The sequence below is a fragment of the Megalops cyprinoides genome, chromosome 1, assembly GCF_013368585.1.
Source record: "Megalops cyprinoides isolate fMegCyp1 chromosome 1, fMegCyp1.pri, whole genome shotgun sequence".
In the NCBI taxonomy this organism is placed as follows: domain Eukaryota; kingdom Metazoa; phylum Chordata; class Actinopteri; order Elopiformes; family Megalopidae; genus Megalops; species Megalops cyprinoides.
The window spans coordinates 21,669,151-21,786,230 of record NC_050583.1 but is presented as its reverse complement, the minus strand read 5'-3'; the positions used below and the strand labels follow the sequence as shown (position 1 = coordinate 21,786,230).

Sequence of the window (117,080 nt, the reverse complement as noted above, 5' to 3'; positions counted from 1 at the left end):
CCCACTGCGGTGCAGCATAGACAGGCACGCTGCTGTAGGAGATGCAGTGTTTCATATGACATGCTGATTCATTGTGGTTATCAAAGACCCCATGGCACTCCCCAAAGAGTAGGGAGATAATCGGTGTCTTGGCCAAATTCCAAAAGTGGCGCTCTTAGTCTGACCATCTAACCATTCCCCAGTTTAATTGGCTTAAATCCCTCCTTTGTTTCGGCTGGTGTTTGACAAGCGATTTGGACAAAAATGGTTGCCCATTTTAACCAGGTGGGTGCTGCACATTGGTAGTAGTTGAGGTGAGTTTCTCCCTTCTCTAAAGACTTGAGCGTTTTGAGAGCCATCCAAGGTACAATGTAAAATCAATGGATTATTACAAATATAACCACAACACAGGAGCTTTTTGTAGGATGAAAATGTTAACCTTTGCCAATAGTTTTATTGTAACTGCAGGTTGTGTCTGAGCTGGCAAGGTAGAGCTAGTCCAAACTGCCAAGCATAGCTACATTTCAAAATGGATGACATTGTGCCATGATATAAAATTTGTTCTGCAACAGTTTTGTTTAGTATTCTAAATGCAGTCTTAATGGGTGGGAAAAAGTATTGGAGCTGCAGAATGAAAGTAGTCACTGCCATTGATCATACCTTTCTTTGGTCATTGTCCTTTAATTACTTTAGTGGAACTTGAGTCTCTATGACCAGGAGATGGCACTGTTGGACAATTTTGACACTTCAGTAGGCTCACTTTTTAGCAGATGTGAACACATTTGCATTTCCTTTAATCTTAGAGACCAACGTTTGGGGCTTAATGATAGTTATATGTGTCCATGAATTTGTCTGTCCCCAGTACATACATAGATATCACTTGCAGCAAACATCTGCACAGTGGCACCTAAAAGGGGTATTAGCAAAGGTGGCCCCATTTCATTTTACACTGTGAACTGTAAGCAGCTGACCTATGTCTGAATCCTGTGGTCACAGGAATTTGCTTCAACAACCCTACAAAATAAGCCTCTACTCATATGATATACTGTGCTATGTCCTTTTCTCAGTGATTTCATTCTGGCCCTCTGAATAATCTAAATAAAACACCAAAGAGGACTGACAGCACCCTCTGCATATACTGAACTGAACTCCTCAGCACAATAAAGATATTCACGTTTACATTTTGATACATTTGGAGCGGACACTTGTCCAGAATTATATAAAAGGTGTGAATACATTTAGTGTTATACTTACATGTACATATATAGACATACATTGTAATGTATTCTTACATTGGATTCATTGGAACAGTTTTGAATTGGGCAAAGTTAATGCAGAGGGCTGTGCATACGTAGTGTATTGCCATTCACAGAGACCTAAAATATCAGCAGGAATGTGATTCTCCACTGCCCTTTGGGACTGTTCTACAGAGTGTTATTACTAATTGAAAATACGGGCCACCAATTCAGTGCAGCATTCAGTGCTCCCATCCCCATCTTCCTGTGCCTCTTTCTCTGTTTCTGCCATAATACATGACAAAAGCAATCAATCATAATGGAGAAAGCACTGTTGCCTCTCTGATCTGTACTGCGCCTCATATCTTATCATATCTCATATCTAAATTCCTCACCCTTTTAAAGTATGCCTTCAAAACTAGAATGTAACATCCATGTTTAAGTTGACCTTAAAATGTAAGCTGCCCATGATCTCGCTGCAACCTTCATCTCCATTTCTACTTTACTCCCACCAGCTATTCGCTGTTTCTCTGCTACCTGCCGATGGCTTTTTCACTTTCCCTTTCCCAACTTATCCTCCTGGTATTCTCCTAGTAACCTTGACGTTTTGTCCACTTAAAGCTGTTTTCAACGTTTAAAGATGGTTTTGTCTTAAAGCTGTACCAATGCATCTGATGAAAAACAATCAATGGAAAGTTTGGGGAACAGTATATAGTGTATGTAACATTACTTCTCTGACCAAGATGCTTTGTGATTTAGTGCCGTTTACAAGAGATGGTAATACATGATAGAAGCACCCATGGTAAATCCTTGCTCTATTATAATGCTATCTAATATTTACACTGCAGAAAAATAACAATCAGAGCATTGGCTATGGACATGACTAAGTAAAATAACTGCTTTTGAGATCTCTGTACTGCAGTGGAAAAAAAGAACAAATCGTTAAATAATAGGAAGAGAGTATGAAATACTACAGCCTTATAGAAGGGTGTACAGTGGATAATGAGACATTACAATAAAGATGGAGCTAGGAAAGATGAGTGAAACAGAATAAAACACAGTGTGAGATGGACATTAGGGAGTTTTTGCTGTTGATTGTGATTCAAGGCCGCCATTTCCTGAGTCATGTCGTCACATGCCCTTCTGCTTCCTGACAAGCTGAGCAGGGGAGGGGCTTATTCAGCCGAGAGCCGGTTCTTACTGCTTTTCGTTGTTTCTCAGAAAAGTGCTGCCAGTCCACCCGTTCCATTTGCGTCTGAGTGGTTACCAAATCCGGCAGCAAAGGAAATTATGAAACTATGAAGTCTTTTTTTTTTTCTTTTTGGTGTTCACACGTCATATTGTTTTCTGCTCTGACCTTGACCTTCTGCCAAGTTACTGGTCAACTGTTGCACATTTTGTGTTCCACGCCTGGTGTGAAATCCTGCAGAAATCAAGCATGAGGCAATGATATGAGGTGATGCTTGGTTTTCCTAAAGCATTAGAGTGTGGGTTGGACTGAATTTTCAGACGTTAACTCTGGGATTCCCCTAGTATAGATATTACATTAAATGACATTACTGGCATTTAGCAGATGCTTTTATCCAGAGCAACTTAGATAGATTACAATATCTACGTTTTCCATTTATACAGCTGGATATTTACTGAGCCAATTCTGGGTTAGCTACCTTGCCCAAGGGTACAGTAGTAGTTCCCTAGCACTGAACATGTAACCTTTTGGTTACAAGCCCTGCTCCTTACCACTATGCTACAACAGCACCCCCAAGATAGGGTAGTTAAATGATGAAGTCAGCATTACAAGTCAGCAATACAGAGGTCCTTGTTTATTGGCTTTATGAACCGCTTATTGCTAAAGCACACAGTAAAAACACCAGGCTCTGTAGGGAATTTTATGTAAATGTTTGGACAGCTCTGTTGTTTTTATTGCACAGTCTCATTGTGTTGCAGGACAACAGTGCACTGAGGGTCTCATCCTGTAGGTTAGCATGATGTAGGGAATGGTGGTCCCATTGCAGATTAGAGATGTGTTTTCCATCTATAGATTGGGGATAAAGTGGCAGTGACGATTATTCTGTGGGTGAACTGCAATTGCAGTGATGATCCCTCTGTATGTAAGAGATGCCATGTCAGTGGTGATCCCTTTGTACATCAGAAAGGTAAGTGAAGCGAAAGTGAAGGGAAGAGATCTGGAAGGGATGATGATCGAGGGTTCTCAGAGGAGTGGGAAGCCAGCCAGCCCCTGGATTTCAATCCCATGTCGATGCTGCTGAGAGATCAATCACGTAGCAGAGCCACAGGCTCTGGAGCTGTAGTCAGTCCAATCAGGATAGACAAGGGCAGGGGGGCTAGAACAGGGGGGCACAGATTCACCATGGTGTGCAACCACTACTCAACACACTGTGGTGACAGATTCGTGAATGTGGAAAAACAACTGCAGAATCAGATTACTACAGAATTATAAATGTAAGTGTTTTACATGTTGTACTCCCTATTACCATCAACAGTACTGGTCATAGTCGCAGATGCTCTTTTCAGCTATGTCATGGTGAGATATTTTTATGATTATATGGCTTTTATTTTATTATTTTAAGTACTAAATGGAGCATTTTGTGACACCCAAACAGATTTACAGTGGATTCCAGCTGGTCCACACTGAAAATACTGTACAAATCCCCCTCTAAGAGGATTGAGATGTGTGCTTCAGCCAACTAAGTGGAAACGTTGCACTCTGAGGCCTTGTGTCTGACAGAATGAGCTGGTCAGGCAATTCATTAAGGACAGGTATGTCCTCGTTATCTTTCTCTTCGCCACTCTACACAATTTCTGCAATCTTTAGGAATGAACCTGCATGTGTTTTTATGAATACCACCTGGGGCATCTGTCTGGGAAAAAACTGATAAAAATCTAATCATCTCAGTTTAGGCTGAGCATGTGTAAATGCTCTCAATTAGTGACATACAAAGTCTGGTGAAAGTTATGGAGAAAGTGTCAAGGTCATAAATTGTGTGTGTGTGTGTGTGTGTGTGCGCACGTGGGGTGGGGGGGTTTTGCATACATTCACAAAATATTTTTTATATAGTTGAAGTGTGCATTCTTCTTGAGCACAGCTTGAAGCTTGACAGTTTCATGTGTTTATGGGCTAAAGCAGCAGTGGATTCAGAGAAAACATAAGAAACCAAACCCTTGTGTTTGTTATTAGAAAATGGAAAAAAAAACTGTATTACTGAAGGATGTATGACACTGAAAAGAGGGTGAGAGTCAACGCTCATCCAGCAATGAGATTTGCTGAGTGTGTCTCAAGGGCGTAGGTTTGGTCTCAACATTGGTAGGGACACAACAACCGAGGGCACATCAAGAATTATCTAATATGACTTCACTCCAAAGATAATGCGAACGAGTTCGCTCAAATATTCGTAAGGACAATTCTGTCCTCCCAAAATATTGGTAGGGACATGTCACTACCATCCATATGCAAACCTACGCCCTTGGTGTGTCTATCAGTAGGATCCTCCTGGATAGATTAATAAACTCACTACACTGCTCCCAAAATTCAGGGTGGGCTAAGAGAAAGAGAAGCACTCATGCATCTGCTTGACAGAATAAATATTTATTGGCTAAATTTGAAACAGGTTAAAGCATGTAAAAAATATATTTTCTTCTACCAACAAGGTGATTGTAAAGTGCTTTCTTATTACAGACAAACAGGGAGATACTGGCTGCCTGAAAACACTTGACAAATCTTCCTGGTTTATTTTTCCTCCAAATAAAATTAAATAAAAAACATTAAATAAAGATCAGAAGTTCATACAGGTTTCACAACACACAGTAGCTTCTCTCCCTTATAGACAGGAGGGTATTGATACCAAGAGAGAGGGAAGTCCTAGGGTGACTGGCTCCAATACTGACCAGAGGGGGCGCTACTCTAGTAAAACCAGCAGCAGTGACCTCAGAATATTGTGGGTCTATATAAAGTTACCTACCCCCACCCCTTAATGTAATACATTCTGAATGCTGGCATAATTCAGTATGCAGCAGAACTGGAGTCAGATCCAGTTCAATTCAGTCAATTGAAGAAATGTCTTGAAATTCAATCCATGAATTGAAACCAGCCCTTCATTTTATATGAAGATTTTTCAATTCATGAATTGAATTTCAGTTCATTCCTTCAGTTAACAAAATTAATTTGACCACTACTCTGACATGCAATATACTCCTGGAATACTGCCTTTATGTCCAATACATTCATTTAAATAGACTCTCCTAACACAGTTGGAAGGTGTATTTTGTATGGACAGTGAATCTAGGTTTTTTAGATTGCTGGTGACTGTTTTAACTGGGACTTGAAATGATTTGGCAAGGGTGTAAATTCAGACAGTAAAATATCTTGATAACTAACATGTCTATATTTTGTGAACAGGTTTATAAATGTATGAAGTGGAATGGTACCAGATATAATTTAATTTCCCCTAAACACTGGCTTTGCCCTCATTTTGCCAGCATTATTACCACAGAATGCTGTCTTCCAAAATTAGTGTTGCATCAAATTTATGTGAAAGAAATGTGGGAATGGGTGGAGATACGCCGTCCCTCTTGTTGCGATCATTTAAGTGCTGATCCCGCTGAAATGACAGCATAACATGGATCTGTATTCTGAACTCTCAGCTCTAGACTGGGGGACAATATCTTTTGGTAACAAGTGAAGGTGAAACAGGATTTCTTTGGGGGAGCCAATAATGCCATTTTGTAAACCAAAATGAAGTCACTATTTTAGGATGTCCCTCCTTCCCTTTCACAAATTCAAGACAAGTTTTACAGTAATACATATCATCGCATAACACAGCGATACAATAAATACAGCAACACTGACTGACCTCTTTTACACATACAATCACACATATGTACAGTACAATGTGCACTAATGCTGGTTGGAGGTTAAGCATTTAGAGAGTAATATCAAAGGTACACAGTTGCAGGACTGGCAGTTTATTGTACAAAATTCATTTTAGGAGTGAATAACGGACAGCCAGGCGGTCACTGTCTGAGTCGTAGGGCCTGTGCGAAAGGAAATGTTCATGTATGGAAAACATAACATTAAATGAATTGTAAACTTATGCATGAAAACAGTTTGCGCAAAACAAAAAGTCGTACCTGACTGGTGAAAGCCCACACGCAGATGAGTCTGAAAACACCATATGACCAAACGCTCTACAGGAAGTAAAGGAGGTGACTTTTGCACAGAAATACCCACAGCACCCAAGGGGTCTCTTGATTATGGAAGAGCTGAAGTACAAGATGTCAGAGTGTGAAGATGGCGGTGGCTGCGTTTGTTTGCTTGGCCCTCGTTTGAAACTCAAGACACCGAGAGAGGAGGCAGGAGCTGGGCTGCCCATATGTAGAATTTTGGGAAATCAGATTGGAACTGTGTGAAGCTCAGCACCCTGTTTCACGTAGCTACTGTATCAACATCAGTTAATCAGATTCAAGGGACATTTATGAAGTTATCTTAACTTGATATTCAGTTGTATGGTGTGTTCCCCATGTGATTTCAGATATAAGGCACTACCAAGAAGGCAAGGGAAAGAAAGCTTATTTCCCTTGCTTGAGGTCAGTGTCTGACACAGGGGCACACTTTGCAATGGTATCACACAATCCCCTAAAGTAGCAATGAATGAGAGGCTCCTTGCTGGTGAACAGTGGTCAATATTTGAAGGCATCCATGATTTGGTCCAATTAACACAGTCTATTTGTATTGAAAGAGAATCAATGCTATGTGTTACTTTTTCCTGGTTGAATACACGGCAATCCATATCTGATGTAGCTGGAACTCCATCTCACTATAAATTTAGCCTGAAAATATCAACCATTGTTACCTCCATAACTGCAACAAATTGCATCCAGAATCCTTTGGGCTGCCCAGTCTCCTTCTTAATGCCATAAACTGTAAACTGCAGGCTAACAGATTTCAGGCCTTGTTTTACTGTTATTATGAAAGGCGTCATAAAACATAGACCTCTTGTATTGAAAATAAAAAAAACCTACTGTCCAGAATTTCATCAGATTCAAGTCGAGATCCAGTCCTCAGTTCTAACATGCTTCCCACTAGCATCTGACTGTTTAGCTGCCGACTGTTGCTCTGTGCATTATTATGCACAACATTTAAACAGAGAGCGAGAGGTATGAGGAAAGAAAATAAACAACAGAGTCAAACAGCACTCCTATTTCGCTGGCTTGCACTGGTATTTCACGATGACAGCAGAAACAGATTTATGCATACAAAAATGGACAAAAGATGAACAGTGAAAATCCACATCCAGCGTCCTGATGAGGTTTTACCTTGAGCAATGTCTTACTGCACTGGCCTAAACAAATGCATTTATTTATTCAACCAGAACTGGTATACCTTTGTCTTTTTATGTGAGACAAATACTCATATTATGCAAAAAGAAGCCCAGATCTCTTAACATCACATTCAGAACCTTGTCAGTATTCTGTGGTGATCTGACCTATTTTATGACCAGCACAATGTAACAAAAATCCATCCCTGTACTATTGCTCACAATATCACAACACATTACAAAATAAGTCCCATTTTGTGTGCCACAAATATGCAGGTAAGCAGACTTTATCTTCCACACACAAACAGCAATGTTGCTAGCATGTGCAAGAAAATCAGTCATAGTTCTGTGTTCCCTTCCATGAACAGATTTTTCTTGCTTAATTCATTTAAAAATGTATATGCACTATGATAGGAATAGTTCTACCGAGAACATCTCCAAAAGCCACTGCCACTTGCCAGTGTGTTACATTTGTAACTTCTACCTGGAAATCTCAATGGTTCCCAGTTAGTATAGAAGCTCCTAGTGGGTCCAGATGTGTCCCACTGTGCTTTACTGCTTGTTCCAAGTTCACCACAACTCCCACCCTAGTCTCTATTAGAACATAGCATGGCACACCGTATTCAGGTGAAATACCCTTCAAAGAAAACAAAACAACTATGTACAATGCAGTGGGTTCCTCCAAACCTGAAAACCTGTGTAGAATGCTATAGTCTCTCAGTACAGTCCACAGGTGATACAGTGACAAGCCACTGTACTTTTTTTTATTTTACATGTGGAAATATTTCTGTTTTACATTTTGTGCCAGTGCTGTTTCAGTGCAATCAAAAGGTGGTCTTATTCCCTCATTGAACATGTGTTTTCAGTGTGTCTTCTGACATGACACAGCTCCAAAGAGTACACTAAAGCGTACGACTATGTAACACCTAAAATAAATACAGCAGATTTTAAAGCCACTACTTGCCTAACCTGTTCAGGGGATTCTCATCCATTCCGTGCACAGGACCTTTAATGTGAAATGTGTCTGTTTTTGCTCCCTCTATCTGACTATCTATCTATCTTTCCCTGGAGGACATCTCTCACAGCGACGTTTCCGGGTTGGTGGCAATGTCTCCGTTCTTCTCTGTGCCGTCTTTCAGAAAGTCCTCCACCTCTACAGAGTCCACGTTGACACCCTCGGTCTGTTTGTCCTCCGCAGTCTTCTCGTTTTCTTTCTCGACCTCCTCCTTCTGCCCCTTCTCCGTTTCCTCGCCTCCTGGTACCTCCTCTGTGGGGGACTTGTTGAGTTGCTCCATCTCTGTGTCCGTCACTGCCATCTCCAGCTTCGCCTCTGGCTCCTCTGGCTTCTTTTTGAGGCAAAAGAAATTGCCAGTGGCCAGCACAATGGCTGAGAGGCACACCTCACACCCAGCCAGCAAGAACACAAACATGTACACCTTGGTGGAATCCAGCAACCGGCCTGTGAGGCATTAGAGAAGAGGGTTAGCCTTACACATTCAGAGGGTTAGTCTTACACACTCAGATATCTGTGTATTGCTGTTCTTTTCATACCATTTCTTCCATTTACTGGAAGAAATGCCATGCGTCCATTTAATGACAAAACACTACAAAAATCAACCATTTGTTTTAGCAACTTTTACTGTTGAATTATCACATAGAACTGGGTAGGGTATAGAGGATGTTTTCGAGAGGGAATTGAAAAAGCAAAAGACCTAGGGCCAGCTGGAAGAAAAGCTGAAATATGATCCCCTGAACCCAAGGCAATGCCAATCGAGCAACACTCCGCAAAAAGGAAAGCAGGATAGAAAATGAATATAATAATAAACATTTAACATAAAAGTTTTAGCTGTGTTTTCAAACACTGTGTGTTAAATCACCATGCACTGTGGAGACCCTGCCTGAGCCACATGTAGACTTACCTGCAGAAGGTGGCCCCACCAGCACGGCAATGGCCTCCATCAGCAACACTAGGCCAATGGCACTGGGGAACTTGTCTGTGCCCACAATGGCCATCAGCACCTCGAACTGGAGGGCGCCCACCATGCCATAGGAGATGCCGAAGAAGATGCAGAAGACCACGAGGGAAGCATAGTCCTTGGACATGGAGCCTACTATGTCAGTGGTACCATTGAAGATCATGGCAAAGCTAAATAGGTAGACACAGCGAGGGCGCACCCACTTCAGCCCGGCGATGATGCCACAGGTGGGGCGGGCGAAGATGTCGATGAAGCCCAGGATGGTCAGCAGCAAGGCCGACTTGGTGTCCTCGTTGCCCAGTTCCTTGGCGTAGCTCACCACAAAGACGGGAGGCACAAACAGGCCCAGCACCATGATGGACGCTGCCACGGTATAGATGACGAAGCCCCTGTCTTTGAACACGGTGAAGTCCAGGAGTTTGGGCTTGGGCTTCTTCTTTTCTTCTACTGCTTTGGTCTGAGTCTCCTCATCCTTTGTCTTCTTTGGGGGGAGCAGGGGTCTCATGAGGGCTCCGCAGGCGCAGCAGTTAAGCAGCATCCCCCCCAGGATGAGGAAGCCCCCCCGCCAGCCGTACTGGTACTGCAGCACCTGACCCAGTGGGGACAGGCAGCACAGGGCCACTGGGCTCCCCGCCGCAGCCAGACCATTAGCCAGCGGGCGTTTCTCATTGAAATACCTGTTCAGCATGATGAGGGAGGGCTGGAAGTTCAGGGCCAGACCCAAACCTGGAATCAAATGACAACCACAACATTTAAAGTACAACACTGACACACAGTACAGATTAGAAACAGAATAAAAGTCACTAAGCACTTAATTCTTTTCCAAACACCAACAAACATTTGTTTGGTTTTGAAACATGCCTGATTGAAAATGCTACAAGTCTCAGTACTGTGTGGTATTGACTCTTATCACCATTTGTGGAGCATATGTTCTAAATATCACTCTGAATGAAGAAATTGTAGGGACTGTTGTTTAGTACAAAAATTAAGAATTACAAACTGTAAATATTTAAATGGCAAGGGTCTCCTTTGTGTGTGTGTGTGGGTAAGTGTGTGTTTATAAATGTCTGAATGTGTGTGCGTATTCTATGCAGATGAGATGTAGCACTCACCTGTGATGACACCTGTACACAGGTATATATGTAGGATGCTGGTGGAAAATGATGCCAGGATCATCCCCAAGGAGGCAAAGAGACCACCCACCATCATCACAGGGCGACACCCAAAGCGGTTTACTAAGATACTACAAAGAGGGCCTGTGGACAAACACAGAGGTGCTCTTCCTGTTAATGTTGTAAAATATAGCACATATAAGCATATATGGTTGCTTTCAGTCATCATGAGTAGGTAAAAGGGTTACGAATGTATTTGCTCTTGCATTGAGGGAGAAGTGCACCACATTGTACTGACAGTTCTTTTTCATCTGTAAGAAAATGGTTCTGACCTGTTCCATACAGCATGGCCAGCAGAATGGAGGAGATCCAGGCTGTGTCACTGTAGCCCACACCAAACTCGCGTATCAGCTCTTTGAAGAAGACACTGACTGCTTTTGGAAAGGCGTAGGAAAATCCTGTGATGACAAAGCAGCCAAACAAGACTGCCCAGCCCCAACCCCCATCCGGAGCCTTCACCCCAGCGGGGCCATCGTCAAGTGCCACTCCTCCCATGATGCTCTTTGAAGCAGACCTAGGTCTGTACAAAGACAAATCACAAGTGCAGGTCACACACCAGCAACATGTTCGCCATGGATTTTTTAGCCTCTGCTTAACCAGTCTGGCTCGCTGCAATTGAATTTCCTTTTCTTGAGGTGGGTATTTTACTGATGAAACAGTTAACCTGCCTGAAGCCTGGCCTCTGATCTAATCAGTACATGACTCATTGTAACATATTATCACTTCCTCTTCAGGCACCAGATATATTTTGAGGGGCTGAGGCTCTGTCCTTTGTAAAAACATTGACAGCCCTCTCCCTAATCCCGTCCACATGCAGCACATGTTCAGCTTTGCTTTATAGCTCAAGAGTTATTGGTGTCCTCCGGTTCACAGTCACACAGTGTTCTCTCCACGTGTTATGAGGCCACTCTGTTCTCCTAAGCTGTCGCAACGCACAGTAGCAGGGCCCTTGCACTAGGTGGCTGTGGACTTGCTGGGCAGCCATTCTATTACATTCGGTGTCATCTGTGCTCCTATACAAACAGGAGCCTGAATGTTATCCCTTTTACATGTGAACACTGGCTAGACGGCAGTCTTCATGACATGAATTCAACTGCGAAGTTATTTTTGTATCAGATGCCTTGGGTGGTAATAAACCAGCGAATGAGATGAATATACATGCACGACGCATGTTCAATAATGTGGCTTAATGGGCATGCTGGGGTTATTCTGTAAGAGCTTGCAGTCCCAGAGAGCTATAATGGGCTGCTGGTCTGATTTAGTGTAACCTCCACTAATATTAAGGCCAGCCCCCACCACAACAGCACCTCCACAAAACCCTGCCACAGCTGGCTTTTATTCATCAACCCAGGTGGACTGTAGAGCCATTGGATTCATACTGCACTACGATCTGGCTCCTTTTGTCAGAAATATGCGCACACATTGCTCGCATGTGTAGAAAACCCTATTATAAATCTCCACCTGTTCAAAATGATCTTACCATCAAGAGGCTTTCTCCTACGGTTGATTTTGTGGACAAAACTATTCATGAATGCAAGACGTTAGGAAATTATGGGGTTTTTTGGAGGGGGTGGTTGGTAGACAACAGTTGGGATGCAAATGAAGACGTGATTGCCAGTTGGGCTAGCTGCACTGCGATACACAGTGATAGAAGCCCCTGGGTATATTATTTAGATACATAACTTTCACCCTCTCTTGAGATCAGATGCGGCATGTCTACATTAGAAAACAACTTCCTCTTTTATCAAGGTCTTCCTTTATCTAACCATATTCTTTGCCTGTGGCTACAGTTAACGGATTGCCACTTGGTAGAATTCAAACACTAATTTGAAACTACTTACTTGCCACGTATTAGTCTTCATGCGCTCTGTCCCATTATGTCCTACATCTTGATGTGTTACATGAGACACAGGTTAGTAATAAACAAAATGGCTGGTGGCTCAAACAGGGAGCCTCCTGCTGCATCCACTCCTACTGGCCTCTGTGGGTGTGGTGCTGTCACCAAGCTAATACTGCAGATGCTCCCCTCTCTAACCTAAAGCTGGCAGGCAGCCCCATGGCCACTACAGTCTCTGTAACCTCTCCTGTGTCCTGGCTTTGGACCTCTGGGCTGTCAGCAAGTGTGGCTAGGCCAAAGTTATTTTCTGTCTACATCTGAGCAGCTTGTCTAGGAGCCATAAATTCTGAGAGACAGAGGACCTTGCTGCCATTTCCTCACTGCACTCCAGGGTAAACTGGCAGACAGATAAGTGAACCATAATAGCCAGATCTGAGAGTGTCACATTGCTGGAGTTCTCAAGTGTATCCAAAAGTAGTGAGGGTGCCCTACAAGAAGCTGATGATGAAATTCTCAAAACACGTCATACAAGTCACATATCTGAAAACATGTGCAGAGCGTAACATGACACTGAATGAACCACAGAACTGAGAAAGCCTCCAAATCATCCTCATGAATTGCATGAAATATACTGCTGTAAATCTGCCACATTTGAATATACAGCAAAGTACGACAACTTTATTAGGGCAAGTTCACACATACATAATATTTGATTAGTATGGCCTAAACAAACTCCCAATTATCAACCATTCTAACACAACTTGTATAGAACAATTATGGTCAAAGCTAGCCTTAATTTGTCCTCTCCTATCCTGGAGTACAATGGCATGCAAATACATTTTTTAAAAGATCCAGGAGAGTATCTTATTTATATTCAGCATAACGCAATGTCACACTACAAGGACAGTGTATACTCTATCCAGCTCCTAATTAACATCTTTATATTTACTTCAACATAGCCACAAAATGTAAAAACGCCTGAGAGATCTACAATAGCAAGTGTTGAAACAGCATGTTTTAACAGAAGAACAGTTTCAACATGCACCACAATGTCTTGCTAAACTTTCTGCACAGCCTTCTCTACCCTGAATTCCTAGCCTCTTCTGTGAAAGAAGTCAAACAAGATGTCACAAGGTAAGGTAGCTTGATGCATATAGATTCTTAATTTATGATCATGTGTGGTAAGACCATTGACAACTATATGATAATATAATTTTCTATAAAAGTTCTCCTTTGTTCATTTTTATAAACATGATGTTTTGACTAGTTTTATAAAATCATTTTCATCTATATTCCTTTATGTCTAACTTGTCTAACTGCACGTTAAAAAATGTAAGATGAATAGATGGGTAGTGCACACATATAAATGATGAAAGCAGGTGCACCAAATCTGTCGACCGATTTGTTGTTAGGAATGTTGTTAAACTTGTAACGTGTAAATTAAGCATGCACATTCTTAGAGTTGTTTTTACTTTCTACCTTTATACATTAACATGGCCTGAAAATTAATGCCAACTATAATTAATAGAAATTGATATTTCAAGCTGAATATTGCTCAACAGTTAGATCCACTGGGCAAATGTGTCATTTTAATAATCAGGGAGAAAACATCAGTTGCTATGCCCGAAGAGCAACCTACCCTTGACACAGCTGCTGCACAGATCGCTCTGCACACAAGCATGTGTCTGAACTTCTCTGGCCTCCTGTGTCTCTTCCTGATTCTCACCTCTGACCCCAAGCCAAGCAATCCCCAGGCTGACCCCACCCAGGGCTCTGCCAAGAAGATATTGTCACCTAAAATAAGACCCTGACATTTTCCTGTCCAGGACAGAATGACCCAGCCACATAACTGCACATGGGATCACTTTCTCCTCTTATCTAATGCCTTTTTGGAAATTCGTCATGATTCTAAGCCTCTATCAGTGAAGTGTGTACTAAGTCATTTTTGTATTTACCTGCTTTCCTCTGATCACTGCTACGATAACTGGAATGATCATGCCATTCACGGAATAGGCTCCAAGTCATGTAATATGCAAAATCAATCTGTAGACAAAATTCTTTCACCTTTTTAGTCTATATGCAATGCTGTTTTGGAATTGCTGATTGTACACTCTCCGGGAGGAAAATGCAGTATGGTTATTTTTCACACAAGTCCCTCAGTGCACTACAGCGAAGTGGATGCTCATTGGAGGATGGGCACTACTCCACTGACATCATCCAAGCAACTCACCGGTGCCTAGTGATATACCCAGACAATCTACTTGCTCTTATCTCCATTGGAACCAAGCCAATTTCCTCTACCTCAGTAGGAAAATACTTCCACTTTTGATGCATTCCTTAATGTCACATTCTTAAATGGGTATGACACAGGACATACCCATGTCCCTTGACCCTTGTCGCACTGTGACAACTCAAGATCTCCTTCTTCCTCCTCACATCAATGTGCCAGTTTACAGTGATCGTTTTTTTCCCTTTCTCCACCGTTCTGACTCCAGATGCCTTGCTTCCGCTTTTCCCCACTGTGCTAAATGCTCTGTTCTCTCATCTACCCTATTGCCCTGACTCTAGCTGCTTTTTCCCTCACACCATTGCACCTCATTGTACTGTGATTACTGCGAAGTACTGTGAGTACTGTGACTAAGACTTCCTCCTCCACCCAAGAGTGCTTGCTCTGGTAGCTCAACTTCCCCCCTCGCCCAGCACCAGGGCACCTGCAGAGACTCACGTCATAGTGCTGCCTCAGGGGACCCGCTTCATTCTCAATAACATGACAATGCTCCCTCTACGGCCCCTGCCCCTGTCTCCATCCCACCTGCCACTCCTGGTCCTCACACACAACGCAGATTACTTCTGACAGGGTCCAGCTGATGTCAGGGGTTTTAGGGCTGATGACGAGCAGAAGCAGAATCCTACTACTTTATCCCTACTTTACATTTACCAGCCCTTCATAAGCCATTGCTGTCAGGTTCATGGTCTTTCTTTACACCAGCATGTAGTATAGTGGGAAGGGTCTCAGAGTTTTTTTTAAAAAAATAGTACTGAACAGAGACCTATGGCATACCCCCGCCTGTCCCAACAAAGGGGAAACTTGTGATTCATATAGATAAAACTGCCACAGACTCTGGTGTACCCCACCTACCCAAGTGCAATGCAGTGAGGCTTGTGAGAGCTTCGCAAAATTATTCATTACTGCCCATGATTTATTTTTAAAAACAAATCAAATTTTCAACTTCTAAATGAGCCCAACATTCTGCCTTAATAAACCCTCCAACTGCTTGTCCCCCTAACACTATTTAAATGGCAGTTGTTTTGTTGAAACAAGAGAAACAATGTAAAAATACATTTGTGTCAAATCACATTAGCATCATAGGAGGAATACTGGCAGCAGAATGGCAATAAAATTCAAAAGGGGGTAATTTATAAGCCTGACGACTTGGATTCGGTTTAAAGCTACCTCAGATGCATCAATCCAAAAACACACTTTGCATTAAGAAGTGAAGGTTTTTTGATTTAAGTGTGAGTCATAGAGCAGTGACAGCACATGCAGTGGTAACTGCAGCAATCAAGTCCCGGGGACGGATCAGCTGTCGATGTAGTTCTCTAACTGTAATGTGTAACTCTTGCCTCCATTCCAACCTTCAACAGTAAGAAAGGTGGTGGCCGGCGCTGGAGAAACAAGGAGAGGCTTTCCAGTTTCACTTCTCGGTCCTCACATGTACAGTCCACTGCAGATCTATTCTGGGGTTTGTCGTCTGTCCAGAGCAATTAGCATCATGTCAGAGCTGAGATAGCACAGGCACGTCCGCACTCCAAGCCAAAGCACAAAGTCAGCTTAATGATACTAACAAAGGTCAACTCACATCTTACAATGTATTTATTTGTTGGGAAGAAAACAAGAAAGAAGGCCCGGTGATTATGACCTCCTTGAAGTCTGGATGTACATCAAACAGCATTTAAGACCAGAATGTAAAACCCTCCTGCTTAATATAACAATATGACAGGAATGTGTAGTCAGATGGCATCTGCAAACTTTCCAGTGTCTTCCAAGTTTAATCATAAACCCCCACACACATGAATTCCTCCACTTCCTCTGGCCAGGTTTTCAACATTTTTGATGGAGGATTCTACACTCACTATTCAGCCACACTTTAGGCATTGAGGAAACTGGACTTGTCTGTGCTAGTTGTCTCTGTAATCCTTCAATCAGACCACTATATAAGCACCCCTAAACACAGCAACCTGCTCCACATCACCTGATGTCTTACATACAGGGAAATGTGATTATGAGAAATATGATTGATAGCAGTTGTAATCGAACATCTGGGATAAATTTGTCTGTTCACCCATAAGTACAGTTTCCTCAATGCTTCTTGCTTTTACTCTCAGCTGTCCTTCCAAGGTGCTAAATTGGGCAATACAGACTATGGAAACTTAACCCCATACATTTCACACTCCCCATGTGACCCATGAAGTCAATGTAAAGCATTGTATGATATCCAGTTATGATTTCACAGACTGCTAATTTTGGACAATGTGGATTACTCTCAAAATTGATTGTAGTGAACGTCACGTTTTTGTACATTTTCCCATTGTATCATCACACTGCAAGCTACGCAAGTACTGTCCTTGGATACCTGTATGCAAGATGGCAAGAGGACAGTGTCGTTAAAACAATTTCAGTCTTACACAGTAATACTGACGACATTTATATTGTATCTACTGTGTTGTATCGATCGTATTAAAGTATCGTTTAAAGTAAATGCATCGTTCTGGTACTGAAATGGATCCTCCCAGATCTAAACAATATTTCCCTTCTGGCGATACAATTGATCGTGGACTACTTGTTTTTTTTTTGGAGAATTTCTAAACCCATGATACGCATAAAATGAATGAAATTGCTTGACAGCAAACTCTATAAATCATCTCGTAATCTCATGCCGGACAGTCTCGGCCACTGTACCACTAAACCGGATGTGTTCCAGTGCGTTTGGATAGTTTATTCTGTGCATAGCTCAATCTCCTGCGTTTCTCACACACGTTACAAAAACAACTGTTTAAAATAGGAACGGAAATCATTTTGAGTCACTGTGTGAGTCGTCAGCGGTGGATGCGACCGTTCGCACGTAGCTAATACTTCCAGCAACCACAGGATGTTGGGTTTTGTAGTTTCGGAGGATAGCCTCATTCTTTCTTTCCGTACCAATTACTACGGAGTAGGAGTATGAATAAAGACGGAAGGAACATGTATTGCTGTCAGTTATACTATGCTGGGAAAATTATTTGAAGATTCTGAATTAAACGCGACCCTTCACGTTTAGATGTGTCATCAGTGTCAGTTAGACACTAGATGCGCCTGTAGATGCGCCTGCATTGGTGAGATGAACCACTGGCATTCACATCAGTAGGTTGTAGGCGCCTATCACATAGGTCTGCACCAGTACGTGGTGAACGTGACTGTTTTGAAGAGCGGAGGTCCAATGTGTAGCTACATCAATAATTTAACAGTTACGTCCACCCAGCATTCCTATACTGAAAGTGTTGTTAGAAATATATTGATGCCACCATGTCTTATTCTGAGCAAAATTACATCGTTAGCAACTGACTTGGTAGTACCCAGTGACGTAGAATAAAATGATTAGATAGTAGCGTTCGCTCTCTCAAAGCAGCGTTTTGTGGTGATACCATACGCACAGTGAAATGCCACTCTTGTGAAACAGCGACAGCATAAATTCAAACGTTAGATATATTAATATGATTTAATAACACCTAAACACTTGGTGGCTGTGTAATTATAATCATTTCTTTGGCGTGTAATCCTGGTCGCATCAACAAAGTTGGGACCTCTGTCACATCACTGCCTCATACTCTTTAGGAAAATAGTCTATTTTCCATATGCAGGATTTAAATAACGTTTCATTTATATATTTATTTATTTATCTCTGACACAGATGTATGATGCCGACTTCAGTATTTGATATGAAGAACAGAGGGCCTGTTGCACACTACCTAAGTGAAAGGCACGAACAACCGAAATATATAGTTGCATCAGTTAAAATCATATACTGTAACGAATCCCCGTGTACCTCAGAAACGTTATGTCATCACCACATGGGACCCCTAACCTGTTACATCTTCATCACCAGTCTGGAGCGCGTGTGACATGCGGGGTTTCCTACGCCTATTGAAGGTTATCTCTTCTTACTAAGTCGGTCATGGTACAATGTCTGTTTTACTGACAGTCTATTAAATTGATATTGACTGATTTCAGTTGCTGTGACCCTAAATATGTAAGTTATACCTTCGCGTTTGAGTGTAGTGGTGATAACACGTGTATAGGTTATTAGAGCCAATCACTAGCCTACACTAATCCGTCGTAAAAATGTATTTCTCGCTGTGCGAAACTACCATACATATCACACCAACACATGTAATTCAACATTTTACAGCAACCATAACACCACCATTATGAAATAAATAATTCTAATGAAGAATATTAGTTATGTTAAATATTGCGACAACTCATTTTAAGATTATTGCGCCCATTCGTTATTTTAGAAGTACACTAATTAGAATCACCTACCTTAATGATGCTCGACCGTCTTGACTCTCACGATCTCTGTCCTAAACCTGTAATTTTATACTACACAATCACGTTTTGTTCTGCACGTCTGATCGAGTACGCCCCACTGAGTTGGAAACCCCTCCTTTTGCGTAAAAAAAAAAAAAAAAGCATTACGCTATTGCCGGTCCTAGAGCCGTCCGGTTCCACATGACTCACCTGTTACCGCAGTTGATGATGCTTGAGTCTGGGTGCGCGCGTTCTTGTCTGTTCGGAGGAGGGCACTCTGCAGTCGACGCAGCCTCTCTCCACTTCCTTCTTTCCCTCCCACTGAACGCAGTACGTCATAGTCTCGTAACTGATGCTGTGTGGGGAAGTCTTTTCCTCATTGTACCAATGTACTATGAGTTTCTTTTCTAACTTAAATTTCGCCCATATATGATATTTTGAAACATACTAGACAGACTGTAAATGTAAGATTAATAGTTACTGTTCTGTTTATAATAACTACTGTTCTATTAAATGTAAATGTAAATGTATTTAACAATGGTTTTGGATTCTCCATTCAATAAATACATCTCTTCTGGGAAGGAGAAACAATTAGGTTTCTACAGGTTTCATTCCATAGATCTGAGTCTGTTATTTGGATAATTGGATGAATTCAATCTTAAATCTCACTGGCTTTCATGAAACTGCTGTTACAGACTTTTTATGATGTAGGGAAGCTACAGCTGAAATGGTTCACTTACAGTACACATCCTCTCACAGTTTAGCAGCAAAGTCATATATTGTTTCACAGTCTCTACATGACACCACTCCTCCTTTCATCTCAGAAATGTGCATATCTGTTTACAAGAGAACTGGGAGGGGGAGCTCTACAAGGTAAGCATTCGTGTCTGTGACAAGAGGTTATTACGAAATATCCGAATTCTAGAAAGATATTTAGATGTACATGTTTCCTCAAGCCTGTGGATATTTAGTTCAGGCTTTTAAGAGTGCTGTATACCACCTCACATACAGTATGTGCATCTTAATATATGCACATGGTTGTCCTTGCTGTAATGTCAACTTAATTGCTGATGATAATATGTTGCCTGAAACCACCTTTATAATGGTGGTTTCAGACTATATATATATAATTTTCTTTTTTCAATGTTAAGACCATTAAAATTATTGCTTTTGGCTTGGCAGATTTATCTGAGAGCCCAGGCATTGACCCATATTTGGTTAGATTGAACTGGATTAATTTTGTTTTACCTGTGAGTAAAGAGTAAGAGAGCTAAAAACAGAGTGCTTTCATTTTTACTATCTGTTACTACAGCTCAGGTGTGCAGAGGCCACACGCCATGATGTCAGCCAACCCACAAAAAATCATTGTCTGGAGATCCTGTTTTTCTGGTATAAAAATAATAATTGAAAGCATAACTTTCCACAAACGTTGGTTGTTGTCCATAGATCTGTCTAAAATATGTTTTATTGCCAATATACTGCTGTATTGCATATGGTAAATCCATACTTCAAGATAATCTGTGTGAGAACTATTTTTCCTGATCTGCCCTTTGTATTACATTCACATTGTCCAAACATTGTTATGTGACTGAATTTTGACATGTAAATTAAATATGCTTGCTCAAACATGTCAGCTATGCCTGTCCAAATATATTTTTCCATACAATTTTTTCCAGAACTAAAACTTGATTAACCATTAATGTTGATGGTATGTCCACAAAGGGATAAACCTATATGCTAACTACAAGTTATACATTTGCTGTGGTGCATATGGAAAGTACATTTATTTGTGCCTGGAAGCCATGTCTGTTATCAGTTATTTGCATAATTGTCAAATCCTGGAAAATTCATAACAGAATGTCCACAAGTAGATCATCTTGGTCAGATTGTATGGCTACCATATTCTGTATGGAAATAATTTGGTCAGAATTTCTTTGATTACTGTGCCATAAACAGAACACGCTGAAATTGATATGTAATAATCAATATTGCTTTAAAAAATAGGAAAAATAATTAGTGCAATTGTGTATAACTTGATTTGAAGCCTTGGAATAAAAAAGAATGAAGATTCAAAACCTGCACTTTTGCAAAAGGAACAGTGTGTGACAGACATGGTTCTTATTGCCGATATGTTTCAACAAGCGAGGAGGGGCACCCCCCACCCTCCAGGGAATGAACTGCGAAGAGCTGTGAAAAGAAGCTTGATATCATTAAACAAACTGATAAATGGAAAATATGAAGCATGTGTCAGCTGTTTTGTCTCAGCTCTGAAAGGCACTGTGTGGTTAAATCTAGCTTGTATTTGCATCTCTGTCCAGCGTCTTTCATCAGCTCGCTTCACAAGTCAGAGTGGAGCCGGGCTGGACTGCAGCCAGGTACCTCGTGTTGCTGCTTCGTGACATCAGGCAGGTAGGAAATGAGAACAATGGATGTATTCCTACTGCATCACCTTCCCCTTTTTTTTCGCTTTGGACATTGCACAGTACAGTATACCGGCTTCTAGAGTGCTGAGTCATGTTGTCATTGCAACTTTTATCAAACCCACTGACGACTGAATTTAAGATGCCTATATTCGCTATTCAGAATTTGATCATATCTATGTGCATTTTGTTTTAGATGTGGAGCATGAAAAGATGCAGATATTTTAATGTGCTTCCATTACTTTCTACTTATTACTTGCATTCCATTACTCTGTTTTCCATGTTGTATTGTTAGTTTTGGAGGGTGTATTCTTTAATGAATTAGAGCTTCACAATGTACAGGAGCAAAAAACATACTGCCCTGTTCAGAATGTAGTCCAATATCTTTCAAAATTAAACCCAAACTGACACTCATCACCAAACCGCCAACCCTGCCCACCTCCCACTACTCTCATCCTGTTGTGGCATCATTTGTCAGCAGCACATTTGCAGCTTTTATGCAAAAAATCATTCAGTTTCATAATATACCATGTGTAATGCTGTTACATTTTTTTGAAGAAGCTAAGCAGGATCAGTGATATGTCACAATCATGTGCCAAAGAAGAGGTGTGTCTAGTGTCACCATCTCACAGCCAATGCAAATTCACCAAGAGCAAGCTTCACATCTAATTTGAATTTTAGTGAGTTCCATCATATGCCAGTGTACCACTTTATGGAGCTGATCGGTTGTGTTTGGTGATTACTTTTTTGTGTGATTGATTGTGCTGCTTTAGCTCTCCTACTGAATATTGACCATATATCACATTCTCAGAGCTGGTGATAACTGCTTTCATTTGAACTGATTCCCTTATTCAGAGCAACTCACCACACATAGATATTACTTAGTGGTAGCAAAGATACGGTGTAAAACAAAACATTTAATAGACATTTAAAAATCAATACAAGCAACAGCAACTGCAATTTTATTACATTTAAGATTAGCAAGTATGGTAATGTGAAGTGTGCACTCTCATTCATCTCCCAGAAACTTCAGTCTGAATAATTTATAGTATTGCATTAATAGCTTAGTGTTTATTAATGCACCATTAGATGCCAAAGAAACAACCTATCGACCAGGGGGAAAAACAAAGATGAGCTTTATTTATGGTGGATGAGTAATATTATCAATGTCTAATTTTATTTTCCTGACCTTTTCATATTTAGCCCCATGTCCTAAACATGTGCTCCAATGCTCTTGATTTCTTTCACCTACTGACTGTACACAATCCTATGACATGAAACTGAAAATTCTGCTCACAGCACAGTGGCTTGAGTTATTACCATAGACGGCAAACTATGAATATGACCAGCTCACCTACTATATTACAGGTGGAAAATCAAAAGATTGAATGTTCTGATATGTTGAATGTGTTCCTCTCTAATATCTGAAGTTCTGCCTAGAGTAGTGACATATAGGGCCTTAAAAACTTTGATATACAGTGGTTGTATTGTTGAACAGGATAGCAACAGTAGTGTGTACAATGCGCCACTGGTTTAGCTCTGGTATCTCTGGTCTGACTGATTACAGACACAGAGCCAACAAAAGCAGCCATGCAATTTACCATGTTAAAACCTGGACAAACTATGATCCATGCAGAAGCTATCTATTACCAATGGCTTCTAGTGAATGAAAATAAAACTCCCTTTAAGGTTCTGACATTCACACAGTCCTCATGACGGCATGTGTCCTTTACACAGTTTGTCCAGTAGCGTTCACACAAGTCAGTGCTCTCAGAGACAGATTCTCATACCACACCTTTAGTCTGTGCTTGTTATGAGTGGTTGAGTCTCAGGTTACTCTGTGTTCCTCAGATTTGACTTTTGCTCTTTTACTGGCTCCAACTTCTTTACATCAAGATATTGAAAAGATATCAGAACTTTGAGTGACAGATTTCTTTGTAAATGTGTAAGTGCTGATTTATGCCGTTTGTACACAGAATGTAATTTTGTCATTCAAATATGTTTTTGTGACATATTTTTGTGTCTGTCAAAGTTTTGATATCTTTAACAAGAACACGTTCAGCATACAAACATGGCAAATTACTCACAGGTAGAAATCATATATTCTCCATATGTCAGTGCATACACATTTGAATGAATAGCTGTCAGTGTCACTCAAAGCAGTGAAAGTCAAGAAAACTTCAGTGAGTTTAATGAATGAATGCAGAATACAATTGTTGAACAAATACAAAATTTAATCGATTTACTGTGTCTGGGTAACAAAACCTGAAAACAGGATATTCACATCTGGTGAAGCTACTGTAATATGCACTGAAATATTTGCAACTATTAAGCACCACATATACAAATAAAAAGCTAAAACAGTTATATGTTACCTGTGTCTTGACCCACTCAGACTCTGTTGTGGTTTACATTTACCCCTCTTTGTAATCGGACACAAAGCTAACAGCTAATTGTAGCTGCCTACGTGCAGGGTAGCAGATCCTCAACCTTTGTCAGGGATTACCTGATCTGTAATACACGATATTCCCTGGACATTTTTCAGCATTGGCTATTTATTTCAGCACACAGAACACTAGGGAAAGCACAGTTCAGTTCAGACTCTCCTCTTTTCTCTAGTCTGTCTTCTCTCACCCTTTTAAAAACCAGCTATTTCATATTTCATAATATTCTGTGCCTCATCTTGTTGTGTGCTATGATCCCTGCTGTCTGTATAAAGGACTGTTGCTTGTTATCAGTTTGCAAGGACACCCCAAGGGCTTTCGGGCAGAGTGGCTGCTGCTTTGAAGCAGTTTTTGTTACTGTTCCCAGAATGAATTGTGGTCCTTGTTATGCATTGACTTAGGAGGATATAAGATTTCTATATGTGAAGACTTTAGCCTTTTTGTACTGACAGCATTTTTGTCACAGATATTGTGCATTATTTCAGTCTACCTTATGTGTTAAAATGATATGCAGTTAACCTTGTGAAACACAAGCTGGGCAAATGTGTGCAGATGTGCATGCATATCACCATTAAAAAGAATCAAAAATAGGAAGTGCAAAATGGTCCAGATTTGGACACTTATTGTTTTACAATATGAAGTTATATCTAAAGTGTATCTAAGGTTAAATCTATATTCTATTTAGTTAATAACCTCATGGTTATTTTGGTTAGTTCTGTGGGACATCCCAAAGAGGGCCTAACACAATCTGTAATTTGGTACATGACATCCCAGATAACTTACCTCTGCATTTCAAAAATGACCTTCTTTCATCAACAAATTAACTAGACATCAACAAGGATCTTTTCTGTTTCAAACAGTTTCCTGGAATTGCATAACCCTGTGTCAATTGTATTATTTATTAAACATTTTTGTAACATAAATAACTTTTGATGAAACTACGTATCTTTATATTATTTGATAAAAAGTCCTTTATCATTGATAACATTGACACATCTTGCACTTGTGGTTTTAGTTATAGTGAGTGCCATTTGAACCACGACACGTTCAATTATAATAATAACTGTATACAAACGTGGGCAGGACAGCATAACACGAATAGGTTACGATCTTGGGGAAAGTTAATTACATCAAGGAAACATTATGGTGTACCATTTATATGTTTCTGCTACTGAGTTTGGTATAACACACACTTCGATTTATTTTGCATCTAAATATAGAGTTCGGAGCAGTATTACGTAACTAAATTTCTGCACGGACGACTTTTGGTGTTACTCAAACGACCGGCGGGTTGCTTGTGTTTCCCATAGATACAGAACACTTGTTATAGAACTTGTGTGGGAAAGTGGCATGGAAAGAGGCTGCGTATCAATCTGTAAATTTACGGTGGAATAAAGGAAGTAAAAACAAAATCTTGAAATCATTTAAACGGTCACTATCTTGTAAGTACATGTGCGTATGCATTAAGTGCCATGCCCCTTCTTCAGAAGCAAAGATCGTGAGAAAGCTCAAAAATTAGCTACCTGCAGATAATCTAGCCTGCTATGTTCAGAATGGTTGTTTTCTACGTTAACTACCAACATTTTAGCTAGATGTCTGGCTCCCCGCCAACGTGGCAGGTGAAATGTTGGTTTTGCAAATTCCGTATTTACGTTACTAACTAACACTGGTTTAAAAAAATCTTATTGAATCAATTCGAATATGTTATGTAGTTAGGCAATTAGCTATGTAAAATAGCTAGCTAGGTACATTTAGAGTAAAATAGAATGCCGTGCGGGGGATGCCAGTTTTTTCAGTCGAATTGACTGAATTTTCAGAAGTTAGCGCTGTCATGTGCGATTGAAAATTCATCTGGCATTTTACCTAGTTACCGTGCCGTTTGTTTTCCGCATCAACTTTGTAGAAACATGCATTTATAGTTGACCCTTCAATGTGGATTTGTTCCTGAGCAGCAGTAATCATATTGGTGATTCCATTGTGATTAACTGGGTGGCTAACTATTTTAATTAAAATAATAATAATAATTGTAAAATGATCGGCTTCATTTTGGTTACATGGCGTCATGGCAGAGACTTTTTGTGTGGCGGATGATGTCACGTTAGCTTGTCAGTTTGAAATAAAGCTGACAAATTTTGCATGGTATGGATAGCCAGCTAGGTAGGTACATGACAGATAGGTGGTAATATTTAGAAAAAAAGATTTAAACAGTTGATCCACATCTAGCTCTAATGAGCTGGATAGGAGAGGGGGATGTTGAAGTACTGCATTTATGTGACATTATCTAACATTAGGTTTGTTTAATAAATGAATAAGCAGTACCCTTTGAAATTCCTCAGAAAATGTGGCTAGCTAATACAGTCCAGTGTTCTTCGCCTTCTGATACTCCTTCATCAATTACTTAAGAGACTTTGGCCTCACATATTGTAAGCATGTTTCAACATTTATTTGTTTAGCAGAGATTTACAAACTTACAGTGTCACAGTGACAAAAGACATGTACTTTTCAATGACAAATGTAACAAGAGAACTCGATCAAGAGCATACATGCATGTGAACTTATATACACATTTGAACTTGCCCGTCTCCTGTCCTAGGGATGGAGGAAGAGGTGGGGCTGGAGGCCCAGCTGGCCTGTAAGGAGAGGGAGTGGAAGGAGCTGCAGGCCCGATGCATCCAGCAGCTGGAAGGGTCACTGCGGGACGCCCGTGCCGAGCTCTCCACGCAGAAGCAGCGTTTCCAGCAGCTCAGGGAAGACTTCCAGTTCAACCTGCGGGTACTGGAGGAGCGGGACCGCGAGCTGGAGCGCTACGACGCCATGGCCGCCCGCCTGCAGACCGCCGAGAGCGCCAGGCAGGCGGAGACCAGTGAGCTGCGCATCCAGGTCAGCAAGCTGCAGGAGGCTGTTAACGTGGAGGCCAGGAAGCGGGAGGAGCTACAGAGGCAGTACCAGCAGCGGCTCGCGGAGCACAGGCTCCAGCTGGAGAGGGTGCAGAGGTGAGCCGTGCTGCCCTGCCCTGCTGTCTCCTTCCCAATATAACTCCTTCCACATGGCCCCAATCCTCCAGCAAATCCATTCAGTTGCAGATCCTGATTCATTCAGCTCTTTTCTCTTCTGCTTCAAGGTTTCATAATGTGACAGATTGGAAGTTGTGGTGGTTAAAACAGTGACGGCATACTTTGATGTCATTTCATCCTTAAGGGGTAAATGAGTTAAAGCAAACAGATGACCAGAGTGCACTCAGAAATGCTGCTGTGGTTTATTACAGCAAACAGGCTCTATTGAGACAAAGAGATGCCAGCATGCTTTTAAAACCCTGATGAATCATCCTTCCCAGCTGCACAGTTAATTTTGGACTGGATGGAAATAAGTAGGCGCTTGCATTTTTATTTGTATATGGCACCAGGCACATCTGTTGCAAACAGCACTGTTATTAGGAGGTAGTGGCCATGGGGGTTTCTTGCCAATCTATTCTAAGGTCTCGCTGGTCTTCTTAGGCCTAGTGGCTGATCATATTGTGTGATGACACTGGAATCAGTTAGGTTTCTTGGGGCATTACTCAGTGTCCCAGCTTTACGTTTGTGTTTGGTGTTTACAGTGGTTTTATTTCTGGTCAATTCAATGTCTGAGGAACTTGGCGTTTCCTGTCAGTAGAGGAGAAACATTCACTCAGATCATTACAGGGTCAGCTTACTGCCAGGCAGACCTTTCTGTAAGGATACAAGACATTAGATGTACTTCCAAAAGAAAAAAACAATATGAGTCCACATCATATACACACTACTAATGCATGAATTAAATAGAAGCTCAACAGTCTGAGAGTTTAGTGGCTGGTGCCATCATTGTAGTGGCGGGAAGTGTATTAATGTCTTTGGTCTTGTGATTTAGTGTGAAGGACTCTGACATTCAGCGACACAGAGAGGAGTACGAAACTCTGAAACACGACCTCGAGCGCAAGATCCAGGAGGTGGAAGGGGACCTGGCGCTTCAAAAGCAGGTACTGCCCCCCATCACCGTGCTGCCAAGGGAAGTGGAACAGCCTGGACACATTCCTTGCCTCTCACATGAAAAGTTATACATGCTTGGTACATTAGCTCCCTAACAGCCATTCAGATATTCAGGCTTGACTCACACCTAGCCAGTCTGGATCTCACTAACGGAAATGTCTTAGCTGTTCCACAGGGCTCTCACTGAGAAGGTGGTCAATGAGGAAACTCATGCCCCATATATAGACATAGCATTTTGCCTGATTATATGGAGTCTAGTGAGTAAATCGGGGAGTTTTTTCTACGTCTTGTTCTACTCTAAGCCCTTATGTGGTTTTTTATTCTTGCAGTCATGCATAATTTGATAGATTGATCCTCTTTTCATAAGTAAAAAAATATATATATGGTAGTGCTTCTGTTCCACTTGTAGGTCATTAGTGTAGTGAATCATCCTTGAATTGCAAAAGGTCCAAGCTGACTGCCAAGACATTGTGTGGTATTTAAAGAAAGAATTCTGGCCAGTGCTGTGTAGCTGGCTGATGGCCAAGTCTCAGTGCTGTCATCTGAGCTCTTAAGATGGCTTCACTCAGAGTCACCCCCTCTTGTTTCGAAAGCAGAGAAGGTGCTAATAGCTTGTGCTCTTTTGGAGGAAACTTTGTTACTAATTTTACCATCCAAACCAGTAACATGCATAGTTCAGCTCTGAAACTGTATGACAGTGTGATGTCATAGAAGTTTCACAAGTAAGAATACTGCTTACTTGCTTGCGTTATATTTGAACAAATGGAAAAATCATAAGCAACATTAGAATTTACATAAAAATGAGGATCCTCTCTAGTTTCCCAAGAAAGCGCCCTCCCTCTTGAAATTTCATAAGAATTTTCAACACAGAAAAATGGTGCTATTTCTGAAGCTAGTCTTATTTATGTATTTATTTGACTAAAGCATTCCTTTCAATTAAGTCCCTATGTAAATAAAGGGCTACATGTTAGTGCTGTCACGGTGCAGTTGGAACATTCTCTGTTTTCAAGCTTGAACAAAATGTTCAGTAATGAATTACATGCATAAACAAGTGCCTCCTGGTTTTATGTTTTTTTGCATCTAAACATTTCATTATTATAAACCCCAGTTGTGTAACCCTTTGTGTCCATATGCATCATCAGTTGGGTCAGTATGTACATTTTCATTTTAAGCCATATTGTATTACAAGGACATCACTACTAGATCAATTCAGACAAGTTGTGTTTTCAGCCACTCTACTGACTATACTGACTATCACTACTGTCACTCGTCCCTTATAATGACCAATCAAACGAAAATATCTCAAGTATCTTTACACTGCGTAAAAATAAACTTTGAAGATGCTGAGATGCTAGTACATGTATAAATGTTTTGCAATAGATTTGACTCAGAATCCTTATTAAGTAAGGTTTTTCTTCAGTTTGACCCCTGTTACTAAACAGTATTTCAGAATGTGTTAAATGTCCTCAACAGATTAGTGCCACTCACTGCTCAGATTTGGCGATGTGTGACAGTATTCTTTGTCAGACAGTTTATTTTAATTGGCAGGAAAGATAAGTGGGTGGATTAAAGTTAAGCAGCCTTAAGCACGCTCTTGGACCGTAAACACTTTTAACCTGGAGGCAAAGCTGTAGAGCATTAGCCCGATATGTATCACAAACATAAATTGTTATGAGCAGAAGCTATAACTCTGCTCTGCCGCAGGAGCTGATGGTGGAGTTCGATAACGAGATGAAGCGCAGAGAGCACGAGTTCAACCTGAAGGCTGACGAAATGAGCAACACCGTCCTGACGCACGAACTCAAGGTGAGGGATGAATGTAATGACCTGATCTCCGGAATGCCTGGGCACCCCTCGGGCGTGCAGTGCCGGACTGACCGCCACCCAACACACAGGTGAAGCTGCTGAGCAAGGAGCTGGAGGTGCACACTCAGGCCCACAGCCAGGCCGGCGAGGCCCTGCAGGCCTGCGAGGAGCAGTGCCGTAGTGCGCAGAAGGAGATCCAGCGCAGAGAGTGGGAGATCAAGGACGTCACTGCCGTCAAGAATGCCCGGTAACACGGCTGATGTGTGCCTGTGTACTGTGCGCACGCTCAAAGTGCTCATAGCTTGATAGCTTCCTTAACTTTATGTTTTGTAATTATATTTGAATGAAATAATCCATTTTTGAACTTATTTCCCGGTGCAGTGGCTGAAAGCTCCATTCTTGTTGCCGTCTCATCCAGTTAGTAATAGCGGTCAGTGTTATGCGGTTGGCTCTAGTGCTAGTGATGAGTGGTGCTCGGTGCCAGGAATGCAAGGACCGGGCTGCTAAGTGCTGGATCGGCACTGCTCAGTGGGGTTTTCTGTCACTGCAGGGGAACAGGTGGGGAGATCAAGTAAATTAAACCGGTGGTTTTAAAAGTCACAGGCAGGACACAGAATCAGGTGGTGCGGCCTCAGTCACATGGTGTTGAAGGGATAATGTAATTCAGACAGAAAGCATGAAATCCTATGTTACAGGTGCAGGGCATTTTTGGAAGAATCAAAATGATATTTCGTTTGGAATTAATTGAAAACAAGGTATTTTCTGTGGGTAGAACAGCCCAGAGAGCTTGGATTGAATGTGTTAAGCTGAGAAACATAGCTAAACCGCGACCCTCTGATAGCTGTTGGGCTGTTCAACTAAAGTGGATAATGGACTTCATTCAGAGAAGTGCATTTAAATGGCATGCCAAAAAAGCTGCTCAAACCAACTTTGGTAATGCGCATTATTTTAGAGATTAGGCTGATTAAATTAGGGTTTGAGGAACATAAATGCAAGTGATATTATGTACGATATTACAAGTGAGTAAAAAAGGGGATTGTAATAATTGTCCCTTTAACTTTGGTGCAGAGGAAATCAAATCCATCTTTAACAGCTCAAAATTTATCACGGCTGTCATTCACAGCTGAATGAAATTTACAACAAGTTGAAATGCTAGCATGGAATAAAATTGTTAGGAAACGCACTTCTGCCAAACCACTGATAGTCACCTTAGTCACATTACTGCCCACTGAATGGAAGAGTTTACACATGCCATCTACCTGGGCAGCTTTTCTCTCTGCTGAGTCAGTAGATGTTTAGGTTTTTGCCAGCCCTCAGCCCTGCTTCTGTCTGTTTAATGGGACCATCTGATGGTGGTAGGACACAGCTGCCTCAAACTCCTAGCTACAACAGAACATATACGCCATGCAGGCAGGGTCAGTGCTACGCTACATTAAACAGTAAAAAAAACTTGTACATGGAGAAAAAAGACGTGCATCTCCTGTTCTATGGTTGAAGTGGTTTTTGCATTTGTCCAGGGGAAATATTTATGGAGGTGCTTACTAAAATAGTTTATCCATTTACTCCTCACACATGCCCTCTAATAGGGATTTTATTGTAGGTACGGTAATCCAAGTACATAAAATACAGGGAGATTTATACGCTACTTATTCCTAAAAGAGCAACCAGAATTATGTAACGGTAAAGCAAGCTTGAGTGTGAAGTTGCATTCTTTGGCTAGAAGATAAGACAATGGTGGAAAGAATACCAGGATACCCCTAGGATGGTCAATATCATATACAGGTATGCCCTGTATCATTTTAATGAGCTGTTGCTATTTTAAGATCTATTCTAATGAAGGCCTATACAGTATAATTTGCTGTAAGGTTATGTAATGATGTATGATGTACGTTAAAAATAATCCTGAACATATATTTTAAGAATAAAGGAGCTTGAGGACAAGATAAGTGCAATGGAGGCCACCCGTAAAAAAGAAGAGGAACTATACAATCGAAAGTAAGTTTTTTACATTCTTCCATGTTTGAAGGTTTAAATATTGTTCACATGTAAAAATACGTATAAAAATTTTTTGAAAGGGGTTTGTCCCTGATAAACAAAAGAATTTGTCATATTAATGTACTTAGTGTTATGCCAGATTGTAAGGTTTAAACAGGATCACAAATCTGTGGTTCATAAAGAGGTCACAGTGGCCGTGTGCCAGTGCGCTTGGACGTATTGAGTGGTCAGTGGCCGGGGGGTGTGGGTGTGCTGCAGGCACGAGGAGCTGGACCGCTGCTCGAGGGAGCGGGAGGCAGCCATCGCCGCACTGAGGGAGGCCCACTGCGAGCAGCTCCGCCAGGCCGAGGCCAGGAGCAGGGAGCTGCAGGCCAGCCTGGACGCCCTGCTGATGGAGAAGCGGAGGATGGAGTGGGCCCACGCTGACGCCCTGCGGGACAAAGAGGAGCAGCAGGAGAAGTAAGGCGGACTCGCCTCGCCCCTTCCCCTCAGCTCCCAAACTGAAAAACTCCTCGCTCGCGTGCTGAAATAGAACCGACAAGATTTCATGGATGTACAGTGCACATAACAGTAATAAGTCTTTGAAATGGTGCTCTCAAAATCCATCTCCATCCACCACCCTCCTGGTATGTGTGGCAAGGATCCCAGGAGTGGTTGGGCCTTTAATCTAGGGTCTTTCATCATCTTACTTCTGCATATCCATCACTGCTTGTACATTTAATCTCTTCCTCATCACAGTAGCTAAGTCAATCATGTGCACTCCAGTTAAGCCTGTCCAGAACACTCTAGGAAAGGCACTTAACTGGGATAAGGTCTTTACTGGGCAAAAGAATGCTTTAGAAAAACTACTGATCAAATTTACATTTTGTGTAAATTAATCAAAATAGTGTTTAATTAATATCTATCTGAACTACTTTGCTGTGCTTACAATTTTTTATTCAGTAAAATAATTACATTTTCTATGTGTCTGCCGTTTAGACAGGATCCTGTGCTCTCAGAGACGTTATTGACGGCTGTAAGTAGAATGCCACAGAGTCAAAGCAATTAGCTTTAGACCTTTAGCAACAAAGGCCAAGGGCAAATCCTGCATGTAACAGTCAATGTTACATTTAACGCTGCATGTTAAGAATGTGAATGTGAAGAAACACTCGGTGCTCTGTGTGAGTACATGCACAGCGGGTGACTGTGTGGGTGGTGTTATGTAACAGCGCGAGTGATAGAAGCCCTGAGAAAGCTGCTTAAATGTGACTGCACAGACTGAGTCTGTTCTTTTCTCTTTTTTTATAAAGCAACATTTATTGACAACTGATAGGAAGTCGCAATCAGCATTCTAGTTCTAGCATTCTCAGATCCCATAGGGGCCGTGTGGGCTGTTTTTTTACGTTTATATTAGCGATTACCACACATTGTTTCATGGTGGGGATTGTGCTGCTCAGGGGTCCATGATTGCAGTGCAGCAAAGCAGAGGCTGCAGGCGCTGTGCTAGGCCTCGGCTGCCCCGCTCATTCCTGTCACGTACTATTGTCACGCATGCCTGGCTCCTGCTCTAGATAAGTGCTATTAAGCACAGTGGTACGCTCCACTAGCCAAGGGGCTCTCCATGTTCCTTTGGAAACCGGCTCATTTTCCTGCGGTTAGGAGCACCAATGAGCCAATCATTCGGCTGATTTGGGGAAGATGCTTTGTTCACCTTGTGGCACCGCAGAGCAACTGTAATTTTTGTCAGTGTTACTGATTCAAAGATTATAAAAACATTTCAATTGGATTATGTCATGGATTAAAAAACATGTTTGCAAAAACTTGTCATTAATTTTATTTATTTATTTTCACTGCTTTTCCCATTTTTGCAACTTGCACTTGTGCTGCACTTGTGGTAAGACCAATGCAATCCTCTGATACATTCACATGCAGCCAGTGGCTATTTTTTGCACTGGACATCACATAGTGCACCACAGTAGAGTTAGCGCTCATTGGAGGATAGGTGCTACTTCACTGATGGCATCTGAGCAACTCGCAGATGCCTGATGAACATTGTAGGAAAAGATGCCAGGGTGCCTGAGAACAATAAGATGACGTCGCCTTGCAGGCTTAGCCACTCAGGACCCCTAACATTTGCCGTTCTTTTATTCAGTTTTAATTATTTCATTCTGTCTGTACCTGAGCTGTGACAGCACCTTGATATGAGGTGTAATAAAATGTTTTCAATTAGGCTTCGCACAGAACTGGAGAACACGCGAGCTGGCTGGGACACGTACATCGCTCAGGTCTCCAAAGACACCGTCTCCAAGGACGTGGAGCTGCACACGCTGGCGGAGCGGGAGGTCAAGCTGCGCGCCGAGGTGCAGAGGTACCAGGAGGACGTGGAGAGGTGAGGCCCGGGCGAAGCGTGAAGGCGCCGCCACAGTGAGCAGCCGCACCCCTGGGGCCGCGGTGCGGGAGACTCACTGGGCCGTGGTGCTGTGTCATTCCCCCTCCGCTATCACCCACCCCCGCCACCCCCCCGCCCCCCCGCCACAGGTACAAGCAGCAGCTGGCCAGCAGCGTGCAGCGGGAGCGGGCCCTGGAGCAGGCCCGCGTGCAGGCCGAGCTGGACTGGCAGCGGCGCTGCGAGGACGCCCAGGCGGGGCACTACCTGAAGAGTGAGGAGCTCATCCAGGGTCTGACGCAGGCCCGGGACCAGGTGAGGGGCTGGGGTACTGTGCTGCGCTGTGCGGGGGGTGTCTCAGCAGGGTCAAACCCGCGGCCGCTGCAGAGCACTCACCTGCCCCCCTTTCCCTCCTCAGGCGATGGCTGAAGTGCGTGAGAAGGAGCGTGAGCTGCGGGAGCTGGGCGCGGTGCTGCACAGCGTGACTCTGGAGAGGGACCAGGCCCTGCAGAGGACGGGACACGCTCAGGTCAGACACTGGGCTTTGCAAGCATGAACAGAGCGTTTGACATTAAGCCTGGAAGGTGCAGCTGGCAGGGGCAAGCAAGAATAGGGTTTATCCTCCAAGAGCTTATCATTGCTGTTGTTTTCAGGATGGGCTGGATTAAACTGAATTACGTTTGACATATACAGGCCCTTATAGCTCTTCCTTTTATATTGGGCATATTTGTTTTTTCCTTTTTTAAGTTTGTTTTCTATCTTTTCACTGCACTTCCATGTATTTATTCTTTTAATACAAATATATCATGTGTGATGGTGTGAAAAGTAATATAATTTCATTTTGAAATTGCCAATCCATTCAAATACATAGGTTCCTTTTTCAAAGGTCAGTGGTAATGGATCATTCACAAGGTGTGATTGATGTATCCGTGATCCTTGATGGGATGGTTAAATAGCTGTTTGTGTCGTGTACAAGCACTAGCTCAGTATGTATGTATAAATGTTAGTTAATGTCCATCAGACCGTTTCAGTTGATGGGTACAAAGTGTGTCAGATGAGGAGCTGCAACTCCTGCTTCTTTCAGTCCATAAAGTTTTGTTTTGGCCAAATAAAGGTCATTATGGTAATTGTATGGTTTCATTTTTCCCTTGATCATATTACATTTTGGATACTTCTCATAGATGAGGCACATTCATTTGACACTAATAGAATGGTGAATTTAGTCCTTTTGCCAGTAACCCCTGTGCATTTCCCACATTGTGAAAGCAGCTGTCTTGTTTGCCTTTCATATACATGTCCTCTTTGGTACTGGTCATATTAGCAGTTCAATCACAGAGTCTCGCATTTGTCTTATTTAGCATCATGTGCCCTTGTCTTTCTTCGATAGATATTTGAATTAGCACAAATCCTTATTATCAGATGCCCTGGATGATCCCATTAGCTCAGATATCAGGAGTGTGCTGTCTCATTTCCTTTAGCAGCCTTGGAGTAACATATTTTCCTGCTCAGTCATGCTGATGTCTACAAATTGCCCTGTGATTTAACTTGTCCCTTTTTCCCCTGTGACAAAAGTGTGTCATAGCTGTTCCTCAGGGGGGAAGTGCAATGAAAGGAGACATTTGAACCTTGTTGCCCCACTGTGGCAATAAGGGAGAAAAGCCTTTCTATGTGACATTAATTGTAACATTATAGTCTATATAAACGTTGTGAGAGAAGCATATTTACTTCATTTACTACTTGCCTCATGTAATTGGTTGTGTGTGTACAGTAAGTTATGTGCTGTTAAAAGTGGACAAAGCTGGTGAGCTGTTTTTTAAATAAGAAAATTTGGAGTAGAGACAGAACCTTAAACTCAACAAAATGAAAACATCTTGTTGTATGTGTTTATCACTGTAATCTATAGAGTGTTCAAAATGAATTTCCCACACTGGCCAAGTTAAGTTAATCTTCAACACCCCCCGTTTGCTGCTGTAGGGATTTGATGTAGAAGAGTATTTCAGGAGTGCCTTTTCCTTCACGGCCCTGTGGCCTTTAGATCCGGCCTGGTGCCCGTGGAGCTGCCCTGCTGTTGTGCCCCTGAGGTATGGAGAGTAGAATAGAGAGCAGGGCAGGACAGAGGGGCCTCATAGTGGGAAACAGCATCAGCAAGCAGTCAGTCAAAAGGTGATTGCAAGTATTACAAAAACAAACTAGATCAAGAGCAGCTCCTGCTGTTGTGCATTTGGTTTACATTTACTGAAAATGATAAGGCTGGTGCAGTCAGAAGGCCTTCCTAAGGCAGTCTTTCTCCATCACATGGTTTCCGCTTCGCAGAGCCTATGAGGGAGATGCATTAGTGCGTTCACGTTTCCTTTGGCCTTCACTTCACTTCCTAGTCCTCACTCATTGGCTTCTGCAGTGAGAAGATATACACAGGAAGTATTCATTTGGAGCCCTGCCTTGGCACGCTGTTGTTTGCTTTGTAGGAAAGCCTGAGGTGTAGATAAAATGCTAGAGAACAGATCCTGTTCAGTTTCTGCTGAGAGACTAAGCTGTTGACAGTTGTTGAAGACCAGATACAGTTAATTGGCCCTTTATCTCCAATAATTTGTTCGTTATCAAAACATTTGGTGAAGTGAAGGTCTGCACTTGCTTGTTAGAGACAGTTTTATTTTAATCATAAAACTGGGTGATTTGTATCGTAACCAGATTTGATTTGAATAGAGTGAGGGTGGGAATGGAGCGAAGCCTTTCACACAGATGCAATACAGCGCGTTTGTCCGTTTAGTAGGAGTTTGTTCTTGACGAGTAGATGTGAGTTTGCATGTTATTGATGTGACAGGTCTTCCAGCAGGGCACCAAATATGACATGAAATACAGTAAGAGAGCATGCCATGCCATTTTGTCCTGCCGTTGGTTTGTGACCCAGGCTGCCTGGCACTGCTCCAGTGCCTACAGTCTGAATCTGAATATAAGCCCAGCACTGGGTATCCCAAGATAAGTGTTTGTGCTACTTGAAATAGAATTGTGGCTCTGGGGCCTTGTGTCTGACCTTTAGGTAGCCAGCATTTCCCTCATGATGTAAGTTGGCCTTATAGCTCTTTCTGTCCTTTTCAGTCAGGTTATTATTATGACTGCAGGGTATACTTTTTTCCCTTTTGCCTGTCAGCCTCATCACCACTGTGTTGGCACTAATGTATATCACAATACCATTATTAAATATTAAGTAGTATAAAATATTAAATATTATAGTATTAAATACTATATTTTACTACAATATTTGTTTAACTTTTTGTTCATCTGTTTGTGTTTTTAACTTTAATCATTCATTTACAGACATACTGGTGCTGTTTTAAACTTTACTGGTTATACGGTGTATGTTTATGTTTGATATAACAGTTTTTGATGACCTCTTTACCTTCTTTGACAAAATAACACAGCCCAAAAAAAAACAATCAGAAAACTAAAATCTGCTTTCTATCCCCATCTGGTGGCTGTCAGTTGACTTGCAACAGCTGTTGACACAATGTAATGGAAGCGGCAAGGCATTGTTGACAGTGTAATTCGACATTAGGATTTTAACTATTATACCTAACTTTACATTAATACATTTTAAAAATTTCTCTGCTCTCTCCCTTCTGCAAATTTTCTGCTGTTTAACAGGTCAGGATATCACTCAAGCATAATCAAAACAGCAGCGGGGAATGGATGTTGCCCATGTGTTCACTGCCTGATAAATCACACTGTTGTACTTCCTTAATTGGTGGTTTTGTGTTGAGCATATGGAGCTTTGTCGCCAGCAGCAGGGGCCACGGGCTGAAGGTAGCACCTTCCCCTCCGAGGAGATCCGGCGCCTGCAGGAGCAGAACAGCACCCTGCGGGCGGCCATCGCCGAGATGAGAAAGGACATGGAGAGCCTGAGCGAGCAGCTTCCCGCAGCCAGCGGAGGCCCTCAGACCATCCCAGCAGGTACAGTACCTCAACAGCCAACGTCTCCTCAGTTTGTTAAAGGGAGATACTCATGCCACCTGACACATATATGCCATCACTTCCTTTTCACCTGCATGCCCACCTCTTCAGACTGCATCTTGGCCTGAATTTGAACCCAGCCAACAATGACCAGGAGCCCAAAGCGGCAGAACACTTATCCTACGTTCAGCATCTGTTCTCCTGCTGCACTGTGGGGCTAATAGTGTGCAAAGTAGTCATTAGCTGCATATGAGTGTATCATCGGATTGCATTCATTGTGCTTGAGCACTCCTGTAAGAGAACCGTGGCTGCTGCAGTGAAGATCAATCCAATGTGTACAGTTATCAATTCCAAAAGCAGAAAGGGTGCATACAGAAAACAGGAAAAATAAATGTAAAAACACTTTCACTCCCTGATGCGCTTCAAGACGACTGCATTTAAAGCACCTTAACTTTAAATCCCTTAGACTGCGGTTCACCTGCTCAGGCAGTATATCTAAAACTACATTCAAGATTGTCTTGCCTCGGCCAGCCTACAGCTTAACATAAATAGAATCGAGTTGTAATCTTATCTGGACATTGCAAGCACGTGCCTTGCTGGTAATATCCCCCTCAGCACACAACGTACAGAACCGGTCAACTTGGACTCCCTGTAAGAAATGCATTCAGTTGCCTGATCGCTTGTCATCCAGTCAAAGAGGCTACTTGGAGGACATTAATCTCTGCCGGAATGTCAAGCATGCTTGCATGTGGCTCTGGTTGCATGTGTCTCTTGCATGTGCTCGATCTCAATGTTCAGATGCAGCTGTGGGGACTCAGGAGTACAGCCAGGCCCTGGAGGAGGAGGTGAAGGAGTTGAAGACCCGATGCAGGCGTCTGGAAGACCAGCTGGAGGAGGCGCACAAGGTCCCCAGCTCCGCCCCCATCCCAGTTCCAGCGCTGCCCGTTAGCGCAGACAACGCCTACCTCCAAAATCACATCCGTTCCCTCAATGAGACCATAGGTAGGATCCCCGATGCCGCTGTCCTCATCTACACAGTGGCTGTTAATGAGCCAGTAATCAGTGAACGCGACTGATTCATCGAGCAGTGGCATGCAGCACACTCCGTTAGCAGTGACACCGTAAATTGAATTCCTTTGATTGGGCCTGCTGTCATTCATAGTTTGAACATTACACAGAAGCCTGATACACAAGCACACATTTACACACACACTCACACACTTACAGGCACTCTTTCTAAGCACTGCATGCTGAATAAATCACCTGACATTTATGATGAAACTCTAACTGCACAATCACAAGACAATCAGTTGCCACTTGGTTGCAAAACATTTCCAGTACTACCACAGACCAAACACTAGTAAATATGAGGCAGTACAGGAGAGAGACTCTGGAATGTGAAATCGAAGATCTGCGGAAGTGTGCTGGAGTGTATCCCTCTTTCGGCAGGTGGGCTACGAGCGGAGAAGGTGTCTAATGCAGCAGCTCTGCGAAAACAGGAAGTGAGGGTCGCCCATTTGGAGTCTGCCCTGTCCCAGCTCACACAGCAGGTACTAACAGAGCACGTTCTTAAAGAGAACTCTCTGTGGACAAACTGCTTTACCTCTGCAGATTTGAGGGTTTTCTCCCAGGTAAAATCATCAAATGAAATATGAGCAGAATAGAGCTTTTGGAGTAGTGGTTCATTCAGCTTTTCTTTTTTATCATCTAATCTGTAGTTTATGTATGTGGTCCATTTTGAAAGAGTTTGAATTGTGTGCATACCATGTCATGTTTTTGTTGGGTGTCTCTTTGTCCCCAGATTCATTCAAAACAGGTGGAGAGTGATGAGCTGCGATTCGAGTTGGCCAATCAGAAGAAGCGGGCAGCTGCAGAAGAGGCGGGGCTGAGGCAGAGATTGGCTGCCGTGGAGATGGAGCTGGATGGGGTGAAGCGAGAGGCAGAGGAGTACCAGAGGGGCAGCCTGCTGCAGAACTTAGAGGCCGTGGCTCTGGGTAACCAGGTGAGTGAGGCCGGGAGGGTGCCGCTCTCGGGCGGGAAGAGAATCTGTCATCGCCTGCCTAACCGCAGAGAGAAGGCTCATGGTGACGGATTATCATTTATTAAAATTTCTTGATCACTGAAAAATATATTTGTCTGAAAATGCTTGCATGGTTTGAATTTTGTTATAGGAAATGTGAGTGCACTTCTTATGTGTTCAATTTGTGCTTGCACTGACATCTAGGTTTCTGCACTGAAGCTGGATATTGCAAGTCAAAGAGAGCCTATTGTTGTCGAGCAGGTACTGTAAAGATGCTATCAGTACAGTCTTTACGCTGCAGTACCAGTGAAATTAACTGGAAGTGGATGGTCTGGCGGTCACGTGTGTAACCGGAAGACCGGTGCCGCTGTGTTCTGTTTGTCACCTGCAGAGCGCAGTAATGAGGCAGCTCCAGGAGGAGAACCTGCGACTGCGGCAGCAGCTGCTAGGCCAGGGCTCCGGGGACAGGGCGGCCAGCGTGCCGCTGCTCAGGTCCAAGCTCAAGCAGGCCGCGCGCTGCATCTCCCAGCTCACCCAGGACAAGCTGCAGCTCATCGAGATGGGCAACCGGCTCCGCGCCAGGCTGGCCGAGGCGGGCTTAGATGGTGCCTTTACATTACGTTACATTATTAACATTCAGCATTCTTATCCAGAGCGACTTACATACGTTACAGTTTTTCACATGTTACTCATTTATACAGCTGGATATTTACTGAGGCGATTATAGGCTAAGTGCTTTGCCCAAGGGTACAACAGCAGTGCCCCAGCAGGGAATCGAACCGGCAGCCTTTCGGTTACGAGTCCTGCTTCTCACCACTATGCTACACATACCTCCCTTTTCCAATAACTGACCTCAGTACAGAACGATGTAGCCATATCAGGATGTGTACCAGCACACACTCACAGAACTCTGTAAGCGGGGTGGGCATTTGAAAAGATAGAAAATCACGGGTTTAAGGGTGCACTTTGAGGAGCATCCAGCACGTCACAGCACCTGCGTAGCAGAGAAGGCGGGCCGAAAGGGGTTAACGGACAGAGGAAGTGACAGCGGCTTCTCCCCGCCCGTGTGTTAGTGTTCCATACCAGTGACCTGATCCCTGACTTACAGTGGGATTAGGGGTCGCGTCTGCACTGTTTGTATTGGGCTGAAGTGGGTCTGTGAAGAGCGGCAAACACCGGCCCTCTCTCCCGGAAATCTGCGCGCTGTTGATTTACCCCCGTCGTCTCCGACGGTTCACATGGTCTTGCGCAAGGATAACATCCCGCGCCCGTCCACGGGTTCTCATTGTTGCATTGTTTTTGTCGATGTTGAATTTGAAAAGCAATTACTGTAGTGTATGCATATGCAGTTCTAGTGCTACAGGATGAGCATACCCACAGATGGCATTATCCGTGGAATAATGAGCTCCGTGTTTAATGAACTTGATATAGCATGTTGTCGTATCATAGTGTCTTCACCCACAGTTAGCTCCTCTCTTCCCTGCCAGACACACAGCTCTCTGGGCCGGCCCAGAAAGTGTTTGTGGCCCCTGAGAGTCACTCCTCAGGAGGCAAAACTCAGGAGCAGCAGGGTCGTCTGTCTGCTCTGGAGAAGCTACAGTACAGACTCACCACACAGGTGAACCAACGTCTCCATTGCTACACTGTGCCACCCTCATGACACTGTCTTCCCACTACGTAGTGTCTCCCCCACCCAACTCTCTCCATCATCACACTGCTCCTCCCTACCGCACTGTGTCTCCCTCACTACACTGCACCAGCTGGAGCAAAACAACCTGTAGTACAGGACCTTTTCCACTAGATGGAGCACAGCAGAATTCTGTATTGACAGCCTTACACACTGAAAAATAGACTGGTTTCAAATGCAGATGTAACAAACATATATTCTTAATAATATAGTTATATAGTATATAGTATATAGCTATATAGTAATAATTGTAATAAACATATAGCTTTTTTAGAAACTTTGTGTAAGGAGGATGTAAGTAAGTAGGAATGGTCTTGTCTCCATTTAATCAAAATTCATGTATAATAATGTCCTCTTTAATTACAAAGTGACTGATTCCTTCTGTTTTTATCAGGAGCTTCAGTATGCCCAGCTAATGCAGAGGAAAAAAAGCCCTAAAACAGCACAGTCCCACATCTCTGGGGAAGAGAGCAGGGACAGTCAGAGGACTGTCAATCCCTGGGTCCAGCAAAGCAAGAGTGACAGCAGACATGAGGTAATATTTTTAGAATGTTGGAAATAAACAGATTAATTACTTGACTGATAACAATGTCAAATTCACATCCATTGGCTGCTGTGGGAATGACCACTTAATTCCGCGTCAGCAGCACAATAGGCCTAGAGGGTTTCCCATCTCTCAGATGAGCGCCTTTGTTTTCATGTCCAAGCTGAATACCAGAGGCAAGAAGGAGAACACGCCCCCAGAGATCAACCAATCACAGACAGTTGTGCAGCAGGAGCAAGTCCAGCGGAGCTCTGGAATGGGGCGCCCCTCCAGCCCCTTTCAGCCTCTAATATCATCTGTGGGCACAGACAGCTCCCTGCAGGACGTCTGGGAGATGCTGGAGAGGGGCTCGGATTTGTCCACCCTCACAGCCAGCCATAACAATGACAGAGGTTGGTAGGTCTGATCCACACCATGCTGTGTTGTCATGATTCGGCATCTCGGAAACAGCACAGAATGTGTTGATATTGTGTCTGACTGCTTATAATATATTAGCATGGTTCTTGTTTTGTGTCCTGGTCCATAGTCCAGCCAATATCTACAAGAAAAAATTCTGTAAATCTAAATTCTAAGAATTTAGAAATCTAATTCTAAATCTTGTATGTTTACAGATTAATTCATATAACTTGAAAGAACAGCTGTAGTACTTAACATGGCTGATGATCGTACATTAATCAGCGGCCCAATTTTATTTTATATGCTCTTTGTAAAAGGAGATTGAGTATGAATCTCCTCCTCATCTTAGCAACAGCAGTATTTGTACTGTAGAGAATACAGTGCTGAACTGTACCCAAGTGAGCCTGCCAAAGATAACCAATTCCCCACACACTCAGAGCGTGCACATACTGTAAGCCACACCCCCCAACCCACAGCCGACGGTCAAGGAAGCCAGCATGAGACTGATAGCTGTTTCAATAACCTAGCAGTTTAAAAGTATCAAATCTGTGTTGTAAAATTATATACCACCCAACCTCCAATTGAGTCTCATTATGCTGTATAGTTCACAGACCTACTTTTCAGGTTTTATAGTGAAATTGCATTTACTTGCATGATACAAACCAGTATGTCAAGTTTAGCATATTTGTGGTCAAGTACAAACAAGGCTACATAGTCCCTATCACTATGGTTGAATTCTTGAGTTTGTCTTTTTGATTGGCTGGATTTAGTAAGACTTATTCATAGTGACGATTTTAGTAAGGCTTTCTTAGTTTTGTAAGATTTATGTAATAATCCACTGATTTTTATATGAGAACATGAAGATTAAAGAGGGTTTATTCAGAAAGTCTGGGTAAAGATGACATGATGTCATGTTTCTTCTGTAATCTTCACAGAATTGATCTAAATTTGGCTTTTACGTGTAGTTCAAAAATACTTTAAATTGCTAAATTTCTGAGAAAGACAAATGAAGCTCATTTGGTTGAATGGCCCTTAATCAGCAGAAAATGCTTTATTCGATAAATTCTGCTTCAGTCCATAGTCTTGCAGTTTTGTGGAATTTGAACAGTCAGAAGTATGGGGATGTACAGAGTGTGAGTTAGAATTTGCCAATCCTAGGCCCTCATTTTATGAAGCATTACAAGAGAGCAGTCCCTCTAATAGAACTTGCCTCGATAAAACATGGTCAGCCCAACGGACTGTTGGCTGGAAACCAAAAGAGCCGTTTGTGAAATTAGAAAAGGGGGGGAAGATATAAAAAAGCAAAGAGTTGCATCCTGACTGGGCCAGGTCTCAAGGACAGGAGTTGCCCAACTTTAGATCAGATGGCCAGAGTGCACAGTCTGCCCCTGCACCCACAGGACAAAGGGTTTCTCAGACACTTCAGAGCTGCCAGGTGTGGCAGAGACCAAAATGAAGTCATAGTCAGGCTATCACAGAGAAACTGACTTTCATGTCTTAACTCTTTCATAGAAAATGTTCACAATATAATAAGTACTCTTCGTGCTGTTCCTTTATCCTCTAATCTATATTCAAGGATTTATAACAGATCCATTCCAGTTATTCATTGCTACCAAGCATATGCAAATACAGCCAGTTTTATATTAAAATATTCTTGTTAAAACAATTATTAAACCATTTGGTTATTAAACTGATTAAATCTCAATAAAACAGATGAAAACAGGACATATCGCTTTTTCACAAAACAACAGTTTCTGCTATAAATGAAATGGATAGAAATTGTGCAAGCATTGAAATAAATACTTTTATCATTTCGAATAGATACAGAAGTTTGGAAATAATTTGCTAGACTTTATCTCCAGAGGTTAAAGGCACAGTACATTGCAGCCTGTGAGCAGCATTTTTACCAGTTCCTCCCATCTTATTCTAGTTTTCACATTGCTTGTGAAACGCCTATCCACAGATAACATCCATGCAGTCATACCAAGAAGTCAAAGCTAAACATATTTCTCTCTCTGATAAATGCGTATAAGGATTGTGGGACTGATGCTGTACGGAGCTGCTGTTATCAGCGGTCGCTATTTGATAAGCCCTGCTGCCGCAGCTCGAGCTAGCCAGCTGTGCGTCTCGTGGGATTGACAGAGTTCAGAAATGGCACACAGCAGGCTGGTAAGGAAAGTGCTGACTGGTGGTTTGGCTCTGTCTCGGTGTATCTGGGACTAACCCCAAGAGGCACTGCAAAGGGACATGGGTACAGGCCAGTCAGCCCCCCAGAGGTCGCCACTCAGGGGAGCGTGCTGGGTTTGATTACAGGGGTTGCTTCACAGCACTTCTGTCTGTCTGCCAGTCTTATCTGAGTGTCCATACAGGAGGGCAAGGGTCACTGTGGCACTTAGTACAGTCACTTTAAACATTTTATTATCTAAGGGTTCCCAGACCTTCTCATATTCAAAATAGGAAAAGGACTAGGAGTGCCTTCCCCACCACCGCCTTGAAAAATGTCTTATGTGAATTGCTCGGTCTTATGTGAATTGCTCACATACCTTTTAAAGATTGTCAGTACTTTTCAGACCACTGGTTCAGATACAGGGTAGATGTTCAAGATAATAAAATCAAGAAAATATCTAATGTAGCATTAGTCTCTCAAGAATCCACTTGATAGATCTCATTAAAATGTATTATTAAAAATTTGATGTTAAAGTTTGTTTTGTTGATAAACCCCTTTTGCTATTTATGTATTTTATGTATTTAATTTAATTTATTTAGGTAAATTGAAATAAAATAACAGAGTGAAACCACTATTACATGGTCCCTTGTCATTTTCCCTAAAATGACACTGAAGGATGAAATGTAATACCAGTTGTTTTTCAACACCCCCTCAAATTTTGATTACTGTGATATAACATATTAATTATGATGTAACTGCATACGCAGGGAATCTTTCTTACAATATAGCATAACATTACAACAATGTTAAAATTTTCTGTGCAGTACTTATCATATTTGATGCAGTTAAAACATGACGACTGGATTAGTGAAAACATAAGTCACCCATTCTGTTTTGATGCATAAACTGTTTCCATGCATTATTAATTAGATGTCTGTGTTTTCATGGATCATGGATCCATGAAAGGCTATAGAACGTGAACACTGATTTAAACCCCACATATATGAGTCATTTGAGAAAGACAAATTTCTTGAATATATTTTGTATAAATAAAAATATTTTATTGCCTTTTGGGGTATGATCTTTAACCCATATTAACCCATAATATGGGTTATTAACCCATATTTTAAGATACTTGAAAGAACATTCTGTAGTTCAGTTTCAGTTCAGTGACCATGGCTGTATCTATTTGTTTCACAAACCTTGTGCAATAAACTGCAAGATTAATCTAGACTGATAACTACTGTGCTGTAGTCTGCCACTTGTATGAGGTTATCGCAGATGAGCCCAACAATGTTTGCTTTGTGCTTGCACATCTCGCATCTCTGAGCCACAGGCGTGCATTGGTGATTACCCAATGAGAGCTTTTCACTGAACAGCAGAGCACTGTTACCGACGGTCCAAGCTATTCTCCCAGCCCCACTCCGTACAGGAACACCGACAATGACCAAATTAGATGTACTCTCTGCTGTACAGTGCAGACACTTAACAAACCCATAAAAAACTGTCACGCGTAGTCTTTATCATCTTTCATAACCAAGTATTTAACACCATTTTGCACTTTGTCAATGTGTACATAAATGTGTACAAATAGCGTGGAAAGGAAACATCTTCCACCTCCATCATCGCTCCCTATATCCTCAGCAGACATTCTGTGTGCTATAGCAAAAGTGTATTGGGGTTGAAGGAATTGTTCTGATTTTGTGTCTGCTGGACTAGGAGGAGAGCATGAAAGGAGCAGAGAGGCTACTCAGGGCCCCAGCGACCCAGGCCCAGAGGGACCTGTGAGAGTGCAGGGCACCAGAGCAGCTGTTCAGGAGAGGAAGAAGCCAGGGAAGACACGTGCTGGATCTACCACGAAGCCAAGAGCTCCTGGGAAGACTGTCAAGATAAGAAACTACAACATCAAGGACTAACAGAAAAGTGCCACTCAAACTTACTTTGCTTTTTTCCTCTCTAATCTCATTTCATTACATTAATGAAACACATTACATTTTATGTGAATATGGAAATTATTTTTGCACTCATTTTACATGTTGTAATCTTGACTTCTCAGGTATTTGGAAGGAAAGCACAATAAAGACATTGCATGTGTGGTAAACGACCATGATCTACAGTGCACAAATAATGCATAATAAATGCATTTTATGGGAGGAAGCAGAAATCCTCAATGATTCATTTCGACTGAAACTCAGCTGTGTTAAGGACAATGAATTGCTTTAAGAGTGACTGCATAAAGTCTCCCCATTGTGATATCTTTCCTTAGCCTTTTGTTTTGGAAAATAAATTAGAACAGTGGTAATTGCTGCTCAGCAGTGTACAGCCTGAAAAGAAGACCCTGTTTGAGCCAGTGTTATTTAATTCATTTTTATTCACACTGAAAGTAAGTTGGCTTTGATGTTCATCATGCATGGCTGCAGTCTTTCATGTCCTGTACAGGTAATGTGAAGGACCAACTGGAGATGCCCCATCTCATTCCCAGACACTCAGTTTACCTTGAGGTACTATTGGGAATCAGGTGGTAACTTTTCAACCTCTGTCCACTATAGTGCACAGTGTCCTTGACTTTGAGTTTTGAACTTAAATGTCATGTTCAAGTGTTGTGTATGAAGTCAGTTTTATGTTTGTCAACATAAAATTTTCTTTAATTTCACCAACTCCATACTTACAATGCTGTTTGAATATAAACTTAGTATGTAATTAATGACTTGAAATTGAGGACATATCACTTGATATAATATTTACATAATACCGTATACTTTTTTGTTGTTTGCTTTGCATTGACATGTAAGTCATACTTATTACAAATGTATGACAAATTCCATTGTATAAAGGCAAACACTGGTAACTGGTGAATTCGTAATAATTGTTTGTACATTTGTAAAACAGCCTTACTTAGGCATCTAACAAAATCCTTCAGATTTCCCTCAGTAAAGAGTGTATGTGTGTGAGTGTACTGCAGCTTTCGATAAGTTGTGATTTCTTTAAAAAAAAAAAAAAAAAGATTATGAAATGCTGTGTGCCTGCGGTGATGATAACAACTTTCCAGTAAATCAAGTCACATATGGAATGTGGTGATGTCATCCTTATGGATTAATCTTACCGGCAGATACCGGTTCAATTGTTCTCAATTGTTGCTCTTTGCCTGAACATTTTGAACACTGAGCTCACTTAGACAAAACGCCAAGCCTGTATTTGATAACTGGTATAATGTGAAACTAAACTAGTTACAAGAGTGTGGATATACATTTGCACAATTATATTTGAGAGAAATTCAACATTGACCATGGGGATAATTGAACAATGGAAATCCAAATAAATTTTTTTGACATGGTATCCTTTTATTATTTAAACAAATATATTTACAGTAGAGATTTTGGTATGTATAAAAGAAGACATATACTTACAAACATTTTAAATGTGTGTCATACATAATTCAGGAAGTGTATTCATGGTAATTATTCAGTTAAAGCTTTTTTTGGAGTCACAAAAGGCAACCAAGGCTTATATCCAATACAGAAATTGTGCAGAAACTATCATTATTGTCCTTTCATTACAATTTTTTTCTTTCTGTCACTCCTACATGTTTTTATGCTTGACATGGGAAGCTCCGGGTGGTGCTTGATGCACTATTATGTAATTGTATACAAATGTTAGCTCAGTGTGCTTTAACTTAACTCAAAACATATATATCTAACATATCCTCTTTTGAGATTTCCTTGAACTATAGTAACCCTGGTGCCTAGAGCCAATCACCATTCAGGCCTTTCCTGATTGTGTCACCAACATTGCTGCCCTGGTAACATGCTCCTCCTATACTTACACTGTCATCACATCACCCTATATCCTAGCAACACCCTTGCATTCACTAGGATTGGATAAGCTCACACACCCCCGCTCTCTGATTTGTTCACTTTAAACCTTATTTGAATATTGCAACTGTTAGAGGCCGGTACTCCTGGTGCGCGCCATGATAGTTTTGCGTTTCCTGTTCTCTGCTGAAATAACGTGTTATCACTTAACCTTTTGGATTCTAGTTCTTTGAAAGCAGCTTCCAATGAATTGGGACAAACAGGGCAATTTTTAAATTATTGGATACACAAAAAATATGTTGAAGGCTGAATGCTTTTGTTACAGATAACATAAATGTTTTTTTCATTTACCATTTAATGTAATGTACACACTGTAGTGACACTCTTCCTTCTTTAAATTAATATTTACATATTTTAAAGATAAATAAAGTTAAACACCATCTGTAATTAGAAGTGAATCAGATGTGCTGAATGCTTTACTAGTCATCAGTGGGAGCACTTAGTATGGACAGGGTACTTAACACTGACGTGTTGCTCTAAAAGTGAATAACCTGGGCAAAAACTTACTGTTACTGCCAAGCAAATATTCAACTCATCTCATGGCTCATTATCTATTTAGCATGTGAAAGTGTAAATATTTCAAGCTGTTTGAGAACATCTTAAATGGCATTACTAACTGACTGCTGCCAAAATGTCAGTGTGACATGCTTTGACTCTGGGGTTTGTGACTTTTCAGCTTGTCCCTCGTCGTATTCAGCCACCCAGGTTCATTCCTTACCATCAGAACCGTCAGGTTGTGTGCAAAAGTAAACACACAAAAAAGACTGTGCATTTTCTTCTATAGATGTCCCCCTGTCTGTTTTATCCCTATTATCTTGCTATGAAGGTAGCCAGCTCAACAGTTCTACAGACCTGCCTTCTACCACATGTGTAAACAGTGTCTGAGGTGTTCCAGTTACTTTTTTGATCTGTGGTAAGAGCTGTTAATTCCACCTGTAAATTTGAATTTAAAATGTGATTTGACACTTGACCTTAACATTTGACTTCACATTTTCTTGGTTGATTTACCTCAATGTCTAATAATGGCAATATCCATTCTTTTCCATTCTTTTCTTTTTTTCCATTCTTTTGTTTATGATTTTGCATGGACTACACTTGCAAATCTGCCATTCAGAAACATACATGCATCATGCATCATATCTATGACCAAAATGAAATCTGACAATCATAGTTTGTATAGCAAAATGCACTATTCAGCTTGTTATTCACTTGAACCTCTTCCATCCTTGGATTCATAACATGCTAATCTCAAAGAAATGTCCTGAAAAATAAAAATATAATTTCTGTGGGATTAATGATACATTGATTCAGTCATTTGTAATGAAGAAAATTCAAATTACCTGTGATGTCCACAATCGTCGGTTTGGAGCATGTTTCCCTCTTCAGTAACATACCTGGTTTAGAGGATAATAAAAGATGATTAAGCATTGATTAATGATGATTAAGCATTTGATTTTCCCCTATTTACATGTTGCTGTTCAAAATTGACATTAAATTCTAAATTGCTCGAAAAAAATATATAAAAATAATACATGAATAAATATTTTCTAACCTTTTTAAAGATTGTTACTCCTCGACTCATTTCGAAATTCAATCAGACGCTAAACAGTGGCCAGAAGTCTCGATGACCTCTCACTACGCTTTGAACTTGACTTGAACACTGAACTTGGCGTTGACTGATAAGATACCTTGCGCGGTTAGGAAGAGCTGCCTCTCCTCGCAGATGAACTTTAGTAACCTGCACTCTGGTTTGTTGAGTTTTTTAATGAATCTGCAGGGGCGTTTGGAAATCACCCCACCACTGGCTGTGTCTGGAAGCCCAGCCTTCTTTCTCATTGGACTGTATTGCAGAGCCAAGCTGTCAGCCCATGTGGCGTGGCCAGAGAGCATGTCAGACATTTAAATTACAGAGAAAGAGAATCAAAGAAGCGAGAGAAATTCAGAGGAGGCAACAGTAAGGATCGGCATTTGTTAGAAACCGGCAGTAGCAGGGACTGCGGGCAACGTTATAAGATAAAGGACCCTCGAAAGGATACATCGTTAGCGATAGACACATTGTTTCATACGAGTTCTAAGGATATCCAAGCATCTCCTTACTAGAGGTATGGGCTTTTATCTCCAACCCTTATCAGCAATGCAGTTAAATTTAGCATAATGTAATGATCGACACCATTATACGATAACTGAATAGTAAAAAGTACAATGACTGCGGAATAATTGCTACAGAAGTCATAAATCGGTAATGGGGTATTACGTTTAGTTAGACAGAAATGAGCCTAATGATTAGGAATGATGTAGACAGCTACCTAGCTAATTGTTTTTATTAGTATATGAAGTTCTGATTGCAGAGAAAAGGCTACGCAGATGATAATTTAAAACTGCGTAAAAAGGATGGTCAATGTAGAACGCCATTGTTTCTCTCAGCCTTTTAGTTTTATTCTCACCAGAGATGGCTTCCTAATTTAAAGGTATATGGCGTAGTCGGCAACGAATTGGCTTGTGAATGACGCTGATTAATTTCCAAATTCCTGCGAATGAATGAAGCCGTATTTAAGGTATGGCTATAACAGACCGGATAAGCAATGCACACTGCGTTGCAAAGTTGCCGGTCTAGCGACATCTAGATACTGAAAGCTATCCGGCATCTTGGTATACATTTTGATGCTCCTCAGCACTGCATGACCGTGACTAGCCGGTTTAATCACGTAAGGTGCTTTTTTACCCTTTAACCCCCAAGACTCTAGTAATAGTGGGTACTGTAGAGGTATGGTAGAGCGTATTATGTAAACTTCAGGTGTTAAATGTGCGTAGTCAGTGCGGGTGCAAAGAGTGGTGCCAGATGAGACCAGCATCGCGTTTGCTTATATGCAAGCCTCAGATTTGTTTCACTTAATAACTGCAAAACCACACTTTGCGGTATAGTTGCATGCTGTATTTAGAGTTCATTTTTGACGATTCAGGTTTAGCAGAGATTGCGCACATTGCTGTCTCTTCGAACATGACGCGCACTGCTAAACAATTGGCTGAGACGTGTCACATGAGACGTGTACACCAATTACAGTAAAGTGCGCGTTGAGTACGACGAGAAATGCAGCAAGCACGAAATCGGCTGAGGGCTTGAGGGGAAATGCCTTAAAGGTTATTCAGTGAGTTACCCTGTCTTAGTGCACAATGTTACTTATAATTTATAATAATTTAAAAGTAGCGAGAGATTAAAGCCAATAGCGTATAAATACAAGAGGAAGGCTGTATGAATTTTATTTGGCTGGGAATGAAATCATTTCACAAAATGGAGTCAGTCTCTCTTAGTAAGCTGTTTAATGGTAGATTTGGAGTTAACTGCTGGAGATCATTTTCCCCCACCGTTGCAGTATAGCGGTCTTTTGCATGTATGCATGCTTTTACTAAATCCCCTCATACCTGCAGTTTGGACACTAAATTTTAGTTTCTTAGAGTGAACATTATATGCATCTTCTAAAGTTTAACTTGGCAACTCCATAACAAGTGTCTGAAATACCTTAAACTCGAAAAGAATAAATAGCTGTCTTCATTTTTTATTGTTTTGTGTCCTCTGAACATTTGATCAAGTCAAACTTGCACAGTGGATCTCTACCATATTACTGTTATCGGGTTAAATTTATAGCAAACGCCAGAAATGTCTGAATATAACTCTCACCCCAGAGCTGTTCCTGTGCAACACCCATGCACAGCAGAGATTTAGTGTGGGCCATTTTAAGGACTGGATGTGGAATTTAGCATGCTGTGAAGCGACCACACACGTGATCCTTCAGATAAATGACCAGCACACGGTGTCTTTGAGTCCAGCCAAATACTGGGACTTGGTAGTTCTAAATGGTGTCATGGTCTTCCTGAATAATTTTTAGTTAATTTGTTGCTCTGTGAGTGATTGTCGTCATGGTCCACATGTAAAGACTGGATTGGCATCCTGGAATGCTGGAATGCTGGAATGTTGGAATGCGTATGTCTTGTTCATACCCTCCAGGTAATAGTAACGGTTGAACTTGGCTTGCAAAATCCACTAACTGAAATATGTTTTTGTTAATGCTGTGTTTTGCCTGGCTTGTGCGGACATATCATTTATACCATCAGCAGAATTTGAGAGAGGTTTGCAAGAGGTAAAACATATATTGGACCAAGTTGCTTTTGTGATGACGTAGTTAGTGAGTGGTGAAGTCAAGGCGAGCAGGAAGTCCTGGGACTTCCTCTGATCTGGGTCAGGTAGATTATATCCACTGCCCTGAAATCCGTTTACATGTTAAATCTTATCCTGCACTTCATGTAGCTTTGCTGAGCCAGAGGCAACAACACAGGCCAGTGAGTTTTACACATGGGGTCCATTCCATAATTTCAGAGCCAGTATTTTCAGTTCAGAAAGGTCCAATCCAGTCACTCTTGAAAGATTTGTAGACTTTGTACTATAAAGTGACTTTTATGGATCTTGCTCATTTGCTTGTAACTTTATCTGTGATCTGCTTGTAAAACATGACATGATGTGCTATTTTGTTTTAAACCACTTCAGTATAACTTGGCTTGCTGATCTGCACTCATAACCAAGAATAGCCATCTGGAGTGAGGCAATAAAGGATTTTATCTTCCATACTGTAGCAGTATGCTACAAATCAAACTACAGGTGCATCATGAGTATATGGTGGCTGTCTGTGTTTATTGTACGATTCTATATGGACAAGATAGTGGATATCTTTTTATTCTGTATGAACATGTGTTTTGTAGTATGACTGACTCCAGTCCTGTCCATTGTATTTTTCTGCTCCTGTGCATGTCTTTCCTTTGTAATCGAATATGCAAGAGCTTTCCCAATCCAGTTGTGTTTGGTAAAAAAATCTATGAAGTGGTTTAAAAAATTAAATGCTGTTGAATTACATTGGTTTTTGAAGACACAACCAGTCAAGTTGATTAGAAATTGTCAAAGGCCTTATGAATGACATGCTGATGGATGGTATTTATGTGTACAGTGCATACCCATGTGATGGAAAACGAGGGATTATGACATTGGCAGCTAGTATCAAAACAGTGTTGAAAAGTCATGCTTAAACTAGTATTTAGTGACAAGATATTGGAATTTCAGTTATTCTGTAGAAGCTTGTGGAATCAGGGCATGGCTTTCATTTTGTTCATCTTGTGTCCTCGATGGCTTTGCTCTCCTGGGCTGTTGCATGTTATCACCTGCTCGACCATGCCCCGCCCTTCATCTCCTCCTCCTTTCTCTGTCGCTGTGGAAACAAAAGGCAAGGGGAATGATTCATCTCCAGGGAAAGCCATTGCTTAACCCCCCCCCCCCCCCCCCGGAAAGATATAGTACACACTGATTAAGCCTGAAAAACAGAATTTCAACATTACACTCATATTTTTTCTCCAGTAGATTCACAGGTCTGTAGACATATAAGAAATTCACATTATTGAGAGAGTGGTGAAATTATATACCCAGTGGCAGTTTGCTAAGGCAGATTAGTGTGCAAATCAGGCTGTGATCATGCAGATGGGCTCAGTTAATCACTCAGCAAACAAACTGGCAGGTAGACAGGGAAGCCAGAATGGGAACTAAGAACGAATGTTGTGTGGAGCAATATTCCGGCCATTGCCGCACCTAGGAGGGATAGATTGTGTAAAGTTAGTCCTTAAATCGTCCTTTAAAAGTTAAGCCCTTAATATTACCAAAGTTGTTGCAAAACTGAGCTTGATGGATTTGAATATACATATAAATATATATTCAAACATTATTTGTCCATATGCCCTGTAATATGCATATGGCAGTGTAATATTATAAAATTTGTAATTGCTGTATTAGTTTTTTGGTTAGCAGTTTATCTAGTTTAAAGGCATTTTTTCTTTTTTCGGTTGACTGTGTGGATCTTATAATTGTCATTAAACAGTTAATTGCTAGATTTTCTGTGCTAACCCTCACATGACCTGGTGTAAGCACTGTATACAATGCTTTGATATACAACTTATGCAAGCCTGACTGATGTACTTTGTGTTACAAACTACTGGGGTATGGAGCCAGTGACACGGAAAGGCAGTAAGCGCTTCATAATGAATATTTTACCCTTGGATGGAAGCATGAATTGTTCATTGTGATTGGTGTCATTGAGAGAGACTCACAATTGCACTCTTTTAGTAAATCCAAGCACTACTCTGTTTTAGCTGATGGTCACTTTGGGTTAAGTTTGGTGGGTTGAAGTTACTCTTAGAAGCAGCACGCAAACCTGGGCCTGCACAGTGAAATTCAGTTAAGTTTGTGAGGCTCACTGGTGGAGTTTTGCATGTTTCCCAATAGTGATAGTTGGTACGAACTAAGTCATCCATCTCTTAATCCTCAGGAATGATGTTCAGTAGCTGGATGGGACAGGTGCAGTTGGATGTCCACATTCCTGTGTTTACTCATAAAAGGAATTGCTCAGTTCAGATGAGCACGTTTGGAAATCTAGACTCAGCTTTTTGGCCTCTTGTTCCATTTTACCCGTGAGAGGGGCAGAACAGAGGGGCACTTGTACTCCGCGTGGTGGTAAATTGAATCCCAAAAATAAGCAAGAATGCCATCTGTGTACTACCATTGTTAGCTGAAGCTGTTTGGCAAGCAGTGCTACAAATCGCTTGGCAGTGAAAGGGGAACAAAGGTCTGCGATACTTCAAGCCCCTTCGACACAGAGCCCACTCTCAGAGTGAACGACCATACCGTAGACTCCCCAGCTGACCTCCCATTCCTGTGAGCAGAATTACGAACTGCTTTCACCCAGGGTGAACCAACTGAAAAGGTCCTTTGGTGAAGAGTGGTGCAAAAGCTGTGTTTCTCAGGCTTCGGTCATCTGGATTTCTGTTTAACCCCCGCTACCCTCTTCTCTCACCCACAGAGATAAAATCAGACCATGGAGGAGATCGTAATAGCTGGAATTTCAGGCCGACTGCCTGAGTCTAACAACCTGGAGGAATTTTGGGAGAATCTCTTCAATGGAGTGGATATGGTGACAGAGGATGACAGGAGGTGGAAGCCAGGTGAGATTTGCATGGGAATACCTGTACCTAGATAGATATACCTACCTCTATATTTACCTCTATACCTACAGATAGATATATTCATTACCCCGTGGTTTGAAATATTGTTTGTTAATTCTTGTAAGGCCTTTTAATGTGGTCTGTTGACTATCAACATATTTGCATGCTACCTAAAATTCCACAGAGTATAATTCTGAACTTCAAATTGAAAATAAGCTCCTCTTATTTATGGCAAATGCTGCCTTTTTTCCCCTCATTTCTTCAGCTGCTCACTTTTTTCCACCCCTTGGAAGCTGCCTGTGGAGTTGGTTGGCAGGGGTTCTTCCTCTGAATAGAGCCTTCCTTCTTACACCCACTGGCACCCTTTCAATGCCCCGCTCTCATTCATGTGCTAAAACGTCACAGTACAGTGGCATCATTCTGCTCCTCTGACCGGATCTCTGACAGGAAGGACTGTCTTAAAACTCTTGCCTCCCTGAAAATCAAGAGAGACTGTTGGGCTGGTCAGAAAACCACCCCTCCCAAACACAGCCTGTCCTCTGTACACTACATTAACTGTGGTGTGCCTTTCCCCTCACAGGTTTGTACGGCCTTCCGAGGAGAAATGGGAAACTGAAGGAGATCAATAAGTTTGATGCCTCTTTTTTCGGAGTACATCCTAAGCAAGCCCACACCATGGACCCACAGCTCAGACTCATGTTAGAAATCTCATATGAAGCCATCGTAGATGGAGGTGAGTCACTGTAAAGGGAGGGAGATTCATTGACAGAATATTAGAATACTGTGTTAAAAACAGCAGGCATTTAATGGCAAATACAAGACTTGAGTTTCACCAGAGCCATGCCTGTTGAAAATAGCGTTAATGATCTAGTACATTAGCCCATTTTGTTAGAAAATTGTTGCAGAGTAGGTGGTGTGGTAAGCTAACCTGAATGCATGGATTTGCTGGAAGACATCACCATGACAATAATGAGAACCTAGAAACCTGTGGCCTGTAGACTGCTAATGGGTTAGTTGCAGTAGCATGGGCTTCCACTGGTGTGAAGATGAAAGGGCGGCTTGATTTGTGTTGGCACAGTTCTTTTTATATTGCTGGTGTAGAGTGGTTAGGACAAGAAGTGTTTCATTAATATTTACATATCAGCTGACAGTCTGGGAATCTGCAGGGATACTGAGTCACATGTCACCAACCCCCTCCTCTTGGTCTTGACAGGCATAAACCCAGCATCCATGCGTGGTTCCAACACGGGCGTGTACATCGGTGTCAGCGGTTCAGAGGCAGGAGAGGCCTTCAGCCGTGACCCAGAAGAGCTGCTGGGCTACAGTATGACCGGTTGCCAGCGCGCCATGTTCGCCAACCGCCTCTCCTACTTCTTCGACTTCAATGGTGGGTATGAAACTAAATAATAGACTCAGACTCGAGCCGAAGCATTTGTGTGGTGTTAGATCACACACGTCCACTTTATAGTGAATGTCTGTGGTCATCACCAAATTGAATTCAAGTCATGCGTAAGTCGGTCTGGGCAAAAGATTCTACTAAATGACAATAATGTAATGTAATGAACTGATTGCTTGACTGGCATCATGGCTCCTAGGAAGTCTGTAACCAAATGTTAGACCATGTAGATGTGTCCCTCCCTCCATCAGAGTTTGAGGTGGGAATGCTGAGTGGACAAGTGAAAGTATCATATGTTTGTGTGTTACCCAGGACCCAGCACTGCCATTGACACAGCCTGCTCCTCCAGCCTGCTGGCCCTGGAGAACGCCTTCAACGCCATCCGGCACGGACACTGCGACGCCGCCCTGGTGGGCGGAGTCAACCTCCTGCTGAAGCCCAACACCTCCGTGCAGTTCATGAAGCTGGGCATGCTCAGTCCCAACGGCACCTGCAAGTCTTTCGACTCCTCGGGTACGTTGGTGGAGGAGGAAGAGCCCTCCAGGGGCGGGGCACTTGGCAGACTGGTTCTGATGGTTCTTAATGACAGGAATAAACAAGTGGCTTGTATGTTAACAGCAGTTCTTGACACAAAGGTATGTGTGCCTCCCCCAGGTGACGGTTACTGTCGCTCAGAAGCTGCTGTAGCCGTGCTGCTGACCAGGAGGTCCATGGCGAGGAGAGTTTACGCCACAGTCATCAACGCTGGCAACAACACAGACGGCTACAAAGAGCAAGGTATGGAGAAAGCCCCTGAAAATTCATCTAATCAGGGCTAATCTTCTGTGTGTTTGAGCCCTTTGAGGGCGAAGATTACTAAAAGTAACTGAGAGCAGCTCAGCCGTGGAAACATGGCATGAGACCCGATCTGGTATTTTCGATGCAAGAACCTTTCCCCCAGTCACTTTTGCCACACATAGCGGGCTGTGTTTATAAACAGGCCTAGCTCCTCGGGTACCCAAGTGTTCACTTGTAGGGAATGCTGTGGCGTCACTCCCAGATGCCACTGCCTCCGACACTGCTGGACACTGCCATCCCCATCAAGTGCCCGGTAGGTTAAATAGGGGACAGTGTCTCATGTCCCTGGACATGTGCGGTAGATTTGTCACCCTCTCAGTTCCACGCGGTGTACCAGAACCCCCTCGTCTGCAAACATACCTGTCTTGTGACCCATTCAGAGAATTGCTGCTATTTCCAGTGTCCCAGACACATGCTTTCTTTTGTTCATTCATCGTCAGTCTGCCTGCGCAGAGATCACGTATTAATAGTTCATCGTCAAATGACACACTTAACATTCTTCATGTCAGCGCCTTGTTCTGACAGCTGAGACAACCACATGCTCAGTAGTTTATTGAGGTCATTACACCATGGTGTTGATAGTGCTTATCTCTACTCTTCTCATGTCTATAGACTGCCATCAGGTAGTGTTTATTAGCGTGTGGTGTGAACATATCCTTTCTAGGCATGAACAGATAATGTATCTGGAAGAGCACTGTGATGTTAAAATAAAAATGTCCAGAAACTTGGCATATAGTACAGTAGGTAATCTTTAACTATCCTACATACTGGTATGCTTGCTGTTTAGATCAGGTGTATGCTGAGTGTGCAGTTTTAACATTATAACCTAGCCTTGCTCATTAGCTGTGAGAGTTGCACACCATTCTAAATTTTGTACAAACAATCAGTGCCCTGACGCCTGGAGTGATTAAGCTCTGTTGTCTTGATACGGTCACTGATGTTCATCTTGCAAGGTGGACAAAAGGCAAGCACTGAATGCACATTTTCCAAGCAAGGCAATCTGTCCTCATTAATCATGGTAACTGTGAGGACGCGGAAAAGTGTTTGTTTTTTTCTTAAAAGGCCAGTAATGAGCTTGTCCGCTGTGCTTGTCTCTGAAAACACATCTCCATCAAAACATTCGCTATGTAGGGAGCCGAGTGATGGCAAATAGACTGGAAACCATGCGCGGTATACAGTATCTCCCATGTGATATTTGCAGTGTTACTCAGAGAAGCGTTAGACTGGAAACAATGCATGGTATACATTATTTCCCACATAATATTTGACCTGTTAACTAATGAACCATTCCAAAGTTCAAGTATTCAGAAAGGCACTGGGATGTCAAGTGTTTTTTTGTCATTAGAGTCCTAGGGGTTCGGAAGGATTAATGAGAGGAAGTCCTAAATGGCAAGCATGTCACCTGGGAACTGTGCAGCTGAATGGAGTGGGGTATACAGTATATGTGTGCTTTGTGCTGTTCCTCTCAAGGTGTGACCTTTCCTTCGGGAGAGATGCAGCAGCGTCTGGTGCGTTCCCTCTACCAGGAGGCCAACATCTCCCCAGAGCAAGTAGAGTACATCGAGGCCCATGGCACGGGCACGAAGGTGAGCATCAGAACAGCCCACAGACTCCTAGATAGACAGATATGAAATGTGGTACATTTGCTTTGGATAGTATATATTGATGGTGCATACATGCAACCTGCAAACTGCTTCTGCAGTTATGGTAACATATTGTAGTTCCTCTTTGAACCTCATCATCATTGCATACAGGGCCACTTTCAGAGGTCACCCTTGTGCTTCTACCATGTGCTCATTAGTGAATCACTTCCTTCAGGTCGGAGATCCACAGGAAGTGAATGGCATTGTCAGCGTCTTCTGCGAAGCCAAGCGTGATCCTCTGCTGCTTGGCTCTACCAAATCCAACATGGGCCACCCTGAGCCGGCCTCTGGCCTGGCCGCTCTCGCCAAGGTGAGGAGCCGCCGCTGTTGCCCTGGCAGACGTCATGCTTGTCGGTCGACTCTCTCTTCTGAATCCCTCCTTCTCTAACCCTGTGTCTGTGTGCTTAGGTTGTCCTCTCCCTGGAACACGGTGTGTGGGCCCCCAACATCCACTACAATGACCCCAATCCCGACATCCCCGCGCTGACAGATGGCAGGGTGCGCGTTGTGAGTGAGCCCCTGCCCGTGAAGGGCGGCATCGTGGGCGTCAACTCCTTCGGCTTTGGGGGCTCCAACGTCCACGTGATCTTGCGGCCCCCCGGTCCCCCAAGCCCAAAACCCGCTCCCCAGGAGCCCCCCGCGGTGCCCCGGCTGCTGCAGGTCTGCGGCCGCACCGAGGAGGCGGTGAGCACCCTCATACAGAAGGCCAAGGACAACAGCGCCAACGCCAGCTTCCTGAGCATGCTCAATGAGGTGTCCGGAGTGCCCACTGCCAGCATGCCTTACAGGGGCTACGCTCTGATTGGCAGCCCGTCCGACGTGATGGAGATCCAGCAGGCGCAGGCCACACCGAGACCTCTGTGGTACATTTGCTCAGGTGAGGCATCCCTCATTTTATAGATTTCCAAACTCCATAGCAGTATTTAGTGAGCACTAAACTTGCTCACTAAATTGTGCAGCTTTGCAGTTTTGTACGGCTTGCCAGGACAGATCATATATTACTAAAGTATTAGTGATGCGCAGCCCCAGTCTACACAGAGCGTGTGTGTGTTTGCGCGTGCAGGGATGGGCACGCAGTGGGCAGGCATGGGTCGCAGTCTGATGCAGCTGCAGGAGTTCCGGGAGTCCATCCTGCGCTCCGACGAGGCGCTCCAGGACACGGGGCTCTGCGTGTCCCGCCTGCTCATGGAGGCCAGTGAGGTCACCTTTGAGGACACTGTCCACGCCTTCGTGGGGCTCGCCGCCATCCAGGTGAGAGGCCAGGAAGCTATTACATGTTGTGCAATGGTGCAGTGATATAGAAGTGACGGGTTGTCCTTCCACCTAAATTTTCCATTCTGTCCTATATATTCTCAAAAATTCAGGATGGAGTAAGAATAGAAATTCAGATGGGATTTACAGTCGTAGTCTTTGTGAAATTGCTTGCCTCTGGCGTCCTCTCACGCTGCTCACCTTTTTTATTTACAATGACATGTTCAATAACCTCATAAAAAGATGTTTTTATCTTTTCATCCTCTCATGTTTAAACTGTAAATCAAACTGAAAGCTACAATGCCAAACTGTTCATTCCTCTGGGGTTAATAACTGGATTTGATTTTGATTTCTCGCTGTGTGTAGATCGCTCAGATTGACCTGCTCCAGAAGATGGGCCTGCAGCCGGACGGCATTGTGGGGCACTCGGTGGGTGAGCTGGCATGCGGCTACGCCGATGGCTCCCTGAGCCACAGCGAGGCCATCCTGGCCGCCTACTGGAGAGGGAAGTGCATCAAGGAGGCCAACCTGCCCCCCGGGGGCATGGCCGCTGTAGGTGAGGCTCCACCACCCCGATGCTTGAACCTATACCAATGCGTAGCCGTGACAATGAGGTGTACCAACGTCATCTAATCGGCTGAGTCATATGCAAGGGGCTTGAGTGGTCATATCGGGTCTAAGCAGGTGTGCAGCCTTTGGGAAAAACAATCAACAGTGCTGACTGTGCTGTTTCTGTCTGTCTCTGTCTCTGTCTCTGTCTCCCTTCTCCCTCTTCTTCCTTCTGTGACTTGCAGGCCTGACGTGGGAGGAGTGCAAGGCTCAGTGTCCACAGGGGGTTGTGCCAGCGTGCCACAATGCTGAAGACACCGTCACCATCTCTGGCCCTCAGGTAATGGAGCCACAGCCATTTGTGCCTACTTTGCACATTTTCCATGACATCAGGTTGCCCTGTATCCACACAGTTCAGGAAAATTGTGTCTCAGAAGCTGTAAATATGGACCTTTTCTTCTGAAATAGTATTTTGGCAGTCTTTCTGTATGCCATTTGCCAGGAACAGCTGAGGTAAAAAGCATTTCTCTGTTCCAGCAGTGATCTGAGACTGTGTGTGTTTGCGTGTGTTTGAACAGGAGGCAGTCAGCCAGTTTGTAGCCCAGCTCAAAGAAAATGGCGTGTTTGCCAAGGAGGTGCGCAGCGCCGGTGTGGCCTTCCACTCTTATTACATGGCCTCCATCGCCCCTGCCCTGCTGGCTGCTCTCAAGAGGGTAAGAGCAAAGCTGTGAGCTCCCAGTCAGCACCACAGTGACACCTACTGCCCAGGCATTGCAAGTGTCTCAGGCCTTAAAGCATTTGAGCTAAGCTGCAGTTAGCATGCGCTGCTGTATCCTGTATACATAGACTTCAGTTTGATCTTGTAGCAAAGCAAATCCTCAGTTTCCCTTCCTTTGTCCAGGTGATAAAGAACCCGAGGCAACGTTCTGCCCGCTGGATCAGCACCTCCATCCCCCAGGCGGACTGGGAGAGCCCCCTGGCACTCTACTCTTCCGCCGAGTACCACGTTAATAACCTGGTGAGCCCTGTGCTGTTCCAGGAGGGGCTGAGACTGGTCCCCGACAACGCTGTGGTGGTGGAGATCGCCCCGCACGCCCTCCTGCAGGTAAAGTACATGTGGCGCTCTTTATCAAAGAACTGCAAAGCATTTTTGTATACAAGCCGAAGACACAGTGCAGTTTAGTGACAGTACAGAAGGAAAGAAATGTTAAAACAAATGGACACAGATGGCAGTGCTTGACCTCCGTCTACAGACTATCTGTGATTCATGCCTGAAATGGCAGAAAAGTGGGTGCTGTACAAAGTGTTACGCTTTGGCTCCCCCTGCAGGCGATCCTGAAGCGCAGCCTGAAGTCCTCTTGCTCAATCCTGCCCTTAATGAAGAGGGGACACGCTAACAACCTGGAGTTTTTCCTCTCGCACATCGGCAAGGTCTACATGGATGGGTTAGTGTGCCTGAGACGGTATACTACAGTTACTCTCTCTGTTTTAACACACACTGTGTAATTTAAAGAATGTAAAGGCTCTAAAAGTGGTTCCTTTTGTTTGACAGGATTAACCCGGACAGCAACAGGCTGTATCCTAATGTCACTTACCCAGTCCCTGTGGGCACTCCTTTGATCTCCCCTCACATCGTCTGGGACCACTCCCAGGACTGGGACGTCCCGCGTGCGGAGGACTTCCCCTCTGGCTCTGGCGGCTCTACCTCCGCCACAGTCTACAACATTGGTGAGTGCGCAAGACAGATAAATCGGATATGTTGGAAAATGTGTGCTTTGAGTGCTCCAAGTCATGTATGTGACCGACATGTTAACCTGTGCTTGGCAGACATGAACCCTGAATCTCCGGACTACTACATGACCGGTCACTGCATCGACGGGCGAGTCCTGTACCCGGCCACGGGCTACCTGGTGCTGGCCTGGAGGACCCTGCTCAGGAGCCTGGGGGCGGTGATGGAGCACACGCCTGTTGTTTTCGAGGACGTCACCATTCACCGTGCCACCATCCTGCCAAAGACTGGTGAGAGGGACACAGCCACTCTGTCATTTCTAATTACATGTGAATTTATCTGAAGCAGATTTGATGGATCTGGGTAGCTGAAATATCCTTCTGATATGCCTCGCTCTTCAGGTTCTGTACAGCTGGAGGTCCGCCTCATGCCCGCCACCAACAAATTTGAGGTGTCTGAAAATGGCAACCTAGCAGTCAGCGGTAAGGAAGTGTACTCTCAACAGTTTTTTTTTTTTTTTTTGTAATTCCCCTGTTGCTTGGCTGATCTCCAGTGTTATGACTACAGCAGCAGCAGCAGGTTCCCCATCTCACGCCCCTCTTGGTCTCTGCAGGCAAAGTGAGTGTCCTTGAGGAGAAGGCCTTGGACACTTTCCGCTCCCAGATGAGCCAGCCTGTGCCAGAGGGGGAGAACGACCCGAAACTGCGCCTGACAGCCAGCGACATCTACAAGGAGCTGCGTCTACGCGGCTACGACTACGGCAAAACCTTCCAGGGCATCCTGGAGTCCAACAATGCCGGTGAGGGATTACACTGCTCCGCTCTTGTTGCATTTCTTTATCAGCGCTTTTAAAGATGATATGATGTGGATATCTAATCTTGCTGATTAGACCCACTGTATCAGATAATCCACATACTGTAAAGATCAATGAGTCTGCAGAATCTGCACAGCCCTACCACCATATGTCCTGTCCTACCTCCCTCCCCACTGCTCACGTGTGCTGTGGTGTAATGCTATCTTGAGATAAGACGTGTTCTTTTGTCTGTGCCTTGCAGGGGACACCGGCAAGCTGGAATGGACCGGTAACTGGGTGACCCTGCTGGACACCATGCTACAGATGATCGTGGTGGGCCTGGCCGGTCGTAGCCTGCGCCTGCCCACCCGGATCCGCTCGGTGTGCGTGGACCCTGCGCTGCACGAGGAAAGGGTTAAAGATTACGCAGAGGGCAAGAGAGGCATGTACCCTCCTCCTGTGTCTGAGTCGCATCCCAGAAGGCACAGCGTGCATCTAGCTAACGTTTTTTGCTTTGCTTATTGCTCTCACTCCTACAGCTGTGGACGTCCACGTCAACCGTTGCCTGGACAGCATCGTAGCGGGAGGAGTCCAGATTTGCGGGCTCCACGCCACCGTGGCACCGCGTCGCCAGCAGCAACAGAGCCCGCCCACCCTGGAGGAGTTTGTGTTTGTGCCATTCATGGATACGGAGTGCCTGAGGAGCAGCGAGAAGCTCGGAGACCAGCTGAGGCACTGCAAAGGCAAGTCATCCTCAGGGGCAGCCGGGCACAGTATGGAGGAGCAGGCAGGCTCAGGGGACCTGACATGGGAAGGATGAATTTCAGCAAGCTTGACTTGACTTCAGTATTTACACTATGTGATTTGTTTGTCAGCCACTTGAAACTGACCAAAATTTGTCAGAATGCAACACAGAATGTAGTCCTTAAAATAACAGTTCAACAGAACAGCAGTGTTACAGCCTTGCTCAAAAGCCTCTAATGCAACAGGATGCTGTTTCTCCTGCTTTGACATTTGCTGTCCTCATTTGTCTGTGTAAATACGGATGTGTGCATGAGTGAACCGAACACACCGCTGTGGCACATGTTGACCTCTGATAACCTCTCTCCCCTGGTGCAGGCCTGATCCACAGGCTGCAGAGGAAGCTGGCGCAGCAGGGAGTGAAGATCTCCATCCCGGGCCTGGAGGGGGCGACGGAAGGGCAGCTGATCGGGGCGGAGTCTGAGAACGGCCTGCTGCGCCTGCTGTCGGTGCTGTGCGGGCTGGAGCTCAACGGGAACCTGCGCTCGGAGCTGGAGCAGACTGTGCAGAAGGAGAGGGACTGCCTCCTGCAGGACCCCCTACTCAACGGCCTGCTGGACTCCCCCGCCCTGCGCCACTGCCTGGACATCGCCTTGGAGAACGTGACGCCCGGCAAGATCAAAGTGCTGGAGGTGAGATCTTACAGTACTTTACATTATTTGCATTTAACAGACGCTCTTAACCCGAGCGACTTACGTACATTACAGTTTTTCACGTTACCCACTTGCGCAGCTGGATTTTACTGAGGCACTTCTGGGCTAAGTACCTTGCCCAAGGGTACAACAGCAGTGCCCCAGTGGGGAATTGAACCGGCAGCCTTTTGGTTATGAGTCCTGCTCCTTACCGCTATGCTACACTGCCCCCCACAGTTGAACCTTGAGTGCAGGAGAATAGATTTTTCAGCACCAAGGCATACTTTCAAGTGGTTTCTGTAGCATACCCAGGCACATGCACCAGCTCTCTCGCACCCGCTCAGTTGTACCATCTGGTTCCTTCTGCCTCCATAGGCCCTGTCCAACGATGGACGCATGTTTACCCGAGCCGTCAGTCTCCTCAACATCCAACCCATGCTGCGCCTAGACTACACCGCCACCGACATCACCGCCGACCTGCTGACCCCCCACCAGGCCTCGCTGCAGGACCTGGGCGTCACCGCTGGCCAGTGGGACCCCAACCAGAGCCCCGCCCCCGGGAACATGGGCGGAGCTGACCTCGTGGTGTGCAACTGTGCCGCTGCTCCCCTGCCCAGCCCCGCGGAGGCGGTGGGGAACCTGGCCTCGGCAGTGAAGGAGGGAGGGTTCATGCTCCTGCACACTCTGCTGAAGGGGGACACACTGGGAGAGACTGTGGCCTTCCTGACCACACAGAACCACCAGCAGGGCCTGCTGTCCCAGGTCAGCACCAGTCCTTTCATCCCACTTCTGACACCACATTCCCAAAGTGGTATTAAGGGGGGGGGGGGCTACGGCGCACACAGCTGACGAGCCTACGTTGCATGTCTCCTGCAGGCGGAATGGGAAGGAGTCTTTGGGCAGGCCTCTCTCAATGTGGTTGCCATGAGGAAGTCCTTCTATGGCTCTGCGCTCTTCCTGTGTCGCCGTAAGGCTCCCAGCAAACAGCCCGTCTTTCTGTCTGTGGATGGAATGGAGTACAAGTGGGTGGAAACTCTCAAGGTGAGCCACCGTGTTTTGCATTATGTATTCTGGGTGGTTTTCCCGTTAACTAAGTTGCTAACGGTGCCTTCTCTCTCGCATGTTAGTCCACCCTGGCCGAGACCTCCGACAGCCCCCTGTGGCTTACCGCAACCCAGGGACACTCTGGTGTGGTGGGGATGGTCAACTGCCTGAGGCAAGAGCCAGGTGGAAACCGCATAAGGTGAGACCAGGCCTTCTCTCTGTCCCCTTGCAGCATCTCGCCGGGAAAGTAGTCTCCCTATAGAAAGCATTAAGAAATTATTGTCAGTTGTTAATACAGTTTATATTATGAGATGGCTTACCTAATACTAATTGCGCTTGATTCATTTGTCTGACTAGGTGTGCATTTGTGTCCAACCTGAACCAGTCATCAGTGGCACCTTCTCTCACTGCCTCACACAAGGACATGCAGGCCGTCCTGGAGAGGGACCTGAGCGTAAATGTGTACCGCGATGGACAGTGGGGTGTCTTCAGACACCAGCTCATTCCACAGGGTCAGTCTCTCAACCCTGATGCAGTAATACAGACACCTCTGTTCTGTTCTGTTAGCTTGTGTCAATGAAGTTTTGACATTTCTCTTTAAGCTGCAAGCACCTGGCTGATGATTGCACGTACGGTGTGCCTTTCAGAGCTTAACGAGGAGCTGACGGAGCATGCATATGTGAACGTGCTCACACGTGGTGACCTGTCCTCGCTGCGCTGGATCGTGTCCCCACTGCGTCACTTCGCCCCCAACAACCCCAACGTGCAGCTCTGCCGCGTCTACTACTCCTCCCTCAACTTCCGTGACATCATGCTGGCCACCGGGAAACTGCCGCCTGACGCCATCCCTGGTAGGCTCCTCCTCCTTTAGAATCTCTGAAGCCACACCATCCCCAGCGGTTCATTCACAGTGGTGGACCGGGATGGATATCCACTGAGTGCCTACATCATCTGTCCCTCTGCAGGAGACCTGGCGCTGCAGCAGTGCATGCTGGGAATGGAGTTTTCCGGGCGTGACCCCAGCGGGCGTCGCGTAATGGGCCTGCTCCCTGCCAAGGGCCTCGCCACCTGTGTGGATGCTGACAAGCGCTTCCTGTGGGACGTACCCTCCAGCTGGTGAGTGACATCGGGAGAGTGCTGTGATGTATGATGGGGAATTACTACAATCTTTTCCAAATCGCCACAAGAGAAAGGAAAGGCTGGCCCCTTCATTCGTGTTGTAATGGAGCTATCACTCACTCGATAGTGTAATATGGCAGGTCAGTAATGGAGTGACCTCGTTGATACTGCAGGACTCTGGAGCAGGCAGCCTCTGTGCCTGTGGTCTACGCCACGGCCTACTACGCTCTGGTGGTGCGCGGGCGCCTGCGCCCTGGGGAGAGCGTGCTGATCCACTCTGGCTCCGGGGGTGTGGGCCAGGCTGCCATCGCCATCGCCCTGAGCCAGCGATGCCGCGTCTTCACCACCGTCGGTGAGTTCGTCAGCATTCATGCAGCATTGTGTACTGTAGGTGTTGCAGTGTTCTCTCAGACCCGAGTCGTTGCTGTGTACTGCGGGTGTTCTGACCCCTGGCTGTTCTGGTGGCCCTCAGGCTCTGCAGAGAAGAGGGCCTACCTGCAGGAGCGTTTCCCCCAGCTGGGCGCCGAGTCCTTCGCCAACTCGAGAGACACCTCCTTCGAGCAGCATGTGCTTCTGCACACACAGGGCAAGGGTGAGCTCGCACTCGCCTTCATTGCCATATATTTTTGTAGCTCTGGTTTAGGATTTTGTATTATTGTTTCTGGTGGTATAGCTGTAACTTGGGTAAAGAGGCTTGGCAAATAGGCAAGCAGCTGTTGTTCACACTGTGGTTTAGTCTTCTGTGTAGTCTGTGCTGATATGTGGAGTTTCTGCATGTCTGTGCTGATTCGCCGTTTCCCTGTGGATCAGGGGTGGACATGGTTCTGAACTCGCTGGCGGAGGAGAAGCTGCAGGCCAGTCTGCGCTGCCTGGCTAGACATGGACGCTTCCTGGAGATCGGCAAATACGACCTGTCCAACAACTCACCCCTTGGTAAGCACGACGTCCTTGCTGAGAACAGGCTCACCTCTGTGCTGTTAAAAGTTCCTCTGTGGAGCACTGTCTCTGACATCGCGTTGTGTCTGGCTGTGTTCCCGGACAGGCATGGCTCTCTTCCTGAAGAACGTGGCGTTCCACGGCATCCTTCTGGACGCCCTCTTCGAGGAGGGGAACCGCGAGTGGGAGGAGGTGTCTCAGCTGCTGAAGGACGGGATCGCGGGGGGTGTGGTCCAGCCCCTGCGCACCACTGTCTTTGAGAGGAACCAGGTGGAGGAGGCCTTCCGCTACATGGCCCAGGGCAAGCACATCGGCAAGGTTCTGCTGCAGGTCAGCTCCATCTCTGTCGAAATCCAGAAGGAATTACTACAATACTTCATTTCCCAGAGAACAAGCATGTCCTCTATGGTGTACTCAGTGACTGATATGCCGCTTGTCACTGTTTCTCAGGTGCGGAATGAGGAGACAGGCACAGGCACACACTCTGCTCCACTCTCTCTCCCTGCTATCTGCCGCACCTCCTGCCCCGCCTCCCACTCTTACATCATCACTGGAGGGTTGGGCGGCTTCGGCCTGGAGCTCGCCCATTGGCTGACGGAGAGGGGGGCTCGCAAGCTCGTGCTGACATCTCGCTCTGGGATCCGCAATGGTAAGCAGGCGGCTATTAGGATGTGACTAATGTGATCATGCGAGATCGCTGTGAGCTTTGCATGGTTTGCGCACTCCACATCCTTGCCCTGATCGGTAAAACATGCTGTGCTCTGCAGGGTACCAGGCCAAGCGAGTGCGGGAGTGGCAGGCAATGGGAATCCAGGTGCTAGTGTCTACCAACGACGTCAGCACCTTGGAGGGAGCCCAGCGCCTCATTTCTGAAGCCACCAAACTGGGTCCCGTTGGGGGCATCTTCCACCTTGCCATGGTAAAACTCTGTCCTTCTCTCTGTGCTCACTCAGTGTTGTTCTACACTACTCAAGGGAAGTGTGGAACATTTCAAGTTTAATCCTCCATCTGCTTCCAGGTCCTGAAGGACGGCATGCTGGAGAACCTGACTCCTGATCACTTCCAGGATGTCAACAAACCTAAATACAACGGCACCATTCACCTGGACAGGTACAGACCCTACCCCCACAGTTCGTAGTCTGTGTCAGTACTGATGTTTCCTCACGCATAGATCCAAGCACTTTGTGAATGCACAGAGTAAAGTACGCTTCACTCCTCGCTGAAGTGCGGGGCAGCTGTTGTCTGCCGGAAGTTGCGGAGTTGTGCTGACGCTGGCGCTGGTCTGAACAGGGTGACCCGGCAGCAGTGCCCGGAGCTCAGCCACTTCGTGGTCTTCTCCTCCGTGAGCTGCGGCCGCGGGAACGCCGGGCAGAGCAACTACGGCTTCGCCAACTCCACCATGGAGCGGATCTGCGAGCAGAGGAGGCACGACGGGCTGCCCGGCCTCGCGGTGCAGTGGGGCGCCATCGGCGACGTGGGCGTGGTCCTGGAGACCATGGGTGGGAACGACGCCGTCATCGGCGGGACCCTTCCCCAGCGCATCGCCTCCTGCCTGGAGGTCCTGGACCGCTTCCTCAACCAGCCGCGGCCCGTCATGTCCAGCTTCGTGCTGGCCGAGAGGGCCGCAGCAGCCAAGAGCGAGGGGTCCGGGCAGAGGGACCTGGTGGAGGCGGTGGCCCACATCCTGGGTACGTTGCTCATACAGGACGTTTGCACACATCTGACCTGCCCCCACTACAGACTCCCAGACCAGCCACCAAGAACTAGGCAGCCATTATGGTATTCAAATAAACTAGTTGTCCTACAGAAATTAGCTAAAATGTTTTAAAATTTTTGCTTAAAACTTCCGTGATCAAAAACCCGTGACCCCAATTACATTAAGCTGAGGCTAAAAAGGCTCTGATATTGCATGTAAGTGAAATGCAAATGAAGAGGCAGCTCCTCTGTGACACTGAACAGCTCATCTCCTGTAGCACACTCTGACTCTCTCCAAAATTGCCCCTCAAGCACTCTCCTCCATTACTCTTACTAATATATGTGATGGCAGAGATTATTCAAGCCTTCATATTCAAGAGGGAACGCAAAGTAGCTGACGTCTTCATATATAAAACATTAGGCTCTTACCTAACTTCACCTCTTCAGTTTGCTTGTTTACTCCGAAACGAGCCAATAATGTACTTTAGAAAGTCATTTTCAAAAAGCCTCCCTTGGAGATTGATGATGATTATTCATTAGTCATCTCATTGCTTCACTTTTCGTCACGTCTCAGCAGAAAACACTGACGCATCAAGTGGCAGGTTACACCATGGGTAAAATGTCAACAAAATAGCTTGCTTTATCTCGAATCCCACACAGACATGGCCCTTAAATCAAGCTGTGTTTGTAAATGTGTCCTTGTTTAAACATTCAATTCAAGGTCAGCATTTAAAACATAAAACACTACATTAGGCAAATGAATTACAGACTGATGAGTTAAAGGTGGCAATTTTGTTCATGCAAACAAAACCCCAAATGCTGTTTCATATTAACTGTTTAACCTAGTCACAGGCTGACTAGGGTCTGTAAACGCACAGTATCTTGAATGAATACAGATTGAGTATATAATGTGATGCAGTACGGTGCTCAGTGAGGGTGGGTTTGATCTCTGTGCCTGTGCAGTAAAGTGGTTGTCCCGTGTGCTCCACTCACTTTGTCCTTGTGCCCCTCAGGTGTGCGTGATGTCAGCAGCCTGAACGCGGACGCCTCCCTGGCGGACCTGGGCTTGGACTCCCTGATGGGCGTGGAGGTGCGGCAGACCCTGGAGCGCGACTACGACATCGTCATGGCGATGAGGGACATCCGCCAGCTCACCATCAACAAGCTGCGCGAGCTGTCCAGCCAGCAGGGCGGCACTGAGGGTGAGCATGACGTACCCAAGCCAGCCCCATTCTGTGGTCCAGGATGAGTGGTTAGAGATGCTGATTAACGCTGATTTACCAGCGTTTCCTCCACCTCCGCCCAGTTTGTTTGATTTGAATGCTTGATTTGTGTGTGTGCGCAGAGTCACGGCCATCCCCACTGAAGAGGGCCGGCGCGGGGACCCTGTCGGAGTCCGACCTCAGCCTGCTCCTGGTGAACCCGGACGGCCCCACAGTCACACGCCTGAACGAGGTGCAGAGCGCGGAGCGCCCCCTCTTCCTGGTGCACCCCATCGAGGGCTCCATCACCGCCTTCCGCACCCTCACCAGCAAGCTCAGTGTGCCGTGCTATGGCCTGCAGTGCACTAAAGGTAAACCCACCCCGCCACCCACTGCCTTAGCACTCTGGGTGAACTGCCATATTAATCATGCATCGCCTAGCACTGAATGCTTAATGCAGTGCCACACTCTTGTTTTTGTACATGGGAAGTGACATATCTGTGTTACTGCTCTCCCCAGCCGCTCCTCTGGACAGCATACAGAGTCTGGCTTCCTACTATGTGGAATGCATACGGCAGGTCCAGCCAGAGGGGCCGTACCGTATCGCCGGCTACTCTTTTGGTGCCTGCGTGGCATTTGAGATGTGCTCTCAGCTGCAGGCCGCCCAGAAGCCCGTGGAGTACCTCTTCCTGTTCGACGGCTCGCACTCCTACGTGGCAGCATACACCCAGGTGAGAGCTCTGCTCCCTTTGTCCCTCATTATCATTCGCTGTTCCTCTTCTGCATTTTTCCTCTCCCGCTGTTTGCCCTAAACTCCATTTCGTCACTTCCTGCATGCAGAGTTACAGGGCAAAACTCACCCCGGGCAAGGAGTCTGAAGCGGAAACCGAAGCCCTGTGTGCGTTTATCCAGCAGTTCACCGGCACCGAATACAACAAGGTAAAGGCTTTAAAAGCCAAGAAGGATCAGCTGGGGCAGCTCGTGGGAGCAGAGAGGTAGATATGTGTGGCTTCGGAGGCTCAGCGTTTTGTCTGTTTCTCGCTGCAGCTCCTGGAGACCTTGCTGCCCCTGTCAGATCTGGAGGCCAGAGTGAACGTGGCGGTGGACCTGATAACGTCCAGCCACAAGAACATGAGCCGCGACTCCCTGCGCTTTGCAGCTTCGACCTTCTACTACAAGCTGAAGGCTGCCGACCGTTATGTGCCCGCCGCCAAGTACCATGGCAACGTCACTCTTCTGCGGGCCAAGACCAGCAGCGAATACGGGGATGGACTGGGTGCAGACTACCGGCTGCACGAGGTCAGGCTCCCATTATCCACCTCTGATGTCTTTGTAACACTTTGGCACCAACGACATTATGTAGCATGTTTATTGGAATTGTCTGTGATATTCGAACAATATGCAAAGAAATAGCATATACTGTAGCAGAGTCCACTTGTGTCTGACCTGTGTTTGCCTGATCTGCAGGTGTGTGATGGCAAGGTGTCTGTCCATGTGATCGAGGGGGACCACCGCACGTTCCTGGAGGGTGAAGGAGTGGACTCCATCACTGGAATCATTCACAGCTCGCTGGCTGAGCCCCGTGTCAGTGCCAGGGAGGGTTAAACCATATCCTTGAGCCACCCTGCCATTTCTATGACCCCCCCCCCCCCCCAACACACACCCAGTCCCCACTCCTGACCCTGCCTGCATCCTCACCGGACAGACACCCACACTGGACCTGCAGCAGCAAGAGGGACAATTTCAGAATCATTTTTCATTGGCTGGATGTCAGCCTTTTCTTCAGCCTCTTTATTAGCACATAATTTGGCCCAGGATGTAATCTGCTGCATGCAAAATATTTCCCCTGTTTTCTTGCTGTACCAACACAGTCTTTATGTCTATTTTTTCTATTTCCTTTTGTACTGTCATTTTTATTTTTGTCATGTTTTGAATTATAATAAAACTCAGAATTCACATGACTTACCATAGAATTCTGTAATACCACATGCACCAAGGATTATAGCATGTCATCTTGGCCATGTGGCAATTAATGAGAGACTAGATAAAGCTCCCAGTCTAATAAGTGTGTAACTTGGTGTTTAAAGGTCTGCTAAAGGGTATATCTAGCTGAATAATAATGGAAATGCTTTGACATTTGCATATGCATGTGGATCATATGCAAAGCTATAGCCAGCCCTGATGATGCAGACCTGGCTGTGCCACAACACCCAAGCATATTAAAGTACGGAGGTCCCCTGTATATAGTTAGAGTTGCCTGTTTACCACTTGTAAATGTACTGTAACTGTAATTTAGTGAAGAGGATACCAGTATTTAATGTTTCTTTTTGCAAAACAATAACACATTATTAACTACAGTAGATTTGCCCTAGCTGGTCTCTTTGTAAGCACTGTCCAAATTCTGTGTTGATTGCGTTGCCTTGCAAAGATGCTGCAACTGTCTTATTGTCAATACAGGACTCCATGTGAGCTCTTGACCAAGGTATTTTCATATGAGTATTGCCAAGAATTTCACAATCAGAGTCCAAACATGAACCAAAATACTCTTACATGTCAAAGTGTAACAAAAACTTGCACACAAAAAGTAGTCTGAATGCACCAAATCTCATCTATCGTATTGTGTGTGATGACTTCCTTAGGAGAAAATGTACATTCCTGCCACAAAAGTGATACAATTAGTAAAGTTTTGCCAAACGGATTGCTAAGATGGTCAATAATGAAGTACACATCTTGTTCTGTTTCTTGGCATTTGCTGGAAAAAGGCTGATATTTTTCCATGTGGTTTTGTCTTTAAGGTGGCTGATCTGAGTTCTGCCCCTGTTTCATTCTTGTATGATGCTGTGTGTCTGGAATTTGGAGAATATTTGGTTTTAAAAAAAATGCTACCATTGTTGATCAAACTACTGTTTGATATCTACTAAAATATTTATCTTGCCATTTATTGTACTCAAAATATTATACTGGGCTTTTCTTTTCATAAATGATCCTTATATGGAAAGTTTTATCATTCCTGAAATGTCATTGCAAAAGTATTGTTTTGAAATAAAAAAAATACCATTATCAAGGTTCATTACTAGGTTATTACAAGAAACAATGTGCTTCAAAATAAATACAGTAAATGTAGCTCTTAGTGGCAACTGCTTCATCCTAATGAATTGGCCATAGTAATAACTTTCTTTGTCATTCATATAATGTCACCCAAGTTTGGTAATTTTTGGGTTAGTAGGTTGACTGAAGAGAGCATGTGTAGAACAGGCACTTCACGCCTTTTGGTGCAGATGAAAGGTGAAGACGGAAATATTCTGATGGATTATTTCACTCACACAGTGATCCATAGAGTGGGGAATGCAAAAGCACAGAATCAGCCAGCAACAGTCTGATCTGATTTCTGAGACTTTTAATCAAGTCAGTGAAGAGTCAGATTTCTACTCTAAAATTGTAATTGTTTGCAGTGTTAAGGAGGAGAAGCAATGGACTGTTCCTCTGTTTTTTTATCATTATTGTTCTTTTTTAATTCTATGCTGTAATTTCTCAAGTATTTATTGTACTAGTCCAAATAAATAGCTATCACTAATTCTTTTTGTCTCTGCGTCTTCATGCTGTTATGGAATATTGCTTCACAGTACTTTAATTAGGCCAATGTCATTTAGACTACACAGTGAAGTGCTCATCTCTTGTCTTAAACCATGGGAGACTGGATTCAGTAGGTATTTGTCAACATTCATTCAGGTTATGATTTCAGTCTAACAAAGGTAATTTTTGTAATAAAATCACTTGCAAGTACAACAGTTAGTTGTTAAATACACAAATGAAAAATTAGTCCGCAAAATGTGTATTGATGTCAGAATACATACGCAAACACATCTCAAATATACAAATCTTACATTCTCTGTCAGTCATTAAATATCTTAAGAAATGAGTTCTGCCACTCCAAATATTTTATTCAATATGAAAGCAACTTGATAAATTTTGCCCACTTTACATATACATTACATACACATTAGAAAGGCACTGCCAAAACACTACCAAGTGTTACCGGCAAGGTGAAACAATGGCAGCATACAAAAGCATTAAGAAACAAAAGTTACAACCTGTGGCCATGAAGACAATCCTGAGATTGTCCTGACCCAATAAGAGAATGATCCTACCAAAACCTGAGGCAGATCCACTAACATAGGTGAGACACACACACTGATACGACTGAAGGGCAAACATGTAGTGTTACAATTGTATAGCAGGAGAAATCCGCTTACGTTTTCCAGTTGCAGAAAATAGTCACATCTATCAACATTAGACAGGTGACAAACTGTTGCATGTTTTTCAAGACTGTGTGCCTTTTGTATTTTAATACAGCCCAATGTACACTGTACTGAACGTTTGGATTCAATCCTATTACTTACCCTAGTTAGAGGCAACCTCCTCTGATTGCATATTGTACGATTACTATCACATCCAGGGTAGCTTCATCTGTAAAATTACCTATTATGCTTTGAAGGGCAAAAGAGACAGCTAATTTGGAATTACCTACAATGAACAAATGTTTCTTGGGGAAATAAGCCATATGGTAACGTGTTCGAAGTACATTAACATAGTTCAGTCAGAGTAATGGTCAAATGGGCAGACTCAGATGTGGACATGCTGCTCCTTTTGGTATCTTTGAATCCGTTGCTATATGCATACTGAACTGAATTATGGCAAACCCAAATATTTCCCCCCTTTTAAAACGTTAAGTTCCATTTTTAAAACGCCTGCTCTCGGTTCCCCATCGGTCAGGTTTGTGTGTTACACAGTCACTTCGGAAGTAGCCAGCAGTCACACCGCGGAAGGTGCGTGTTTAGGGTGACCACGCTTGGTTCAGGTGCAGCCGACTTTACGAACTGGTCAGTACCACTGCAAGGAGATTTAGTGGAGTTTGTTGTGGAAAAAAATATGTTCTGTTTACGAGAAAATAATCGTTTCGTGTTATACAGCAGCTGTTACGGTAGCAAAATGTTTTAACTCAGATAGTTCACACAACTGACGCTAGCTACCAACCTGGTTGACCCAAGCATGTGAAAATTGAGCGAACATTCCTGTCATTTTGATGTTGCAGATTCAGACCGACAGTGATGTTTATGGCATGTTGGTTCGGCAGATTGTCAGGGTATTCAATGTCATTGTCATTCGGCTAAATATTAGTTAGCGAACAAGCAAGTCGACTGACGTTAGCTATCTAATATAAGTCTACCCGACACTCAAGTAAGCTAGCTGGTCAGTCTGGTGCACGCTTAGCTACGAGTCCGCGGATTTGTCTGTACTAGAATGAGATGGCTAGCTACGGTATTCGTGATTTTATAAGGTGCTGGTGTTGTATTTACTAATATGATCGCTCGGTGGACGGCTGTATACTGTTGCTTGAAATCGGCACACTGCGCTTCGTGCTCGTCTGCGTTAAGCTTACATACGTAATGCACCAAGATCGCCAGCCAGTTGGCAAGCAACCTAAGCGTGCTTGTGCCCGTTCTTGTGTTTGTTACCGGGGTCTACCTAACTTCCTCTTTCAAGCGCAAATCGAGCCTGTAGCTATTTACATGTAGTGTACTGCTTGTGTCTCTAACAGGGACATGTAGAGACGGTTGTACAGAAGCTTGATTCTACCTTACTTCTCCCTTTGCTCTCGCAGGCTGTGGCCATGCCAAAGCTGCAGGGCTTCGAGTTCTGGAAGACCACCCTGAAGGGAGCAAGTTATGTGGTGGCCCCCATGGTGGACCAGAGCGAGCTGGCCTGGAGGCTGCTGAGCCGCAGGCATGGCGCCCACCTCTGCTACACCCCCATGCTCCACGCCCAGGTGTTTGTGCGTGACGCCAACTACCGCCGTGAGAACCTGTACAACGAGGTGTGTCCGGAGGACCGTCCCCTCATCGCACAGGTGAGTGCAGTTCTCCCTTCCCGCGAGCAGTGACATTTTCAGCAAGGTCATGGCAATGACAGTCCCTCAGGTACTCCATGTGTCTCAGCGCTGACGTTTTTAGTTGTTGTAGGTCATTGTGGAGGCCTCATTTGTTACCTTCGTGTGTCATTTTAAATGACTTCTTTTTTTAGTTCTGCGCAAATGATCCAGAAGTGTTTGTCCAGGCTGCTCTACTGGCTCAGGATTACTGTGATGCCATTGACCTGAACCTGGGCTGCCCTCAGATGATCGCCAAGAGAGGTAACATTCAGCACCCAGGCTTCAAACATTCCCGTGTTTGTTGCAGCCAGTTTGGTTCAACAGGGAACGTGAAACAAATGGCTCCCTATTGCCACAGAGAGGTCAGTGTGGCATTGTTATCCTTTATGTAGAGATCTGCGTACACTGCAGGTTTGGCTTCACAGTGTGTGCTTTTTCTGTTAAAGGACACTATGGTGCCTTCCTGCAAGAGGAGTGGGACCTTCTGGAGAAGATGAGTAAGTTGATGGGTTTTCATCCTCTTGCATTCTGTTTGAAGAGTGGTGTATGGAGGTCATGTATAGCCTAGTTTCCACTGACCCATCTTAGTAGTGTGTTTGCCATTCTAGTGTAACCAAGTATGATGGTTGCATGTAAAGTGATAAGGTCTGGCCTGCTGCTCAAGTGATGTTCAGCCTGGAGCATCTTTAGATTTGAACTATACTGGTGTAACCTACACTGGTCTATCACTTTTGACTATAGGCAAATGAATGAGATCGCTTGTTAGTTTAGGGTGATTCTTTTGTATCGTTTTTGTTTTGAGAAACTGCTGTAAAAGATTGTGGCATTGATGCTTATTATACCCAGCTCTGGCCTACAGCTTGCGAGGTGTTTATATTCCAGCACAGAATTATTAATGGTGTGTGAAAAAGTCAATGCTAACTAGCTAAGAGTCGCTTAGCATTGAAAAAGATTTTCTGGCTGTGATATTTTACCCAGGATAAACATGCCTACCTCCAAGTCGCTCTACAGTTGTATCTGGTGTTGGCTAACATACCGTCAGTCTGAGACATTTTGCTGTGGAAAACAGCGAAAGTAGGTCAGTGGAAACATGGCTAAAGTTTCTGATACAGATGATGCAGAGCTTGTCTTTGTGCAACTGAGCTCTGGAATCAGGTTTTGAATGGGGTTGACTTATATTCTCTTGTGTCTCCAGTCACGCTAGCTAATGAGAAAATTTCCGTGCCCATCACATGTAAGATCCGAGTCTTCGCCGAGGTTGAAAAGACGGTGCAGTATGCCAAGATGCTAGAGAAGGCTGGGTGCCAGGTAATGGACATGACCACTGTATTAAAGTCATTGCATTTGGCTGGGTGTAGTGGCAAGCGCCACATTCAGCTGCTGTGTTGTCTCTGCCCCAGCTGTTAACAGTCCATGGCCGAACCAAAGAGCAAAAAGGAGCCCTAACAGGTATTGCAAGCTGGGAGCACATCAAGGCTGTGAGGTAATTTCCTGTGCCTTTACAGATCATACATCCCAAAATGTGTATAAACTTTCGTGCAGTTGCACTGCAAAAGTATAGCTTTAATATCTGATAAGCAATTAAACTGCATTATCGATAACTGAATTAGAGTCATGTTAATCAGTGCATGTTTTTCAGTCAATTTAAAGTGCTGTTTGTGCACTGTTGATTTGTTGCTAAGCGAAGATCTGATTACCTGTACGTTCTGACCTTTGTAGGAAAGCGGTGAGCATCCCTGTGTTTGCCAATGGAAACATCCAGCACCTGAGCGATGTGCAGCGCTGCTTAGACGAGACGGGCGTGCAGGGCGTCATGAGCGCAGGTACGAATTACATTCCATTGCACGTGGAGCACAAGGGTCCTCATTGGCGAAGCAGGCTGAGAAGGCTTAAGATGGACTCTTGAGTGCCACAGCAATCTGTCACTCAAGAATTAGCTGTCTGGCCCTGCTCTATCCCAGGGGTGTTGGAGTTTCAAAGGCAGTGCGTCTGCACCGCATCAGACGTGCTGTGTGTGGTGGAAGTTTTAGGCGGGAGGTTGCCTGTGGTGGCAATGCAATGTTGGCACTCTGTTTTTAGCATCACCGTGGTCTGTGCTCTGAAGATAAGCCAGCAGAGATATTGTGAGCTAACACCACCTGTGTTGAAGCTCAAGCCTTGGGTTCTGTAGATCAAGGCAGTTTTTTCTAGCCCCAGGTGCAATAGAGTGGGATCCTCTTACAGCTGAAGAAACTTTTCGAAAAAGTTCTTTATCTTGCTTCATTTTTGACATATTGCACATACTGGCTTAAACCATATATTTTGGTAGGGTGTTGCTTTGAATAGAATGGCATGTTTTTTGACACAGGTATTACTTGTGCGGATAAAGAGTCACTGATGTCGTCTAAAGCCTCTAGACCTGCTGAGATGAAAGACAGTGCTATTTTCTCCTTTTAGCGATATGGGCTTGTGTGTATGAGAGATAAGGAAAACACTAGGGTGCTTTAGATGTTATACATTTTTATACCAGTGGGAGGCTGCCTTGCACTGGCGAAAACTGTCTCAGTAATTGAAGTAATGTTTACACTCTCACATTGCTGTTTGTATAGAATAAGTGAGATTTAAAATGAATGCCGAATTCCAGAGCCGTACAGGCGTTAAAAAGATATTTGGTAAGTACATGTTCACAGCATGCACAGCAATTCACACCAACATAAGAGGTTTCTGTGTCTCTGTCTCAGAGGGGAATCTCCACAACCCTGCGCTGTTCGAGGGCCGCAGCCCGCCTGTGTGGGAGATGGCAGAGGAATACCTGGAGGTGGTCCAACAGTATCCCTGCTCCCTGTCGTATATCCGTGCCCACCTCTTCAAACTGTGGCACCACACGTATGTCACCCTCTCGGGCCGCCGTGAATGCTACGCAATTTGGTCTTTGAATGAGGAGCACACCCGGTCCAGCACTAGCAAGAGCCGTAAATTAGGGTACCCACGGTCCTTGGAAATCTTGACAAATATTTAGAGGCACATAATAGATGTGTCAGTCCGACACAAGATTGGCTCCGAAAAAGGGTTTGAGTGGGCTAGTGTTCAACAAGTGTTCAACTGCTGCAGCAGTTACTGAATACTAAATGTGGTGAAACTCTGATGCTAACAGTGTGTGCTGTAGCCTACAACTTTAAATGGAGCTGGTTAATACGATCACGTTAGCCGTATTGGGCAATGTTAAAGTGACAGAAAGGAACAAGCAAACCACAGATTACAATGTTTGTTCAGCTAAGCATTCCTGTGGAGCAGAGACCTGAACTAAGTTTAACTCAACAAGTCCAATTAACAAGCTGAAGGTAAAACACATAAGTGATCAGCTTGTATTCATAAAAAAAGACTGGGGAAAAAAGCTGTTATCTGTATGCAGAGCAGGGAGATTGTAACACAGCTGTTTGTGACACAGTAATCATAATGTTCGCAGAAGTTAAATTAGATCATTATGAGGGGGGAAAAAGAAGTAACATGAAAAAGGGAGCTTCATCACACTCTTCATCAGCCCTGCAGATGGTTTGCGTTTCCACCTGATTACGTAGTACATTTCATCTGACTATACCCTACAGCGGGCTGTACCTCTCAGAAAGCATTTCCTGAACAGGACACCCAGATCACGTCCACACGCATCCATTTACTCCAAGATATCATTTCAGCAGTGAGTTTTAGAAATGCCATTTGGAGCTCACTCTCTTTTGTCCATGTTCAATTATACCACCCAGATTGATGCAGATTTCTTATGGCAAAAAGAAGCTACTGTACATCCCCTGGTCTTCAGTGGCTTGCATTCGGATGGAGCCCTTTCTGTTAAACCTTCCATTTCACAGTGTTGAAACATGCAACATCCGAATGTCGAAATCTGCTTAGCACAAAAAAACCTTTGTGTTTTTGTCACGAAAATGCACTCATGTGCTAAAACTGCTGAGACAATGTCACACAATGAATAATAGGGATCCTAGATGTCAATCCTTCTAACAGACAAGCTCGTTAGGTCGACATTCTTTTTTTTAATGTCTAATTTGCACAGTTTTATTTAAACGTTTCTAATCTGCTCGCTTATATTGTCCCATCTTGATCCACTGTAATGAATAATGGGAATTGAAAGGATGGATTATAGAAAAGATTTCTTTTGAAGCTTGATTAAATACTCACTGTTCCCTTCCCTTTTCTCACTGGTTGTGTTTACCAGTTTCTCTGTGAGTTGAATGTTCTGCTGGGAAGGACATGTACCGCTGTTAGGGAGTTTCAGTTTTTCAAGCTTTCATAAGCTTAAAAGTTTTAGAAATCTCGGTTTCTGCATGAGAATGAGAAGATATGGTTTGACAGACATCATATGTCAATATCAACCCTGAAAATCTCTATTAGTGCGCCCATAATGATATTTTCAATTCATGGATAACTGCCTAAATAAAAAAAGCTTATTCTTTCTCCTCTTCCTGGGACTGGAATGCATCCCTCTTGCTGCCTCACTGTGTTCTAGTATTCCCAATGTATTGTCTGGCTCTCAGGCTTGTTCTTTAAGCCCACCATTAGAACTTATTAATCACCGGTATTCCAGAACTCGTGCAATTGAGTGTGTGCAGATATTAAGTATTATGAAAGCTATATGTCTGTCATTGCCAAAGCTGAACAATTTCAAGGCTGGAAAAAATAATCATTGAAAAGTGTGCGTTTGTCTTTGAAGCATCATTGAAAAGCCATGGAAGGTACAAATCCGATTTGAGTGAGAAGTCTAGTAATATAAGCAGTGAAATCTGAGTGCAGCCAAGCATACAGTGAAGTTATTCACTCAGCTGGTTACTATTGGATAGTGGGAGATGGTTTGTAGGATCTCCTTTAGGCTGCTGAGTTGGTATCAGGCTGGCAGGCTCAGTTGAGGGGCTGGGTGGTTTTGCCCATCCTCCCCTGTTTCAGATGGCAGATGAGCTCTGGGCAGATGTGAGAGTTCAGTGTGCCATGCTGTACTGCAACTCTGTTGCTGCCAGTCCAATTAAAAAGCTGCAATGCTGTATCAGGTCAGAAAGCTTTGGCTCCAGTTCATGCGAAACTAGTTTCAGTGTCCTTCTGTGTCAACAGGCTGCAGATCCATCAGGAGCTGAGGGATGAGTTAGCCAAGGTAAAAACCCTGTCTGGAATGGCAGAGGTCAACAGGCAGCTGAAGAAGCGTTGCCAGGTGCGTACCACTTTGTGTTACTATCAAATTCTTACATACGAGAAAAGGTAAAACATTGTCCTCAGGTGCATTTCTCTTGTATGAAACATGTATGATTTCTTCCAATCCAGGAGGAAATGGCCAAGGACGAAATAGGGGAGAAGAATGCCAGTGGTTTACCGTTCCCTCATTGGATTTGCCAGCCGTATGTCAGACCAGTGTAAGCAGACATCTTTTTTTTTTCCACTATGTGTATTTTGTACCGGTTGAGTACTGATTAGGTTTGCTGCACAGTATAGAACAGGGTGTGACATTATGAAGAGGTACCATCCCACTTTGCATCTTTGCGTATCTTGTGCATGAAATATGATACGATTTGGTCTGTACTTTGGTCAAGGTGCAGTTGGATTTTCTCATTGGCTGACAAACATCCTGTCAGACGGACAGGTAAAATAGTTGTATTCCGACTGTATTGTTCAACAGGTAGCAGTCAAACTCGTCCCATCACAATTTCCTAAGGCAGTTTCCATGACAATGACAGACAAAAAGGGAATGAATCACGCTGGGTATGAATTTGTGACTCTGTGTGCAGTGAAGCAACTGCAGACGAGTCAAGGCCACCCCATTCTGTGGCAGGGCGAGAGATGCTGATGTCACGGACAAAGGAGTCGTTGACAATCCACCAGAAGGCGACATGTTTCAAAGCAGCCCTGTCAGTTTGATTTCTCCTCATTCAGAGAGGTGATCATATCTGCAAAGTGCTCACTGATATGTAGTGTTGTTATACAGCAGTTTTGAGAATGAAATGTAGTGGAGTGGGGTCAGTGATTCTCATGGTCATTTATCATTGAACAAGTATGGATGATGATATGCCAATATTTATGACATTTGTGTTTAGCCAAAGCATACTAAAGTGAATAAATGGTGATAAATTGTATTTTTGAAAATCAGAGAAAGTACTTCAGGGCTTGTAAGAATGACACATCCCGTTATAGCAACTCTTGTCTTTTATTCAGATGTCACCGTTTTTTGAGTCTAAATGACAAGCAAAAGTGCAATACAGTTTTTGCCTTCAGAATTCATTCATCATCCCACACACTCGTAGTCAATTGCATACTTGGTGCTCACATAGAACTTCGTGTTGTTAGTTTGAATTGTTTTTGGTTTTTCATTTATTGTGTTTCTGTGCCTGAATGCATTCCTTTTGTTGCATGCTGTGCACTAATAATAATAATAATAATAATAATAATAATAATAATAATAATATGACTTTATTGTCCACAAATGTGGAAATTTGCCTTTGGCTCCACAGGTAGTTGTTAAAAATACAGACACAATAAATACAATAAAACACACTACTGTGTGTTATGTTAAACCTTAACATATGTTGTAGCTTTTGAAACAGAAATATAAGAAAATTTGTGACTCCTTGAACACAACATACCTTCAAATATTTTCTTAAGGAAAATAATGCAGAAATGGAGATTTTAAGGTCCATATTTGTCACTGTGCGAGAGGCGTAAGTGTAAGCTTTCAAAAACAGATCCTCGTTTCATCCCGCTCCTTTATCCATCTCTGCTGCCTCTCCTCTTTTCTGGAGACTGAAGGTACTTCTCTATTCTGCAAAAAAATGTGAAGGTCACTCCAGACCCTTTCCTCTCCTTTCAGCATATTTCATATCTGCCTCACTGAAGCCTCTTCTTCATTGGTAGCATTTGCAACATCCAGCTATTTTTAATAACATATTCATCACACTTCTTTGTTTAGGCCTAATTGTTTTTGCCTGATTTACTGAATGTCTGTGGGCGGGCATCACCACCCACGCTTTCCATCCACCTCCTCTTACAGAGTTTGCTGCATACCCTGCTTCTGCACTTGCTGGTCTGTGTCGTACTACACTGCTGGCGTAGCCTCAGTGCCTCCCTTTGGGACTTGCATCTGCTTGAAATTGAATTTTAAGGTATAGATATTTGTAACTGTAAATGCTGAAAATAACCACAGTAAAATGTGAAGTACTATATTATATTTCTGGTCTGTTAATTGTACATTTTCTTCAAAAAAAACATGGCCAGGACTGGAGCCATAGACATTTAACAATTTAATTTAGATAAACTGCTATACTGATATTTTCTGTCTCTGCCTAAGCTTGTAATTTTTTTGTCTCCATTTATTAATGTGCCTAAGACACACTTATGGGAGCATTGAATTGACCGTAATCTCATATTGATCGTAATATCGTCTGCGTTATGCTGTGCCTGTTTCGGCTTGACCTATAGTGCCAATGTCTGGGTGCATTAATTGAGTGAATGTTTTTCTAGTCAAGTTACAAGAAGCTTTTTGCAGTTGAAATCACAAATCAATACACCATCATTTTGCAAGCTGTGTTTTGTTTTTAACCTGGGATGGCAGTATGGCATAGGAGCTGGACTCGTAACTGCAATGTTGCTAGTTCAGTTTCCCCCTGCGGCACTGCTGTTTTACCCTTGGGCAAGGTACTTATCTCACAATTGCCTCAGCAAATATCCAGCAGTGTAAATAGACTGAAGTGTAACCTATGTAAATCGTTCTGGATAAGAGTGTCACTATGTGTGACACTAATGTAATGTAATGTAAACTCTACTCCTTGTTTTTTCTTGCTTCACATGTCTGCAGTTTGATTAGAAACAAGATTGCGGGATAAGGTTAAACAGTGACGGATGTAGCCCGGTCTGTTATCTCTGCATCTCTCTTAAGCTGCGCCTGTTTTGCAGGCCAAAGGAGCCAGGGAGTGAGAATGGGCAGCCCAAACAGCAGGTGAAGGCGGTGTGTGTGAAGAGGGCGCTGGAGGACAGTGACGGTGCTGCAGAGTTCCTCTCCAAAAACAAGCAGAAGAAGAAGGCTCGTAACCCCCACAAAAACTTCAACCTGGAGCAGAAACGTAAGGAGAACGTCACAGAGCCGTGGCAGTGTGTCGCGTGCTCACGTGAATTATCCTTTTCAAGAGTGCGAAGTAATTACGGCTGTGCCTTCTGTTCCGTGGCCTCAGCCTGTTCCGCTATTCAACAATAAGCCCGAGGAGTCGGAGCTTTTTTATCTTTTTGTGTTTGTTTCCATAATTGGAAGATTGATGTCACTGCGTTTCAGCATTCATCCCCGACACATGTTAGAGTAAATTAGTTCTTTGTAGGCGGCCCCGTGGCGCTGATTTATTCAGCTTGTCGTGAGAGCTGTTGTGTCGTGAATGCAGCCCGCGCTGAGGAGGCTGAGAATGTGATGGCGGTGTGTGTTCCCCTTTTTTGTCTCTGCAGCAAAGTACATCAAGTGTGAGCAGTGTGGAAATCCAAAGGTGAGTCCCCAGCCCTCAGATCCACTTCACAACCCATGAAGTCAGCCGACTTATTGCATCGTGTCGCATGCTGAGACGGCTTTACTCCGGCTATAGGATATATGTCTGAACATTGGCACAGCGTGACATTGTCTACCCATGGACTGACACGGGATGGTATATTGTCAAACAACAAGCATGTGGTTTCCTTCTTTTTAGCCCCAGTTGGACAAGTGAATACTGTCATATGGATGGCTAGCCTATTTTCTGATATCACATTTATGGGCAAATCTAAAGTCTACAAGTGTGTAACTGTGATCTCCTGCTGACATATGTCCCGGGGTCATAGTGTTGGGATTATATTCAGTGGTATAAAGTTTGAGTCTTGCCTCAGCAGTATTGTAACTGTGGAAAGTTGTCTGATGATGTTATCACCCACCTGGTAGCATGTCTCCAGATAGAGAAGACATATCAAAAAGGAGGATCAGTTTTGGCACCTCAGAAATTGTCCGTCTGAAATGTATTAGAAAACATTTCAAATTCTGTATTCTGAACAGGCTTTTCCCATCCAAGCTGTTAAATTACTTCTTGGCTGTAGCTGTATCTGGGTTCAGATAGCTGAATTGAAACCTGGGAATATTTCTTATTTTCGCTTAAATTCTCAGCCTTTTTTGTTTATGAATATTACAACCCTGCTGGACTGATCTGTCATCAATGTGGGACTGTAGGAGCCCAGCCCAATTCTTCTCAACATTTGTATTTTGACACCATTTCTCTTAAGTTGCAATGGCAGGAGTAATAAATACTCACATTGTGGGCACATGTTGCAGATTTCTCCTAGCCTCAACATTAGGATAGCCTGTTCATAGGAGACAAAGCTTCTACTTGAAAATAGTTCTTGAGGTTGTCAAGGAATTCTGCTATACTTTGTTGAATTGTTTCCCTTTGTTTATGTGTGTTTATTCTCCTACAAGAAGTATGTAATGTAGAAGATCAAATGTCTACACTGCAGTGTCTTGAAGTAGTGTTGGAAATGCATAATAATAGGAAGGTTAGTGGCTTCTCCCAGAACTCATTCACTTTTGAAATGTTAATGGTTGGCTGGGTAGTCAGCATCTGGGTACATAGCCTGTACCATGTATCACTCTGCATGGTATCAGTCCAGATATTGCTAGTGCTGTCCTCTTCCCTTTTTGATCCTTTAAAGATATACCGTAACTGTACATAAGAGATTGGATGTTTTGGTGCTCTGAATGACATGACCTAATTGACATAATTGACTATTCGGATTATGAATCGCACAATTATTCAGTGGCTCTTATTTATCTATTGGCTTTTAAATTTAGCTTGAGGTTGTTTTAGGCATATGCTAACTAACAATAAAGACAATAGAGATTAGAGCTTCATTCAAAAATACGTCCTCTAATGAATGGTCACTAGGACTAATTCAGTGAGGGCAGTTGCTTGCTGGGGAGTACAAGACAAAAAAAATCAGTCTTTTCACAGAGTACAAGTGCACACACACACACACACACACACACACACACCCCTATATAAAAACGCATCGAGATCCTCAAAATTCCACGGCACTCTTTACTTTGCCTCATGGCACACTGGTTGAGAACCACTGGTATAAAAAATAAGTTACGTGTCAAAGGGTTAGGTGTGAAATGCTGCCACACTTTTGAGGTCTTTGGTCATGAAGGTGTTGCCATTTCTGTTGTTTACTTCAGTAAAGCAACATATCTTCGGCTACAGCTTAGGCATTCCGAGTCAGTACGAAAAACACACACGATGACGGCACCAACTAATCGACAATTAAATTCATTGGCAACTAATTTGGTCATCGATTTTAGTCGACTACGTCGATTATTTGTTGCACCCCTAGAATTGACCTGGTGACCAGTTTGAAGCAGACTGCCTGCATTTAGATTTTTGTAACATCTATGTTTTTGAGTAATTGTGTTCCCCATTTTAGAATTTTAAGGCCAATACACAGAGCTGTTGAGTCATTTCCATAAAAAATTGAGGTGTATAATAAGGTGTATTTTTTCCTCCACTGTAATCTTGGACTGCTTTCTTTCATTTTCACATATGTGTGCTGGGTTACCTTCCATCTGAGCTCATGTTAATAGGGTTCTTGAGCTGTTAATTGATCTGACCTGGATTTCACACCCCATTATGGTCTTTTTTTCCTTTGAAAGAAGATCATTGCTAGTGTGTATTTGCTGCTAAAAGATAAAAGCCAGCTTACTTTTGTCACTAATTTGGCAGCTGTCTGAATACATGGTAATTAATTCTAGGTATTTGTAGTTAAGATTAATGGTTACATGTGGTTAACTTGGTAAGGTCTAGTTTTACTAATTTAATTAACAAGACCAAGTTAGGTCAAAGAAATTGAGAAATGCCTTTTTAGGCATTAACATGCATACAGGATTAACGTACTCACAGCCAAGTGTTGATTCATCAAAGGAAAGGTAATTAATAACTGTAAGATCCATTCCAAACCAATATTCAGTTGATAGTTTATACAAGTTTAATTGATAGTTCCGTAATTAATTGCAGGAAGCTGGAACTTATACCATATTACACTGTGCTTCACCAGTATCAGTATTGAGAAATACTGGCAAAAATCCTATGGATGAGTTCACATATGTACCTTGATTTCAAAGGGAAGGAAAATTCATCTCAAACGCATATGCATATGTGACCATCCAAATGTGATTTCATATGGATGGAAATGTGGAAGATCAATTCAAAAGGCACTTTGTATTCTTGACAGGACACGCTCTGTATTTATTGTATGGGTGAGATCAATCGGCCTTTAAATTGGCTCTGTGATTGAGCGTGGTCCTCCTTTTTCACAGACATTGACTTCAGGTGCATGCCGCATAGATCCACCATTCTTCGTTTTATGGTTGTGCTGATCTGATCATCTGTGCCCATCATCAGGAAGGACTCGGTGTCAGAGCACAGACATTTTGGTGAGATTAGGATACTGGTATGAAAGCACCTCCTCACATTTATTCTTGCATGATGGTCTTAGGATATGCCTTCTTCAGACTGCATCTCAGTTCCACCTCAATACCTGCACCCTAACACCTGCTACCTCTTAGCTTTTGATGTTTATTTTACATGTAGTATTGTGATTTAGTGTACTTGGCTTCCATTGCCTAGTCAGGTTCCACAAGTTAACACCATTCATGCCCTACCACAAGTTATGTTCACAATCACTGGTCTGTGAGTGCTGTTAGCCTGGTCTGACACAGTTGCTCACTTAACTTGAATGGATACACTTATGTTCTATTGTGCTGGAAGTTGCTCTGGATAAGAGTGTCTGCTAAATGCGTGTAATGTAATGTAATGTAATGTAAATGAATCACACTTACTGCATTCTCATTAAGTGGTTGTTTCTTTTTGTACTCCTGAACTGCACAAAGTGAGAATTTAATTGTAGTCATTAATATTTCAGAATCTTGCATGCATGCTTTCATATGAGAACACAACTGTGAGAATTTCCTGTTGTGCCCACTATCATTTAAGGCACAGCATAGACCTGAGTGCAGACTAAGACGTGAAGTGGTTACCAAGTGTTTGACAATGATGTCTTAAATTGTAATTTATACATCAGTAGCTTCTGTCAATATATCCTGATATTATTTGTCAGCAATCAGGAGCAAGTTTAGTACAGTCTTGCAGGCAATCCACATGTGTTCTCTGAAAACCTCATCATTCATTTTGAGTTCATCTGCAAGACATGTTTGAATGGAAACCTTAGGGAAGATGTTTTGTTACAGAACAGATTGTAATGCTTGGCCCATACAATGAATCATATGAGTTTTATGGTTTTCATAAAGTGAGCGTAGGTGCTATATTCTCGTAATTGGTCCCGAAATGCTTACCAGTTTCCCTGTAGTAGACATCTGTGTGATTCATCATTTAAATTAAGAAGGTGAGATCAATCAGTGATTGTTTCTTATTTAAACCTTTTCTTCCCCATGTCCCTGTAGATTTTATCCTGTGTAGGGGTACGGGGCTTTAATGAATCAGTGACCTCTAGATGGCATTGATGTATGAATACATACACAATGTTTAGTTGTGAAACTCCTAGATCTGCTGGACATTAATGGAGATTAATAAACAAATTATTGAAGTGTTTAAATAAAAAGATAAAGGTCAGGAATTTTTCTCTTTGAAGAAAGAAGTAGGTTCTCATCATGATAATAGAATCATGGGAATGCTTTGTGCAGCTGATTGATTGTGATTTATTCATTGAATTGGGTAAGTCAGCACCACTTAATCTTAAACCAACTCCACATAATGGACAATGGAACTTGGAAATAGGACTGAAATTGCTGTTGCTAAGGTAACTGCATTTCTGCGCGCAGAATTTCATAGAGGGAATAAATAATTCCAGCATCCACTCAAAGAATGTTTATCTGTTATGCTGTCTCCTGCCACATAGAGGGGTCACACAAAATGGCTTTGAACAGTGAAATGGCCACTGTCCATTCAAGACTCCAGGAGTTGCTTCAGGAAGAAGCTATTAAGGCAAAAGTATGGCACACGATTAAGTTTTTGAAAAAGTGGCAGGCCTAATCCACAGGCAGACTCAGAGTCTCATTTGTAGTTGGTTATATGTCTTAAGATACGATTAGCCACACTAAGCCTAGCTATCACTCACTAAGCTGTCACTGCAGGGACAGGGACAGTGATTCATTCTTTCAAACTTGAAAACCAGTGTTGCAAAATAGCTCAGTCAGTTTATGGTGCTGTTACCCTTGTTTGGAATCCATTACCAGAATCCATTATTCTTGTTTGGAATCCATTACCAGAAGGTGTAGCCATGCTGTTAAATGGTATCTTAAGAATACCATTTTTCCATCAGTTCATTTTGACAGAATGCCACCCACACTGAACTGTGGCATTTATTTCCTGCATTCAGAGTATTCCTTGACATCAGCAGCGACTTCATTAGGCTGGAATGACTGTGGGTTTGACACTGAATTATTAGAGCTGATGTAATTGGTTCTAATAGTATTGTTAAACAGTTGCTGTGATTGAAAATGTTATTAATGTTGGCTGAATTCAAATTGTTAATGTTGCTTTCCATAACATCACATACGGATTAGGTTTATATCTGAATCCCTCATAATTTTTATACTCAGGTAACTTGTTCTGCCTCAAAACAGCACTGGTTTCCAAAACCAAAGCCCCCCCAATGCTGGTATAGTTCAGGGGGGGGGTTGTTTACCACATGGAGGAATGCTGTTGTATCTTTGAGCACAAGTTACTTTACTCAAATTGCTTCCATAAAAATCCAGCCATATAAACGGATGATATGTAAGCCATGTACATGCCTCTGGGGAAGAGCGCCTGCTAAGCCAAGCAATTGGTGTAATTTAATGCAGTCTTCAAAGGTGTGGAGGACAAGGCTTGGACTCTCAGGCAGTAATTCATTTTAATTTGAATTGCTCAAATAAAACTCCAATAGTATAAATGTTACAGACTGTGAAAGAAATTACATGTGGGTGTCTAAGTGTAAAAATAATTGGGAACTGTATAGCTGTTCCTAAACAGTGTTAAAAAAAAAAGGATTAAAAGCATACTGTATCCTCACTGCATGGGACAGTAGTTTTGTTGTGAAGGAGGTGCAGAGTATTATGATGCATTGAGCTGTGCTTTTTCAGAAGAATACATTTGGTGTCTTCATTGTGTTGGAGTGTGGACAGTGTGATTTCATATGAATGTCCAACAAGGGAGATACTGTTGTCCAGCGATGTGTAGAGGAGTACTCTGGGAGCTTTTCCTGCCAGCTGGACATTAGTGTACAAAGATGGTAACATCAACAAAAAACATTAAAGTGATGCATATAAGGGCATTTTCACAGTATTTTCCTTAAAATTGAATGAACATGTCTGATCTTAGGCAGGTGGAAGATGACTAAAAATGAATCATCTGTCACGTGTGTATGATCTGTGTGTTACTAATTCTAAATAATCTTACATAAAAACAATTGTAAATAAAGTAAACAAGTATCATGTTGGTCTGTACACAAGATGATGTTTGTCTCTAGAGCTGTTTGTGATGGCATTGCAATTTGCTTGTAATAACATTTTCCATTTGAATACATTAGAGCAGCAGAAAATTGTTTTACAACCCACGCCGTGAGCGCTGTTGTTTTCTAGGTTCACTCTTTGAAAAGAAGAAGATTCCAATAGGCGTGTGTGTAATGGTAGAAGAATTTCATTTGTTGAAATGCAGAACTCATAGTTGCCGCAGGTGACAAAAGCATCATGTGTCTCTGCGGGGCGATCGCGGCTACCTTTCCCGCTGTAGCAGAGCTGGAAGCATGGAGAGCGGTTTGTGCACATAAAGGATGGCTCTGGCATTATGAGCCGCGTTTGTTCCTTCTGTTGTTTCAATTACCGTCGGCTTTGTCATTTACATACTCGCCATTATTGGATGAAACGCCGACGCGCTGCCTACCCTTCCCAGTAGCATCAGGAAATGATTTTCATGCACGGCCGATTTGGAAATTCATGGCCCGATACCACAGTGTTTAGTGTGTGTGCCTTCTCAGTCTTCTCTGTGTGTGTCGGGTCATGACATCGTTGTTCAGTCTGTGACTGTGTTGCTTCAGAAAAGGTGAGAATTTTAAAGGGTTCACACCACTGCTGCCCATACTATTTCAGGACGGCTGACATTTTCTCAATTGGGTTCTCGCTGGATTTCAGACACGGCCAGCTACAGTTTCCAAGTGATAATGCCACGTGAACCTTACATTCTATTCAGAGCACCAGAGGGCAGATAATGAATGCTATGTGAGGAAAAGGGTGAGTTTGATATGTTTTATGAAGAAATGAAAGGGTTTGGCAATGGCCAGGTACTCTACAAAGGTAATTCTTATGTGAAACATTTTGGCCTGTGTGCGGGTGCGGAAGACTTTCTTGGTTGTGAAGACCAAGAAAAGTTGGGCTGCATCATCAGTGCCAGGTATCTCTAAGAACCTGGAATGCAGGTCTAAAAGAGAATTGCAGGTGGAAAAAGATCTGTGGCCCTTGGTAATCAACACACTCTCTGTATTCCCGGATGCAGGGGTGTTTTCATAGACAGACAAGATGATAGTAGATGGATCCAACCCCATGTAATGGATGTACAGAGAGGCTCCTGTAAAAGTACAGTAAAAAGAGCCATTTAACATTTTCAGCATTATTACGTTCAGAGAGCAATTGGTGTAGTTGGTAGTGCATTGCTATTAAGGTAAAGTATTTAATGCTGTCAAAGGAGTCAAAGAAAATGACTTCACTTTTAATACTTAAATTCGTGGATTTGGTTTTGGCCCATGTTTTGCTATGATTTCTTTGGCTGGGAGCCGGGGGTTTGTTGAGTAAAAATGAAACCGAGACTGGAATTGTAATTGAAAAGGTTCAATCTTGTGATTACTGTTTCCAAAATGATCATTAATCAGCACAAATGAAGCTTTTAGACAAGGATCTTGTCATGACCCTCTGAAAAGGGTCAGTGTTTGGTGTGGAACTGAAAGTCCTAAGAGATCCTCTCTGCTTGAGCACTTTTACTGTTGTAATGTTGTAATTACAACCCAGAGTCGTCCCAGAGTGTTCACACCATAGGCTGCTCAAGGTTAGGGACAATGAGGCATGTTCAACTGTCAGGGCAAAGCCTTTGAAAACTTCCCCCAAAGTTCATAGAGACCTTATGTTTCAAGTAACGTGAGGATTTGTTCACATGAATATTAATGTCATTGTTGAAATTGCTGCAATTGTTTGTTTTATGATTTTTGTTTTTTAGAGAGCATTTAGAGAACAGGAATGGTTCTGCCCCTGAGTAGGTAAAACGGTCTTTAGTGTTGAGCTTATTTCCCATGCTGAATGTAGCGGAGTACTGTGCCACTGTAACCTTTCTCCTCCTCACTGCGAGGGGTCACAGTGTTGCAGACTAACTGCATTCAGAGGTTTGTTTCTCGTGACACCTGATGGCCTTCTCTCGCTGCCCTGTAATGGTTTCTGATTGCAGTCACCTCTGCATTGCAATTTCCGTGTCATAAGGCCTGATTAATGCATTGCAGGCACTTGAAAAGCACTCATTAGTCATCTGACATCAGAGCTGCTTGGACTACAAAGCATAATGGTCCTGATTTGCATACAATGATAAAATTATAGCCAACAGCACAAATTAAGAGAAAATATTATTCTGTTCACATCAACTTAGTTTGCTATTTGATTGTCGCAAGTGCAAACAGCAGCTGTGTTGTTGCAGTTGTGACAGTTATTTTTTAGAATATTTTCACTTTAAATAGCAACACGGCTGGTGCTGATTCCTTATTGCCTGATGGTTATGCAGACGAAGACATCCATGTCGAACATTTGCTGAGACAAATAAAAAGGGATTACTGGAGCCATGTATTCCACAGAGAGGTCATTACTCCAAGTACGCAAGCAAAGCACTTCAGTGGAACTTCAATGGATTGCATTGCACCGAGACTGTCCACTCCACGCGTGCTCATATCTCTATTTCTCCTCCTAATTCCCCAATACACATTCTTCATTAAAACTTCTCAGGTCTGGTTTTTCTAATAGAGAACACTTAAGGGATCCCATTTTAGTGCCTCCAGTCAGCAAGTCGTCATCAGGAATGGCAGAGCGTTACAGTGCTTTCACAAAGCTAACTGCAGGAGTCGAGATGAACAGGATGTCGGTGGAATAAATGGCTTTTTTCACCAGCTGATTCAGAATGTGAAATTGAAGTGGTGTTGCGCTGTGAAACACAGGTGGGCGTTCCCTGTCCCCTCTGCGGGCGCTGTTCTTGTTATAATGCCCCAAGAAGCTTCTCCTTGAGGAAATTGACTGCATAGGGATCTTTCAAACTGTTCTGGTACAAGAGCAGTAAATTAAAACAAATGGTGACTATAATATGTTGGGGAGAATGATTGAATCATTTTAACTGACCCTTTTATCATTCTTCCTATTTATCATCTGTGAAGCTGTCACTGCAGAATAAGGGTTCACGGTTATGTGATAGGGGGCAGGGAATGATGTCATTTACAAAATGGACGCGGTGTTGGCAGAGAAGTATCTCCAGTCAAAACTGTTTGACTGCTGGAAAAATAAGATTGATGATGCAGGAAATGACAGTGTTATATTGTAGAGGGAAAAAGCTGATGCTGTTATTCTGCTATGCCTTTTTGACAGTAAATAATGTGCCCTATTGTGATACGTGCACATGTGTTGAAAAATGGAGACCTAATCCACATTATTAATGTAGCTAGGTCTTCCCCATGAAGAACTCATGTGGAGGCTGTTAGTTCTGCACAGTGGAAAGGATGTTAAGTGAAGTTAATAGTTCCTAAAGATATACCATATAGCTTATCATTAGGACCAAAATAAAGAGCCCGAGAGGTCTGACAGATCAGTGTCTGCTGCCTGTTTGCATTGCTAAGAGGCTCCTTGTAAGGGCCATGGGGAAATATGTTTCTGTCTGAACCTACATTAACAATTGAAATTTGACTGTTAGCCCCTGAAATGTGCCACTCTTGGTCTGCTTCATAATCCCTGTGCTCTGCAGAGCTCTTATGCATAATCGATTATCTACTTGTGCCAGCACCAGAACTCTTCATCTGTTTCTGGGATTACTTTAATCCTCTCAGCCTGGTGTGGGTATATTTATATATTTATGGTTTTTGTTACTGATTGTGATGAGTAGACTACTGTTGCATTTGTGATTTTTTTTTTCATTCTTGCCAGAATAAAGTCCTTGTAGTAATCAATGTAGTAGTCTGTCTGGCAGTCTACCAATGCTTTTATGCCTTTTTAGTTCAAAAAAAGATCTGAGTGAAAGATTCCAATATCAATATGGAACTACCAGAAAGAGTGAGCCTTCTGTCAATTTTTAACCTTCCCTCCCATCCAGGCTCTCCCATTATACCAGTTTCCCATTTGTCTCAGAAGACAAGTGTGATCTTCCTAATGCAGTCCTGACCTCTCTGACGCCAGGCTTTCAGTGTCCGTGACGCGTCCTCCTGCTCTTCAGGGCTCTCATGTGCTGGTGCCACAAGTCCATGGGTGACGTCCTGAGCTATACACTTATCGTTTGACCTGTCATGTGGAAAGCAATTGGAAATCCCTTGAAAGCTTTCAGGCCCAAAGCCTTGCATTAGCCTTGTGTTGTTGTTGAGACGAGTGAAGTCTGTTTTGAGAGTTTAAATGAAATGTCTTTGTGCAGATTGTGGCTTGCCATATACGCCCTTGGAATTGCTCTGAAAATGATTCCAAATGGAAGACCCACAAGATTTCAGTCTTCTTGCTTTGTCCTTCATTAGAGTGAAATAGCTGTAGACCCCCCATTCTGTAGGTAGGAATAAACGAAAAATTGAAAATTCTAAAGCATAATCATTCGTGCATTGTTATTAATATCATGACTTTATGAAATTAGAACATGAAACTGAGCATGAAGTAATCCTTAGGAAAAAAACACGTTGAAGTGAATGATACGGAACCATATTTGTAAAGATCGCTTTGAGGCAAAACTGTCAGTAATGTCAGCTTTGACCTACCCCCCCGAAGAGCATGCGGTGCTCAAGGCCGTGTTATGTCGGCAAGGTGAGCTGGGAGAGTGATGGCGTGAGTGGCCATTGTGTTTGCCGTCACACAAGACGTCTCTAGTGCAAGGTCACCTTACCGTGTCTTGACAGCCGGATTTAAAGGCTTTCCAAACAGAGGACCTCTCAGGAGTTGCTGAGGTATAATTGCTGCCTGATGCTGGGAAGACTCAGAGGAAGGAAGGTCTGCGGTGCAGCAGCGCTACAAGATTCTATTTTAGATCAGCCTCCCTTAAAAGCGCAATGCTGTTCCAGCAAGAGTGACAGCATACCCCTAGAAACTGAGCTAGTTGACCAGACTATCGAGAATATTTGATTTGATGGGAGGAATGCACCTCCTTCTCTGTAGCTGTGTGAAGAAGAAACTTATTTTGTTGTTAATGTATGTTCTTGGCAAACTGTATTATGTATATATTTAATGTAAAGAGTCCAAGTCCGCATGCCAGTACATATGCCTACAATGTTGCAAGACCCAAGGTTGGTAAGTGGAGGTACAGTACCACTAAATTATGTGCTGTTTTTAATTTATTTGTTAGAAAAATTGCACGGTAGTGCACAAAATTGGCCTAGTTGTATATGACATTTATACCGGGGTCATTTTTACAAATTAGAGCACATAGGCCTAAGCTTTTGAAAGCTGCAATTAGGTTTGATTCATGGTTGCACTGTCCTCTGGCCCCGGTCTGTAGAACTGTAGTCTTTAGCCTTTCTACGCTGCCAGTTAAAAGCAACCCAGTTCCCATTTTTGTCATACTTGATGCAGATCACATATTTTCACTAAAGTGTTAACAGCAAAAAAAAAACCACTTGGTATTGAATATGGGGATATCAGATTAGGACTACATGTATATGTGAAAATAAGTCCGATACAGTTCTAATACACAGCAGTGAGACCTGCATGTGGATGCTCAGGTCTGATATTTTTATTTGTTCCACTTCACGCAGATGATCCCCCTGTGGGATCTTGATGTATTCATCCGTAAGTTTGTTTCTTACAGCTTTGCATACATTGCATACTATCACGCACATTCAGATCTTACTGATGAACAGATGTGCCAGAGTACGGTATCCCACTCCTGTCTCAAGCCACCATAGCCCAGCTCCTACATGACTCTGTATCGGGATCCCCCCCCCCCCCCGAAACACTGTCCTGGCGGGGAGAGCTTTTGGGATAGGCTTATGGACAAAAAGTGAAATGTTTCCATCTACATTCATAAGTTAGCGATCCATTGTTCCTTGTCATAGCCCCTGACAACATGCTCCCATTAATCGTGGCTACGCTCCTGCAGTCCACACCCCTCTCTAACCAAGGTGGCAACGATAACAGACGGCCGCCATGGCTCTCCTTTTTCTTCATCTGGTCATCAGAATAATCTTGGTAGGATCCAGTCTAGGTGACTTCTTCTATTGTTCATCACTGATGCGAGTCACGTCAGTCATTAGTTAATTTAAGCACAGGCATTGGATATGGATCGCTTTGAAAAGTGAATACAAGCAGTCAAACAAAAAATTTGGTATGAAGAAAAAAATCAGAACTGAGTATTAAGGTCAGTAGTGAACTTAACCTTTTATTTTAACCTTCTTTGGCTTAAACATTTCATTTTTCAGTTGGTTAGGAGATGAAATCGAATTTGAATTCTGGAAGTTTATTATTTCATATCATTTAAAAAAATTATGAATGTTCTCCTATTGCTAGATTGGGACTTGTGAAGTATTGCTATTGTTATTGTTGTACTGGGACTTAATAAATATTATTGTGGTAAAACTCCTTTCTTTGTGAAATTTTGCTTGGAAAATGAATGTATTGACATGAGTTAGGGCTGACAACGCAAAATCAAAGACAGCCCAGTCGGTCTGCTTCAAGCTTGTGTCTGGAAACCCTGGTTGCTGTATCAGTTTTATGAAGGTGACAGATTTATTGGGTAAATCATCAATTCATAAGTTTCTGGCAAAATCTAACAGGTAAGGTGTGTTTTTTATAAGTGCTCAGCTAGTTGGATTTGAATTTTTTTTTTTACCTAATATTTGAAAGATCTTGCGTAACAGCATCGGCTTAACACGGTCAGTCAGTGTGAAATGTTGTTTTGGAGTCTTCAGTGTAAAATACGGCATGTTAAGTCAGGTGCACTCAGTCATTGTTTGTTAACATGTTCTCTCTCTCTCTGGCTCCGCAGGGGAATAAATGTGTCTTCAGCCTGTGCCGGGGCTGCTGCAAGAAGGCGGCCTACAAGGCGATGGCCGACTGCCCTGGTGAGTCAGTGCCAGCCTCCGCACAGCTCCTGCCACGCTCGGCAGGGCCTGTGTCCTTTCACCTATCTGACATGACATTTCATTTAGAGATGTGTGCAGGGGAAGAGAAGCAGACCCCCACAAAGAGAACATCTCGAAAAACTCACGCAGCATTCCGCCTCTCAAGATTTACACCACGCTGTCTACCGCAACAGGGCCGTACCAAACACTACCCAATGGGTTGTCATGGCTCTGTCTCATTGCTCATAATTCGGTTTTAAAAATAGTATCTTCTAAACAAGTTGAACGGAAAATCCAGCACTCCGGATTGTGCGGCTCTACGTTTCGCTGGGGCTGTTTGCAGGATGGAGAGAAGAATTAATTGGCAGTCATTTAGTGCGTGGCCCAAGATGGCCGATGATAGCAGCTGCCTCATTAGGTTAGTTAATTAGTTAATTAAATTACCGTCGGTTCTGAATCTTGGGCTGAAGGTTAAGGAGTGGGTGGCTGTCCCTCCTGTGACATGGCATCGCTGATAGGGAACAGCAGAGATATTCTGCCGAAGGCCTACATACTGGCCTCATCCATGCTGTCGGGCTTTACAGACCACATTTTTTGAATGGTATGACTTACACTTGTGTAACTGTCCTAAATTAATTGGCTTTTTGTAGTTTTGCACGTTGCACAGTCTATATTTGTGTAAAGTTTTTCCATCAAATATTGCTCAGAGTTTGTTTAGATCTTTATTGATGTTCCTGTGACCAGTAACAAAAGCAGTTGGATGCAGCGTGTGGAGCTCTTCACGGTTTCAAGGTTTTATTGATTTGGAATTGGCTTTTCATTCAGTCAGCAGAGCTTTTCCAATAGCCAAGTGAAATGTTGGATGAAGTTTGATATTTAAACTAGACATTGATGTAGACACATGGTGGACATTTCCATGTGCGTTTGTCAGATTATGAATTGAGGCCCAGTCGGCCCATGTCTGAATGCATCTGTAACAATGAGGATGCACTTCATGTTCACGTCCTCCTGTTTGGGGAAAGTGATCTCTACACTGGACTGCTTCTTGTCCAGATTGTGTGCATAACCCAAACGGGGATGTTTGTCGCCCTCCTACTCCAAGGTCATGGCCTGTTGTTCAAGACCAAGCAGGAGAGGGCGGCAAGACTGAAGAGCGGAGAAACCTGCGGTCTGGTGAACGGGGAGCGTGGCCTCCCAGCAGACCCCACCCCTCAAGTGGCCTCAGGTGACCAACCAGGGGCTGAGCCGGTGGCCTGAGGGGCCTTGCAGGGACAAGTACACAGCCACATTCTGCTGCTGCAGCCTCCGCGCCCAAGCTGGAGGAGAGGAGAGGCGAGGAAAGGACACGAGAGGAGAGGAACTGCCCCACACTGGGGCTCGGCCGTCCTCCCAGGGTCTGTTTACTGTGGGCGATAATGTGAACACATCTCTCACTTCACAGAGAGATGACAAGCGTTGTCGGCTTATTTTAAATTTGTTTTCACATTTTATGCTTGTTTGTCTTCTTCCTAATTAAATTCAGCCATGAGCTTTTGTTTTTCATGCGTAATTATTCCCTTCCTGCCCTTGTTTTCCTTCAGAGTGTGGCCGACTCCTTTCCTCTCGGTTAAGGGTGTGTTATATTACGCCACCTTCACCAAAAAGAGAGTGCTTTTATCTGATATTCCAAAAAACTGAGCTACACATGAATAGAACAGTAGTTCACCCCAGTTGCTTTGGTAAGTAATATGCAACATGAATCATGATGCCTCACCAAACTGGAGGTATTCAGTATGATTCAGCCCTTGGTGAGTGGAGGGATACCCACCTGTATGGAAAGCACAGAACAGTAACTGGGAATATGCATTTTTTAAAAGTTAGATACAGTGAAATGTTAGACAATGTTAGTGAAATGGAACCTATATGTTAGCATCAAGGTGGTGGGCAACTGCTGTGGTTATCCATTGTGCAGTGAGTTTCATGTTGGACATGTGGATATGTGAGGGAGAACTGCAAAATGCACAGAAACTCGCCATCATTTGGAGCCTCTTTGATTCTGATGTTTGACATTTTAACTTGGGGATCAATAGGGTTCTGGGGAATAATGAGTCTGTAAGTAAATAAAAATGCAGTGTTGCATACATAATGACACGAGAAATGGGTATTTGACAAATTATGGGTTTGATTTCCACATATTTGTTTATATGTGTGCGTTCTTCACAGGGTGTAATGGATTGTGTAGTCCTTTTCATACCATTTAAAATACACCTTAGCAAATTACACTCTTTCAGTGTGCTTTGCTGAACAGTCAGTGCTGGGTGGGATTCTGTAACACACCCAATGAGCAGATTTATACTTTCTGGAGGGGGGAAGCCAAGTCTTGCCTTATGTAACAGTCTTTCTAGACGCTGCTTTGATTCACAAGCAATTCATCACTTGAAATGAGAGTGACAGTTTATTCATTAAGAAACACCAAATTATATTTTCGATGCTTTGTATTTTTACACAATTGTACCACTTGACTACATGCCATATAACTCACCAAGCCATACTCTTCTCCTTTGCTTTACACTGTGAAATAATTTAGTCCATGATATATTATCTGTAGGCAGTAGTTTCGGTATCACTTAGTGTGGCTACTGTACCTCATTTCAGTTTTAGAGCTGCACTTGGCCCAGGTGTTAAAATGTTGAATACTACTACACAAACTAACATCATTTGGATTTTGAGCATGAGAAATTGATGGGTCACATGGCTTGGTTGCCCTAATGTAGCAAACGTTCCTCTTTGAAAACCTGTAAGGGTGCTTGCAACATCTCCCATAAGAACCCTTTTAAGGTACCAACAAAATAAGTTCTTGCACCAAAGACTCCAGATGTTGCGGTCTTTTTTTTTTGTTGGTTTTCAAAACTGTCTAAACTGATGTCTTCTGCCCCTAGACTGGTTTTGTATATTTGAAAAAGAACATTTCAGTACAGCAGATATTAACTGGGATCATTTGTTATTGGTAGTAGTATTGCCTCTTTATCATAGCATTCTCATTCAGGAGGTTAAATGATTACCCCTCTCTGCTTCAGGGCAAAACTGTTATAAAGACATGTTGACTTGTTTGCTTCTTTAATGATGTTATTCCACCTGTCGCTGGGGTGGAGAGAACACCCATTACTTGTAGTAATTGTGTGCTTCATCGACCCAGAGTTACATATTTTCAGAATGTGCTCTGGCGAAGGCAATTAAGAACAGGCACAGGAGAGGCATATCTGTCCCACTGCTTTTGCCCTTCCATTCATTTTGGGATCAAGATGTGCTCATCCAACCTGGCTGCTGTAAAGGGAATTTGCAATTCATTTCTTCATGCTTAGCATTGTGGTTACAGTTGGCTTTCATGTTGCATGAGGAAACTCAAACTCGTTTAAGACAAATTGTTTTGCTTCAGAAGTGTGTCAGATACTTATTTCTGTGTTTTATGCTGATGTTAAAGTTAGTAATAGCTGTTGAAATTGGATCAGTACTGTGAGGGTGTTTGAGTCCACAGAAGAATCTTTTATGGTACGCTTCAGTGATCTTTGAAGTCACACAAAAAATTAATAAAGATATTTTTAGAGGCAATCAGATATCTTACTGTTCATCATTTACAGTGACCCACTTACCTCTACAGCAAAACAGTCACCAGATTAATAGCCTGGTCTAGCAAAGTTAGTTTTTGTTTTTAATTATACAAGTTCAAAACTAAAACCTGATAAAGCAGTTATTTAATATTAGTAAAACAAAGACACAGCCAAATACCAATTATCACCGCAGTCCAATATACAACACTCTCCTGTGTACATTGCTGGTACAGTTCTTGGTTTACCATCACAAAAAACATGGCTCCTTTTTAAACAAATCCTGTTTTCCAGATTGATGTGTGAAATGCATTGTATTTATTTTTCATTGTAGTTTTTCTGTGGTTTTCAGTGTATGAATTAAGCTCAGGTGCCTTTGGGGTAAAATAAATATGAAAATAGCACTAGCAAGGAGGACACATAAATTGTTGATATGCCTGGGATTTTCATAAGCCGCAACAAGAAAAGCACCACAACTTAAGTGCTGTGTTTCAGTCCGGAGTTAAGGTGTTTTCATGGACAAAGGGTAAGCTATTTCTGAGACCCCAGTGACACTGGTGATTAAAGAGGATTGCTGTGTTTCTGTTGCTGTTCTGAGACATTGTTTTGACAGATGATTGCTGTTGCCTTTTGGCTACACAATACTTGAGTATGACCGGTTCGAGGACACACAGTGGGAAATGGGTGTCTGTTTATTTCCATCTTATTATCACACTGCTGTCGTCTTTTGTTATTTCTGGTGAGTGGCTTAATTTGTAGGGGTTATGCGTTTGTTCCCTTGATGGAAAGTCAAACTTGTGCACAGGCTCAGGCTGGTACGATGTCAGCACAGACTGTTTCACACTTTCTACTGGGCTGTTCTGAAAAAGAGAGGCGAGGGAAATTAAAACCATACCTGAGCATACTGGTGTAATCCCTGCCATCTGCAGTAATAGATTATATCATGAACTGGTTGGTGTAAGATATAGCAGTATGTTCACTTGTGATATGTCTTTAATTCAGCTAAAAGATTTTTTTTTTCCAAATTTGTACTTCAAATATGTTTCATATACAGTCTCAGGATAATTTTATAAACATGAATAGGCTGAATGTTTTTAGTCATATGTTTACTTTTCTTAAGCACTGGTGTTCCTACTGCAACAAAGGCAGACTGAAGCCAGAAGTTTGGAGAAAGGGGTGTGAACATACAATACAAGTAGTTGTATTTTGCATTTGGCACTCCTAGTATTCTAGCATAATGTTGTTTTATTTGGAGGCCTTTTGTATTTTGTGCAATTATTTGGGAACTTATTATTGGTAAACATACTCTCAATGGTCCTCTTTATTTATTTATTTATTTATTTATTTGGGGGGGGGGGGGGGCGTCTTAAGGCACCGGTTCAATAATGCTGTTGATCGTAACTAATTAGTTCTAGCCAACATGGTCTAATGTACAGTTCCACGAATTCTCAGCTCCTAGTGCTCACTTCACAGGGTGGAGAACGCACGGCGATGCTAAGAAGGCAACCGAGTGTAGCTCGCGGTTGCCATCTGTGGTTACACTAGGGAATGTTACTTTCCTTAGCCAGTTATCAGACTCTTCTTTCCTTTGTAGTTGACAAGTCGACTTCAGGACGAGCTGCATCGCCACAACTACACTCTTGCTCGCGTTCAGAAAATCCATGAAGAATCTAATTTGTTCGTTTCACCCGTCATGTTGCAGTCTGACAACGGTTTTTCCGTGTACTGAAACAAGTGTATCAAGGCGCATATGTTGGTTGCCTTTACCAAATGAAATATTTGGGTGTTCTTAAAATAATCTAATTGGACACAAATATTTGTTTTGCCAAAGTCTTATGCATCACACTGGATAAAGTTAGTCGTACCGTCTGGACCACAAGTGGACCTTACCGGAATAAAAACCGCATGAGAAGGAGTGGAAATGAATCTCTCGGAAATTTATTTGAAATTTGGACACCTATTTTCAAAAAATTTCTCATTTTGGAGCCATCGTAGTAACCGCAGTCACAGTTTTCGGGAGGCGATTCCTTTCACAGATGACGTTCTCTTCGCGGGACATGAGCCAGGCACAATCGCGCTGGTGGTGATGTACACTTTGTCATTCATCATAGGGCTAGGGGGGAATATCATGGCATTGCTGGTCCTCACCAGGAGGAAAAATCGCCTCGCCAGCGTCTCGGCGACCAGAAGACTTCTAATTAACCTAGCCGTTTGCGACATGATGGTGGTGTGCGTATGTATGCCTGTTAATTTAGGTCACCAGGTGTACAACGCTTGGGTGTTTGGGGACTTCATGTGCCGTGCGGTCCCTTTTGTTCAAGCAGTGTCTGTGTCAGCCAGCGTTCTGAGTCTGGCCGTGATCAGCCTTAACAGATACTATAGTGTTCACAAGCCCCTGCACGCGAGGTCTTTCTTTACGGGCAGGAAAATTCTTTGCATGATTTGTGTGGTATGGACCCTGTCCTCGGGACTGTGCCTGCCGTTGATCTTCATGAACAGGACCAAGACATTGGTGTTGTTGGATGGCAAGCATGCAATCACGGTGTGCGTGGAGAGCTGGCCAAAAGTCAAGCTACGTCAGGGGTATAACTTCCTGCTCTTCTGCGCCCTGTATGGTTTCCCCGTTTTATTTAATCTAGTGATTTGCTTTCTGACCGGGAGGAAGTTGTGGAGCGCCGATGAGAAGTTCAGAGAGTGCAACAAGTGTAATTTGGCGCAGTCGGTGTCTAGACAAAAAGTGCGCAAAAAAATTGCCAAAATGGTAGTCGCACTGGTTGTGCTATTCACGTTGTCCTGGTTGCCCCTGTACGTAATTGACATCTGGATTGACTTCAACATGCCAAATGCTGTAGGAGGAACGGACGAATTGGATCACGTCCAGCACCAGTGGATTCTGCAAGGGAGACCTTTTGCGCAGTGGCTGGGTCTGACAAACTCCGCTCTTAACCCACTGTGCTACTGCTTTGTGGGGAATCTGTACAGGTCTGCGCAGAAAATTCGCAAAAGCTATAGGGCGAAACTGTCTTCAGTTTTCAGCGTGCCTTTGCCGCAATCCTCGACCAGCAGTTCTGTACCGACACTTCTATCTTACAGTCGTGCTTCCTCAGAAAAATGTAGCGTGGAGATGCGCACATGGCGAAACTATACCGGTTTCAGCGACAGTCTGGCGAAAAGCAAGAGCATGTCATCTGTGACGGTGTGTGAAACAGTGTTTGACTAGCAGCCAATGAAGTACCATTTGCATATGGATATGTGTTATCCTAACGGCTTTCTACCGAATGTGGTCTATTAAATTCACGAATGGACGTTATCCATGACGGTGAAATTTGAATTAAAACTGTATACAACGTTCAAATTCTCGAAGTTGATTAACGATTAAAGCATTAGTGGTTTTATTAATTTAATTAAATCAAGAAATCGTGGTTTACAGTTATAAATTACAGTTTACAACCTACTACGTTGATAGATTGCAGTGACATATTGTTCAATTCGCCTCGACATTGTTAAAGACGTAGTCAGTGTTTGGTGTTAACTTTTTAACATGTTTTGTATTTTGGAACCGAAGTGCATAAATGTGTGATAAGTATTTAATTAAATGTTCATGGAAGCATTTGAGTTTTGTGCTTTAATTTCTGTTTTTTGTTCTGTTTAAAAACGTCATTCCAATAGGTAAACAATCTAGAGGCCAATATTATTTGAGACGCTGGATTAGACTGGTGGTAATAGATTTGTAGGAGGTAATATGTGTACGAAAATGTTGAGGATAGTGCGCTATAAATAAAAGATCTTAATCCCCCTCATTAATAGTACATAGGGGCTTGAAGGTAAGTGCATACCACAATATACCGCTATAAAACAAATGCCAAAATTGTATGCACGTCTTTCAAATGAAATATGAAATGCTACCATTTTTGGCAGATATATCAAAATTATTGTGCTGCACTTTTAAAGTAGTATCCATCGTCCGAAAACGAATTGCTCAGGTTTGAAATGCATGTCTTGTTGGCAGTCCAGTTTCCGATTACAGGAAACGATGTCCCCAACTTTAAGATGGAGAAGAATCGATACATGTTCTTCGTTCTCTGTGAGAGTAAAGTTCGTTGACACTGTGGCGGCTACTGAAGACGTCTGCCAATGTTGCATGCATTCTGTACAAATGTTTGCAGTTACCTCAACAGATTGATTTGCTGCAGTACTAGAAACTTCATTAAAAATCGGTAGATTTTTAAAAAAATTATATGTATTGTGTTCTCGAGATTAATTAACTGAGACGACGTATGACACGTTTTTCACGTCTTAATAACGTAACCGAGACTTGCGCAATTTGTTAAATGCACTTCGAAGAAGGTAAGTGCATTTTCAGAGACAGAAATGTCATCAGGTTCAAATGTTGGATTTGGCCTTTGTTCCCTGTCGCATTGGCAGTTTTCCGTGTCAGGGTTTCAGATCGGATTTCTGTGTATAGTGGAAATAAATGTAACTGAATAAATTAATTATAAATGTGAATAAATGAGCGGTACTGGACACAAACCACCTATTTAAGACCAGCCAGCTATGTATCTAATGCCAGAAAATTCTGAAAAGATCACCAGTGCACAAAATAGCCAAGTACGTTGACATGTTATATTTACGCAGGACAGGCAGAAATATGCCAGTTGAATATATGCCAACAGAAATATGCCAATCAGGAGACAGAGGTTCAGGCAGGGATTAAGTCAAAGTGCTGAGCCTGCTTGATTCATGAGCCATGGTTTTATGGTATTGCCCACCAATGCTGTGTTGGCACAACAGTTATACATATCTTTGACACAAAAACAGTCTACACAGCCATAGCTGAACTGGCCATCTCCTAACCATCTACACCAGCCGCCTTTGCACTGTATTACTTCCATCTAGGAGATATATTACTAAATAAAACTATAGGTACTGTTTTTCTCAGACACAACACAGTATTATGTTTATTCTTGATTATCTGGCATCTTTGATTCATGTGCTAAGAAAGTTTAAAAGGGTCTGTTGTTTTCTTAATAATTTTTCAAAAAGACAAAATTGTGTGCTATTTTATCTATTATCTATTTTACTTATTTTCATTACAGGCCTACATCTATCAATAACCAAAGCTAATAACCTCTTGTCACGCTAAGGTTGATGCTTGTTATATCTTCTTTTATTAAGTGAGGATACTTCAAAAAACTGAAAACTGAAACTATTGCAAATGAGCTAAATAACACAAAAATAAAATAAAATAAAATAAACTCAATCCAAACAAAATGGCTCAACTTCACTGGTCATCGTGATATGACCTGCACTGCACCATCAACAAAACCATTGCCTGGGTAAGTCTGAACATGAATGACAAGGTTGCCATGGTTCTGAATCTTACATAAGATCAATTTGCCACTTGTCTCAGAATAATTAAAACACATTTCTAATAATTAGCAATCACAAAGAGATGGGAGAAAACCACCGTGGCTGAAGATAATGATTTCGTTCACAAACCCCAAATACATATTTCTATTCAGATTTGATTTATGCTGAATGTAGACCTAGCCCCTGTGTTACTGATCAGCAGTGTGGGATGGTTTTGTTTTTTTGTTGCGTTGTGCCATCATAGGAGGATTTACAGGTAGTGCTTCAAATATGTGTGGTTTAAGTGTGTTTTAATCACATTCTTTGTCTTCTGTGTTTCAATGAGCATTTTGTAGCAAATAAACTCAAAAGTCCTGTATTTCCTATTTTTAAAATTCTCAAAATGCATATGGGAAATTTTCCTCCATTGCTTTCCTTCCATGCTCAATGTTTGGCCAGGCTCTGTTCAGTTTTCTGCTGTTTAAGGTAAAGATCCCACACCGGCACTTAAAGCCTTCAGAACATGGTCAAGGAGATAGTTATTCTCATTTTATTATATGTGCAAACAGAATCTGAATTCTGAAAATGGCTAAGTAGGTCAGAACCTCCACCCTCTCCCCCTTCTTCTATTTGTGATTAGCAATTATTGCTAATTTTTTTCTAACTGCATCTTCATTTCTTTCTTGGAAAGAATATCATGTGCCTGGGATTTAGCTGTTACATGATATGCTACATGATGTGTTAAGCTGTGCTACATGATGTCCCTAGTCACTCATTAAATGGTCAGGTGGATCAGGATTGATACTTTTGATAGCTCATAGTAAACACCTATATAAAACACCTTAAGGAAAATACACATTTAGAGTAGGTATTTTTGTCACTGCTTCATGTCAGAAGTAATATTTTTGTGATACAGAAAATAACATGATAAAAGTCACTGTCAATTCTATTACACCTGTCTAACTATATTTTATGTTTTCAAAATTTCAAAATACAAACTGCAATGTGTATTTAAATAATCTTTTGCATGGGTATTTGATTTTATGTTGCCTGGTCCCATGTCTTATTGGCACAACACAATGAAAATGCACTGCATGCTACTGCTCTTTTTTTACAAAGCTCATAGAATATGCATTCCATTGCCCCAGTGTCAGGGTTGGGGCTATCATAAAATTAAATAGCAATATTAGTTCAGTTCTAGTCTCATGGTAGATTTGTTATTCAATATCAGCAGCTACATCCAATACATTTAAAAGGAATGTTGAGTAATCCTTGTTCTCCGAGTCAGGAATGTTGCTGGCGAGCCAGCATTACATACCAGGGGTTAGTGGCCACCTCATGCATCTGAGCATGAGATATGTTTGTAAAACACAGCTGCTAAACAAAACATCCACTTTCACCTTCATCAAAGTGTGTGGAGGAGGAAGATGCTATTTCACCATCTTTGAAACACGTGCATTGTGAAACAACATTCTGTTGCAATATGCTAGAGGGTGAGCTACCTAAACTCATCTATCCTAGTGGGAGATTGCCAGATGGCAGATTTTAAATTCTGTAGGACCAACTGGTCAGGTGATCCCCCTAACTCCCCATCCCCATGGCAGCCTGATCAGGCTCAAAAGGACAGAGGAGCCAAGAGGACTGAGGCCACAGTGAGCAGGCTTACTGACACATCGCAGGACCCCAGATGGCCCCTGAATGGAGGCCAAAATGATGTAAACCCACAGGAGGCCACTCCACTCAACAGAAACCCAGAGGAACCTGAAGCTGTCAGAGGCAGCCTGCCAGAGATCTGCCTTGTCTCAAAGGTTACCCTTAGTTAAGGTATGTAACGGTATTAAAGGTATGTCAAGTCTTCTACTGCAATGAAAGAGGAGAACACGCTGCTGTAGCTCAAAAACCTTAATCTCATCTCTTACTCCGAGTACTGAATCTAGCTGTAGAGGCATATGAAGGGAGAACTGAAAACTAACTATATACAGTCTCCAGTGTTGGACAGTCGTTGGACAGCAGAATGTATCTTCTGAGTAACCTGTTGCTGACAGCCAACAACCTCTAATGTCTGTCAAGTTCAAAGCTGGCTTTCAAGCACACAGGACATGCAAGGGATAGGCAAAATATGGAGGCTCTAAACAACATGAATATTTGTTAACTAATAAGGAGTTGGGCTACCCTTTGCCTTCAAAACAGCTTCAGTCCTTCTTGGAATGCTGTTATACAAGTTTTGAACTGTTTTTAGTGGTATTTTTAGACCATTCTTCAACAAGAAAACCCTTCAATTATTTGAGAGATGAAGGGGGTGGAAATCTCATCAGCACTCAATGTTCCAGAGCTTCTGATTGGGGAGGCTGTGGAAGGTCTTCAACTTCATCCTGGTGTTCAAGAAACCACTCTCAAATCTGTTTAATGGTGTGTATGAGGTCATTATTGTTTTGCACTATGGAAACATCTTGTGGAAACAGTGTTTGCAATGTAGGGTATTCCCAGTCATCTAAAACATCTTCATATTCTTTGCCTGTAATTCTACAATGTTGGGTAATAATCGGACCCAATGACTCTAACGAGATGGCTGCCCCTACCATGACACTACCATCACGTTAGTGGAACAGATTGGCAACTTGTGGGTTGAAGACGTCCTTTGGGTTTCTCCAAACAAAAATGAGTCCAGCTGTAGGAAAAAGAGTAAAAGTCAATTCATCATACCATAGTACTTTCTTCCACTATTTTGTGCTCCTTTCACTAGGTAATGCATTGTTGTACACTGGACTTGGTTGTGTGGTTCAGTTTGAGGCCCTTGTTTTTGTGGTTTAAGTAACGATCCTGTTAAGCGTCCGTCTATCCCTGTGAGCGAGTTTTGACTTGCAACCACTGTTCCTCTTTCCTGATGCATGTTTTCCTTGTTTGGCGTATGCAATAATTATTTTTGACACTGTTCCCTTTGAGACATTAAATAATTTTGTCCTTCTGTGACTGACGCACTGGCAAATTGCACCAACTATTTGACCTTTTTCAAAATCAGACCTTGCTTTAGAAACTGATATATTAAACTTTTATGGCAGAAACATTGGTAATAAGTATCGATAATAATATGCAGTGTTGACTGCAATTTTGTTACCTCAAAATACAAGTCCTTTTTATCAGTTTTTGTTTCCATTATGCTGCATGACAGGGTAACAAGAGATAGCTGGGAGACATTATGAAAACACGGTCAGGGGGAGTGCCATGCTCTCAAACCACCACAGAAAAAAAAACAATGTTTTTCATTTTTGCCTTCACCTGTTGCAGAGTGCCGGGCTCCATCTGCTACAAGCATCTTGCCCACACTGGAGACAACGGCAAAACACGGCTCCTCAAGCACACAGAGTGGGAGCAAGCCTGCTCATGCCACCGTGAAATGAAATATTCCTGCCAAATGTGTCCCCATGACTCCCCAAGAGTGCGATATCGGCTAATCCCCAAAGCAAAAAGTTGGAAGGGTTTCTTACAGACCGTGAGTAATTGTGTTAACAAAAGAACCGTAAGCAAAACAAAACCGTTTAGTGAAGAAAGATAAAAGGGCTTTAGTAAAGCCAGAATAAAATTGTTTCCTGTTTTTTTTTTTCTGATGGCGCTACAGAGCATAAGTAACAAGTAGTAGCCAGAGCACTGGACTCTATCAGAGGGTTGCACATTTGAATTCCAGGCAGGGCACTGCTTGGCAAAGCACTGCACCTTAATTGTTTAATATCCTGTTGCATAAACAGGTACTGCATAAAAATGCAAAGTGAAAAATAATGTATGGTAATACAGCACAGTTGATTGCAGCCAAGTGACTAATACAGTGTGTATTTAACAGCCACATGTGGCTTTTGTTCCCTTAATCAGTCTCACAGGCACAGCAATGCAGCTGGATATTCCATCATTCCAACACAAAATTAATAGCTTGAAAATCAGACAAAGCTCAGAGACACACACAGCGTTAAGTACAAGCAAGATTACCATGCAGGAACCAAATCCTTTCCCAGAAGAGAGGCATGAACAATTAACATTTTCTTTGGTACTTTGAAAAAAGGTCTTTGTGGTTTGTACCCTCACACCAAAAAAATGAGTGACAATCTGACTACACATAACAAATATCATATATAGGAACTGCATGACTTGCCATCATGGTCAATTCACTCTGCATGGTTGGATACCACAGTTGGGTTAATTTCAATATGTATACAAAAGACAAAAAACTAACTAGGAAATGTGGGTCTAAGTTGTGTGGGCTATATTGTTACATTGTAAGTATGCAGATCATAAAATTATTGTTGTAGAGACACATTTGAATGTCAATCCTTATTGCTCCTGGACTATTTCATGTGTATATTACATATAATAGGAGCAGGATTGGGGATTGGGTGGTTATAGTAATGTTCTCCGTATCACAAAACTCTTATAGTCCAGTGAAGGAAAGCACAGCTCAAGGAATGCTGACACAGTCCGGCAGAACCCCAACCAAACGGGCACTCTGCCGCTCGATCATCATTACTGTCTACTGCAGGCACTTCCTTACCTTTTACCTGTTTATTCAGCTCATGATGTCACCCTACTCTTTCAGCCTAGTCCATAGTGCCACTCTAAATATTTAATTATCTTTAGGCCTGAGTACGTAGCAAACAACTTCTCTTTGTAGGAAATGTTATAAGGAGAGAAACAGCTAGTTCGTACTGTCAGGGCTCAGGCAGGGACTCAGGCGCAGACAGCGGGATAGGGTGCACAAAGCGTGTAGTCTATTAAGCCAAAACGGGAATCCAAAAAACGTAGTCAAAACAGGCGAAGTCAGAAAACCAGGAAAGCATGGCTAACAATGCCAAAAAACAGGATCCAAAAACGTGGTCAAGAAAACAGGCAAGAGATCAGCTAAACAGGCGGACAGGACAGGACAGGACAGGACAACGGTTTGTAGCGACACAGACGAACTGAGACAAACTAGCGACGAGGCAAGGCTGATGACAAGATGGGGTTCAGGTTTGCAGGTAGGAGGGTGGAGCCAGTCAGGTGACGAGGTGGGCGGAGACAGGGAGGAGAGCAGGGCAGGGGTGGAACACAGGGAAAAACAAAAGCACATGGACAGGGAAAACAAAAACAAAAACAAACCTGGCTAAGGAGCCGCAGTCCTGACAGTACAGTTTGAGAGGAAAGATTGTCCTGTAATTTTCAGTGCGAGTCAAATGCATGTCAAAACAAACATCTGCAAATTTCCACAATGTTTGTCTACTTCATCCTATGATTGACAGGAGTCCTCCTCAAGGCACACAGAAGTCCCATCTTGCTCTCTCTCCCTGTTAATTTCCTCTTTGGCTCACTGTGATGATCCGTATGATAAACCAGCCACTCAGAATGGAGGGATAGATGTCTCATCAGTTTACTGTCTGAAGTGAATCCACACTTTAACACCACATCTTCAAACTAGCACTCTTAAACAGGCTTCAGAAATACCCAAAACAAGAGATACCCATGTATCATTATACCTCAGGCATAATGTTACAAACACAAATACTGTCCTGGGGGCTTCTTTTAAAGCACTGAATTAACTGGTAGCAGAACATTAGGGCTCATTACTGAAACAAATAATCCCAGAGGTTAAGCAGGCTAGACCGTAATTCCACATTTTATTATTCAACATGAGCGACAGTGTCATATTGAATCTGTCTCTTGTTCAAGGCATGTTCTCCAAAATTCTGGAAAAAGCGGTATCAAAGCAACTCTGTGCCTTTTTACACTCTAACAACATTTTGGAAGTTTTCCAGTCCGGATTTAGACCTCACCACAGTACGGAAACCGCTCTCCTGAAAGTGCTCAACGACCTTCTACTCTCCTGTGACAATGGCTGTATCTCTCTTCTTGTGCTACTAGACCTAAGTGCAGCCTTTGATACCATCGATCATTGTATCCTCCTTGACCGCCTCGAAAACCTGGTTGGCCCGAAACTTTCTCCTCCTCAACCCGGACAAAACCGAAATATTGGTCATAGGCCAAAATTCAATCAGGAGCAAACTCACTCATTTTACATTGGACCTTGATGGTGTCTCCCTTGCCCCGAGTGCAGCCATCAAAGACCTTGGTGTTGTTATTGATCCCGAGCTCTCCTTTGAAACTCACATAACTAACACCTCTAGGACTGCCTTCTTCCATCTGAGAAATATTGCTAAAATCAGGAAAATCGTATCAATTAACGACGCTGAAAAACTAATCCATGCCTTTGTAACATCCAGATTAGACTACTGTAATGCCCTCTTGTCAGGATGTGCAAACGTCTCATTAAAACCCCTTCAGCTGGTGCAAAACGCAGCTGCTCGAATCTTAACTAAAACTAAACGCTTTGAGCACATCACCCCAGTTCTGGCCTCTCTCCATTGGCTACCTATTAAATACCGGATCATTTTTAAAATACTCTTACTCACATTTAAGGCTTTAAATGGGCTTGCCCCCCCCTATCTTAAGGACCTTCTTCATCCATATCTTCCGCAGAGAGCCCTTCGCTCCCAAAATGCCGGGCTTCTCACCATTCCAAGAGTGGGCAAAACTACTGTAGGCGGTAGAGCCTTTTCCTATCAAGCCCCTCTCCTGTGGAACAGTTTACCCTCTGAGATTCGGGGAACAGACTCTCTCTCCACCTTTAAGTCTAGGCTCAAAACATATCTATATAGTAAATCCTTCAGCTGAGGGACATGGCCTGGTGCTGGCGTGGATCATAGAGTCTCTGGTGGACTAAGTGGTCATTGCTTTCATGGACCCTGTGCCGTGATCTGGTGTTGACCGTCTTAGGGTCGCCCTCATGACTATGCCGGTCCCTTGCCTCCCGTCCCCTAGGTTATGCTGCCATAATGTTAGCCTGCCGGGGTCTTTCCTTGTTGCACACCTTTTTCTCTGCCCCTCCTCTCCTGCCTCTCTGTTCTACATCCCTGCCATTCTTATCATCCACTAACCACTGTTTTCTGTTTGCTTCCTATTCCCTGCTCCGGGCTCCTGTCCGGAGCTGTAGCCCAAGCGTCTCATCTCGTTTTCCAGTCCTGCTACCTCGCTGCCCTGCCCATCAAAGCCAACTGCATTCCAAGACCCGGACATCCTAGGAGACATTCTTATAATCACTCTACTGTTAACTGCTATTGTTTGTCAATAACAAATGTACATTGCATAATATTGTGTCTAACTCTATCTGCCCAGTGCCGGCCAGAAGCAGATGGGCCTCCCCATGAGCCCGGTTCTGCTCAAGGTTTCTTCCTGATAGGGAGTTTTTCCTTGCCACTGTTGCCTTGTTGGCTTGCTCTCAGGGGGTCTCAGGCCTGGGAACAATGTAAAGCTGCTTTGTGACAACTTGTGTTGTAAAAAGCGCTATACAAATAAAAATGAATTGAATTGAATTGAATTGAATTGAATTGAATGTTCGAATTGTATAATTATGAAGCACAGTAATGAAGCAGAGGATAGATCAAAGCTAGGGAACGTCATAAAAATCATGATACTTTCAGATCTACTTCTGACTTTTAAACCCCTCAGCATGAGGACAATGGCAATCTCAGGACTGAAGTTAGAAGTAATCAGTGCTCTCCCCCTTAGAGCAGCTGGGGTGATGCTGAATCTGTGGGTGATTATTCTCGTTATGCAGCTAGATTATTTTTCAGTGAGTATAGCCTTTGGCATTTATTATCCTTTCCAAGTTGTTCTGGATGACATCATTATGATGAGGCAATTCAATTGCTCGGTCATATATTCGGGTATAAACAATTCAGTAAATGAAACAACTGACATACCCCCAAAACATTTAACATTGCTAATAATACCTATTTTGTGATACAGCACATGCTCAGTCTGATCCATTGCCTCGAAATTGCTAAACTATGGCACAGTAACAAAGGTGCAGGAAATCGTTCCTTTGAGAACCTAATTCTGGAGCTGATTTTTGCATCTTCGTTCACCCAGCTGTCCAATTGCAGAGTCAAGCTTGAAGGCACAGCAAAGGCTCCACTCATTTCAGTTGTCGGTACCTGAAACTGGCTCTGTTTCAGCGTGCTATTGTTCATGTCAGTTCGAATCTACGAAGTGTCGCTTTACCCTGGCAGCTCTGCTGAAGTTGACAGTAGGGTTCACTGCAACAGTTTAACTCTAAAATGGGGACTCTAAATATCATCTGATGACTGTGAAAGCACAGCTTCTTTTTTTGAAAAGCTGAATGTTGTTAGTATGTCCTTTAATGCGTCACTCCCTTGATTCTAAACAAGAACACCAGGACCAGAAGATGAAATGCAACCCCAAAGCAAAACACATCCACCCCCAAATTTCATAGTGGTGTTTTTCCATATCTCCCTTTTTGGCACCAAAGACAATGCTGACTAGCATGTATATAAAGCAGAATCTTACCATAAAACATGTTACAAACTGTGAAACTACTATGATGCAACTTGCTAAATTCATAGTGCCTTTTTGTGTTGAGCCAGGGAGACTATCTTTTTGCAGCTCTCTCAAGATGTCCAACAATAGTTTACCATTTCCTACCCAAATGATTCCTCTCACAGAAAGTGGTAGCAATATTTTTGTGTCTTTTTCCTCCTCAAGAAGCATCTTCAGTGGTCTTGTACTTAATTATAGACACTAAACTGGTAGATTCATATTTTTGTGATTTTTTTTTATACCCAGCTCCCTAAATATAATAACTCTACCTGCAACTCTCAGGGAATTCTGAGACTTTAACTGTGATACTAGATGCTACTGAAGCATTTAGCAGATACTATATTACCTCTTAATTTACCTGACAGAAACAGGTGGCAAGTATACATTTCCAGTGGCTTCATAAAAAATGTACAGACAAGAAAATTCTCTAGCAAGGTAATCTCATTTTGGTTGGGGATAATGTTTTTAAAAAGACAACTTATTCGCTGGAAAACACAGCGGACCTGCTTCTCTTTTTAAGAGCTGTTAGCATTAAAAATATGACTATTTTTAATTTATCTATCCGAGAAAGAAATTATTCATCAGTCATTCCACTGTTCCCTTCAAATTTAACAAAGATGAATAAATACATACAAGTTAGTCAGTGCTTCTATAGTCAAACACATTCCTCAAGAATATCTAGTTTTATGTAACTTGGGTTGGAAGACAAATTTTGGTTAAAGCAAGATAAAGTTAAAGCATGACGAATTTTGGAAGATAAAGAAAAAAAGTTTGGCAAAAACAAAATGACTTAGTTTGTTTCAAAATGACAAATGTAACACAATCATTGTTCTTAACAGTTTTATGTAAAATAAAAAACAGCATGAAACGATAAAACAAACAAAATGTGCGGAAGCAGGAGAATCTTGCTTGTACACAAAAGTGCCAGCTACCAGTGTACTTCTGAAAGTTCAAGCTGTACTGTTCCAGGGCACTCATTCTAATACATTATAAAATTAATCTTTTTTGGAGAGCCTCTTCAGCGCTACCATCTTG

At 43.1% G+C, this 117,080-nt stretch overlaps 5 protein-coding genes across 7 annotated transcripts; 4 read left to right on the top strand and 1 right to left on the bottom strand.

Annotated features, from left to right (window-relative positions):
- Positions 1-4,834: 4,834 nt before the first annotated feature.
- Positions 4,835-19,333, bottom strand: slc16a3 (solute carrier family 16 member 3). 2 transcript variants are annotated; one of them, XM_036525430.1, is made up of 5 exons: positions 19,313-19,333; positions 10,970-11,217; positions 10,638-10,781; positions 9,469-10,251; positions 4,835-9,008 (listed from the first exon to the last, which is right to left on the bottom strand). In XM_036525430.1, exons 2-5 carry the CDS (start codon positions 11,190-11,192, stop codon positions 8,629-8,631), a joined length of 1,530 nt encoding a protein of 509 aa, XP_036381323.1. In that variant the 5' UTR covers positions 11,193-11,217; positions 19,313-19,333; the 3' UTR covers positions 4,835-8,628. The 2 variants fall into 2 exon arrangements, with proteins under 2 accessions (XP_036381323.1, XP_036381315.1); XM_036525422.1 differs by lacking the exon at positions 19,313-19,333 and adding an exon at positions 19,115-19,199.
- Positions 19,334-25,310: 5,977 nt separating this feature from the next.
- On the top strand, positions 25,311-46,814 carry ccdc57 (coiled-coil domain containing 57). The gene is made up of 21 exons (XM_036528567.1): positions 25,311-25,408; positions 26,560-26,959; positions 27,852-27,960; positions 29,675-29,776; positions 29,866-30,023; positions 31,697-31,771; positions 32,030-32,230; positions 33,981-34,139; positions 34,289-34,451; positions 34,555-34,659; positions 37,919-38,084; positions 38,883-39,086; positions 39,534-39,634; positions 39,886-40,086; positions 40,309-40,365; positions 40,496-40,709; positions 41,086-41,168; positions 41,573-41,722; positions 42,186-42,326; positions 42,499-42,727; positions 46,618-46,814. Exons 2-21 carry the CDS (start codon positions 26,562-26,564, stop codon positions 46,812-46,814), a joined length of 3,213 nt encoding a protein of 1,070 aa, XP_036384460.1. The 5' UTR covers positions 25,311-25,408; positions 26,560-26,561.
- Positions 46,815-50,618: 3,804 nt separating this feature from the next.
- On the top strand, positions 50,619-74,389 carry fasn (fatty acid synthase). 2 transcript variants are annotated; one of them, XM_036522113.1, is made up of 42 exons: positions 50,619-50,872; positions 55,661-55,802; positions 56,383-56,535; positions 57,016-57,189; positions 57,511-57,711; positions 57,853-57,975; positions 59,506-59,621; positions 59,854-59,988; positions 60,087-60,555; positions 60,742-60,929; positions 61,296-61,485; positions 61,724-61,818; positions 62,057-62,191; positions 62,380-62,583; positions 62,808-62,923; positions 63,031-63,206; positions 63,306-63,497; positions 63,609-63,689; positions 63,821-64,006; positions 64,263-64,442; positions 64,540-64,743; positions 65,120-65,433; positions 65,809-66,195; positions 66,310-66,474; positions 66,561-66,676; positions 66,835-66,989; positions 67,125-67,328; positions 67,443-67,593; positions 67,770-67,948; positions 68,069-68,188; positions 68,407-68,529; positions 68,639-68,862; positions 68,983-69,181; positions 69,300-69,451; positions 69,551-69,642; positions 69,823-70,220; positions 71,241-71,429; positions 71,573-71,800; positions 71,949-72,160; positions 72,270-72,368; positions 72,477-72,728; positions 72,897-74,389. In XM_036522113.1, the coding sequence occupies exons 2-42, from the start codon at positions 55,676-55,678 to the stop codon at positions 73,032-73,034; spliced, it is 7,542 nt and encodes a 2,513-aa protein (XP_036378006.1). In that variant the 5' UTR covers positions 50,619-50,872; positions 55,661-55,675; the 3' UTR covers positions 73,035-74,389. The 2 variants fall into 2 exon arrangements, with proteins under 2 accessions (XP_036378006.1, XP_036378014.1); XM_036522121.1 differs by lacking the exon at positions 50,619-50,872 and adding an exon at positions 55,512-55,564.
- Positions 74,390-76,233: 1,844 nt separating this feature from the next.
- On the top strand, positions 76,234-102,002 carry dus1l (dihydrouridine synthase 1-like (S. cerevisiae)). Its single transcript, XM_036549772.1, has 14 exons — positions 76,234-76,309; positions 77,092-77,337; positions 77,511-77,619; positions 77,805-77,855; positions 78,554-78,666; positions 78,759-78,841; positions 79,078-79,181; positions 80,079-80,223; positions 82,450-82,546; positions 82,657-82,745; positions 85,276-85,442; positions 85,813-85,850; positions 98,622-98,697; positions 99,800-102,002. Exons 2-14 carry the CDS (start codon positions 77,101-77,103, stop codon positions 99,952-99,954), a joined length of 1,464 nt encoding a protein of 487 aa, XP_036405665.1. The 5' UTR covers positions 76,234-76,309; positions 77,092-77,100; the 3' UTR covers positions 99,955-102,002.
- On the top strand, positions 100,578-105,501 carry LOC118777463 (gastrin/cholecystokinin type B receptor). Its single transcript, XM_036528429.1, has 3 exons — positions 100,578-100,616; positions 104,344-105,129; positions 105,163-105,501. The coding sequence occupies exons 1-3, from the start codon at positions 100,578-100,580 to the stop codon at positions 105,499-105,501; spliced, it is 1,164 nt and encodes a 387-aa protein (XP_036384322.1).
- The last annotated feature ends 11,579 nt before the right edge of the window (positions 105,502-117,080 follow it).

Bases quoted from the DNA above. Each gene is read 5' to 3' on its own strand.
- fasn (XM_036522113.1), top strand. From the start codon at position 55,676: ATGGAGGAGATCGTAATAGCTGGAATTTCAGGCCGACTGCCTGAGTCT. The intron at 57,976-59,505 runs GTATGGAGAAAG...GTTCCTCTCAAG, and splicing joins AGACGGCTACAAAGAGCAAG to GTGTGACCTTTCCTTCGGGA. The intron at 60,556-60,741 runs GTGAGGCATCCC...TTGCGCGTGCAG, and splicing joins TCTGTGGTACATTTGCTCAG to GGATGGGCACGCAGTGGGCA.
- LOC118777463 (XM_036528429.1), top strand. From the start codon at position 100,578: ATGTTAGTGAAATGGAACCTATATGTTAGCATCAAGGTG. The intron at 100,617-104,343 runs GTGGGCAACTGC...GCGGGACATGAG, and splicing joins TATATGTTAGCATCAAGGTG to CCAGGCACAATCGCGCTGGT. The intron at 105,130-105,162 runs GTAGGAGGAACG...GATCACGTCCAG, and splicing joins ACTTCAACATGCCAAATGCT to CACCAGTGGATTCTGCAAGG.
- slc16a3 (XM_036525430.1), bottom strand. From the start codon at position 11,192: ATGGGAGGAGTGGCACTTGACGATGGCCCCGCTGGGGTGAAGGCTCCG. The intron at 10,782-10,969 runs GTCAGAACCATT...GTTTGTCCACAG, and splicing joins GGCCATGCTGTATGGAACAG to GCCCTCTTTGTAGTATCTTA. The intron at 10,252-10,637 runs GTGAGTGCTACA...ATTTGATTCCAG, and splicing joins GTGTACAGGTGTCATCACAG to GTTTGGGTCTGGCCCTGAAC.
- dus1l (XM_036549772.1), top strand. From the start codon at position 77,101: ATGCCAAAGCTGCAGGGCTTCGAGTTCTGGAAGACCACCCTGAAGGGA. The intron at 82,547-82,656 runs GTGCGTACCACT...CTTCCAATCCAG, and splicing joins AGCTGAAGAAGCGTTGCCAG to GAGGAAATGGCCAAGGACGA. The intron at 85,443-85,812 runs GTAAGGAGAACG...TTGTCTCTGCAG, and splicing joins CTTCAACCTGGAGCAGAAAC to CAAAGTACATCAAGTGTGAG.
- ccdc57 (XM_036528567.1), top strand. From the start codon at position 26,562: ATGGAGGAAGAGGTGGGGCTGGAGGCCCAGCTGGCCTGTAAGGAGAGG. The intron at 39,635-39,885 runs GTACTAACAGAG...CTTTGTCCCCAG, and splicing joins TGTCCCAGCTCACACAGCAG to ATTCATTCAAAACAGGTGGA. The intron at 41,723-42,185 runs GTGAACCAACGT...TGTTTTTATCAG, and splicing joins AGTACAGACTCACCACACAG to GAGCTTCAGTATGCCCAGCT.